Source organism: Balaenoptera borealis, assembly GCF_965194805.1.
Source record: "Balaenoptera borealis genome assembly, chromosome: 11".
Taxonomy (NCBI): Eukaryota; Metazoa; Chordata; class Mammalia; order Artiodactyla; family Balaenopteridae; genus Balaenoptera; species Balaenoptera borealis.
Genome location: NC_138868.1, coordinates 46,786,715 through 46,908,610, shown reverse-complemented (window position 1 = coordinate 46,908,610; position 121,896 = coordinate 46,786,715). Strand labels below are relative to the sequence as shown.

The window sequence follows — 121,896 nt, the reverse complement described above, 5'->3', positions numbered from 1 at the left end:
CTACTCTTCGTTGCGGTGCACGGGTTTCTCATTGTGGTGGCTTCTCTTGTTGTGGAGCACGGACTGTAGGTGCAGAGGCTTCAGTAGTTGTGGCTCACGGGTTCTAGAGCACAGGCTCAGTAGTTGTGGCGCACGGGCTTAGTCGCTTCACGGCATGTGGGATCTTCCTGGACCAGGGCTCGAACCCGTGTCCCCTGCATTGGTAGGCGGATTCTTAACCACTGCACCACCAGGGAAGCCCTGACTTGATGTTTTGATATATGTATACATTGTGAAATAATTCCTCCAGTCAAGCTAATTAACATATCCATCACCTCACATAGTTACCAGTTACCGTTTTTGTTTTTTTGGTGGTGGTAAGAACACTTAAGATCTACCCTCTTAGCAAATTTCAAGTATACACTACAGTATTGTTAACTATATTCACATTGCTGTACATCAGATCTCCAGAACTTATTCATCTTGTAAAACTGAAACTTTGTGCCCTTGATCAACATTTCCCTACTTCTCCCTCCCCCCAGCCCCTGGCAACTATCATTCTACTCTTACAGTCTGTGAGTTTGAGTATATTAGATTCATATACAAGTGAGATCATGCAGTATTTGGCTTTCTGTGTCTGGCTTATTTCACTTATCATAATGTCCTCCAGGTTCACCCATGTTGTTGCAAATGCCAAGATTTCCTTCTTTGTAATGGCTGAATAATATTCCATTGTATATGTATATATATATGTATATGCCACATTCTTTACCCACTCCCCATCAATGGACATTTAGGTTGTTTTCGTATCTTGGCTGCTGTGAATAATGCTGCAATGAACATGAGAGTGTAGCTATCTCTTCAAGATGCTGATTTCAATTCTGATGTGTGAGTGTTTTCCCTACACCAAGCAATCCTCCAACACCAGCTGGTGTCAATTCCAACACTATCTACCTGGAGATAGCATCACATCTCATAGGTTAAAGGCTCAGACCCACAAGACTCACATGACTTCAGATGCCAATTCCAAGTCCAAGTTGTTACCTGTGCTTCTGACCCACTGGCTCTATATCAGAGGTTCCCACGACCCCCTCCTTGGGGATTTGATTGATTTGCTAGAATGGCTCACAGAAGTCAGGAAACCAGTTTACTTATTAGATTACTGGTTTATCACAGAAGTTATTAAAGGATACGAATGAACAGATGAAGAGATACACAGGGTGAGTTTCCGAAAACAGGAACTTCTGTTTCTGTGGAGTTTGGGGCCTGCATGTGGATGTGTTCTGGTTCACCAACCAGGAAGCTCTCCAAATCCTGTGTCTGTTGGTTTTTGTGTTTTTATTTATTTGGCTGCATCAGGTCTTAGTTGTGGCATGTGGGATCTTAGTTGCGGCACGTGGGATCTTAGTTGCAGCATGTGGGATCTTTTGTTGCACCGTGTGGGCTCTTCGTTGTGGTGCGCAGGCTTCTCTCTAGTTGTGGTAAGTGGGCTCAGTAGTTGCAGCACGTGGGCTCCAGAGCACGCGGGCTCAGTAGTTGCAGCACATGGGCTCTCTAGTTGTGGCGCATAGGCTCCAGAGCACACGGGCTCAGTAGTTGTGGCACGCGGGCTCTAGAGTGCGCGGGCTTAGTTGCCCTGCGGCATGTGGGATCTTAGTTCCCCGACCAGGGATCCAACCCACGTCCCCTGCATTGGAAGGAGGATTCTTAACCACTGGACCACGAGGGAAGTCCCTCCTTTTGGGTTTTTATGGAAGCTCCATTACATAGGAACAATTGATTAAGTCATTGACCACTGGTGATTGAACTCAATCTCTAACCCCTCTCCTGTCCCCAGAGGTCAAAAGGGATGGGAGTGAAGGTTCCAACCCTCTAATCAAATGGTTGGTTCCTCTGGCAGTCAGCCCTTATCCTTAGGTTCTTTCCAAAATTCACCTCATTAACATAACAAACGACACTATTATGGCTCTCAACACTTAGGAAATTCTAAGGGTTTTAGGAGCTCTGTGCCAGAAATGGGACAAAGAGCAAATGTATTTATTATAAATCACGATATCACATAGCCAAAGCACCATTTTTTTTTTGCTTTCGTACTTCTGTGCATGCAGCTAGCTACCTCTTTCTTTCTGGAATGTCCTTCCTTCTCTTGTACAGCTATCTGTGAACTTTCACTAATTCTCAAGACTCAATCTCCATGTCTAACAAGGCCTTAATCTCTGAAATATACAAATAGCTCATACAACTCAACAACAAAAAAACAAACAACCCAATGGAAAAATGGGCAGAAGACCTTAATAGACATTTCTCCAAAGGAGACATACAGACGGCCAGTAGGCACATGAAAAGATGCTCAACATCATTAATTATTAGAGAAATGCAAATCAAAACTACCATGAGGTATCACCTCACACCGGTCAGAATGGCCATCATTAAAAAGTCTACAAATAACAAATGCTGGAGAGGGTGTGGAGAAAAGGGAACCCTCCTACACTGTTGGTGGGAATGTAAGTTGGTACTATGGAAAACAGTATGGAGGTTCCTCAGAAAACTAAAAATAAAATTACCATATGATCCAGCAATCCCACTCCTGGGAATATACCCAGACAAAACTGTAATTCAAAAGATACATACACCACTATGTTCACAGCAGCACTATTCACAATAGCCAAAACAAGGAAACAAGCTAAATGTCCATCAACAGATGAATGGGTAAAGAAGATGTGGTACATATATACAATGGAATACTCAGCCATAAAAAAGAATGAAATAATGCCATTTGCAGCAACATAGATGCAACTAGAGATTATCATACTAAGTGAAGTAAGTCAGAAAGAGAAAGACAAATACCATATGATATCACTTACATGTGGAATCTAAAATATGGCACAAATGAACCTATCTACAAAACAGAAACAGACTCACAGACATGGAGAACAAACTTGTGGTTGCCAAGGGGGAGGAGGTAGGGGGGAGGGAGAGGGAGGGACTGGGAGTTTGGGGCTGGTAGATGCAAACTGTTACATTTAGAATGGATAAACAAGGTCCTATCGCATAGCACAGGGAACTATATTCAATATCCTGTAATAGACCATAATGGAAAACAATATAAAAAAAAAATGTATATATGTGTATAACTGAGTCACTTTGCTGTACAGCAGAGATTGGCACAGCATTGTAAATCAACTATACTTCAATAAATTGGGAAAAAAAAGACTCAATCTCCACATCTGAGAAGCTTCTCCTAACTCTACCCTCATCCCTATTCTTAATGGGTCAGGCTGACATGGAGTTTTCATGCATTCCATGGGGCAATAGATATGGCCTTGGTCTCAGTGACAGATGATTAAATCAGGATTTTCATTGGAACATGGGGTTCAGCCTAAACTCCAGCTAGTGATGTTGGAGGAGGCTTTCAGAGTTAACCCTGTCACACAATTCTCACAGTTACAAGATTAGATTTTGCTGCTTTTGCACCTTGAGCAAACCACCCAACCCTAAGGCCTCAGAGGGTTTTGTCCTTGTTGGCATCAGAGTTCCATTATTCTCCTCCTTCCTGTTTTTCATGATTGCCCCTCCCATTTGGATGGGCTTTAGTGACTATGCCATGCTTTCACAGCTGTTATTTTATTTGATCCTCACAATAACCCCTGAGGCGGAGAGAGCTGTTTTCACCAGTTGAGGAGACTGCAATTTGTCCTGGTTCTGAGAACTTAAATCCTGGCATTGGTTTATGAAACTTCCCATGGAACCAGAAGCTTCCTCTCAGGAAAGCTTTGGGGTAATGGCAGTCACAAAGATGCTATCAGCCGCTGAGTGGCCAGGGGCCGGACACCACTCCCACATCTGCCGGCTTCAGGCACAGTTGCTCAGCATTTCTGCTTCTTGTTGCCAGATTGTGCCCACTGATTACAGGGCATTTCAGTGATGGGATAAAATTCATATTTTATTTAAAAATTTTCTCCGCCTGTTTGGGCCTCTTCCTTCCCCTTTAGTGTGTGTTGTGCATCTGCATTACCCAGACCTCCTTAGGAGAATTTTTTTTTTTAATTTATTTTATTTATTTATTTTTGGCTGCGTTGGGTCTTCGTTGCTGTGCGCAGGCTTTCTCTAGTTGTGGTGAGCGGGGGCTACTCTTCGTTGCGGTGTGCGGGCTTCTCATTGCGGTGGCTTCTCATTGTGGAGTACGGGCTCTAGGTGCACAGGCTTCAGTAGTTGTGGCACATGGGCTCAGCAGTTGTGGTTCGCGGGCTCTAGAGTGCAGGCTCAGTAGTTGTGGCGCACGGGCTTAGTTGCTCCGTGGCATGTGAGATCTTCTCGGACCAGAGCTGGAACCCATGTCCTCTGCATTGGCAGGCGGATTCTTAACCACTGCACCACCAGGGAAGCCCTAGGAGAATGTTTTCCTTCTTAATCTTATAAGGGGTCATGATGACCCACTTCGTATGTGCAGATCTGATTGTGTCCACTGTCAGTATGTCTTTTGATGTAGAACCCTTTGTCTCAAAAACTTATATACCTGTGCTTTGACCTCTAACAAGCAGAACAGTCCTCAGAGCTTTCTGAGAGACTGCTTCCTGCATTATAATTCTCAGGTTGGCTTGAATAAAATCTTCCATTTCTTTCTTAGATTGACTATGAGTTGATTTTTTTCTTCGACACAGGCCTTTGGCCAAGATAAGATGAGAGCTCGATAGAGCTCACTGGCAGGCCTAGTGCTCCTTGTCGGTTACCAGGAGAGACTGGGGATTAGGAAGAATTTTATTTTTGAAACCAGCATATCTTGGCTCCTTTACAGTCCCTCTAGATTCTACTTGAAAATTGAACAATTCAAACTTAGTTCAACTCCCTTTTTGTATTTTGTCTTAGAGAAATAGTAGAAGCCAGTTGGCAATTTCAATGTTATGATTGGAAATCTCCTTAGCCAGATCCACAAGATCATTAAGTATCTTTACTAGTTTTCATTAGATACTCTTCCTAGTTTTTACATTATCTCAGGCAACAGTGTTGCCAAACTTTTCACCAGCTATAACATTTTGTCCAACTCTATTAGTTTGCTAGGGGTGCCATGATAACATGCCGCAAACTGGTGGCTTGAACAACAGAAATTTATTGTCTCACAGTTCTGGAAGCTAGAAATACAAGATCAAGCTACCAGCAGGGTTTGTCCCTTCAAAAAGCTATGAGGAAGAATCTTTTCCATGCTTGTCTCCTAGCTTCTGGTGATTTGCTGGCTATCTCTGGTGTTCCTTGGCTTGTAGACCCATCACCCTGATTTCTGTCTTCATGTTCACATGTCATTCTTCCCGTGTGTGTCCAAATTTCCTCTTTTTATAAGGATACCAGTCGTATTGGATTAGGGCCCACCCTAATGACTTCATTTTAACTGGATTACCTCTGTAAAACTTCATCTGAGACACTGGAGATTAAGACTTAAACATATGAATTTTGGGGAGAGACAATTCAACTCACAGCAGCAACTTTCAACAACAATTCCCTCACTGTCTTTCAAACCTTCACTTGAGATCCTTTTAGCTTCTGCCACCCCCCTGCCCAAAGCCAGTAACACATGCTTTTTGTTAACAGTATCTAACTTCACAAATTTCAATATCAGTTAGGGGCTGGTCAGGGAAGCAGCACCACTAAGGAATACAGGATTTATAACAGGGATTAAATACAGCACAATTGTAGGAAAAGCTGGGGGAGAAAAAGTCTGGAAGGAGATGGCTGGAGGATCAAAGGAAACTAACCAGGGATCACAAAGGAAAGCTGGTGAAGAATTCTATGGAAGGTTGTAGCCTCTGCATCCGGAAATGGCCTGAAACTGATAGGTCATCAGGGCTTAGCAGTCAGGAAGACAGCTTGGATTGAACTTGGGGAGAGTGAGGGCAAACTAGAATCCACAAGGACAAACTGGAACCTATGAGGACAAAACGGAACCCATAGCTATCTCTCATGCTGCTGATGCAGGTGGTCTGCAGGAGAAGTTGATGCATTTACCACAGAACTACATGTGTGCCTTGCCCCAGAGGCTTGGAGAAGCTGAAATAGGAGATATGGTGGGAGCTGGAGGAGTTGGGGACCAGTTGCTGCTCTGCACCAACAATGTGCCAGCAGGTCAGTAACAAGTTTACAATCTGCAGCTGGTACCTGGCATCTTCAGAGCACAAGGGCTGCTGCTTCACTTGCTCCTTTCAAATCTTACACAAATTTCTCTTGTGACCAATCCTATCTTGGAACCAGACTGGGAAGGGAAATTTGGGGGACTAAATTTCAGTTTAGTTAAATTGACACAGCACAAAACCACCACATGAGCCAAATATCAACAGTTGCCTGGTACCAGGATGCTGTGTCTCATATGTACTAGTATCTCATTTAAGCCTCATCATCACAGTTTTGCAAGATAAATAGTAGCCTTCCCACTTTACCTATGAAGAAATGAAGACTCATATTTGCTCATAGGTAAGCAAATGGTGGAGTCTGGATTCTGCCCTACATCTGTGTGGTAGCCAGCTTCCAAGATGGGTCCCAGTGGTTCTTGCCTTCTGATACTCATGCTCTTTTGTATTTCCCCTCCCACCTTAAATAGGTCTGACCTGAGTAATCAGTAGAGTATTGCAGAAATGATGATAAGTGACTTTTGAGGCAGGATCATAAAAGACATTGCAGCTTCCACCTTTCTCTTTCTTGGACCACCTGCTCTGGGAAAAGCCAGCTGACATGTTGTAAGGACACTCAAGTAGCCTGTAGGTGGACCCATACAGGGAGGAACTGAGGCCTTTTGTGAACAAGTCCATGTGGGTGAGCCATGGTACAAGTAATTTCTACAGCACCAGCCTCCCCTTCAGATGACTACAGTCCCATATCCTGACTGAAACCTCTCAGGAGACCTCAAGCCAGAACTATATGGCTAAATGGCCTTTAAATTCTGGACCCATAGAAAATATGAGATAATGTTTATTATTGTTTTAAGCTGCTAAATTTTGGGTTAGTTGATTACACAGCAGTAGAGAATTAATATAATCTGTTAGGTTCCAAAGCACAGCTCCTTCCATGACATCATTTTGCTTTAAAATTTGTTCAGATTATGAGAGTGGGGATTGTGGAAGAAGTAGGAATTTTTTTTTAAAATATACATTTATTTATTTATTTATTTTTGGCTGCGTTGGGTCTTTGTTGCTGTGCACGGGCGTTTCTCTAGTTGCGGCGAGCAAGGGCTACTCTTCAATGCGGTGCGCGGGTTTCTTATTGCGGTGGCTTCTCTTGTTGCAGAGCACAGGCTCTAGGCATGCGGGCTTCAGTAGTTGTGGCATGTGGGCTCAGTAGCTGTGGCTTGCGGGCTCTAGAGTGCAGGCTCAGTAGTTGTGGCACACGGGCTTAGTTGCTCCGCGGCATGTGGGATCTTCCCAGACCAGGGCTCGAACCCGTGTCCCCTGCATTGGCAGGCAGATTCTTAACCACTGCACCACCAGGGAAGTCCAAGAAGTAGGAATTTGAAAGTTCAGAATGTACTGGTCATGTGATCCCCCCCCCCCCCCAAAAGCTTTGAAATATCTTTTTGGTGCTTCCAGATACAGAGAGAGAAGGAGTGTCATCTAGTGGTTAATCTGAACCTTGAGAATTAGGAGGGTTTCTTTTTTGTCACTACCTAGGGAAAGCTGAGTTGGCATGAAGAAATTAGAGGTTAAATCATGTGTTTTTGTTGACTGGCAGACTTGAGCTGGAGTTGGGGAAGATCATTGATAGAGACTGGATTCTGGCAGAGCAAGAAAAGTCCTGACAAATGGAGAAGTGGGGCCTCTAGGGCCCTCACACTGAGAGACTGATAGTCCCTCTGCTTTTGCCCCTTCCCTTCAACTGGGCCATCCTTTCCTCTGCCCCACCAAGTTCCCTGTGGCCTGAAGCTCACTGAAGCTGCTCCTTCCTTTTCTGCTCTTTCCAAATCCCCCTTCCTTATGATGCCCTTTTCCTTTTAATAAAGTTCATATATGTGCATTTAGGAACATAAAAGAGGAAAACAAAACCAAACTTCATCTGAGAACCGTTTCCCTTTGAAAACTCTTGGTATTTGTTTTTCTCTCCATTTTATCCAGATTTGGTCTTGGATTGGAGATGCAAGGCACTGTGCCTGGTGACTTAATCAGACTGGAGTCAGCCAGCAATATTTATTATCTTAGGATGTGAGCACTAGGAGAACCCTTCCAGATCATCTGGAGCAACCATGCTCATTTCATACGTGGAACATTTGAAGCCCAAAGAGGTCAAGTGATCATTGTTAACAGATATCAAATGAACATCTACAATGCGGAGGACGCTCTTCCGGGCATAGATAGGTTCTTTTTAAATGGTCCACCCAGTCTGATTAGTAAGATGGGTGGAGTGATTTGCTGGGGTCCTTCCAGATCTCCTATTATGCAAGCACAGAAACATCAGGAAACAGCACCATTACCCACATCAAACCCTTCCTAAATTGTGAACTGTCCCTCAACAGCTGAGAGTTAGAAAAGGTTGCCTGACCCTCTGATTTCTAAACCCACCTTAAACCTCAACTCTTTGCCCCCGGAGACCACTACACAGTAGGCATCAAGAAATGTTTGGGAAATGCATGAACCAATTTCCCTCGAGGCCCTTCCCTGCTTCCCCTCCCCCTCCTCTCCCACTAGGTACTGTGCCAGCATTTGAGCCCCTGACCGGGGACTTTTGGGGATCTTGTCTGGCCTCCTCAGACAGTAACCCCGTCCCCGGGTCAGGAGCAGGGCTCCATTTCTCACTGTGGGACGCCGGCCTCTCATATTTTTTCTCGGGATAGGGGGCTCTTGTTTGGGGGGCATGCGAGCACCGAAAATGGCCCGAGCTGGTCTTGGGAGCACTAGGCGGATGCGTGGTGGCGCTTGCCGTTCTAACCGGGAAAGACGGCCGGGCGTCCCCACAGGCAGGGAGAGGCGGACCACCCGACCCAGCGCTCCCGCTGCACAGCGCGGTCCGCCGCGGGCGCCGAGTGGGCGGGGCCTGTCGGGGGCGGGGCCTGCCGCTGTCAGGTGACAGCGCGGCGGGCGGTGGCGGCAGAGGCCCAGGCGCGTCAGACGCGCCGAGTGGCTGGCAGGACAGTCGCGGCAGCCGGGGTATCAGGGCCGCGACCATGGGGGGCTTGAAGGACGAGCTGCTCAAGGCCATCTGGCATGCTTTCACCGCGCTCGACCTGGACCACAGCGGCAAGGTCTCCAAGTCCCAGCTCAAGGTGGGCGCACCCGCCTCCCCCGGGCCCGCACTCGCCCCTCCCCGGCGCGTGCTCTACTACCACCGGGTGGAAGCGGGCAGGCGGGCGGTGACCCTAGGGAATGGCGGACCGGAATGCGGCCGAGCGGCCTGCTCGGGGTGGAGGGAGCCGAGACCGGGATTTGGCATTTTTCGCCTCCCTCTTACTTTCGGGCCTCGCGCTCGGACCGGTGCGTTAGTTCCCTTAGGGCTCCTGGTGAGCAAGGGACGGCGCGGGTGGGGGCTCTGAAGGGCGAGCCGGTCTCCCTGTTGGCGCGGGAGGCCCAGAAAGTTTGACTCGGAGAGTGCGGTGGGAAGCTCCCTTAGGAAACCTATCCAAAGTTTCCTCCCCGTTCTGGGAGAGGAAGGGACTTGCCCAAGGTGACTGGTCAGAGCCCTCTAAGGGGCACGCTCCGCACCGGGGCAGTTCTCAAAACGACCAGCTGCCCTCCAGGCAACCAGGCAGTTCCGAGAAGGGAGAAGTGCCCCAGAGCCCGGCCCGCAGCGGCCTCCAATTTTGGGGCGCTTTGGCGGTGGGGTACCCTTTCCGACTAGGGAGGAAGACCTAGCGTCCTCAGGTCTGGAACGAATCGAGGGTGTGCCGTGTCCCGCAGGGACCTTTGTTTCCGGGTGAGGAGCTCTGATCTGGCACTTTGCAAAAGCAAGTGCTTTTGCAGAGTCTTTATTGTGACTGCCAAAGACCCCATCATTAAATGAGCGTATAAGGTATAAATAAAGGAATGCTTGTAAATTGAGTAACCCCAAGCAGGGTAAGTGGCATTTAGCCAGGAGAAATTGGCAGCTTCTTGAAAGTGTAAAATATGGAAACAGACAAGAAGAGCCATTCATAGGCATTTAAAAATATACACATTTTGGATCTGAATGTCTGGTTTTCTTAGCCTCTTCTGGGAGTGAATTTCAGAAGATTGAGTTTGCTTTGTATACTTTGTTCAGTAATCAGGAGGTTCTTATGACTAGTGGCTTTTATGCCAGTAGGACTTAGCATTCTGCCTGTTTTCCTTTTACCCTCCTCTTTTTTTCTCATTCATAAAATCATAGTCTGGAAGGATTCATAGAGATCATCCATTTAATCTTTATTTGACTTTATTTTTAAAATTAACATAGAGTAAAATTGACTATTTTGGTGGATGGTTCTGACTTTTAACATATATAGATTTGTATAACTACTACCAAAATCAGGGTTCCATCAGTTCCGTCATCCCCAAAAGTTCCCTCATGCTGCCCCCCTCTTCCTCAACTGCTGGCAATCAATGATCTGTTCTTAATTGCTATAGTTTTGTCTCTTCTACAGTGTCATAAAAATGGAGTCATACAGTATGTAACCTTTTGACAGTGACATCTTTTGCTCAGCATAATGCCTGAGAGATTCACCTATGTTGTTGTGTATCAATAATTCTTTTTATTGCTAAGCAATATTCCATTGTATGGATGTACCGTAGTTAATCCATTCACCCTTGAAGAACATTTGTGTTATTTCCATCTTTGGTGATTATGAATAGAGTTGCATTTTACTCTTCACTCTTTTTACTTTTAATTTACCTATACCACTATGTTTAAAGTGAGTTTCTTGTAGATGGCATGTAGTTGGGTCTTGTTTTTTTTTAATCCATTCTGACAATCTTTTAATTGATGTGTTTAGACCAATTACATTTAATTACTGATGTTCGATTTAGGGTTACCATTTTACTATTTGGTTTCTGTTTGTTTTCACTATTTTTTCTCTTCCAATTGATGGCATTAACGAAATATTTTCTATTACTTTTGTTGTACACCATTCAAAATTGTCTTTGTGGCTGCTTATGGAAAAAGTGTCCAGAGGATTCTTGACTGCAGGCTTGGCAGGAAGTATTAAATCCTAGTTCATAGCTTTTACCCACAGGATGTTGATAATGCAAATGTGCAGTTGTATTTTGTCTCTTTGTCTGCTTAACTGAGAGATTTTGGGATTGATTCAGTTCTGTTCATCTTGCCAGTGTTTCTGGAATTGGAAATATTAAAAAGTTTCTATTTAGTTCTCTCCTTTTTGGAGTTTTGACTCTAAAGTTCGAGGTTCATTGATCCATTGGCTAGGAATAGAGATTTTGCCTTAATTTGCTCATTCATTCATTTGTTCATAAATAACCTTTTACATATACTTTGTGTAAGGTACCATGCTAATTTCATAAAAAGATCAGTATTTTTAGGCTCTTAAGAGTTAATATCTCCTTGGAGGAAATATCATACAATTGATTTATTAAATAGCAGAGTAAAAATTACATACCCAAATTGAGGTTAAAATTTATTGCTTTGGAAAACTGTATGGGCATTCTAAAATAGTTTTGACACTTGTCTTTTTGAATTACCTTCACAGTTTTTGACGTGAGTGGTGACACTTCATGTGTTAGATACTGTGCCTAATTCTAAGGGTGATATGATAGTGAAGGTGGCGGAAAAAGAAACATACGAATTTTTGCCTTCAAAGAGTTTAAATGTTGGTAGGCAAACTAAAAGAATAGGCAACCGTTGGAGAAGTCTCTCTGTCTTTCTGTGTATATATATAGATTATATTACTTAGACAATTACCCTATCCTTAAAAAATGTAAGATCTGGTGGTAGAGATAAGAAGTACAGGAATACTATGGAGAGGAAGATGTTGAATGTGATAGAAGATAAGAGCCCATGAGATTTTAGAGGAAGAGACCAGTACTTTTTACTGGTGGAATTACTTCATGAAAAAGCTTTGAAATTGCCTCTGAAGAAAACTAGAATGTGATTATGTGGAAATGGGGGGAGGATTAAGCCCATCCTATTCATTCATTCATTCATTCATTCATTCTTTCAATGGGTATCTATTGACTGCTTTTAGCTCTAAGGGATCCTTGTGAACTACTGCAGGCCACAGGAATTAATCAGGCATTTATAGGGACTTCTGTGTAACTTATTTTGATTGGAGTGTAGGATATGAGTGTGTTTGTATGTATAAGAAAGAGTTTTTGATGAATGGACGTTTAGCTGGAGATGATGTCCCTGGGTAAGTGTGGGGCTGTTGGTACAGGATCTTGGTAGTTGAAGCTTGGAAAAAGGAGAGAAGAGGTTCAACAGTGGCCTTGGGGAATGGCTAGAGTAGGTGGTGAGAGGAAGAATGGAAGCCAGGGGACCAGAAATGGGATATAAGAACCACTTTGGGGCAACACTGGCGCTGAGGAAGAAGAGATTTTCAAGGAAAACATCGTCTGTTATCTTTGAGAGTTAATTTATTATTATTATGTACATATATTTTGGAGATTGTAAAGTTATGATATTGATTCTTCCCTGCCGTAGCTCATAAACTACATTATTTCTTCTTTTGTGAAGAGAAGTTGTGAAAAGTTTGGAGTATTGGCATCATTTTGGGAATAAATTTATTTTTGACTTTTAAGGAGATTTCTTTGCAGTACAGTACTCATTTAGATAAATGTGTTTGGGTCACTGCTATAATTAGTAAATATTTTCCTTGAGGGCCCCCAGTTTAGTACAAAAATCTTACTATTTTTCTTTTGGCTGCGTTGGGTTTTCCTTGCAGTGCGCGGGCGTCTCACTGCGGTGGCTTCTCTCGTTGCGGAGCACGGGCTCTAGGCGCACGGGCTTCAGCAGTTGTGGCTCGCGGGCTCTAGAGCGCAGGCTCAGTAGTTTTGGCGCATGGGCTTAGTTGTTCCAGGGCATGTGGGATCTTCCCGGACCAGGGCTCGAACCCGTGTCCCCTGCATTGGCAGGCGGATTCTTAACCATTGTGCCGCCAGGGAAGTCCCCAAAAAGCTTATTTAAAATAATTTTTTTTTAATTTTAAAAATTTACTTTATTGAAGTATAGTTGATTTAGAGTGTTGTGTTAATTTCTGCTGTATAGCAAAGTGATTCAGTTATACATATATTCATTCTTTTTCATATTCTTTTCTATTATGGTTTATCACCAGATATTGAATATAGTTCCCCGTGCTGTATAGTAGGACCTCGTTGTTTATCCATTCTATATATAATAGTTTGCATCTGCTAATCCCAAACTCCCAGTCCATCCCTCTCTCACCTCCCCTTCCACTTGGCAACCACAAGCCAAAAAGCTTATTTTTTATACCTAAACTTTATTATTAACTAATAGCATTTTAAAAAACACCTTTATTGGAGTATAATTGCTTTACAATGGTATGTTAGTTTCTGTTGTATAACAAAGTGAATCAGCTATACGTATACATATATCCCCATATCCCCTCCCTCTTGCATCTCCCTCCCACCATCCCTATCCCACCCCTCTAGGTGGTCACAAAGCACCGAGCTGATACCCCTGTGCTATGTGGCTGCTTCCTACTAGCTATCTCTTTTACATTTGGTAGTGTATATATGTCCATGCCACTCTCTCACTTTGTCCCAGCTTACCCTTCCCCCTCCCCATGTCCTCAAGTCCATTCTCTACGTCTGCGTCTTTATTCCTGTCCTGCCCCTAGGTTCTTCAGAACCATTTCTTTTTTTTAGATTCCATATATATGTGTTAGCCTACGGTATTTGTTTTTCTCTTTCTGACTTACTTCTGTATGACTTCTGTATTACTCTGTATGACAGTCTCTAAGTCCATCCACCTCACTACAAATAACTCAATTTTGTTCCTTTTTATGGCTGAGTAATATTCCATTGTATATATGTGCCACATCTTCTTTATCCATTCATCTGTCGATGGACACTTAGGTTGCTTCCATGTCCTGGCTATTGTAAATAGAGCTGCAATGAACATTGTGGTACATGACTCTTTTTGAATTATGGTTTTCTCAGGGTATATCCCCAGTAGTGGGATTGCTGGGTTGAATGGTAGTTCTATTTTTAGTTTTTTAAGGAACCTCCATACTGTTCTCCATAGTGGCTGTATCAATTTACATTCCCACCAACAGTGCAAGAGGGTTTCCTTTTCTCCACACCTTCTCCAGCATTTATTGTTTGTAGGTTTTTTGATGATGGCCATTCTGACTGGTATGAGGTGATACCTCATTGTAGTTTTGATTTGCATTTCTCTAATGATTAGAGATGTTGAGCATCCTTTCATGTGTTTGTTGGCAATCTGTATATCTTCTTTGGAGAAATGTCTGTTTAGGTCTTCCACCCATTTTTGGATTGGGTTGTTTTTTTGTTTCGATATTGAGCAGCTCATATTAAAGGAGATTAAGCCTTCGTCAGTTGCTTCATTTGCAAATATTTTCTCCCATTCTGAGGGTTGTCTTTTCGTCTTGTTTATGGTTTCCTTTGCTTTGCAAAAGCTTTTAAGTTTCATTAGGTCCCATTTGTTTATTTTTGTTTTTATTTCCATTTCTCTAGGAGGTGGGTCAAAAAGGACCTTGCTGTAATTTATGTCATAGAGTGTTCTGCCTGTTTTCCTCTAAGAGTTTTATAGTATCTGGCCTTACATTTAGGTCTTTGATCCATTTTGAGTTTATTTTTGTGTATGGTGTTAGGGAGTGTTCTAATTTCATTCTTTTACATGTAGCTGTCCAGTTTTCCCAGCACCACTTATTGAAGAGTGATAACATATTTTTGAGTAAAACAAAAATTACCATCTGTATAAATTTTGAAACTTAAAATACAAAGAAAAAATTAACATAAGAAAGATATTTGTTGGGACTTCCCTGGTGGTGCAGTAGTTAATAATCCGCCTGCCAATGCAGGGGACACGGGTTCAATCCCTGAGAAGATCCCGCATGCCACGGAGCAACTAAGCCCGAGCGCCGCAACTTCTGAGCCTGTGCTCTAGAGCCCGTGAGCCACAAGTACTGAGCCCGCGTGCCACAAATACTGAAGCCCATGCGCCTAGAGCCCATGCTCCGCAACAAGAGAAGCCACTGCAATGAGAAGACTGCACACTGCAACAAAGAGTAACCCCCGCTCGCCACAACTAGAGAAAGCCCGTGCGCAGCAACGAAGGCCCAACGCAGCCAAAAAGAAAAAATTTATTAAAAATAAAAGATATTTGTTGAGGCAAACATAGATTTTCATTAAACTTATGATTAAGATAAAAATACAGAATACAGAATTTAAAAACTACTTGTGACTTACATAAGCTACTATAGAAGCAGATGTTGGGTTGTCCTCTAGTCCAGCAGTCCCCAACCTTTTTGGCAGTGGGGACTGGTTTTGTGGAAGACAGTATTTCCACAGGGCGGCGGTGGGGGGGGGATGGTTCAGGTGGTAATGCGAGCGATGGTTCAGGTGGTAATGCGAACAGTGGGGAGCGATGGGAATGGCAGATGAAGCTTCTCTCGCCTGCTGCTCACTTCCTGCTGTGCGGCCAGTTCCTAACAGGCCATGGACTGGTACTGGTCTGCAGCCTGGGGGTTGCGGACCCCTCCTCTAGCCACAGTGACGTTTCTTGTTAAAACAGCTGGGCATGAGGTCATTGCAGGTCAATATCTTGATCTTCATTAAAGAACACCCCTTATCACCTCCATGCCCTCCAACAAATAGGGAACCAACTCTGCCTCACTTTCCTTACCTTGATTCTTTCTCCCTCTTCCTCCCACATTCCCTGTGATTTCCTTGAGCTTCCTCCTGGCAATTTGTGCAGCCTCTCCAGGGTACCTCTGTCTCTTTGGCTCCAGTTGTGGCATTTCTGGCTCCCTACCTGAGTTGTAGCTGATTAGGTGTCCACCGGCACAGTCAGCCCGTGCACCCCCATAGCAGTCATCAGCTGTATTAGCTTAATCTGTAATTGGATTTTTAGAAGGCAACTCATTTTTTTTTAATGAATTTATTTATTTTACTTATTCTTATTTTTGGCTGTGTTGGGTCTTCATTGCTGTGCGCGGGCTTTCTCTGGTTGCAGCGAGCGGGGGCTACTCTTTGTTGAGGTGCGCGGGCTTCTCATTGCGGTGGCCTCTCTTATGGCGGAGCACGGGCTCTAGGCGCACGGGCTTCAGTAGTTGTGGCACGCGGGCTCAGTAGTTGTGGCATGTGGGTTCTAGAGCGCAGGTTCAGCAGTTGTGGCGCACGGGCTTAGTTGCTCCGTGGCATGTGGGATCTTCCCGGGCCAGGGCTCGAACCTGTGTCCCCTGCATTGGCAGGCGGATTCTTAACCACTGTGCCACCAGGGAAGCCCGCAACTCATTTTTGTAATTGTCATTGATTTGCTGTCACTATTTTTCAGGCTGGAATACAGAGGGATACTAAACTAAGTTATTGTTTTAAGTTAAGCTTGTTCTAATTGTGTAGAGATCTACTTTTCAGCTGCTGAAGTAGATAGCAATAGGCTTATGGTGGAAGAGAAATCTTCAGAAACACATTCTTTACTTGCTTTTATACTTGTATTCATTAATAGCCCTTCCTTAGAAAAAACTGTGTAGTTTAAGGCTATGTTCATCTTGAATGCAGTTAAAAACTACTGGGAGAGATTTTGATGGAAACTTTTCTTTATATCTATAGGAGGGTGCTCCATACATGCAGGTGGCTGAGTAAACATTATTGAACTTTTTTTTCACCAATTTTTCCCTTGGTTTTGATGTTTGTGCCCTTCTTTTGTCTTTTTTTTTTTTTTAATGAGGGACATTTGTGTGTGGATTCCATATTTTACTATGTTTTATTTATTTATTTATTTATTTATTTATTTATTTATTTATTTATTTATTTATTTATGGCTGTGTTGGGTCTTCGTTTCTGTGTGAGGGCTTTCTCCAGTTGCGGCAAGTGGGGGCCACTTCTCATCGCGGTGCGCGGGCCTCTCACTATCGCGGCCTCTCTTGTTGCGGAGCACAGGCTCCAGACGCGCAGGCTCAGTAATTGTGGCTCACGGGCCCAGTCGCTCCGCGGCATGTGGGATCTTCCCAGACCAGGGCTCGAACCCGTGTGCCCTGCATTGGCAGGCAGACTCTCAACCACTGCGCCACCAGGGAAGCCCATGGATTCCATATTTTAGTAAACTTTATTAATATGCCATCTGAAACAGACATTGTTACCTTTAGGTTACGTAAATTTGCAAAAGTCATAAGGGAAATAGGTATTGGACATATTATTTGAAGGAGAAGCATTCTTCTCCATTGGTGTTTAAAAATTATCTTCAAATTATTTAGAATTTTGATGGTCTTGCAGAAAGATACTAAATCTCCAGTGTTACTTAGAAATACATGCAATTCCAAGAAGTTGAAAAGACAAAGCCTATCATTTAAACAAATGTACATCAAAAAGAAACTTTTTGAATAGTTCATATATACATATGGTATAAAATGCATAATGTACTAAAGGGCATTTACAAAAGTGAAAAGTAAGTTTCCTCCAACCCCTGGCCCACACTAGTTACCTGCCCCTGAGGTAACCATTGTTACTAGTTTTTTTTGTACTCCTTCCAGAAATCAAAATGTACCTTAAAATTGAACTCTCCTACACTGTTGATGAGAATGTAAGGTGGTGCAGCCACTTGGAGAACAGTATGGAGGTTCCTTAAAAAACTAAAAATAAAATTGCCATATGATCCAGCAATCTCACTCCTGGGCATATATCTGGAGAAAACTATAATTCAAAGAGGTACATGCATCCCAGTGTTTGTTGCAGCACTGTTTACAATGCCCATTGACTGATGAATGAATAAAGAAGATGTAGTGTGTATATATATATATATATATATATATATATATATATATATATATAAATAACACACACACAAACACACACACACAATGGAATATTACTCAGCCATAAAAAAGAATGAAATAGTGCCATTTGCAGCAACATGGATAGACCTAGAGATTATCATACTAAATGAAGTAAGCCAGACAGAGAAAGACAAATATCGTATGATATCACTTATATGTGGAATCGTAAAAAAAAAAAAAACAAATGAACTTATTTACAAAACAGAAACAGACCCACAGACATAGAAAACAAACTTGTGGTTACCAAAAGGGAAAGGAGGAGGGAAGGATAAATTAGGAGGTTGGGATTAACATATGCACACTACTATACATAATATATATAGTATATTCAACATTTTGTAATAACTTATAAGGGAAAAGAACCTGAAAAAGAATATATATCTGTATATATATAACTGAATTACTTTGTTGTATACCTGAAACTAACAGAACATTGTAAATCAACTATACTTCAATAAAAAAGTATCTTAAAATTAGTACTCTTATTGTTATAGTTAGTGTTGTTTTCTTAAATATAGCAAAATCTAGTGATAGTTTTCAAACATCTGTTATAATTTTACTTTACAGTTATGGTTGCAGTGTGAATTACATGTCAGTGCTGGAAATGTCTTGAGTAAGCTTATTGGCTCTGCACTCTTATCCTGTTGTTTTTAGAAATGCAGGGTTTTGTTTTGTTTTAAATTGTGCCCTTTTGAAGTAAAAGAGCTCACAACTAGTGAGGATGTGAATGAAAAAAAATTGAGGAACAACATGGGTAGTTTGAATCTTTATTCATTTCTCAATGATAGATTTTCAACTAAATGTTCTTTAATTTTTGCCCTGCAGTTGATTTGCGTATCTTGTGAATAATGTCATGTGCTCTGTTCCCATGTAGGCATTTAGCTTCAAAAATTTTTAATCTGGCTAGTTACAAAAGTAATTGAGGCTTCCCTGGTGGCGCAGTGGTTGAGAATCTGCCTGCCAATGCAGGGGACACGGGTTCGAGCCCTGGTCTGGGAGGATCCCACATGCCGCAGAGCAACTAGGCCCATGAGCCAGTTACTGAGCCTGCGTGTCTGGAGCCTGTGCTCCGCAACAAGAGAGGCCGCGATGATGAGAGGCCCGCGCACCACGATGAAGAGTGGCCCCCACTTGCCTCAACTAGAGAAAGCCCTCGCACAGAAACGAAGACCCAACACAGCCATAAATAAATAAATAAAAATAAACCCAAAGTTTAAAAAAAAAAAAAAATTTGAGCTTTAAAAAAAAAAAAAAAAGTAATTGAGCCAGGCCAGTGGTCTGTTGAAAATATAAAGGAAGCAAGTTGCAGTAAAGGGCTTTTATTGTGTGAAACACAATGTAAAAGATTTGGTTAATTCTTGTGAACTTGGCATGTATAGTATTCCCTCCCTAATCTTTAGTGTTATGTTTCTGTTAACCCCTGTGGTTAAAGTTGTTTCTGTTCTAAAAATCTAATTTAAAAAAAAACCCATTTACAGAACCAGAGCATGACTCACGAGCGAGCCTGTGAAAGTCTTTGTAAATATTTTTTGTATCTCACCAAAATGAAACAGTAAAGACAGCTCTCCAAATAAAGAGCATATAAGAGACATTTAAAAATCTTAAAATGGTAATAATGGATTCTGGATTATTTCCTTTTTCCGTTTCTTACTTGCTAGAAACTTTTCAGTAAGATAGACTGGAAGTTTTTGTTTTTTAGAAATATATGTAAACTTTTGCTTTATTGAGGATTATATTCAATCCACGAGGCACTTTTGTGTGTGTGGCCTTCCATCTTAATAGCCAGTGCATTTCTAATCTTATGACTCAGAGGCTCTTAACCTTCCTGGTCCCCATTTTGTACTTCCTTTGGGGTCTTACTGCAGTCCCAGAGGTGCATAGTAACTGGAAGCTAGAGACGGAAGAGGCTTTGAATGACCTTTTCTCACTTATTCAGTTTGCCCTCTCATTCCCTGTCCCACCCCGCCCCCCAGGAGGGTTATTGTAATCCCCTCAGTGATTATTAACACATTGGAATCCAAATCCTGCAACGTAAGTCTAAGTTAGTCTTTGCCTCAGCTTCCTTTATGTTTCCCAAGGCTTCATTTCATAAATCTATTTTTCTGCTCTGCTTTCTGCTTTATTTCCTTCTTCTCATTCTATCTTCAGATTCCTTTTTTTTTTTAACCCAAAATCTGTGTCTACTTGAAACTGCAGTTTTCAGAAATTAATTTTTAATTGTGGAAAGGTATTTGGGAGTAAATCTGCATATAGTCAAATTTCATATAAGGAGATCTTACAGTTAGGAAGAGATTTCTACAATATCAGAAAAACTAGTTTTTTAGTCTCAAGGTTCTATGCCTTCTTTACCCTTTGCTTCCTTAGGAATATTTAGCTTTACAGCCACAATGGCTTACCAACCAGAAGTGACAGCAGTTAGGATAAAAGTTGTTCTGTCAGATGGACAATGTCGAAGGTATTATATTTCACTGGGTAGGCACCTCTGGGAGGATGGAGCGCTACCTGCATTACCAGGCAGCACATCTCCATCAGTTCTTTTTTTTTTTTTTAATTGAAGTATAGTTGATTTACAGTGTTTTGCCAATCTCTGCTCTACAGCAGAGTGACTCAGTTATACACATATATATATTCTTTTTTTATATTCTTTTCCATTATGGTTTATCACAGGATATTGCTATACATGTGGTATACATTAGGACCTTGTTTATTTATTCTAAATGTAATAGTTTGCATCTACCAACCCCAAACTCCCAGTCCATTCCTCATCAGTGCTTTTCGTTCATAGGGTGTTGTATGTCTCAGGCAGATGCTGTTACATTGGAGTTGAGAGCAGGAGCTGGTAGGCAGCTGACTTAACTCTCAGTGACTTCCTTCAGTGATGATTTGAGAAAATGCTGTTAGATAATGGGACACCAGGCTGTTAGATCGAACTAGGTTGGAATTCTGAAGTTCTTCACTGGGGTGATTTTGGGGAATTTGCTTTGCTTGTTGTATTTAGGACTTGCTGTTAAATGGGAATAATAAGACATTTTAACAGTATACTTGCTTGTATAGATGGAGCTCACAACCTCTATGTATTACAACAGAAGATTTACTAGCCAACTGTTTCTTACCAAACACTGATGTTGAAGAAAATTGATCTACAAAACAGTATATAAATTTGAAGGTTTTAATCTATACCTTTTGCTAGGGACTCTGGGGAAGTGAAAAATATACAGCATTGTCCCTTACCTTGAGGAGTGTGCAGTTTAGTAAAGAAGATAATACATGAAATGACTACAACAAGATAACGTATAAGCAAGTTCTAGAAAGTGTGGAAAATGAGGTCTGTAGGCCATGCTGTCCAGTACATTAGCCATTAACCACATCTGGCTATTGAGCACTGAAAAGTAGCTAGTCCATGGGACTTCCCTGGTGGCACAGTGGATAAGACTTTGTGCTCCCAATGCAGGGGGCTTGGGTTCCATCCCTGGTCAGGAAACTAGATCCCACATGCATGCTGCAATTAAGAGTTCGCATGCCGCAACGCCCACCTGCTGCAACTAAGACCTGGAGCTGCCAAATAAATAAATAAATAAATATTTTTTTAAAAAAAAGAAAAAAAGAAAAAGTAGCTAGTCTGAATTGAGATATGCTGTAAATATAAAATATACACAGGATTTCAGAGACTTAGTACAAGAAAATAACGTAAGATATCTCTTTTAAAAATATTGATTACATGTTGTAGTTATAATATTTTGGATACATTAGTAAAATTAATTTTACCTCTTTCTTTTTGTGTTTTAAAAATGTGGCTATTAAACATTTTTAATTCCATATGTAGTTTGCATGATATTTCCGTCAGATGGAGCTGCTGTAGAAGTTTAAAGGAAATAGAGAAACAAATGCAGACAGTTTTAGGGGCTTCCCTGGTGGCACAGTGGTTAAGAATCTGCCTGCCAACGCAAGGGACATGGGTTCGAGCCCTGGTCCGGGAAGATCCCACATGCCGTGGAGCAACTAAGCCCGTGTGCCACAACTACTGAGCCTGCGTGCTGCAACTACTGAAGCCCGCGCGCCTAGAGCCCGTGCTCTGCAACAAAAGAAGCCACCACAATGAGAAGCCCGCACACCGCAATGAAGAGTAGCCCCCGCTCGTGCACCTAGAGAAAGCCCACGCACAGCAACGAAGACCCAACTCAGCCAAAAAATAAATAAATAAATAAATTAAATAAATCTGTAAAAAAAAAAAGATGCAGACAGTTGTAGACAAGAAACGTTTCATGGAGGAGATGGAATGTCAGCTGCTTCTGGAGGGAATGGGGCAAATCTTGTCCAGTATAGTCACAGAAAGATGACAGGTATGATGGTGGCATTGTGGATAAGAGCAGGAGCTAAAACTTGGAGTATTTGTGAGCAGTAAGGATATACTCTGGGTGGAGTAGTGTTTAATTTGAGGCATGGTGGAAAATTAGGATTTAAAGGAAGATGGGGTTACATTTTAGACGGTTTCGTTCTTGTACAGAATAGGTGATTAATATGTATTTGTTGACTATGTTAGAATGAGTAGAACTGATCCTCTAAAAGAGGGGAAGTTATTAATACTTTTTGGGTAGATATATGACAAAGGTAGAGTTTTGAGATTATTCTAACAATGTGGGTGTGTTGACATGAGGGGAGAGGCTGGAGATGGGGAGACCAAGTGGGGGACTGCTGTGAAAGTTGATGCGTGCTAGACTGGGAAGGTGGCAGGGGAATCAAAACCGATATGCTTCCTACCCTCATAGAGCTTGAAGTCTTGTGAGTGATATAGATCAGCAAACCAACAATTCAAATATGATATAAAGTACATAGCGCTGGGAAACACAGAGGAAGGGAACCTGCCTAGCCTGTGGTGAGGATTGGAGGAATTAGGTCAGAGAATGCTTCTAGAGGAACAGTTGTCACTGACCTTAAGAAATGTGTGAAGCTCCTCTATAAGAACAACTGTGATGAAAGATTTGGAAAGTAAATCCCTCGGAGGCACAGGAAAAAGTGTCAGGAGAGAGAACACTGGTTAAGGAGTCAGGAGACTTGTCACTGCTCTGTTATTTGTGTGACCCTGGAAGGTTTCTTCTCCTTGCTGGGCTTCATTTTCCTCATTTGCGAAATGTGGAATAGCAGACAAGGTCTTCAAGGCTTAGCCTTCTAATTGAACTTTGTCAGCTCGATATGTTTACCACGGTCTTATCCTGGTGAGTGGTCTTTGTTAGGGCCTCAGAATGGAGAATGGGAGCTGCTGCTGGGGGCAGGGAGCCCTTGTTTCCCCAGTCCCACATTCTCTGGTTAGCCAACAGAGAAGCTCACTCAGTGGAGAGAGGAATGGCATTGGGCGAGGGGGCTGAATTGGATCCAGAAATAGGACAAACTATAAATTTAAAAAGTACAAGAATAGGAGAGTCCATAGTTTTGTTGTTAAGGGAATGGTGGTACCAAAGTTAGAATCAGGGTGGGAAACCTGTTCTGGGGAGAAAGGTAATGAACTCTCCTTTGGATTTTTTGGATGTGAGGCAAATTTAGCATAGAAATCTTTCATCTTAATGATATAAACCAGAGCTCAGTTGATAGGTCAAGACCAGAAAGGGATCTGAGAGTCATTAAGGTGACTTAATGTTTTCAGAATTGAAGCACTTTTTTAAGAACTTGGGGCTCAAAATTGGGCTTTGGGAAATGTCCAGATTGGGAGAATGAAGGGTAAGGGAGGTGACCCCATAAAGGTAGACCAAGATAGAGTAAGTTCTTTGAGAAATTTAGAAAATAGTATATCATGGGACCAAAAAAAGTCTTGAGAGGATGATCCAGACTGCCCAGTGCCAGAGACTTGGGAGAGTGAATTGTTTAGAAGGTATCTATCCCAGGTTGGGTTCTCCAGGAAACAGATGCTGAGACAGAGCTGGGAGTGCAAAAGGGTTATTGGGAAGAAATGCTTATGGGAAAAAAGAGAGGAAACAGGATTGGGAAAAGGAGCTGTCCAGTCATGATACAGACTTAACAAAAGCAGGAGCTCTGGAGCAAAGAGGGCCTGTTAGAGGACGTCCACCCTGGGCAGAAATGGTGTCACCAGCTTGCTTAGTCATTGGCTGAGGTGGACCCCGGAAGTACTAATAACTAGAGGCTCTCAGCTAACCACAGTCCTTGTAGCTGGGCAGCAGTTCCTTTCTTGAGTGGTGCAGCTCTGTGTCTACCACAGAATCTTTTTGAAAAAGCTATTTCATAACATTGATAGGGATAGAAAGAAGCCATATTATAGTGACTAGAAGGGGACAAGGGGACAGAGTGGTCAGAGGATGGGGCAGCAGAGGTAAACCTCAGATTTGTGATCTTTATCATCACCTTGGGTGTACACTGTGGCTTCAGATCTCCTCTTGGAGAAGAGTGTACTAAATTGAACTACCTAATTTCTCTGTCTTCTGCTATAGACTTCTCTCTCATACACTGTTAATTCCTCTTGAGTCCTTTCCTAAAAAATCTTTAGTGGAATTTTTAGAAACTGGGCTGCTTTACTAGATCTCAGGTCAGATGAGTACTGCCTGCTAGTTCTGGTAGTGTTAATAACTAATGGAGGTATTGTTTTTTTACTTCAAAAATGACCTGAATTAGAGATTCCAATTAAACAAAAATTCTTCCTGGAAAGAATATACTGGTAGTATAGTGAAATACATTGAAAGACTCACATCTAAATAAAGGTGATAGAGAAGCAAACTAAATGAAACTAAACAACAGCAACAAAAAAAAACAAAAAAAGAAAGAAAGAAAATTCTTAAATGGGACTCATTTAGCAAACATTTGTTGACATCAGGCACTCTCCCCTTGGCACTTTATTAGGTTTTGATATTGCAGGATAGATACAATAAAGATCTTCTCTTTAAGGAGCTTACAGAGTAGTGGGAGAAATAGAAACAGAAACTTACTGGAGTTAAATCTTCTTATACATGATTTATCTTCCTTTTTAAATAAAATATTTATTTATTTAGGCTGCTCTAGGTCTTTGTTGTGGCACGCAGGATCCTTTTTTTTTTTTTAATATTTATTTATTTCTTTGGTTGCTCTGGGTCTTAGTTGCGGCATGTGGGCTCCTTAGTTGTGGCATGCAAATCTTAGTTGTGGCATGCATGTGGGATCTAGTTCCCTGGCCAGGGATCGAACCCGGGTCCCCTGCATTGGGAGTGCGGAATCTTACCCACTGGACCACCAGGGAAGTCCCTGATTTATCTTCTTAAAGACATATGTTTATGCTGTGATCCAGTGGGAGGCTGGAATCTAAGGAGGCTGCCCAGATCAGGAGACTTTGTTGCCCATAGTGTGACTTCTTCAAGAGGCATGGCAAAGCATAGTTCTTTGTGAATGACTCAAGTGAGTTAATTTCATCAACTTTATAGTCCTACAATGATCTCTTCATATTTTATAATTTTATTGGTGCTCTCTAGCTGAAACCCCAGATAGAGAGCACTAATAAAATTAATTTAAAAAATTAATTTAAAAATTTTACATAAATATAAAAGCTTTACTTTTTCTGATTATAAAGGTAGAACATAGAATATTCAAACAACACTTTAAGGCAGAGGTCCCCAACCTTTTTGGCACCAGGGACTGGTTTCATGGAAGCCAATTTTTCCACGGAATGGGGGCGTTGGGGAGGGTATGGTTCAGGCAGTAACGTGAGCGATAGGGAGCTACGGGGAGCAACAGATGAAGCTTTGCTTGCTCCCCTGCTGCTTACCTCCTGCTGTGCAGCCTGGTTTCTAACAGGCCGCGGACTGGTACTGGTCCATGGCCTGGGGGTTGGGGACCCCTGTTTTAAAGTATAGAGACAGGGACTTCCCTGGTGGTCCAGTGGTAAAGAATCCGCCTTACAATGCAGGGGACGTGGGTTTGATCCCTGGTCAGGGAACTATGATCCCACATGCCGCGGGCAACTAAGCCTGTGTGCTACAACTGCTGAGCTCGTGTGCCTCAAGTAGAGAACCTACGTGCCGCAAACTACAGAGCCCAGGTGCCCTGGAGCCTGCGTGCCACAACTAGAGAAGAGAAAACCCACCACCACAACTAGAGAGAAGCCTGGGCACCACAACAAAAGATCCCGCATGCCTCAATGAAGATCCCACGTGCCGCAGCTAAGACCCGATGCAGCCAAAAATAAATAAAATAAATAAATATTAAACAAATCTTTAAAAAAAAAATAAAGTATAGAGACAAAGGTAAAAGCACCTGAAATTCTACCACCAAAGGCAGATGCAGTTAACTTTGCAATGATTTTCTAACATCTTTCGCTCACCATCCTTCCTCCCTCTTTCTCCCTCTGTCTCCCTTACTTCCTACATGTATACACATGCATGCACATATGTGCATATACTCATACATATATATCCTTTTATATAAATAGGATCCTATTTCATATGCTTTTGTAGCCTATTTTCTTAAACAGTGTGTTAGGGTCATGTTTCCATGTCAGTGCACATAGATACAGACACCATCATCCTTTATGGCTATGAGCTATTTCACTGTGTTGATGAGTTATGCTTTAACTACTTTACTATTCACAGATATTCGAGATGCTTTGATGTTTTCAGCCAGGGATGCTGCTAAACTTCCTACAATGCATAGGACACCTCCCCCTGCTCCCCAGCAAAGAATTATCTGGCCTAAAATGTCAGCAGCGACAGAGAAAACCTGCTCTATACCTTCTCCAGTGTTGGGTGTTGGCAATTTTTACTCCCCTGTGTCTGCTTAAACACCAGGTGTTGTTTTTCAGGCAAAAAGTAGTAGCTCTTTTAGTTTGCATTATGTTGATCACTAGCGAAGTTAAGCATCATTTCCTATACTTATTAGTCATTAGCTTCTTTTGTGAATTTTCTATTCGTGTCCATGGTCCATTTTTTTTTTTTTTAAATTTTATTTATTTATTTATTTATTTATGGCTGTGTTGGGTCTTCGTTTCTGTGCGAGGGCTTTCTCTAGTTGCAGCAAGTGGGGGCCACTCTTCATCGCGGTGCGCGGGCCTCTCACTATTGCAGCCTCTCTTGTTGCGGAGCACAGGCACCAGACGCGCAGGCTCAGCAATTGTGGCTCACGGGCCTAGTTGCTCCGTGGCATGTGGGATCTTCCCAGACCAGGGCTCGAACCTGTATCCCCTGCATTGGCAGGCAGATTCTCAACCACTGCGCCACCAGGGAAGCCCCCGTGGTCCATTTTTAAAATTAGGTGTTCACCTTTTATTTAATAATTTCTAGGAGTAATTTGAATATTGGAGCTATTAGCCTTTTTTGTTTGTTTGTTTATAGTGTCTCTTTTTAAAGGGAAATTTAAGAATTTTTATGTGGTCAAATTTACCAGTATTTTCTTTCTGTTTTCTGAAGAGGGCTAACTTAGTGAATTATCCAAAATAACTTATTAAAGGTAGTCTATTTAGAATGTAATCCAGTGGCATATACTGTAGTTCAATGGTATACGTTCTGTGGACACATCACAACAGACGGTTTTGAGTTAGATATCCTTCCTTAATGTGTCCATAAGTGTTATGCTCCCACTGAGTCCTCCCTTAACCCTCTGCTGGTCACCGAAAAGGATATGGAAGAACAACATTAGGCAGGGTTTCCTCCCTTACTGAGCTGCAGTTAGGTATTTGAGATATTACTGGTATGTGAAACAGAATTCACGTAAGTGCTGAATAGGAGTTCAGTGGACAGAGGGGGCGGTGAAGGTTTCCTAGAGCTTATGAAGAATAACCCAGTCTTGAAGGATGTGACTAGGCAAAAGAGAATGTTTCCAGGACAGGGCATGATTGTGGGACAGGCAGTTAGGAGACCTGGGTTCTTGTTGTTGATTTGTTACTAATCGGTTTGTGACTTAGGCAAGTCTCAGGCCTCAGTCTTTTTTATCAGTGAAATAAGGAGATAGCGGTAGGATATTTCCTAAGAGCATTGTCATTGTTAAAGTATTATGGTTTTACTGTGAAAAGAGGATTTTTAGAAAGAATTTGTTCAGCATTTATTGAAAGCTGTCTGCAAGATTCTGAGTAGCACGTTAAGTGCTGTGGGGATGCAAGCATAGGTGAGACATGGGCCTTTCAGAAATTTACAGTCTTATGGGAGAGAGAAAATCATGTGTGGTAGTGTAAGATAAGAAATACATAGTGCTTGGGAAATGCAGAGTGGGGAAGACCATCTTGATTTTGGGTGGTGGAGGCTTCAGAAAGGGATGGCAGTTACATTAGGTAGAAATGGAGGTGTAGGGGTGATTAGAGCAGAGGCCTGGAGGGGGCATGGGAGTGATACAGGGTTTGTTTGGGGTGCTGTGAGTAAGCTTGTTTGACTAGATTTGTGCAGTTGGTGCAGAGGGGTGGGAAAAAATAAGGCTAGAAATGTAAAGTGGGGCTGGCTTGCCAAGTGACTTAAATGCAGAGCTCAGATACCTCTTTGGTTTTTACTTCCGTAGGCTTTTGATGACTTTCAGACAAGGTGATAATGTGAGGTCAGCAGCCTTTGAAGATTAATTTGGTAAAAGTGTCTAGGATGGTGATTGATTGCATTCAGGGACTGAGTCAGAAGATGACTGAGATTTCTGAGGCTGAGTATGATAAAGATAATTTAACAGAAAGCAAGCAGGCCTTAAGCAGTGACAAGCAGGATGAAAAGATATTGTCGGGAAAGGGAAAATGAGTCCTTGTGGTAAGGGGCGGGACTTCTATTAAGACAATGCTCTTAAGGCAGGGCATAGCACTGGTAGGAAGTTGGTCATTCTGTTAGGAAGAGTTTTCTGGTAATTCGCCATGAGCTTGAAATTTTATAAATCAGACAGGAATTTTCACATTTTAAAAAAAAGGTTGCCCATTATGAATTATAGTTCTGTAATTGTGTCGGTTCAGATAAGCTTGTCGGAATAGCGATCCCTACCCCCCTTTTTTTCAGTGTTGAATTTTGCCCATTGCGCACATCCTGTAAAGGGAAACAGTCTGTGACTGGGGGGCTTGTTTCAGAGAACCTTTGTAATCTCTACATCTTTGGGAGGGAGGAGGGTAAGCATTAGGCACTCATGTGTGTTAAAATACTGTTTAGTCATTCATCATCCTTGATATCGTTTCAGGATAGTTGGAGCAAAATGCTTAAAAAGGGTAAATGGCAAACCGCTGAAAAGGAACAGACCACACGAGCAGTTAATTAGTCATCTCTTGTCAGCGGAGGCCCTGCAGAGGCACTAGCAGACAGCTATGAAGGAACTGGAGAGATGAGGGTCTGGCATGGATATGGATCTTTTATTGTAGTAACAATAGTTTATTCTTCAAATTGGGGCCTGAGAGCAAAGTTGCTTAGCAATTATGTGGGCGTTGAAAGAATGGCCTTTGGAGGAGCAGGCATTTGAAGTAGGGTAAATTCAACTTTCTCAAGAAACTTGCAAACACTGATTAGAGTGATTCAGGGGCAGTCCTTTTACAAATCAAGAACTTGTAGTCCTATTTCCTCCTGATTGCTTTTGTCCTCATCTGTTTTCCAGCTTCCTCATCTGGAGAGGATGCTAGTACCTCTTGGAACAGTTTCCCCCAAAGGCGGGTGCTGAGAGATGAGGGCTTCCAGAGAGAGAGTGGTCCCAGGTTTCTAGACGGATGTGTTCTTCACCACTGGATTTAAGTTGGCTCCGCTGAATAGCTCCAGCCATGTTGCTGGGTGCTGGAGAACTGACCGGGTGGGCACCAGTCCATCACTGCACCTTAGCCATAACATACATGCACGGCCACAGCATGCGTGTCACTTTTGTATAGGCAGGGCTCTCTGTTTTTCCAGGAGGAGAGGGAATGTGGCAGGGCAGGGAAAGGGCACCAAAGTATAAGGTTTGGGTTCTAGACCTAGTTTCACGGCACATAAAACTCTGTCATCTGGGGGACATCTCCTTATCTCTTAACTCAGCCTCTTCATCTGTAAAGTAGCAATACCATATACTTTCCAGGGGTGAGACTAAAAGCAACTAATGGATGATGTGAGTCTACTCTAAAAAAGCATAAACTGCTGTTTAAGCTTATGGAGATTTTACTTCTTGTTATTAGTTTATATTCTGGCCTTCAAGAATTTGTTTTTTTAAAATACATTTTACTTTAAAAAAAAAAAACTTGAGATACTGTCTAGGCTTTAAGAAAAATTACTGATAAATTTTTTTTAAAGTTTAAAAGATGGCACATTTTTTTTTCTTTTAGTTACAAAACTTTTCCAGTTATCTATTATTCAGTTTGTTATTTTGTTTGAAGAAGACTTCCCAGTTCTAGGCCTTACTAACAATGAAAAAAGCTGAATTTCTGATCTAAATTATAGTTCTTTCTGTTGAGTTCATGAAATGAGTTTGGGTTGATAGTTAAGGATTGAGCTTTTAAAAACATTATTTTTAGAGACAAGTCACCAACTCTTCCTTTTGCAGTGAGGATACTGAGACTAAGCGAGTAAGTAGCAAAATATTCTAATATTTAAAAAGGGTAAATGGCAAACCACTGTACAGGAACAGACCACACGAATAGGGCTGGTACTCAGGTCTCCTCCTCCAGAGTCCTTTAATATAATCTGCTGCCTCCCTCACAGTTTGCTTAACTAAATGAATGTGGTTGAGAAAGTTATCACTGAATTCAGTTATCCCTGTATTTAATTGTCCAAGGCTGAAGTCTAGAGTTTAAATCTAAATCTTCAGTGGGATCACTGGTTGAAGTAAAGCAGCTATGCAAAGATGTTGTTGACTTTAGAAAACTGGAAACATAATGTTCCTTGTTACTAGAGAGTGTTGGACCAGCAATTACAAAACCTGACTTCTAGTCTCAGTTCTCCTAAGTAACCTTAGTCAAGAAAAACAAATTTAATCTCTTTGAGCCAGTACTCACCATCTATAAGATGAGAAGGATGACAATATGGCATCTAATGCCCCTGCCAGGGCTTTAGTTGGAGGATCTGTGAAACCCAAAGGCAAAGAAAGGGATGGGTGTGAGAGAGCTTGGTGTCTGCTTTTTGTACCCTGAGGATTTTGCATTAATCATTTACTTTTCTCATGTTATTTCTCTATTGGAAAGCTTTCCAATTGCCCTTTGCCTATCCAAAAGCTCTTTTTATTTTAAGGCCTAGGTTACATTTCACTTAATCTGTGAAGTCATTGTAGCACACACTATTCTCTCTGAGCTCATTTATTGCCCTTACATCTTATTCATCCATTAGTCATGGTACATTGCTGTGGAATATGTCTTCCTTTTATACCTAAACTCTACGGAGTAAGTTAACGTAGAAGAAAAAGTGTAGAGTTCAAATATAAGTAGATTTAGCTGTATGGGCTTAAGCTGGCCATTAAGAAAAGTGTGTGTGTGTGTGTGTGTATGTGTGTGTGTGTGTATGTGCGTGTGTATGTATACGTGTGTGTATATATGTCTGTGTGTGTGTATGTGTGTGTATATGTCTGTGTATATATGTGTGTGTGTATGTGTGTATATATATGTGTGTGTATGTGTGTGTGTGTGTTTACTTTTTAAAATAGTTATTATGTTTTTGAATACGTAAAATTTTTTCCTAAACTTAATGAAAAGGGAGATACAGTAAGAAATCTTTTGCTCCTGGTCTGCAGTCATACTAGTTTTCTCCCCATGGTTACTCGTTTCTTATATATCCTTCTAGAGTATCTTATTTCTTCTTCCTTTTTCTTTTACACAAAAGATAACACACTATATGTAGTCTTAGGTATGTTGCTTTTTTCACTTAAGTTATCTTGTAGATCTTTACGTATCACTACCCAGTGAGTTCCTCACTGTTCTTAACGTTTTATGGACGTACCATAGGTTAACCTGTGGTTGGGAATTTTTACTTGAATAAAGTCCCAAGTAATTTTAAAATGTGAATGACTGTTGAGCCTTATGTGAGGAGTATGCTCTATATTTCCATGGTATGTTGCAGTTTTTAAGCTCCTTACATTCCTGAAGTTGATTCTCACAAAACCTTTTTGAAGGTAGATAATTACTCTGTAGGTTTTACTAGGTAAATAGAGAAAGGAAATGTCTAAGATTTTGCTGACTGTGGTGCAAGATTCAGTAAAAGCTCCACCGTGCCCTTTTCATGTGCTCTACTACTGGCAAATAGAAGTTTTACTTGAGAAAAACAGCCTGCTTTGTAGGGGCTGATAGAAGTCTTCATTACTTCATTTATGACCATTTGTGAGTTTACTTCCTTTACTTTACTTACTTCCTTAAAACCAGTAGAGCATGTAGAAAAGGATCTCCACATAAATGAAGCTTTGAGAAACAAAACAAATGTAGAAAGAAGATATGCAAATGTTTTTTTATAGGTTAATTTTTTTAATCTTAAAAAATTCTAACGAAATATGTGTATGCAGAAAAAAGTAACTTGCTTTATGGAATTGAAAGTGTTCATTGAGATGAATTTGGCTCCTTAAGCGATTAAATGGGTAGGGCTGAGACAAATAGGGAAGATTTCAACCTGGGATTTAACATCTAATAAGATTCTGTGTTAGAGGCAGCATGGCCTTAGCTATGTAATTTGACCTGTTTAGAATGCACAAATGGGATAGAAGGGATTTAAGTTTTATATTTAGATGTTCATTTATAAATTTATTTATTTATTTTAGCTGTGTTGGGTCTTCGTTTCTGTGCGAGGGCTTTCTCTAGTTGCGGCGAGCGGGGGCCACTCTTCATCACGGTGCGCGGGCCTCTCACTATCGCGGCCTCTCTTGTTGCGGAGCACAGGCTCCAGACGCGCAGGCTCAGTAGTTGTGGCTCACAGGCCTGGTTGCTCCGCGGCATGTGGGATCTTCCCAGATCAGGGCTCAAACCCGTGTCCCCTGCATTGGCAGGCAGATTCTCAACCACTGCGCCACCAGGGAAGCCCTAGATTTTCATTTAATAAGAAACAAGATGAGTACTGAAAGAGCCCAGACTGCTCACTCAACTATCTGAATGTTAAAGTGTGCACTTCGATTATTGCAAGACCAGGATGCAGATTTTCGACAGAATATTTTCAACCATTTTGGTGACTTCTGAGATTTTTTTGCTATTGATTTTTCATGTATTTCTAAATTGGGCCCTTGATTTCTTTCTCTTTTCATACTTATACTCTTTTATACTCATCCTGAAAACTTAGCCTAGCATCATAGAATTTTAGAGATGTTTGGATGCTTAGAGATTACTAATTAATATCTGGTATATTTGTATATTAACTTGGCCCTTTATGTTGAACAAAGGAGAGAATTGAAGCCCATAGAGGTTGTGGCTGGGCCCAGGTCAGCCACCTTGTCCAGAACCCCCAGCTGCAGCTGTTCAGAACCAGGTTCTTCCTCTTACAGCTCTACTTGACGGACTGCTTTACTTGGGGAGAAGTTTAATTTTAAACACATTCTCTTGTTCTTTCCCCCCTTTTTCTTTCTAATGTGGGCCAATTAATAAAAGACTACAAACAGTCTGGTAGTCACAGATCTTGCCTGGAGCCTGGCTCATTGTAAGGCATGTAAGAGAGACTTGTTTGAAGTGGACCAAAACTGGGGAGGGAATGAGACACTATGGGTAACAGGTGGGGAGCTGGCAGCTGGCAATTTATTCTTCATCTTTCTCTCCCCAGGACAGGGAGCAGCCAGTTGTGTTCGGACAGTGAAGGTGCCACGTGCTGGTTAGTGGATGCCTCTAAACTACCCTCTTTCTCCCTTAGGTTCTTTCCCATAACCTGTGCACAGTGCTGAAGGTTCCACATGACCCTGTTGCCCTTGAAGAGCACTTCCGGGATGATGATGAGGGGCCTGTCTCCAATCAGGGCTACATGCCGTATTTAAACAAGTTCATTTTGGAAAAGGTATGACTCTAATCTTTTCTTGCTTACAGCATTGTTCAGATTGCACATTTCAAGTGGGCCCCATAGCCCCTTGTTGGTGAGTTCACTAAGGAGTTTAGGTGTGAAGCATCACGAGATAAATCAGAAAGGAAAGAAAGAATGAGACTGACAGTACTTCCTATTTCTCTCTCTTCTCCAGTGCCTTCTAAAACTTCGTTCGGTATTTTTACGACTTGGCTCTTTTTTGGAAATTAAGTATTTTGTATTAATCTGTACCCGTCTTCTCTTAGGGAGCTGTTTTTTCTTTTTAAATTCTGGTTCCACATGTACTGGCAATGATTGTTAAAGCATGGATATGATGGGGTAAAATGTGATGTTAATTATCTTTATAGATATCATACAGCAAAGCTTTCATCCTAGACTTTTTCGGGTGCCACTTGGATGTTTCCTCTGGGATATGTTATGAGTAAAGATGCTGTAAAAAATGATTATGTGTTTGGAAGCCATATTGGTATTTTCTGCTGGGTTTGGTTTCTCCCTTGGTTTGGATAATTAAAAATTGGCACATTAAAGTTTTGACTTTAATGTTCTTTTATTTTTTTAAAGAAAATCTAAATTGATGGCACGTTTAATTAAAAACATTGGTGATTAAAAAATTACAAAAGGTAGCTTTGTTATTAAATAGGCAATTAATACAAATATATGAAATAAAAAGTAAAATCTCTTTACCCTTTTTAGTCTGACTCTACAGGAGTAACCACTTTTAACTGTTTGATGAATATCTTTGCTGACCTTTTTATAGACATGCAAATACACACCTATACAATACATAGTGTTTTGTTTCTGTACCAATAGGGTCATGCTACATATAGTTCAACTTACTTTTTTAACTGAACAATATATTAGTGTCATCTTTCCATATCATGTACATTTAGTTTAGGTATGAAAGTAATCATATATGCACATGAAGGGTTGGGAATTACTGCTTTTGCTTATTTATAACACCAAGCTTGAAATTTTTGGATATATGTCAAAAATGTCTTTCAAAAAGTGACAGTGATAATACTTTTAAATTAAAAATAAAACACATTAAAAAGCCTGTTTTCCAATCACCTAAATGCCGTAACTATTGACATATTTTTTTCTGTTGACTTTTTTGGGATTTTTATAGCTATTTATATGTATAAATTCTTTTTATAGTTGTGTCTTTTTTATAATAGCAAAGTACAGTAATTAAAATTTATAATAATAATTCAAGTTACTGGTATGGAAAATACCAAAATGTTGGTCAGCATTCTTTTTAAAAATCACATTATATCTTTCAGAAATTTTGCAGCAAAGATTGTCAAAATTACAGTGTATTCATCTAAGTAGTATTCTTTGTACCTATATCTATTATTCCATATCAGCCTCACAATACAATTTTTTGCTCTTTATTTGTGTGTGTATGTTTTATACATATACTTGGTCATGCTTTAATTAGAAACAACTGCAGAGGGAGAAACCACACCATAATGAAATGAAAGACTTGATCAAACTCACAAAAGCCACATATTGTGTGATCCAATTTATGTGAAATGTCCAAAATAGGCAAACACATAGAGATATAGAATAGATTAGTGGTTTCCAGAGGCTGAGGGGAAGTGGGAATGGTGAGTGACTACTGATGGGTTTGGGATTTCTTTTTGGGGTGATGAGAATGTTCTAGAGTTACATAGTGATGATGGTTGCAAAACCTTGTGAATATATTAAAAACTACTAAAATGTACACTTTAAGGGTGAATTTTATGGAATGTGAATTATATCACGATAAAAAAGATTCAAACAAATTATACAGAAACTGATGTGTGAGGTTTCAAAACTTCACAGTATGATGCTGTACTATTTTCTAAAGCTTTTTTGGGCTGCCTTTCTGTTTACTAATCAGGTAGCTCATTTGTGTTTGTAGTTGTATTATAAGTAAATATGTCTTTTTTTGTGAAGAAATTCTTTTTATTTATAAAAAATTCCCCCAGCTTTATTGAGATATTATTGACGCCTAATGTATGTAAATTGAAGGTGTACAACGTGACTTTTTTTAATATAAATTTTTTAAAAATTTTATTTATTTTTGTCTGCGTTGGGTCTTCATTGTGGTGCATGGGCTTCTCTTGGCGGTGGCTTCTCTTGTTGTGGAGCACGGGTTCTAAGTGTGTGGGCTTCAGTAGTTGTGGCTCTCGGGCTCTAGAGCGCAGGCTCGGTAGTTTTGGTGCATGGGCTTAGTTGCTCCGTGGCATGTGGGATCTTCCTGGACCAGGGCTCGAACCCGTGTCCCCTGCATTGGCAGGCGGAGTCTTAACGAGTGCACCACTAGGGAAGTCCCCCAACGTGATGATTTGATATATGTATATATTGCGAAATGATTACCACGGTAAAGTTAGTTGTGTTATTATTACCTCCCATAGTTACCTTTTTTTCCCCCTGTGGTTATAGCTTTTAAGATCTACTCTCTTAACAACATTCAAGTATATAGTCCTGTATTGTTAATTATTGTCACAATGCTGTGCACTAGATCCCAGATCTCATTCATCTTAAAGCTGGAAGTTTGTACCCTTTGACCAACATCTCGCCATTTCCTCTACCCCCCAGCTCCTGACAACCACCATTCTACTCTCTTATTTCTTTGAGTTCATTGTTTTAAATATTCTACATATAACTGAGAACATATAGTATTTGTTTTTCTGTATCTTAAAGAAATTCTCTTAACCATGATTAGTTACAACAGCTTCAGAATCCTTGAGTTTACCGTTTGATATTTCTGCACTAATTTAAATAAAAGACAAGAGGTTTTGAATACAACCATAGTGGTGAGAACATTTACACTCCATGAACAACCCCTAAGACAAGTGGTTAGGATATGGTGCATGCCCAGATCTCACAGAAGGGGTTAAAATTAGGTATATCCCTCTTTTTTTCTCCCAATAGCTATTTTAATCAAGTTTAGGCCCTATGAACTAGAAACAAGACAGTCAGTCTGCAATGGACCATCAAACCCAAAGGACTCCCTTTTCTCTGTGCGTCTAGGACAAACAACGGCTAGTTCCCTAATTTTTTCCCCTAAAGTATGTGTTAGCACTCTGGCATCATGGACTTTAAATAAATAAAAATAAAAACTTATTGTCTTCCCTACTTTTAAAATACAAAAATGTATTTGGAACAGATACTATAACCTCATCATATTTTTACTTTTTAAAAAATTTCCATTTATTTAAACTAAAATCAAAACCAAAGACAGTTCACATAGTAAATATGTCTTATATTCAGCAAATGTTTGATGACCTACTGTGTGCACGTGTTTAATCTTAAAAACTAAAGACAATAAGCAGAATTATGTCTGTTATTAAAATATATAGAACAGGGACTTCCCTGCTGGCACAGTGGTTAAGAATCTGCCTGCCAATGCAGGCGACATGGGTTCGAGCCCTGGTCCGGGAAGATCCCACATGCTGCGGAGCAACTAAGCCTGTGCGCCACAACTACTGAGCCTGTGCTCTAGAGCCCAGGAGCCACGACTGCTGAAGCCCGCGCACCTAGATCCCGTGCTCCGCAGCAAGAGAAGCCACCACAATGAGAAGCCTGCGCACCGCAATGAAGAGTGGCCCCCGCTCACCACAACTAGAGAAAGCCCGTACGCAGCAACAAAGACCCAACGCAGCCAAAACTAAATAAAATAAAATAAATAAATTTATATATATTAAAAAATATATATATATACATATATATATAAATAAAACATACCGGGGGATTCTCAGAAGTCTGGAAATTGCTTTGTTTTTCAGTGCTAGAATTTGTGTGGGCTGGACTAGTAGATAGAGAAACATGGTTGAATATCTTGAAATGCTGTACCCTGATACCACATTTTGTTCTCCTTGATGTAACTCTCTTTAAACATCTTGAATTTTAAAGTTTTAAAATGTTCTTTGTTTTAGTATTTAGGTATTTAAAAGTTTTGTAACTGGGGGAGAAAATACAGCAGTATTTAAAAAGTCCAAAATTAGCCACAAAATTTGGAGAAAAACTTTATTCACAGAGCAAGTGAGGATGTGATGAAACAGTGAGCCCTTGTTTATTATTGCTTAGCCACCTGGAGTGGAATTTTGCCTGGCCTTCAATCCAAATAAAGCAGGCAAGGTTTTCGTGGTGTGGGTTTAAATTGAGCAAAGATTTGTGCCTTGTTTTGAAACTTGGTTGAAAAAAATGCCAATAGTGACTGAAGAACGTTAACATAAAAACTTAGAGATTGTCATCAGTTATGCAATGAAAATATGAAATGATTAAACATTTGCAAGATGTGCTTTCCTATATATATGTGTGTGTGTGTATAAAGTCTCATTTGATCCTCATGGTAATCCTGTGATGCTGCATAACTGGAATTCTTATCCCCATTTAACTCGGGAGGAAATAGAATGCATAAGGTTGCCTAGCTAAAAAGGGGTAGATAGATTTTGAAACTAAGCCATTTCACTTCTAGACCAGTGTTCTTTTAACTATATGTACTATTGAGGGATTAATTACTCCCTTCCAGAATTAATGTGTTCCAGTTACTGGATATGTAGGGGCAGGGGCAGAATGGTTTAAAAGCCATTCTGATCATCTCAAACTATCTCAGCCTCCTTCTAGTTCTCTTAGGTTCTTTCTCAAGTGTTTTAAGGTGATTTTTTTCTTCTTAATTAGTATCTGGTGTCCCTCAGTGTTCATTTTGCTCATTTTTCCCCCAGGTTATTTGAGAGATTTTCTGCCTTTGCCTAAGAGAATTACTCAGAAGGGGTTGAGACCAAGAGATAAATTATAATGAAACTTGCCTTGCAAAAAGTAATTTTTCTATTTGGTTTCTATATTTGCTTCTTCAGAGAGAATAATTCCTGTTTTTCTTTACATTGATAGAATTTATTTTCAGCTTTCCTGAGGCTTCAGATGATTAACATGTGTGTTCTTGTAGCAAATATTTTGCCTCCGCTGATTGTTAACTTTTTTTTTTATTTGTTAAATTTCTTCTTTAGTAAAGAATAGGATTCTGGGGACTTCCCAGGTGGCGCAGTGGTTAAGAATCCACCTGCCAATGCAGGGGACACGGGTTTGAGCCCTGGTCCGGGAAGATCCCACATGCCGCGGAGCAGCTAAGTCCGTGTGCCACAACTACTGAGCCCGCGCGCTTAGAGCCCATGCTCTGCAGCAGGAGAAGCCACCGCAATGAGAAACCTGCACACCACAACAAACAGTAGCCCCCGCTCGCCACAACTAGAGAAAGCTTGCGCACAGCAATGAAGACCTGACGCAGCCATACATACATACATACATAAATAAATAAAAGAATAGGATTCTGTGAACATCTAGGAAGAATTTTTTGTGAGCTTCCCCCCACCCCCCTTTTTTTTTGGGTAAAAAAACCACTGCGCCTGGCTTATCTGATAGTAATTGAAGAAAGTGTTATACTGTTAACTTTTTACTATTGAGCCCTAGTAGACTACATAAAAAACTAGTTCTGCCTCAGCATGTTTATGAGGCAAACTAAGCCTTTCATGAGATTTAATAGCCTAATAGGCTTTTTGGTCCAAATCATGGTCAGTTATTTTCCCTGATTCTACACATTAAAGGTTGGTCTGGGCTATTTGATGATTAAAAACCAGTAATCCATTGGCAATAAGCCAAGTCCTAATTGGGGAATTTGCTGCTTTCTAACATAATCCTTTTTTTGTTTGTTTGTTTTTTTGGGAAACATACACACACACACAAAAAAGAAAAACACACAAAGGGAAAAATTTTTGTTCAATATAATGTCCCTTTTCTAGAGTCTAGCAGTCTCTGCTTTCTGTTTTCCTAGGCTGGACATTTTTACTTTTTTACCGGATGCTTGCTCTTCCTGTGTTAGTTATAGTTCTCCCATAAAATGAGTTTTCAAATTCCTTTTAGTGGAATGAATATGCCTTCGCACTCAAAATGTTGTCAAATGTATGCCTAACAAGTGTCATTTAATAGGAAGGGGTACTGCTCTTAGTTAAGTTCCCCAAACCATGCTTTTGTACAGTTCTTTCTTATTGTCCTATAGCCTATGTTACTTTTTTCTTTCATTGTTGCTTGAAAGTTATATAGTATTAATTTGGTACAGTGGTCAAGGTGGACTCTACATTTTGATCAGATTTGTAAAGTTATACAGGACTAAAAACTTCGGAGTGATTAAAGAGGTTCCATGCTGAGAATATGGATGACTTTATGTCATTGAATACTTTGGCCAGCAATATAAATCTAAGGGTGATATAGTTTAAAGAAATATTGTTTTCAAAAATAGCAGCTTTACTGAGATGTAATTCATATACCATACAGTTTAACTACTTAAAGTGTACAATTTGGTGGTTTTTAGTGTAGTCACATTTTTGTGCAACCATCACTAAAATCAGTTTTAGAAGATTTCATTACCCTCCCTCAAAAAAACTGTACCCATTAGCCCTTACTCTCGTCTCCCACAGCCCTAGGCAACCACTAATCTACTTTCTACCTCTATGGATTTACCTATTCTGAACTCATACAATATGACTGGAATCATAATATGTGGCCTTTTGTGTATGTCTTCTTTCACTTAGCATCATGTTTTCAAAATTCATCCATGTTGTAGTACATAACAGTACTTCATTTCTTTTTATGGCTGAATAATATTTCATTATGGATATACCATATTTTGTTTGCACATTGGGTGATGGACATTTGAGTTTTTCCCACTTTTTGGTTATTATGAATTTACTGCTGTGAGCATGCATGTTCAAGTTTTTGTGTGGATGTATATTTTCAGTTCTCTGGTATATACCTAGGAATGGAATTGCTGGGTCATGTGGCAACTCTGTGTTTAACCTTTTGAGAAACTGCCAAGCTGTTTTCCAAAGCAGCTAGGCATTTTACTTTTCTACCAGCAATGGCTGAGTGGTCCAATTTCTTCATATCCTCACCAACATTTTTTTTTTATTATAGGCATTCCAGTGGGTATGAATCTTACTGTGTTTTGATTTGCATCTCCATGATAATTAATGTAAAATACTGTTTTTAAAGTTTTTTTTTATTGTGAAGGCAATAACAGGATATTGTTGAAATTAAGAAAAAAAAGGAACTTATTAAGAAAATATGTATCACCCATAACTTTAACATATAGAGGTGGTTACTGTTAACATTTTGATATGTTTGCTTTGAGTTTTTATTTTTTATTTTATTTATTTTTTTGGCTGCGCTGCACGGCTTGCGGGATCTTGGTTCCCCAACCAGGGATCGAACCCAGGCCCTTGGCAGTGACAGCACAGAGTCCTAACCACTGGACTGCCAGGGAATTCCCAAGTTTTTATTTTTTAAAATATGTTTTTATATATTATTTTTCAAGTTGGGATCATATTGAACACTTAACATTAATATTGTCTGTTCCATATCATTAAATTTTTTTAAAAAGACGTTGAGTATACAGATGCTAACATTTATTTAGAGTCTATTGTGTATCAGGTACTAAATGTTTTAAACAGGTTTCTAATTAAGTCTTTATGTCAACTCTGTAGGTTAAGTACCATCATTACCACCATTTTAAAGATGAGACGGACCTTGGGTTAAACTGCTTGCCCAAGGTCACCCAAGTACTAAGTGGTATTCAGTGACTGTATAATAGTTTTGTACTGTGACTTTATAACCATTCCCTTTTTGGTGGACTTTTAATTTTTTTTCCCACTCTTATAAATAATAGTGACTATCCTAGATAAATCTTTATCTGACTCGGATTCACTTGTTAGGATAGATTATTTGAAGTAGAATCACTAATCAAAGAGTTTGAATGCTTTCTGAGAAAAAAAATTTCTGCCATCGATTTCTAAAGCGTCAAATTGGCCAGTTTCCCTGTCTTCTGAGAACTGTCTCTGTTCCGCAGCCACTTTAGTCTTGAGCTGGTTTGTATGAAATTTCTAGTTCAGAGAACATGTGAGTTTAGTTTTGTAAATACTTTTAGTGCTTTGAGTCAGAATTGAGGTGATACCTTATTCTTCATATGTATGAATTTTGGTGTAAAGTAATTATATGTTAAAAATAAGAACGACTCTACACTTTCTTTCTGGGAAATTATCCTCCATTTGGGCACCTTGAAACCACTAGCAGCCATTATTATTAAATGTGAGACTATTGATTTAATATGTGTGATACAAACTGGAATTTTGGAGCACAGTTTGTAATTGTAGATGAGATGGAGTATGGAATCATAGATTTCTAGACCTTTTGTAGTTAGAACAGACCTAGAGACCATTTCAATTTATGGATTTATTTTCATTGAGGTAATATTGAATATTGAATCCATACCCTTCAATGCCTTGCTGTTGTTTTAAGGTAAGTCCAACATCTTTATCATGGCACACAGGGCCATGTTCAATATGGCCTCTGCAACCTCTCTAGCCTCCTCTTCTTCCTCTCTCTTCCCTTCTTGTTCACTTCAGTCCAGCCACCTTGACCTTCCTCAGATTACTAAGACCCTTCCTGCCACAGAGTCTTCAGACATGCTGCTTCCTCTGCTGTAAAGTTTCCTCCACCCGTAATGTGGAGGTCTTGGCTTGATTGTCACTTCCTCAACGAGGTTTCTCCAGGTAGCACCCCACCCATTCTAGACCTAACCAGCTTTCCTGTAATGTATGCTTGCAACGTTTTGTGCTTTTCCTTTTTGCCACAGTTTTCACCACATAGGTGGTTGTGTTATTGCTGTATAGTTTGATATCTTATTACCCGCCTGGAGTGTAAGTTCTGGGATGGCAAGGACTGTTTCACCCATGTCCCACACTGTTGATTGTTTCCTTTGTGTGCAGGAGTTTTTAAGTTTGATGTAGTTTTGTCTGTTTTTGCTTTTGTTGCCTGTGCTTTTAGAATCATACCCAATAAATCATTGCCCATTCCAATGTCATGAAGCTTTTCCCCTATATTTTCTTCTTGGAGTTTTATACTTTCAGGTCTTACATTTAGATCTTTACTCCGTTTTGGACTTAATTTCTGAACATGGTGTAAGATAAGGGTCCATCTTCATTCTATTGCATGTGGATATTCAGTTTTACCAATACCACTTGTTGAAGAGATGGTCCTTTCCTCATTGTGTGGTCTTGGCACCCTTCTTAAAGCTCACTTGACAGTATACATTAGGGTTTATTTCTGGGCTCTCTATTCTGTTCTATTGGTCTGTATGTCTGTTTTTATGCCAGTACCATACTGTTTTTTGTTTTGTTTTGTTTTGGTTTTTTTTGGCTGTGCCACATGGCTTGTGGGATCTTAGTTCCCCGACCAGGGATCAAACCCATGCCTCCTGCAGTGGAAGCGTGGAGTCCTAACCACTGGACTGCCCGGGAATTCCCCAGTACCATACTGTTTTGATTTCCTATTAGCTTTGTAATAGGTTTTGAAATCAAGAAGAATAAGGCCTCCAACTTTGTTCTTCTCAAGATTGTTTTTTGTTTTTTGTTTTTTTAATTTTTTGGCTGTGCCGCAGGGCATATGGAATCATAGTTCCCCAACCAGGGATCGAACCCACACCCCCTGCATTGGAAGCGCGGAGTCTTAACTGCTGGACTGCAGTTAAGGGAAGTCCCATCTCAAGATTGTTTTGACTATCATGGACCTTTGAGATTCCATATGAATTTTAGGATGATGTTTTTTGTTTCTGCAAAAAAAAAAAAAAAAATGCCTTTGAGATTTTGACAGGGATTGTGTTGAATCTGTAAATTGCCTTGGATAGTATAGACGTTTTAATAATATTAAGTCTTCTAGTCCATGAGCATAGAGTGTTTTTCTATTTATTTGTGTCATCTTTAATTTCTTTGAGTAATGTTTTGTAGTTTTCAATGTACAAGTCTTTTGCCTCCTTGGTTAAGTTTATTCCTGAGTATTTTATTCATTTTGATGCTATTGCAAATGGGATTGTTTTCTTAATTTTCTTTTCTGATTGTCATTGTTAGTGTATAGAAACACAACTGATTTTTGAGGGTTGATTTTGTATCCTGGAAGTTTGCTGAATTGGTTTATTAGTTTTAATAAACCAATTATTGGGTGGAATCTCGAGAGTTTTCTACATAAGAAAAAGCATTTTATCTGCAAACAGAGATAATTTTGCTTCTTTCTTTCCAATTTGGATGCCTTTTATTTCTTTTTCTTGCCTAATCTCTCTGGCTGAGTCTTTCTGAACTGTGTTGAATAGAAGTGGTCAGAGTGGGCATCCTTGTCTTGTTCCTCATCTCTTCTCTAAGAGAAGAGAAAAGCTTTCAGTTTCTCATCATTGAGTATGATGTTAGTTGTGGACTTTTCATATATGATCTGATATTTTCTTTTTTTAAAGGTGTAAATGCCATCATTTGATATACTTCTACCTTTGATCATGATTAAACTAAAGAATAGTAGATTAGAATATAGAGGAGTAATGAGCCAAACAGACAATTTATTAAAATTAAATAAGACACAGAACTTGCACCAAAAAGCCACTATTTATTTCCTGGGAAAACTAACTGATGGAGAATTTGCTTGGTTTCTGATCCCATTGCAGTCTGACTTATATCCAGACTTCTCAGCTGTCATGAAGGTAACTAACTAGTGACCACTGAATTGCAAAACCGGTAGTCTTTTCTTAAACTACTCCTCCTTAATTTCTCTGTAGCATTTGGCACTGCAGTAGCCCCTTCTTATCCATTGTTCCTCTTTCCATGGTTTCAGTTACCTGTGGTCAACCGTGGTCTGAAAATATTAAATAGAAAATTCCAGAAATAAAGAATTTATAAATTTTAAATTGTGCACTGTCCTGAGTAGCGTGATGAAACTTTGTGCCTTTCTGCCCTGTCCTGCCTAGGACACCAGGACATGAATTGTCCCTTTGTCCAGTGTATCCCACCCATTAGTCACTTAATAGCTATCTGAGTTATAAGATCAACTGTTGGGGTATTGCAGTCCTTGTGTTCAAGTAACTCTTTTTTTTTTTTTTTGGTTGTGCTGCGAGCCTTGCAGGATTTTAGTTCCCCAACCAGGGGTTGAATCGGGGCCACAGCAGTGAAAGCGCCAAGTCCTAACCACTGGACTGCCAGGGAATTCCCAAGTAACTCTTATTTTACTTAAAAATGGCCCCAAAGCACAAGAGTGGTGATGCTGGCAATTCAGATAGCCAAAGAGAAGCTTTAAAGTGCTTCCTTTAAGAGAAAAGGTGAAACTTCTGTACTTAATAAGGAAAAAAAAAAAACCTGTATGCTGAGTTTGCTAATATCTATGGTAAGAATGAATCTTCTATCCGTGAAATTGTGAAGAAGGAAAAAGAAATTCTGCTGGTTTTCTTGTTGCACCTCAAACTGCAAAAGTTATGGCCAAGTACATGATAAGTGCTTAAAGATGGAAAAGGCATTAAATTTGTACAGTAAGAGACTTCCCTGTTAGTACAGTGGTTAAGAATCCGCCTGCCAGTGCAGGGGACATGGGTTCGATCCCTGGTCCGGGAAGATCCCACATGCCGCGGAGCAACTAAGCCCTAGTGCCACAACTACTGAAGCCCACGCACCTAGAGTCCATGCTCCACAACAAGAGAAGCCACCATAATGAGAAGCCCGAGCACCGCAACGAAGAGTAGCCCCCGCTTGCTGCAACTAGAGAAAGCCTGCACGCAGCAATGAAGAACCAACACAGCCAAAAATAAATAAATAAATTTATTAAAAAAAAATTTTGTACAGTAAGGTATTTTGAGAGGGAGAGAGACATTCACATAACTTTTATTACAATATATTGTTTGTAATTGTTCTATTTTATTATTAATTATTGTTGTCAATCTCTTATTGTACCTAATTTATAAATTAAACTTTATCATAGATTTATATGTATAGGAAAAAACGTGTATATAGGGTTCAGTACTACCTGTGGTTTCAGGCATCTACTGGGGTCTTGGAATTTATCCCTTGTAGATAAGCGGAGACTCCTGGGTTGATCAAACCATCCTCTTACTGTTTCCTCACTCAGTTTTCATGTCTTTGTGGTTCTCCTACCACTTTGACCGTTCTTCCAGTCATAATTCCTCTTCCTCCTCTCGCTTTGTAAATGTGCGCGAGTCCCTTGAGGTTCTGTTTTTGATTCCATCTGTTTTCTCACTTTACGTTTTCTCTCAGTGATCTCACTGAGCATTGTGGCTTCAGTCATTGTCGACATGCAGTTGATTCACAAATCTGCCTCTTCTGTTAGGTTACAGTTCCTTCCTTGAGTGTCTTTGGACACCTCCATCTAAATGTCTTCCCAGAACTGCAGGTTGAAGATTCGCATAATTGAACACCTGACTTTCTCCCTTGTTTTTGTCCTCTTCACGCTGTGGCCATCCCCAAACATGGTTGGTGTGCTGCTCCTGCCATGCCTTTGCTCATGGCATTTCCTTTCCTATCCTTTGGAGTACTTTTCCTTGTACTCTTCAATATACTTCAAGGTCTGCCTCAAATACCATCTTTTCTGCAAAGTACTAATGTAGGCTGCAGATGACCTGCTCGTTCTTTGCTCTAAACTTGGGAGTTTCCTACAGGCTATTTCTTAAAACTATAAAGCTCTTTGTGATTTTTGTCTGTGTTTGCTTTTCTAGCCATAAATCTAGCCACTCCCCCTCAGGAACTCAGTAATTCACCTCATGATCCACAGAGAATCACTTCTTGTTCCTCGGGGCAAGACTGTATGCTTTCATGCACATGTCATTTCCCCTGGTGGCATATCTTCCACTTAGTGCTTTTTAGGGGTGTGGGTGGATAGAGTTGATAGTAGTGGCCTTTCAAACTAGTCCTGTAGAGATGTCTTCCATCACATAGATAGACGTCCTCCATCTACTGAATTCTACAAGCAGTTTGGCATAGAGAAAAGAGACAGAATTTGAGCTTTGATTTTAAACCCTGGTTTTGATATTTACTAGCCATGTAAACTTGGTACTCAACTTTTCTGAACCTCTATTTCCTGATCTGTAAAATTGGGAGAGTATTTAACCTTATGGGGCCAATATAAAGTTTAAATAAGATACTGCATATAAAATGCCAAGCAACTTGGTTTTTTTTCTTCTGTTTTCTTACGATGGCTCGAACTAAACAAACTGCGCGTAAGTCCACCGGCGGTAAGGCGCCGCGCAAGCAGCTGGCCACCAAGGCGGCCCACAATTAAAAAAAAAAAAAAAAAAGGGCTTCCCTGGTGGCGCAGTGGTTGAGAATCTGCCTGCCAATGCGGTGGACATGGGTTCGAGCCCTGGTCTGGGAAGATCCCACATGCCGCGGAGCAACTAGGCCTGTGAGCCACAACTACTGAGCCTGCGTGTCTGGAGCCTGTGCTCCGCAACAGGAGAGGCCACGATAGTGAGAGGCCCGTGCACCATGATGAAGAGTGGCCCCCGCTTGCCACAACTAGAGAAAGCTCTCGCACAGAAACGAAGACCCAACATAGCCAAAAATAAATAAATTAATTAATTAATTAAAAAAAAAAAAAGCCAAGCATATGCTAAGTCCTCAGTAAATGGTGTTAAAAAAAAATGAAAAGAGAAGAGAAGAAAAAAGAGAAGCAGCAGCTATTACTTTCCCTTCATGGGGTCATTTGTGTACGATGGGGGCGTGGGAAATGGTGTCAGACTGAGACAGGGTGCTCAAGGCAGAGCACAAAGGATATATCTTCTTACTTGTGGGGAACTGGTTTACTAATGACAAATTCTAGCTAGAGAATGAGAGAAACTTCTTCCTGCAGCCAACTAGTGACTTCTTCCTTACATTACACACAACACTTCATTCATCTTTCTCTAAAAAGAAATGCTTTGCTCATGTTGTCCTGTCACCTGCTCTGCCTCCTCCCATACATTTTCCATATTGTCCCCAATATGGCTTTTAAAATGCAGGTTGTATATGTTGTCCCCTCCCTCTCTTTCAGTACAGATAAATCCTGACTCCTTACTGTGAATTATAAGGCTCTTCGTGATCTGGTCTTGACCTACCTCTCTAGCCTAGTCTTTCACTGTGCCCCATGCAGTGGACATTTGTCATTTTTTCATCTGACCAGTATCAACTCTTTTCTTATGTCTGGGAAATTCCACAGTGTCTTGGTGGAGGACAGGACCTATCTCACATCTCAGATATTGAAAAGTTTAGATCCTCATTTTCCCTGCTCCCTGGCAGCTAGGGCATAGGAATGTGACCTGGTGGGACTTTGAATCTGCACTGAGGGACACGGAGGATCAAGGACTGGGTCAGTGGCAACAGTGATGGCCTCATGTTATATTGGCAGTCGTGTCTCCACCCGCTGGTACCATGAGTAGTTTCAATTGCAGTTCTGACTGCCTAGCCTAGATTGGTAACAGCTTAGTTTCATAGTCTAGATTTTTCAGCCCTTGTGTTGGATCTTTGAGGTTACCCATTGCTTTTCCAATAAATTCCTTATCTGTTTAAAGGAACTCAAGATCATTTCTCTTATTTGCACTTATAAAGAGCCTTGACTCATACCGCCCTCTAGTACCAAGTGCCCCATTCACATTAACCTTTCTGCGGTTCTTCCAAACTAACCATGGTTGTTTCTACCTCTGGGCTTTCTCACATTCTGTTCTACCTGAAACACTCTTTACCTCATTCTCAAATTGTTTTGACTCTTGGTGGTCCTTTAGGACTCAGCTCTGTTATGTCACTTTTTCTGCAAAACTTCCCCCAATTCTTAAGATTGGGTTAGCTTCTCAGTGTTCCCACAGAATCCTCTGCTTACCTCTATATAATACTTATCACACTATATTGTAATTGCCTTGACATCCCTTGGAGACATGGGCTAGTAGTATATTCAGTATCTTTGCATTGTCCCTGGCAGATAATAATTACTATCTAAATTTTATCTGTTGAATGAGTGAAAAACTATTGAATTATGCACTGTTATGTTAAAATTTGTCTATTTGCATGTCTGTTTTTCCTAATAAACTGTGACTATTCTAAGAGCAGCGGCCAAGTTCTTCTTCACCTTTATATCCTTAATTTGTAGCATAGTATTTGGCTCATAGTAGACACTGAGAGAATGTTGAATGCATAACTGAATGACTGAGTGGCAGGGCTGTCTTTTTAGAATTTCAGTTCAACAGTTTTTCCCAAGAGAAAGTATCTTCTTTGACCATATAGGTAAAGATGAGATATCTGCATGTGGCTCATATTGAGTAATTGACATTCTCAACTTCTCTGTATCAGGATTGGTAATCTGTTTAGAAGATAATGTTTATACATGAAAAAAAACCTATTTGACAAGCCAGTATTTTATGTGCCGACTGAGTGATATGGGCAGATGTTGCTTCAGTGTCAGGCTCAATATAACATTCTTTTTTTTTCTTAATATTTATTTATTTTGGCTGTGCCGGGTCTTAGTTGTGGCTCATGGGATCTTCGTTGTGGCATGTTTAGTTGCGGCCTGCGTGTGGAATCTAGTTCCCTGACCAGGGATCGAACCCGGGCCCCCTGCATTGGGAGCACAGAGTGTTACCCACTGGACCACCAGGGAAGTCCCTCAATATAACATTCTTTTTTTTTTTTAAATAAATTTATTTATTTATTTTTTTGGCTGTGTTGGGTCTTCGTTTCTGTACGAGGACTTTCTCTAGTTGCGGCGAGCGGGGGCCACTCTTCATCACGGTGCGTGGGCCTCTCACTATCGCGACCTCTCTTGTTGCGGAGCACAGGCTTCAGACGCGCAGGCTCAGTAGTTGTGGCTCACAGGCCCAGCTGCTCTGCAGCATGTGGGATCTTCCCAGACCAGGGCTTGAACCCGTGTTCCCTGCATTGGCAGGCGGACTCTCAACCACTGCACCACCAGGGAAGCCCCCCTCAATATAACATTCTTAATCGAGCCTTTGAAAGTGTGGTACCTAAGCAACTACTTAGGAAATGGTTATTGGTTAATTGGATTGATTAAAATAGAAGCCTGTAGTAGGTTTTGTCTTTCTGTTTTACTTGGTTTACATGCTGCTTATTTTGGACTGGTTCATTGGAATTTTTCCTCGTTCCTTTTTAGGTCCAAGACAACTTTGACAAGATTGAATTCAATAGGATGTGTTGGACCCTCTGTGTCAAAAAAAACCTTGCAAAGAGTCTCCTGCTCATTACAGAAGACGATGCATTTAAAGTATGGGTTATTTTCAACTTTTTATCTGAGGACAAGTACCCGCTAATTATTGTGCCAGAAGAGGTAAGTGTGGCTCTGGGAAGTTTTACAGGGCCATCTTAGTATTTAATAGATCTAACTTGGAAGTATTTGTGTTATTTCAGTGTAGACATGGAAGGAGATCCTGTACTAGTGTTTTTGGATCAGAGGCAAAAAAGCCTGGATCCAAAAAAGTCCAAAACTTAGTGATTTAGGGTCATGCAATAACCATGGAGATTTGCACACAGGGTGGGACTCTTCCTCTCTAAACTGCTATAATTATAGACAAATCCATCCTCATGTTCAAAGAGTCTTTATTCAGTACAAGTCACAACATAATTTTCTGTCTACTTACATATTGGCAAAACCATAAGAAATGGCTGAGTGATGCTATATGGGAAACACGTAGGATCCAGAATGTTGTTCCCAAGGCTGATTTATGTGAGGAAATAACTATTCTTGTTTCAAAGTCAAGGATGGAGACTTTTTTTTTATTTTTAAATTTATTTTATTTATTTATTTTTGGCTATGTTGGTTCTTCGTTGCGGTGCACGGGCTTCTCACTGAGGTGGCTTCTTTTGTTGCGGAGCACAGGCTCTAGGCACGCGGGCTTCAGTAGTTGTGGTGCACAGGCTTAGTTCCTCCGTGGCATGTGGGATCTTCCTGGACCAGGGCTTGAACCCGTGTCCCCTGCATTGGCAGGTGGATTCTTAACCACTGAGCCACCAGGGAAGCCCAAGGATGGAGACTTTTGTAAAACCATACTTTCTAAAGTAAATGAAAAAGGACATTTGCTTGTTTTGTTCTGGGTTATTTTCCCTGAGCTTCCAAGGGGCGGGGGGATGGGGGGGGGACAGGGGGAATACAGGAGTAAGGATTCTGTGCTCTCTTACTGCCCTAAAAAATGATCCATGTAATACATGCTTATTACAGTAGTAAATTTAGAAAAGACTAATAATATGCAGATTAATCAACTATAGTCCTCCCCTTAAAAAAAGTCATTTGCAATCCCCTAACCTTTGGACAAATGATTTAACCTCTTGAGTTTTAATTTCCTCATCTATAAAATGGGGCTCATAAAAATGTTTATTCTAAGGGTTGTGAAGCTCTGTATTTAAAGGACTTAGTTCAGTAAGTGAAATTAGTCAGAGAATGAGGAATACTGTATGATTTTATGCATATATGGAATATAAACAAACAAAATAATCGAACAAACCAAACCAAACAAAAACATGTAGATACAGGGAACAGAATAGTGGCAACCAGAGGGGAAGTGGGGTTGGGAAGGTTGAAAGGGATACAGAGGGTCAACTTTTTGGAAACTAAGTTTTTGGTGGTGAGCACACTATAGTGCATGTAGCAGTAGACATACAGTGTTGTATACATGAAACTTATATAATGTTATGAACCAATGTTACCTCAATAAAAAATCTAAAATTAAAAAAAAAAATTAAATTGCGACTAGGGGGAAAAAATAAATGACTTACCTCAGTGCCTGGCACGTGATATGTACTCAGTAAATGTTAGCTCCTATGACTAATATTATTGCATACATTTTTGCACACTAGGATAAATTTCCAGCAGTGGAATTCTAAGTCCTAAAAAATGCCCACTTTCAGGGTATGAGATGAACGAAGCAGAATTGCCCTTCAGAAAGGCTGTACCATTTATATACCTACAGTAGTGATTGAGGGTGCCCATTATTATCCATCCTGCCAGCATGAGTCTAGTCTGTGATTTATTTGTATGATTCATGTTCATATTAGGAAAATCTGTTTAAAAGTTCACACTGCAATATTTTATTTCAAGTCAGCAAGGATTTATCGACTGGCAACAGTAAATGAGGCAATAAGAGGAATACAAAGTGAAAAAGAAGACTTCCTGCCTTCAAGGAATATGCAGTCTGCTCAAGGAAAAGAAAAAAATCAAGAGTAATTCAAAGCAAAATAAACTACCTGTTATAAGAGAGATGCAAATGCCATGCAAATACAGAGAAGGGAACGATTTATTCCAGCTTGAGGGAGGTCAGGGATCAGGGAAGGCTTTTTAAGAGAGGCAGTATAATGTAGTGGTTAAAAGCAGGGTCTTAAACTTTTTCAGTAAAGGGCCAGACAGAAAATATCTGAGGTTTTGTGGGCTTCCTGGGCCATATTGTCTCTGTTGTAGCTACTCAACTCTGCTGTTAATAGCGTGAAAGCAGCCACAAGACAATATGTTCCTGTGCTTTAATAAAACTTTTACTTATGGATGTTGAAATTTGAGTTTCATATAATTTTAATGGACCATGAAGTATTATTATTCTTTTGATTTTACCCCCTCCAACTGCTGAAAAATGTAAAAACGGTTCTTGGAGCAAGGGTGTATAAAAACAGGCTGAGAGCCAGATTTGGCAGCTGGGGTAGATTTGACTCATGGGCTGTAATTTGGTGTTCCTTGGTTAAGAGCAGGAGTCTGGAGTCAGATTTCTTGGATTTGAATTCTGGCTTCATCACTGCTCACTAGCTGTGTGGCCTTGGGCAATTTACTTCATCAGTTTTTGCTGCAGTTTCCTCAACTGTAAAATAAGGCTGATGCTAGTATCTGCCTCCTAACTGCTCTTGTGAATATCACATGAGAAGACTGCCTGGCCCTTAGAAAGTACTCATTAAATGTTACTTATTATATTTAGTGGGAAAGTAGCATTTATGCTGAGCCTTAAAAGACGGAAGAATTTTGACTAATGGAGAAGGGAGAGGAGAAGACTTACGGTTGGAGGGAACAGTGGGCAAGGTTATACGAGGCAGGAAAGGAAAGGAAGGGCATGTCGGAGATGAGTGAGGTATCCAGCTTGACTGAATTGCCAGTCTTTGAAACAGCTGGATTGACTGATTTACGCCAAAAAGGGAATTTTAAAAAGGATGTTGGGTAGCTTACAGAATGGCTATGATGGCTGAAAAACCAGGTGTGGAGGCTATGCAGTGAGGAACCACAGGGAAAATGCGTGTTGCACCACGGAACACCTCTGGCCCTGCACGCTGGGTGCTGTCCAGGAGCTCAAATCTTCCTGCAAGTAACTGTTCTTGCTACCATGGAGAGTTTTCTGTGCCTATTTCTCAATCACAGTCAGGGCATGATGCATCTAACTGTTATGACCTAGGTCACATGCCATGAGCTAGCTGCAAAGGAGGCCTGGAGAGTGTCCAATTGTGTTTTTAGCTTCCATATTGGGAATTCCCCAGACATAAGAAGGGGGTTAGGTGCTGGGCAGTCAAAAAGAATGACATGCCCTTTCTAACTAGAACATGATGGCTGTACAGAGATAGAGACAAGTTTCAGGTCTGGGCGACTGGGAGGTAATATAGTACAGTTGTTTAAAGCATGGTCTTTCAAATCAGACTGCCTGGTTTAAATCCCTACTTGACCACTTTTTAGTTCTGTGGCTGTGAACAGATTACTTAATCTCCCTGTTTGGGTTTCCCTATCTGGAAAATGGGGATCACTACTTCCTTCACTGGACTCTTGTGAGGACTGATAGTTGATGTATGTGAAGCATTTAACTTAATGTCTGGCTCCATGATAAATGCTCACTAAATTGTGTGTGTGTGTGTGTGTGTGTGTGTGTGTATGAATGAAAGGGTGATGAACAAATTGGGGATATGATGTATGATGATGGGTTTGGTACATTTGGCATTTTGAGTGGATCATCCTTGTGGAGCTGTCCTGTTTGAACTGAAAGAGTACGTTTAGAGCTGTGAGAGGCCAGGGCTGGAGACAGAGACAGGGAAGCCATGGGAGTAGGTTAGATCAGGGAGGAAGAGACAGTAGTGGGAGAAGCGAGGGCTGAAGACAGAACCTTGGGCCCATTTCTGTAGCAGGGGGAGGAAGTAGATTTGGTAAAGGAAGCAGAATTGGATAATCTGTGAGGTTGGTGGAGAACTGGGAGAGTGTTGAGTCATGGGTGCCAAAGAAAGAAAAAGTTCTAAGAAGCAGAAAAGTAGTTCCTAGCATTAGATTCTATAGAAAAATTAGAGGGTAATGAGTGAGAAGTTGCCCTTGGATTTAACAATTAGGTGGTCATTGGTAAGCAAGGAAAAGGCAGTTTCACTGTAGCGGTGGGGACAGTTTCTTAGTGCTTAGTAATAATAATAATAATGTAATTGTGCACGTATGTGAAAGGGGAAATAAAAAATAAAACATGCTATGGAATTTTTGTCCACAAAAATTTTCTTAATACAGAAACATATAGAAGGGAATAGAATGTTGATAGATGTAGAAAAAGATATGCTAATGGTATTTTTAAAACCTAGCTGCTGCTTAGGGAGAGTGGGAGGGAGACGCAAGAGGGAGGGAATTTGGGATTATATGTATACATATAGCTGATTCCCTTTGTTATATAGCAGAAACTAACACAACATTGTAAAGCAATTATACTCCAATAAAGATGTTAAAAAAAACAACTATATTACAACAGTGACTATAAGGAAATCTTTCAAAAAAAGAAAAAAGAAAAACCTAGCTGCTGCTTGGATGAATTGTGCTAATAAATCCCCAGTATTGTCTTCTAAGACATTTTGTAGTTAGACTTAGTGTTCTAAATTTATTTGCGTTTTCTTTAGAACTGGAGATGTGGTGGGTCTCTTACCTGTGATCTTTCGGTTCTTTCCATCCCTAAAATATTCACGGTGGACTTGAAAGTGGCTTTGTCCTGATTTCAGAATTAGAAATTAGTTTGTAAGGAGACTTACCATATTCCTCAAAGCAGCTCTTACTTGATGTGGAGGACTTGTCATTAGCTTTAGATTATCACTGAGTCACAGGCTATGGAGGGAGCCAGTCAGTATCAGCTTCCTGACTGCTCTGCCTATGACACTCAAAAGATTTATGCTCGGGACTTCCCTGGTGGCGCAGTGGTTAAGAATCCGCCGACCAAGGCGGGGGCACGGGTTCGAGCCCTGGTGCGGGAAGATCCCACATGCCGCGGAGCAACTAAGCCCGTGCGCCACGACTACTGAGCCTGTGCTCTAGAGCCCACATGCCACAACTACTGAAGCCCGCACACCTAGAGCCCGTGCGCCACAACAAGAGAAGCCACCGCAACGAGAAGTCCACGCACCACAACGAAGAGTAGCCCCCGCTCGCCACAACTAAAGAAAGCCCGCACGCAGCAACGAAAACCCAACGCAGCCAAAAATAAATAAATAAATAAATTTATTAAAAAAAAAAAAAAAGGGCTTCCCTGGTGGCGCAGTGGTTGAGAGTCTGCCTGCCAATGCAGGGAACACGGGTTCGAGCCCTGGTCTGGGAGGATCCCACATGCTGCGGAGCGACTAGGCCCGTGAGCCACAATTGCTGAGCCTGTGCGTCTGGAGCCTGTGCTCCGCGGCAAGAGAGGCCGCGATAGTGAGAGGCCCACGCACCGCGATGAAGAGTGGCCCCCACTTGCCGCAACTGGAGAAAGCCCTCGCACAGAAACGAAGACCCAACACAGCCACAACTAAATAAATAAATAATTTAAAAAAAAAGAAGCTTAAAAAAAAAAGATTTCTGCTCTAGGTGGCCGAAAAACTGGGACCTACATAAGACTTGATGTGGGCCATGACTTTATTTTTATGCACCCAGAGCGCAGCCAAGACTTCACTGCTTGCTTGCCTTCCTCTCTGCAGGCTGACAGGAATGTCTTCCTCCTCTCCTAAACAAGTTAATCTTATTTGAGACGGGAATGGCCTCTTTTTGACTTGTCAGGATAGTCAAGTAGCATACCTTGTCATGTCATTGTTTGGACTTAACTCTGTTGTTTTGATGTCCTTAGCTCCCTCAGCATTCTTCTGATTAGAAGTAGAAATAGAGTTAGTTTTACAGATTATTCCTCTGTGGCCAGGAGTACTTGTGGGGGGAAAGAAGGGATCATTAAAACAGATTTATGTAGAACTGCTTTGTCTGGCTGCTGAACCGGCCTCCTAAGGTTTAAAATATGGCCTTGTATTTATTGAGCTCCTAGCACATCTCCTGGCCTTTGCCAAGCACTGCAAATTCAAAGTTGCACAGTTTATGAAAAACAGTAGAGTCATTTCTTAAGGTGCCCATTCTCTGTTAGATTTTGTTTCCTTCCTAAGTACTTTAATAGCGTTAAAAAAACCTATATTTTGAATGAGTTTTAGACTTACAGATTTTAATAAAATTAGGTATGAAAATGTACATTTAAGAATAAATTTTGAAGTATAATGTCTTAATTTGTCATGAATGAGTTTGATTTGTATTATTACAAAACAGTTTTTAGGCTTTATAAATTTAAAGTAATTTTTATGTTTCCAGTAAGTCATTTACCATAATGATGGTTTGCATTTTAAGTCCAAAATATTTTTAAGTCTTAAGATTTCATTCTCCAGCTTCGATTAATACTATATGAGATATAAGTAACAGTGGTAGTTACATGAATAACCTAAGTGGGGTTAGTTTGCTTTTGACTCAGTTTCCCATCACCCAGAATATCAATCAATATCAAGAATATTGAATAAATTAAGTGAAAGTGACTTAGTACCAAAAGTCAAGAAATTGCATGTCTCCATTTGAGATGGTTCTGTAATTTTTGTCAAATTATGTTCATGGAAATGTGTGTCTGTAAAGTATAGTTTTTACATTAGTATTCATTTCCCACAGAGCCAAGAACAAAACAGGATGTTTGTTGCTTATTTGGAAGAATTGCCTTCTTGCAATTAAATATTAAACCTGAAATAGTTTTAAGAGATCCTTTATTAAGAAATAAAATCTGAATTGTTATTAAGTTAATAAAGGCCCTCTTCAATGATTACAGGGAAACAACTTCTAACAAATAAACTTTGGAGCCAGAGGCCTCAGAAATCACATGCAGCTTGAAAGTTTATTCTTTGTTATTTTTGGTGCAACTTGCCTTGGGAGGAGGAAGTAAGCTGCTTCCTGAAACTGAATGAGCTCTTAGAATTGATGCAGTCCATTCAGACTAACACAGCAGTACGTGATTTATTATTTAGTATCGTGGAATAGTTACTGAGAATGGGAATGTTTGTCTCTCCTTGGCCCAATATAATGAACTAAGAGGTCCTTAAGTTATTTGGTTATGTTAAGTATATGACTGTGTTGAAAGCCAACAGGAAATGAATCTAGATTAGTTGCCTGGAACAGTCACTGGGAATGCAGAGCAGATGCTGGGTGCTGATGACAAACTCTGGAGGGTTGGGGGAGGGCACCTTCAGAAAGGTTCAGGATGAACCTGGGAAGCTGCCTCTAGAGCTGAGTTTGCTGCTAACAGGAAACAATGTTAAAGACATTCCAATATACATGAGGAATTGAAGCTCAGAGTGTGAGGGGCACGGGTTCATTCACAGTGGTAGGTGAGGAAAAGCTAAGCCTGTTTCTTGACTTGTCATGCCCACTTTTTGTTATCCTGTCCATGCATGTGGCCACACCCATGGCCTCACTACCAACAACTTCCAGTAGTGCCTGTACAACCTTTATCCCAAGTTGTGATCAGGCAGCATGGGCCCTCTTTTTGCTGCCTTAGGGAGATTGAATTTCTGTGCATGGTAACACCTCTAAGTTATTTTACTTTGGTCAATTATTTATATAATTGACTTTTTCTCTCTTGTGTCTTATTGCCTTTAAGCTTTTTTCCTTCTTCTCTTTTCTGTCCTGTTCTCTCCTTCCCTTTTCCCTTTCTTTTCTTCTTAGTAATTTTCTTTTTCTCCTTTCCACTGCCTATCCCTATTACTTCTGTTTAAAAGCCAAGAAAATAATATCTGATAAGCTAAAGAGCAGATGATACATCTTCAGCAAGAGAAAGGAAAGACCTAAGTGTGTTTTTCTCCAGCAAGTAAACATTTGTTGAATACCTACTGTATGCTAGGTTTAGGGTATTAGATAATCTGCATACAAGAGGAGCTTATAATATCTCATCAAATTACAGTAGAACTCTTGATATTTTTTGACCTTGTGATATTTTGCGAATGTATATTTCTTTGCAAACATGTTTTTCCTATTGTTGGCATTCTTTTTCTGTTAAAGTATGTTATTTCACAAATGACATTATAATCATTATTGGAAGTGCAAAGAAGAGAAAGAAAAAATTAATTCACAATCCTATCTGTAACAAATTAGGCTCTAATATTTTGCTCTAGTATTTTTCAAAATATTTATATAACCTTTGTGCAGTGGAAATCATGGGTAAATTTAATTTTGCATTCTTCCTCACTTAATGTTATTTCATAAATGCTTTCTTAAATGTAATTTTATTTTTTCTGTTTTTTAAAAATTTAATTTTATTTATTTATTTTTTATACAACAGGTTCTTATTAGTTATCTGTTTTATACATATTAGTGTATACATGTCAATCCCAATCTCCCAGTTGATCCCCCCCATCCCCCCCACTTTCCCCCCTTGGTGTCCATACATTTGTTCTCTACATCTGTGTCTCTATTTCTGCCTTGCAAATTGGTTCATCTGTACCATTTTTCTAGATTCCACATATATGCATTAATATACGATATTTGTTTTTCTCTTTCTGACTTACTTCTCTCTGTAGGACAGTCTCTAGGTCCATCCACGTCTCTACAAATGACCCAGTTTCGTTCCTTTTTTATGGCTGAGTAATATTCCATTGTATATATGTACCATATCTTCTTTACCCATTTGTCTGTCAGTGGGCATTTAGGATGCTTCCATGACCTGGCTATTGTAAATAGTGTGCTGCAATGAACATTGGGATGCATGTGTCTTTTTTTTGTTTGTTTGTTTATTGAAACAGAAAGTCACAAAAATTATAATCATCCTCATCAGTTCACTCAGTCCCATGTAATTAATTTTTTTTTCATCTTGATCTTTTGTTAGCGCTTTTATGAATTCATCAGTTTTCCATTAGAGTTCTGAAAATGCTTATTCATTCAGTTCAGCAGCATAGTCAGTTACCAGAAACCTGTACTTGTCAGAGTCTTTTCCATGAATTCCTTGAAGATGAAACCCTTGTATAGGAACATATTTGCAAAAGCATCAGAGTACACCGAGAACTGTCTGTAAATGACAAAAGACTTAAAAATGACCATGGTTAAAGATTTGATGAAAGTTCATAATAATGCAATTGACTAGGAAATTTAGTTATTTCTGAGATATACATTTTAAAGTAATAACTGGAATTATGACTTATAACATTATACCAGAACATATAAGATTTTTAGAAATTTCATGTAATGAAATTTTTAGAAATTTCATGTCTGAAACATTTATATTAACATATTTCCATACAAATAACCCAAAGAAAGTTTAGTATTAGTTGTTTTGTTTGTTTGTTTGTTTATACTGCAGGTTCTTATTAGTCATCAATTTTATACACATCAGTGTATACATGTCAATCCCAATCGCCCCATTCAGCACACCACCATCCCTACCCCACCACGGTTTTCTCCCCTTGGTGTCCATATGTCCGTTCTCTACATCTGTGTCTCAACTTCTGCCCTGCAAACCGGCTCATCTGTACCATTTTTCTAGGTTCCACATACATGCATTAATATACGATATTTGCTTTTCTCTTTCTGACTTACTTCACTTTGTATGACAGTCTCTAGATCCGTCCACGTCTCAACAAATGACTCAATTTCGTTCCTTTTTATGGCTGAGTAATATTCCATTGTATATATGTACCACATCTTCTTTATCCATTCGTCTGTTGATGGGCATTTAGGTTGCTTCCATGACCTGCCTATTGTAAATAGTGCTTCAGTGAACATTGGGGTGCATGTGTCTTTTTGAATTATAGTTTTCTCTGGGTATATACGCAGTAGTGGGATTGCTGGATCATATGGTAATTCTATTTTTAGTTTCTTAAGGGACCTCCATACTGTTCTCCTTAGTGGCTGTATCAATTTACATTCCCACCAACAGTGCAAGAGGGTTCCCTTTTCTCCGCACCCTCTCCAGCATTTGTTGTTTGTAGATTTTCTGATGATGCCCATTCTAACTGGTGTGAGGTGATACCTCATTGTAGTTTTGATTTGCATTTCTCTAATAATTAGTGATGTTGAGCAGCTTTTCTGCCCATTTTTGGATTGGGTTGTTTGTTTCTTTAATATTGAGCTGCATGAGCTGTTTATATATTTTGGAGATTAATCCTTTGTTGATTCATTTGCAAATATTTTCTCCCATTCTGAGGGTTTTCTTTTCATCTTGTTTATGGTTTCCTTTGCTGTGCAAAAGCTTTTAAGTTTCATTAGGTCCCATTTGTTTATTTTTGTTTTTATTTCCATTACTCTAGGAATGGATCAAAAAAGATCTTGCTGTGATTTATGTCAAAGAGTGTTCTTCCTATGTTTTCCTCTAAGAGTTTTAAAGTGTCCGGTCTTACATTTAGGTCTCTAATCCATTTTGAGTTTATTTTTGTGTATGGTGTTAGGGAGTATTCTAATTTCATTCTTTTACAGGTAGCTGTCCAGTTTTCCCAGCACCACTTATTGAAGAGACTGTCTTTTCTCCATTGTATATCCTTGCCTCCTTTGTCATAGATTAGTTGACCATAGGTGCGTGGGTTTATCTCTGGGCTTTCCATCTTGTTCCATTGATCTATGTTTCTGTTTTTGTGCCAGTACCATATTGTTTTGATTACTGTAGCTTTGTAGTATAGTCTGAAGTCAGGGAGTCTGATTCCTCCAGCTCCATTTTTTTCCCTCAAGACTGCTTTGGCTATTCGGGGTCTTTTGTGTCTCCATACAAATTTTAAAATGAATTGTTCTAGAAAAATGCCATTGGTAATTTGATAGGGATTGCATTGAATCTGTAGATTGCTTTGGGTAGTATAGTCATTTTCACAATATTGATTCTTCCAATCCAAGAACATGGTATATCTCTCCATCTGTTTGTATCATCTTTAATCTCTTTCATCAATGTCTTATAGTTTTCTGCATACAGGTCTTTTGTCTCCCTAGGTAGGTTTATTCCTAGGTATTTTATTCTTTTTGTTACAATGGTAAATGGGAGTGTTTCCATAATTTCTCTTTCAGATTTTTCATCATTAGTGTGTAGGAATGCAAGAGATTTCTGTGCATTAATTTTGTATCCTGCAACTTTACCAAATTCATTGATTAGCTCTAGTAGTTTTCTGGTGGCATTTTTAGGATCCTCTATGTATAGTATCATGTCATCTGCAAAACAGTGACAGTTTTACTTCTTCTTTTCCAATTTGTATTCCTTTTATTTCTTTTTCTTCTCTGATTGCTGTAGCTAGGACTTCCAAAACTATGTTGAATAATAGTGGTGAGAGTGGACATCCTTGTCTCGTTCCTGATCTTAGAGGAAATGCTTTCAGTTTTTCACCATTGAGAATGATGTTTGCTGTGGGTTTGTCGTATATGGCCTTTATTATGTTGAGGTAGTTTCCCTCTATGCCCACTTTCTGCAGAGTTTTTATCATAAATGGGTGTTGAATTTTGTCAAAAACTTTTTCTGCATCTATTGAGATGATCATATGGTTTTTATTCTGCAATTTGTTAATATGGTGTATCACATTGATTGATTTGCGTATATTGAAGAATCCTTGCATCCCTGGGATAAAGCCCACTTGATCATGGTGTATGATCCTTTTAACGTTGGATTCTGTTTGCTAGTATTTTGTTGAGGATTTTTGCATCGATATTCATCAGTGATATTGGTCTGTAATTTTCTTTTTTTGTAGTATCTCTGTCTGGTTTTGGTATCAGGGTGATGGTGGCCTCATAGAATGAGTTTGGGAGTGTTCCTTCCTCTGCAGTTTTTTGGAAGACTTTGAGAAGGATGGGTGTTATCTCTTCTCTAAATGTTTGATAGAATTCACCTATGAAGCCATCTGGTCCTGGACTTCTGTTTGTTGGAAGATTTTTAATCACAGTTTTGATTTCATTACTTGTGATTGGTCTGTTCATATTTTCTGTTTCTTCCTGGTTCAGTCTTGGAAGGTTATACCTTTCTAAGAATTTGTCCATTTCTTCCAGGTTGTCCGTTTTATTGGCATAGAGTTGCTTGTAGTAGTCTCTTAGGAGGCTTTGTATTTCTGCGGTGTCCGTTGTAACTTCTCCTTTTTCATTTCTAATTTTATTGATTTGAGTCCTCCCCCTCTTTTTCTTGATGAGTCTGACTAATGGTCTATCAAATTTGTTTATCTTCTCAAAGAACCACCTTTTAGTTTTATTGATCTTTGCTATTGTTTCTTTGTTTCTGTTTCATTTATTTCTGCTCTGATCCTTATGATTTCTTTCCTTCTGCTAACTTTGGGTTTTGTTTGTTCTTCTTTCTCTAGTTCCTTTAGGTGTAAGGTTAGGTTGTTTATTTGAGATTTTTCTTGTTTCTTGAGGTAGAATTGTATTGCTCTAAACTTCCCTCTTAGAACTGCTTTTGCTGCATCCCATAGGTTTTGGATCGTCGTGTTTTCATTGTCATTTGTCTCTAGGTATTTTTTGATTTCCTCTTTGATTTCTTCAGTGATCTCTTGGCTATTTAGTAACTTATTTTTAGCCTCCATGTGTTTGTGTTTTTTACCTTTTTTTCCCCTGTAATTGATTTCTCATCTCATAGCGTTGTCGTCAGAAAAGATGCTTGATATGATTTCAATTTTCTTAAATTTACTGAGGCTTGATTTGTGACCCAAGATGTGATCTATCCTGGAGAATGTTCCATGTGCACTTGAGAAGCAAGTGTAATCTGCTGTTTTTGGATGGAATGTCCTATAAATGTCAATTAAATCTATCTGGTCTCTTGTGTCATTTAAAGCTTGTGTTTCCTTATTAATTTTCTGTCTGGATGATCTGCCCATTAGTGTAAGTGTGGTGTTAAAGTCCCCTACTATTATTGTGTTACTGTTGATTTCCTCTTTTATAGCTGTTAGCATTTGCCTTATGTATTGAGGTCCTCCTATGTTGGGTGCATTTATATTTATAATTGTTATATTTTCTTCTTGGATTGATCCCTTGATCATTATGTGGTGTCCTTCCTTGTCTCTTGTAACATTCTTTTTTAAAGTCTATTTTATCTGATATGAGTATTGCTACTCCAGCTTTCTCTTGATTTCCATTTGCATGGAATATCTTTTTCCATCCCCTCACTTTCAGTCTGTATGTGTCCCTAGGTCTGAAGTGGGTCCTTTGCAGACAGCATATATATGGGTCTTGTTTCTGTATCCATTCAGCGAGCCTGTGTCTTTTGGTTGGAGCATTTAATCCATTCACATTTAAGGTAATTATCGATATGTATGTTCCTGTTACCATTTTCTTAATTGTTTTGGAGGTTTTTTTTGTAGGTCCTTTTCTTGTCTTTTGTTTCCCACTTAGAGAAGTTCCTTTAGCATTTGCTGTAGAGCTGGTTTGGTGGTGCTGAATTCTCTTAGCTTTTGCTTGTCTGTAAAGCTTTTGATTTCTCCATCAAATCTGAATGAGATCCTTGTCAGGTAGAGTAATCTTGGTTGTAGCATCTTCCCTTTCATCACTTTAAATATATCATGCCACCCCCTTCTGACTTGTAGAGTTTCTGCTGAGAAATCAGCTGTTACCCTTATGGGAGTTCTCTTGTATTTTATTTGTTGTTTTTCCCTTGTTGCTTTTAATAATTTTTCTTTGTCTTTTAATTTTTCTCAGTTTGACTACTATGTGTCTTGGCGTGTTTCTCCTTGGGTTTATCCTGCCTGGGACTCTCTGTGCTTCCTGGACTTGGGTGGCTATTTCCTTTCCCATGGTAGGGAAGTTTTTGACTATAATCTCTTCAAATATTTTCTTGGGTCCTTTCTCTCTCTCTTCTCCTTCTGGGGCCCCTATAATGCGAATGTTGGTGCATTTAATGTTGTCCCAGAGGTCTCTTAGATTGTCTTAATTTCTTTTCTTCTTTTTTCTTTTTTCTGTTCCATGGCAGTGAATTCCAGCATTCTGTCTTCCAAGTCACTTTTCCGTTATTCTGCCTCAGTTATTCTGCTATTGATTCCTTCTAGTGTATTTTTCTTTTCAGTTATTGTATTGTTCATCTCTGTTTGTTCTTTAATTCTTCTAGGTCTTCGTTAAACATTTCTTGCAACTTCGTGATCTTTGCCTCCATTCTTTTTCCGATGTCCTGGATCATCTTCACTATCATTATTCTGAATTCTTTTTCTGGAAGGTTGCCTATCTCCACTTCGTTTAGTTGTTTTTCTGGGATTTTATCTTGTTCCTTCATCTGGTGCATAGTCCTCTGCCTTTTCATTTTGTCTTTCTGTGAATGTGGTTTTTGCTGCACAGGCTGCAGGATTGTAGTTCTTCTTGCTTCTGCTGTCTGCCCTCTGGTGGATGAGGCTATCTAAGAGGCTTGTGCAAGCTTCCTGATGGGAGGGACTTGTGGTGGGTAGAGCTGGGTGTTGCTCTGGTGGGCAGAGCTCTGTAAAACTTTAATCTGCTTGTCTGCTGATGGGTAGGGCTGGGTTCCCTCCCTGTTGGTTGTTTGGCCTGAGGCGACTCAGCACTGGAGGCTACAGGCTCTTTGGAGGGGCTAATGGCGGACTCTGGGAGGGCTCATGCCAAGGAGTACTTCCCAGAATTTCTGCTGCCAGTGTCCTTGTCCTCATAGTGAGACACAGCCACCTCCCATGACGGAGGTCTTAAAGTTTCCTGATGTTCAACGTCATCAAAAATGACCACATTTTATGATCAGCTATTTAGGAGAACTCCAGTATCCCTCTATTTTTTTTAAACTTTAATTTATTTATATTATTTATTTTTGGCTGCGTTGGGTCTTCGTTGCTACACACGGGCTTTCTCTAGTTGCGGTGAGCGGGGGCTACTCTTTGTTGCGGTGTGCGGGCTTCTCATTGTTGCAGAGCACGGGCTCTAGGCACGCGGGCTTCAGTAGTTGTAGTTGCGGCACGTGGGCTCAGTAGTTGTGGCTCCCGGGCTTAGTTGCTCTGTGGCATGTGGGATCTTCCCTGACCAGGGCTTGATCCCGTGTCCCCTGCATTGGCAGGCAGATTCTTAACTGCTGCGCCACCAGGGAAGCCCAGTATCCCTCTATTTTAATGTGTATTTCTTTGATGAGCAGTGATTCTATTCTCCCGCCTTTGCAGGAGACCCTCCAACACTAGCAGGTAGGTCTGGCTCAGTCTCCTGTGGGGTCACTGCTCCTTCCCCTGGGTCCTGATGTGCACAGTACTTTGTGTGTGCCCTCCAAGAGTGGAGTCTCTGTTTTCCCCAGTCCTGTCAAAGTCCTGCAGTCAAATCCCGCTAGCCTTCAAAGTCTGATTCTCTGCGAATTCCTCCTCCTGTTGCCGAACCCCCAGGTTGGGAAGCCTGACATGGGGCTCAGAACCTTCACTCCAGTGTGTGGACTTCTCTGGTATAATTGTTCTCCAGTTTGTGAGTCACCCACCCAGCGGTTATGGGGTTTGATTTTATTGTGATTGTGTCCCTCCTACTGTCTCATTGCAGCTTCTCCTTTGTCTTTGGATGTGGGGTATCTTTTTTGGTGAGTTCCAGTGTCTTCCTGTCGATGGTTGTTCAGCAGTTAGTTATGATTCCAGTGCGCTCACGAGAAGGAGTGAGTGCACGTCCTTTTACTCCTCCATCTTGAACCAGTCTGCCTTAAATGTAATGTCAAATGGTTGAATAATATTCTACTCAGTGCAGAAGGAAGTAACATTGATGGAGTACATACTGTGCCAGACATTGTGCACAGTGTTCTATTTTCGTCCCATTTTATCCCCATAGTAGTTCTGTATGATAGGTGTTATTATACCCATTTCATAGATGAGAAAATTGAGACATAGCTTAGTTTATTTCCATTTCATTAATTGACCTCTACTACATTCTATGTATGATTCTGAGTTCTAGAGATCCAAAGATGAGTGGGACATTGTCCCTCCTACAAGGATTTCAGAAAATCTACAGGGGGCAGCGTATGAGTATAGAGATAATTTCAATACAGTATGCTGAGTGCAGTGGCACAGAAGAGGAACACCTGACCTGGGTCAGAGCAGTTTTACCAGAGCAGTGCTTCTGAAACTTTAATGTGCATATGGAAGTACTGGGGGTTCTTGTTAAAATGTAGGTTCTGATTTTGGGGTCTTCGGTGCAGTATGAGATTCTTCATTTCCAACAGGCTTCCAGGTGATGCTGATGCTGCTGGTCCACATTTTGGACTATTTTGAGTTGGGAATATTATAGACAATGTAGGATTTGAACAGATACCAGTTAGCTGGGTAGAGAAATGGGGAAAGGTAATCTAGATAGGACAGCATGGGGCAAGGCATAGAAGCATAAAAAAATGTGTTAAATGGGTAGACTACTTATAATCTATAGCAGGTGTTGGCAAACTACAGCTTGCTGGGTGAATTCAGCCCACATAGCCTGTTTTTGTATAGCCCATGTGCTAAGATAGTTTTTACATTTTTAAAGGTTGTTAAAAAAAAAAAAAAACCTGAACAAAGAAGAACATATACCAGAGATGTAGAAAGTCTTAAATGTTTACAAGCTAGCCCTTTACAGAACATGCTTGGGATCTGTGTTGACGGTGGTTATTGGTGGAGTGTAAAATCTGCAGTAGGGCATGGCAGGAAATATGTTAGAGACAGTAGGCAGGGGTGATCACAGGGGACACAGAGGAGCTTGGCCTTTATCTTTGAGGTGATAGGGAGCTAGGCAGGGTTTAAAGAAGGGAGGTGAAAACAGTAGGATTTTGTCACTGATTTGATGTAAGGGAGTGGGGAAAAGGGTCCTGGCATGGGTGAATGGTGTTGTTCCCAACTGAAATCCATAATTGGAGGAGAAGCCATTTGAAAGGTAGAGATGATTCATTCATTTTTGGACATGTTGAGTTTGAGAGAGCACTGTAGGATACCCAGGCTTTCCAGAAGATAAGAGAGATCAATTCTCATTCAGTATTATTGCATCACTGTTTTGTTCAACTGTTACTATTTCATTTACACTTTTAAAGTACTTTCATGTCACGTGTACATCCATACTCATTCATCTGAAAAAAACAGGCTGTTGGACAGCAGGTGTCTTGTAATCCCTTTCATGCAAAGTGATGTGTGTGTGTGTGTAGAGCTGTCTGGAAGGATGCGTGCAGTATTTTCTACTGTTTTTCTATACAAAGCTATGTGTTTTGGCATTTAATAGACTTTTCTGGCCCAGGCTAGGAATTCACCATTGTTTACAACATTGTCAGCATGCTAATGAGAAGCAGCAGCATTAATTTCAAATAATTGGCTTATGTGGAAAATTAATAAATTGGTGACTAACTTTTACATACTTTGAGATGCTTATTGTTCAGTAAAATTAATATTCTGATATATTGAAATCCAACAGAGTAATCAGATCACATCAATTAGTTTGTGTATGATAGTATGTGTGCAGTTTGCTTTAGTTCTGTATGCAAATATACTATACTCTTAAAGGTTCCAGTTTTTGATTACTTATTCTAGTTTAATATAGAATCAATGGCATTTTATCCATACCCTTCTCCCTGGTAGTATCATGATTCTTGAAAGATACACTTTTGGAACTATAAAAGAATATTTCCTAAATTGACCTTTCAGTGTAAGTAACACAGGTACATACCTAAGTTTAAAAGTTATTTTTTTGCTATGAAATAATGTTTTAAAAATTCTTTATATAGATTGAATACCTGCTTAAGAAACTTACAGAAGCTATGGGAGGAGGTTGGCAACAAGAAGAATTTGAAAATTATAAAATCAACTTTGATGACAGTAAAGATGGCCTTTCCGTGTGGGAACTGATTGAGCTTATTGGAAATGGACAGTTTAGCAAAGGCATGGATCGGCAGACAGTGTCCATGGCAATTAACGAGGTCTTTAATGAGCTTATATTAGATGTGCTGAAACAGGTAAGAGTCCTATAACACTATTTCTCCTCACCTTTAGAATTTGACATGTTTGAAATAAAACAAATTTGCATCACAAAGATGAGTCTAAGTCACTTATACTTTTACACTGATTTAGAACAGGAATAAAGTTTCTTATTTTCCCCGTCTTGTGTTAGGCTTTCATTGTAAAGAATTACAGTTAAGCATTGGGAAGTTACTATTTTGGAAGAACTGTTTAAATGATCACATTTCTAAACATTTTTAAAGTACTTTTATGTCACGTGTACATCCATACTTATTCATCTGAAAGAGCCCATGGCGTATTGTTCAGTGAAAAAAACAGGTTGTTGAACAGTAGGTGTCTTGTCATCCCTTTCATGCAGTGTGACTTGTGTTTGTAGAGCTGTCTGGAAGGATGAGTGCCAAAATGTTAAAAGTGATTGCCGCTGGATTGTGGGATGTCTGTGAATTTTATTTTATTCTTTGTTCTGTTCTTATTATTGGACTTACTATTATATATGTTTATACATGTTGATCTCTCTTTATATATATGATATGTATTATTTTTGTAAAATCATAAAAATATTCTCACTTTTGGGAAAAAATACCTTTATATAGTAAAGTTTTGTTTACCATATTAGATTATAAGGTTTGTTTTCTCAGCACCTGCATAGCATCTGATATACATATGGGAGGCTTAATGCTTATTAAGTAGAATTTATATATTTTTAGTGGATTAGATTAGATTTCTTACATTATTACATTGAATAATAGCTCTGATTTGTGATTTCCTTACGTTGGTCCTTTCTTTGCTCTGTTAGGTGATATTGTTTTTGCTCTTTTCTTCAAATGGAGCCCATCAAAACAATTAATTGAGGCTTAATTTGTGTAAGTTTTTGGTGCTGCAAAGAGTTATGAGACGTGGTCTCTGTCTGAAGAGAATTTCCAGACAGATTAGAATGGCAGAATATAGAACTATAGATGAATTGCAGTATGAGATAGCTTTGGCTTAAATGTTCAAGGATTAGCAAACTGAACAAGTAATATGATTAGAACTTAGTGTAATAATCAAATGATACAGCCAAGATATTATCATATATTTAACAATGTGTATAGTCTACCACAAGCTATCAGCACCTATAGATTTACTATTTAAAATGTGAGTTATTCTTGAATAGTCCTGAAGCATTTTGGCCTATAATAAGTGTACAGTTTTGCTGAAGTAAAATTTTTAATCACACATCTTTGATGCTGATATATGGGAAGGAAGCACAGGGCTAGTAAGTGTGAGCATAGAAGCTACACTTAGAAGCCAGTAGCCTAACTACTGGTCCAGTTCTTTTGCTGCTCTTTTGGAGCAGAGTTCATTCTCCAGAATCGTGAGAGGTCAGGTAGAGAGGTACTTTGGTGCCAGAGGGTGACTGGCTGAGAAGATATGCTTGGCCAAGTTGACTGATAGCTTTTAGTTTCATTGATGGAAGTCTAGATTTACTGAGAATCACTGTGAGGTCTAGGTCTAGATTTACTGAGAATCTCAGAATCGCTGTGTGTGTGTGTGTGTGTGTGTGCATGTGTTTGTGTTTTCTGTTTTAAAGGGAACAGATAGAATAGTATAATGAACTCTCTCGTATACCCATCACCCAGCCCCAGGAATCACTGATACCTGGTTAATCCTCCTCGCCTACTTTGACCTCTCCTGTCTTATCTTGACATAAATCCAGACATTTCGTTTTATCTATAAATATTTCAGTAGGCATCCCTAAAAGATAAGGTATTAAAAAAAGAAACCCCACAATGCTGTTAACATCAGGGGTCCTGCAGTCTCTTATCTGCATATAGCTTTTGGCGAGGTTGGGGGGTTTGGGTGGGGGGAGGAGGTATCTCTGAGTGTCTAAAATTCTACGTAAACTTTTATCTGCACATGCTTGCATGAATTTGACTGGGTATAGTGCTCTGCCTTTGTAGCTCTTCAAAGGGTTCATGATCCACAAAGGGCAAGAACCTTCTATATTCATGTATTCAAGGCCACACATCAGATAATGGAGTAGGCAAGAATATCAAGGAAGAGGTATCAGCTCTTATAAATAAAAGGACAGGAGTTTATATCAGATTTAATCTTTCATAGGGTTACATGATGAAAAAAGGCCATAGACGGAAAAACTGGACTGAACGCTGGTTTGTACTAAAACCCAACATAATTTCTTACTATGTGAGTGAGGATCTGAAAGATAAGAAAGGAGACATTCTCTTGGATGAGAACTGCTGTGTGGAGGTAAGAGTCAACGCTTACCTCTTTCCAGTGCTGCCCCCTGCTGTTCAAGTAGTTTACCTTCCTTCTTCTAGACACCAGAGCCTTAAAAATAATCTTAAAATTTACATTTCCAAAATAATATAGGCATACAGTAGCCATAGTTTCTGAACCAAAAAATTAGATACCTGACAAAATTTTTTTCTAATGTGAATTTATTTTCTTATACTCGAGAATAAAATATAGGGATTAAATCTCGTTTGTACATTTAAGGGATCATTTCTTGAATAAAATGGAGTCATAAATAAGAAAATAAAGCAAAAAAAAAATTCAGTAAGAAAGTGTTTGAAATCATGAATATATCAGAAAACCTGGGCCATTTTGAGTGCAACAAATAAACCAAAAGAAGATGCGAGCATTGCCTTGGAATACTTAGGGTGACTTTCAGAATACTTTAGTCACAGCTGCTAATTCGGTAAAGAAGTGAAGTCCTCAAGAACATAAAGTTTTGAGTTTTTAATTTATAGCTGAACTGTTGCCACATCTGTATTTGTTGAAGAACATTTAAAATACCTAAGATCTCATTCATAAACGATAATGTGTTTTGATGGATGAAATGGTATGTATTAATGTCTTAGGGTGTGCAGTGCCCAGTAAGGGGTCTTCTTAGATTCAAGTAAACATGGAGACTCACAAGATTACCACAGGCCATACCAGTCTACTTATAAGGATATAGGACAAGAACCACAGCCTGCCAGCAACAATACCCCTGGTGCAAGGAAGGGAGAGATGCATCTGGAGGGTGTGGGAATCACCCTGGGTTAGAAGCCTCATATCCCATAGGAGTCAAGACCTATTGGAACAGTCCATGGGTATATCTTCCAGGGTTCCTGTAAGAGATGTGCTAAGGTACAAGGGTTGCTGTGCTCAGGAAAGCCCAAAGCATGGCCCATCAGGTGGTGTTGGTTCTCCCCGTCTAGGTGTAGTACACTAATCCAGGGTCATTTTTACCATAAGTACTGTTGCCTAGGGGGCAGCATTAGTAAATCAGTAATATTCATTTATAGGTACTTCTTATATAAATAATTAAGATTGAATTTAATCTAAATACTTGAAAATAAGATTTTAGACTAATTTTGCTTTCTGTCTTAGTCCTTGCCTGACAAAGATGGAAAGAAATGCCTTTTTCTCATAAAATGTTTTGATAAGACCTTTGAAATCAGTGCTTCAGATAAGAAGAAGAAACAAGAGTGGATTCAGGGTAAGGTAATTTTTATTACTTGTCATAACTTGAGAGCTCTTTCAGCTTTGGATCTCATTAAAGATACTCGGCATTGTTTCCTCATTGTCTATAGTTATTTCTATGTGAAGCAGTAGCTAGAAGAAAAACAAATTGAGAGGAGTTCCCAAAATTTTCATCAATTTCATTTGCCTGATGAATCTGTGGGAAAGTTATAAACTAGACATTTTAGGTTTTTTTACTCTTACTATTTAAAGAACATGGAATTTCTCCTTTTAAGGACTGTAAAGAATTTTAAAGTAGCCATTTTGAGTATTTAGTAATGTGTAAAACAAAAAAGGAATTGTGCAATAGCTTTTGAATACTTCAGGTAATTTTCAAGATCTGTTACTTTCACAAGAAATCACTAGTTTCAAATAATTATCTCAAGAACGCAAACTTCTGATTTAATAACTTTCAAACTAAAGTATTACTCCAAAATTAGTAAAGAATGAAGCACTATTTATGAGATTTTATTTTTAATCATGAAAGAGGATTCTGAATGTTATATTCTTGAACATAGGTAAAATTGTTTTATTGAAAGTTATGGTCATTTTGATGTAGTTTAAGAGTTTGAGGCAAGTGTACCTGGGTTTGAATCCTCTCTCCTGGGCTTCTGGGGTTGAGTTAGGAATTCTGTAGCAGCTTTCTTCTTCTGTGGAATGGGGCAAATAATAGTATCGACCTCTTAGGTTGTTGTGAGGGTTCATAATTAGATAATGAAGATATAGTTGCACATTTAAAAAATGACACATCATTGCAGAAATGTTTGTGACAGATTGCAAACAACTTAAATGTCCATTAATTGGGGAGTGGTTGAACAGATTATGGTACAGCTACACAGCGGAGAATTGTGCAGTACTGTGCAGTATGTACTGATATGGAAAGCTCTCCAAGGCTCTGAAGAGTGTGTTATGCCAACATTTGTGTCAACAGAAGATGGAGAACGTATATACATGTTTATTTGTATATAAAGTATCTCAGGAAAGATGCACAGAAACTGTTAGCATTAGTTGCTAGTGGAGTGGAGAACTCAGTACTGTGGGATAGGAGTAGGAGGGAGACTTCATCTATGTCCTTTCATGCTTTTGGGTTTGAACAATGTGAAAGTATTAGCTCTTTAAATAATTGAAACAATCAGGAAAGAAATCAGATTTCACGTAAAAATTATATAATGCATGTAAAGGGTGTATATATAGCAAATATTCAATAAATGGTAGCTGCTATTATCACCTCGGGAAGGGAGTATATAGGGAGATGGTTTCATAAGGTGTAGATGAGGGGCAGACTAAATATAGCAGGTAGCAAATCAGACACCAGGAACTTTATATCTCAGCCCTTGCTATGTCTTGTTCTTACTTGGCCTTTTGGGAAGTATAGGAAAGGGAGTTGGAAGTATTGGGATTTCCTCAAATGTGTGTGATATTCCCAAATCAAGATCTGTTTAAGCACAGATAGGCAGTTACGGAACTTTGGAGCTGGAAGGGACTTCAGAGATCATCTCTCTCATGTTAGAGATGAGAAACACATGCTGTAAAAGGTTCTGTGACTTGCTCACAGTCACACCACTGCTCAGTGGCAGGATCAGAATTATCCTGGGTCTCTGGTTTTATTCCCACTATGCCATTTACATGTTAGGCTTACAAAGAATAAAGGGTATTCCCTGTTTTTTCTCCCATGCCTTTCACAGCCATCCATTCTACCATCCATCTGCTGAAGCTGGGCAGCCCCCCACCACACAAAGAAGCCCGCCAGCGTCGGAAAGAACTCCGGAAGAAGCTGCTGGCTGAGCAGGAGGAGCTGGAGCGACAGATGAAGGAGCTCCAGGTGGCAAATGAAAACAAGCAGCAGGAGCTGGAGACCGTGAGGAAGGTGGGAGTGGACGCTGGGCTGGGGGCGGGCTTTCATTTCACTGCAGAAGCCACAGCGACCTTACTTACTTGGTAGAGCTTTGGTTCTACCAAGACTAGGTTAATGCAACCGTAGAGAGATTTTTTTTTGTGAACTGTGCTCGCAGGAAGTATATCTAGACCACCGAGTGAGACGCCCTGGTTTACCCAGCCCTTGAAAGTATGAGGGTCTCAGGGTAGCAGGGACATTTCATTGACCAGAAAAGAACATTTATAAGAACAATGAGCACAGTTGAATTTTGTCAGAGAAAGATGAGAAATTGTATTCCCCTAAGGATGTCAAGGTCACTTTTGGTGAACTGGACAGGATCTATTGCTTTTTTAGGTTTTCCCCCTTAGCTCCCGTCTTCACTCATGAGGATCTTGGAAGACCCTTAGTGTTAGAATTGTGCGGTTTTACTTATTGTTTGGAGTCAAAGATACAGTCTGGGTCAGCTTCTCTTTCCATCTCAGGGCTAGGAGGTCAAGTACCACAGGCTGTATGAGATAGTTGATATTCATTGGGAAACTTTCTCCCTCGGTTGTGTATATCACAATTTTGCGTATGGTGCTGAGTCCCCAGTGTGTGGTCATGGTCTTTATTTGGGGCACCTTTGGGTTGATCCTGTCTGCCTTGAATCACTGAGCACCTGCTAACCACAAGCTCAAGCATCCTTTTGTGTCCTCCTTTGCAGCACCTATGCCCTGGGATGTGGCATAGTTTAAGGCCCCAAATTCCTGGCGGGGTTCTCCCTTTGCAACCCCTAGAAATGCCACACTCTGTGCTGACTTCCTCTGTTTCTGAAGTTGGTTGTCTGTCTTACTGGTGTTTTCTGGTGTGTGATGAATCGTTTTTCTCTTGTTGCTTTCAAGATTTTCTTTTTGTATTTGGTTTTCCACCGTTTTACTATGATGTGTATGTCTGTATGATATGAGGTATGTGTTAAACTCTTCGTATTTATCTTAGAGTTCGTTGAACTTATTGGATGTGTAGGTTAATATTTACCATCAAATTGGGAAAGTTTTCAGTCACTATTTCTTCCAATATTTTTCCTTCTCCTTTCTCTCTTTCCTATCCTTCAGATACTCCTGTTATGTGAATGTTGGTGTACTTAATGGGTGTCTCACATTTCTCTGATGCTGTTTTCTTCTCTGTTCTTCAAATTGCATAATTTCTATCAATCTATCTTTGATAGATTCTTCCTACAGCCCAAATGTATGTGTGAGAACCTCTAGTGAATTTTTCATTTCAGTTATTGTACTTTTCAACTCCAGAATTTCCATTTGGTCCTTTTTTATAATTTCTGTCTCTTTATTGATGTTGTCTGTTTGATGGGATATCATATCATCTATGACTTCCTTAAGCGTGGTTTCCTTAGTTCTTTGAACATATAATAACTTCTTTGAAGTCTTTGCTAAATCCAGTATCTGGGCCCCTTCAAAGTCAGTTTCTGTTGCCTGCTTTTTTCCCCTGCGTATGAGTCACACTTTTCTCTTTCTTTCCACATCTCATAATTTTTTGTTGAAAACTGGATGTTTTAGATAATACATTATAGCAACTCTAGATATGGCTTTCGCCTCTCCCCCAAAGGCTTGTTATTGTTGTTTGCTCATTTATTTGTTTCATGATTTGGCTGGATTATTTCAGTGAAGTCTGTTTGCCTCATGGTGTGCAGCCTCTGACTGTCCTCCTCCAAAGCACAACCTTGGGCGTGTACACAGTGTCCTGGGGTGACCGAGGTGTCAGCAGGGCTTTTTTTGGCATTCTTTTGTTTTATACAATTTTTAAAGGTTACACTCCATTTACAGTTATTACAAAATACTGGCTATATTCCCCATGTTGTAGAATACATCCTTAAGCCTATCTTACACTCAACAGTTTGTACCTCCCACTTTCCCTACCCCTATCTTGCCCTCCCCCTGTAACCACTAGTTTATTCTCTATATCTGTGAGCCTGCTTCTTTCTTGTTATATTCACTAGTTTGTTGTATGTTTTAGATTCCACATATAAGTGATATCATACCGTATTTGTCTTTCTCTGTCTGACTTATTTCACTTAGCATAATGCCTTCCAAGTCCATCCATGTTGCTGCAAATGGCAGAATTTAATTATTTTTTATGGCTAAGTAGTATTCCATTGTAGATATGTATTCACCACATCTATTTTTTATTCATTCATCTGTTGATAGACACTTAGATTGCTTACGTATCTTGACAGTTGTAAATAATGCTGCTGTGAACATTGGGATGCATGTATCTTTTCAGATCAGTGCTTTTGTTTTTCTCGGATATAAACCCAGGAGTGGGGACTTCCCTGGTGGTCCAGTGGTTAAGAATCCACCTTCCAATGAAGGGGACACGGGTTCGATCCTTGGTCAGGGAACTAAGCTCCCACATGCTGCAGGGCAACTAAGCCCATGTGCCACAACTAGAGAGCCCATGCACTGCAGCTACTGAGCCTGCGTGCTCTGCAGCCCACATGCCACAACTAGAGAGAAGCCCACGTGCCGCAACGAAAAGACCCTGCATGCTGCAACAAGGATCCTGTGTGCCACAACTAAGACCTGACACAGCCAAATAAATAAATAAATATTAAAACCCAAAAAACCTAGGAGTAGAATTGCTGGGTCATATGGTAGTTCTGCTTTTTAGTTTTTTGAGGAACCTCCATACAGTTTTCCACAGTGGCTGTACCAGTTTACATTCCCACCAACAGTGTACAAGGTTTTGGGTTTCTTTTATTTATTTATTTATTTATATTTATTTTTGGCTGTGTTGGGTCTTTGTTTCTGTGCGAGGGCTTTCTCCAGTTGCGGCGAGCGGGGGCCACTCTTCATCGCAGTGCGCGGGCCTCTCACTATCGCGGCCTCTCTTGTTGCGGAGCACAGGCTCCAGACACGCAGGCTCAGTAATTGTGGCTCACGGGCCCAGCTGCTCCGCGGCATGTGGGATCTTCCCAGACCAGGGCTCGAACCCGTGTCCCCTGCATTGGCAGGCAGATTCTCAACCACTGCGCCACCAGGGAAGCCCTGGGTTGTTTGTTTTTTTGATCTTGAGTTGTATGAGCTGTTTATATATGTTAGATATTAATCCCTTATTGGTCATATCATTTGCAAATATTTTCTCCCATTTGGTAAGTTGTCTTTTCGCTTTGTCAATGGCTTCCTTTGTTGTGCAAAAGCTTTAAAGTTTAATTAGGTCCCATTTGTTTCTTTTTGCTTTTATTTCTTTTACTTTAGGAGATAGATTAAAAAAAAATTGCTGTGATTTATGTCAAAGAGTATTCTGCCTGTGTTTTCCTCTAGGAGTTTTATAGTATCTGGTCTTACATTTAGGTCTTTAATCTATTTTGAGCTTATTTTTGTATGTGGCAGCAGAGCTCTTTGTCTCCATTTCTGATCTCTGTTAGTCTCTCAGCTCTCTGTTAAGCCGGCTGCCTCTGTTGGTATCACCTCCAGTTGTTCATCTCACAGTGATTGCTCTGTTGTTTTCAACAATGCCCTGGGACCTACCTTGCCCCACAGTCTGATATTTAAATTCTGGCCCACATGTAGTTTTTGAGGCCTGTCTTTGAGACTTGTTCCTACTACACGGGGGCTCTTTGCTGTCTTCCCCTGGCTTCCCCTGTCAGACTTCTAGCTGGCCTGTGGTTTAGTTTGTTGGTCTCGTCGACTGAAAAAAAACACACAGCCTAAAATCTGAGAGTTACGTTTTATTCGGGAACTTTGCTGAGGACTCTAGCCAGCCCGGGAGAAAGCTTCTCAGCTCTGAGGAACTGTTCCAAAGAGGTAAGCGGGGAGCCAGGATACATAAGAGTTTTTGTTGAAAAAAACAAAACAAAACATGTAGTTACTGCTAATCACAAAAAACAGATATTTCAAGTTAATGACTTTAGTGCTTTTCAATATATGGGAAGATGCAAATCTGAGCTCATTAAAACTATTCCTTAGATATGCATCTTAACTATCTAGGGCCAGTTTCCTGTTTTCCTCCATCCTGAATTCCTCTCAGGGTGCACTGCTGGGACAGCTGCAGTGGCTGATGGCTTGATGGTGGGCAATATTCTTTGTTTACTGGAATGGCAAGCAACATTGTTTTGTCTGCACCCTCCTGTGAGATACCTTAGCCCTAGATTGGAAACTGAGGAGAGAGGGAGCCTTGTGTTCTTGGTTCCATGGCCATGGGGTAGAGCCTCCTTCCGCTGCCATGGCCGGGGGAGCAGTAGGCAGAGAGGGGGCCGCACCGTGGCTCACATGCCGTAGACTTTCACTATTCTTGCTGAGATTTAGTTGATTTTCTTGGATAAGTGTTCTCCGTTTGCTGTATGCCTTTAGGATAATTCCCAGAGACTTTAAATGGTTGTTTTTGCTTTTCTTCTAAATGTTGTTTTGCCAGGGAAAGGGTCTGTGGAGTTCCTCATGCACCCTTTGGGAAGTTGAGCTCTGGTAAAGTTTTAAGGAATAATGTTAAGATGACAAAACTGTATAGGACAAGCTCAAGAAATAGATTCGAACCTCATGAATGCATTTGCAAGTGAATTTAACTTAATGACTGTACTAAAATTTTCTTGGCAAAATGTTGTTCAGAGTTATTAGGAATCATTCATTTACCTAATTTGTTTTGTATGTTGACTGGGAAAATTGTTGGAATGGAATTCCAGTGGATCTACAAGTTTTATTCTGTCTTTATTGAACACTGAGACTGTTTGACTTCCTCCATAATGTTTAAGTGTGATCATTTCTCTCCAAATGCACTTCCATTGTAATATTCCCTGCTTTTCTGTGGATGGGTTTTTGGGTAGAAACTGGAAGAAGCAGCATCTCGGGCAGCAGAAGAAGAAAAGAAGTGCCTTCAGACTCAAGTGGAACTACAGGCCAGGTTCAGCACGGAGCTGGAGCGGGAGAAGCTTGTGAGTACCACATGCCCAGAGGTGCCGCGGCCTTAACTCACAGAGCCAGCCCCGGTCGGCAGAGGGGCAAAGGCCAGCCTGGGTTGGTGGAGGGTGAAGAGCTGGGAGGCTAGAGTGAGATCATCTTGCCAGCTTGGCTCTGCTGCTGACTTGCAGTGGGCTCCTGGGGAAGCTACATGTTTGTTATTCATTCATTATCGGTTTATTGAGCACCTTCTATATGCCAGGCACCATGCCAAGGATATAAAGGTAAAGCTTGCACTCAAGACCCCCTGGTAGAAATTTATGGAATGGGATGATAAGTACTGTGGGTAGGAGGACTAAAGTTCCTGGTTTGCCTGCGACAGTCCCTGCCATCCTGGTACAGTTATTAATAGCATCCCTTTCATCCTTCAGAGTCTTGGCTTGGAAAATAAATAGCTACGGAAAAAGTAAGCATAAGTTCCATGACGTTGCACCTCTGTCATGAGCAAAGTGGGGGTTCTGAAGTCAGGAGAACACATGAATGCTGGTCTGCCGCTCTTGGCAGCTCTGACTCATCATCTGGTTAGAGGTTCTCATCCCCAAGAGACCCAAGGTCCAGGTCGCTTCAGGCAGCGAGCTGGTTAATTGGAACACAGGTCTCCTCACATGAGTTGCAGTGTGTGGGAGAGGGCTGGGCCCAGGGCCTATTAAATAGGCGCTGTGGCATTTCCTTTAGCACCTTTTTGTTGCTCAGACTTGAAGTGGACATGTTTGTGTCGCGAGAAGAAGGCACGTGTGACGTGGGGGGCGCTGCCCTCGCGGCCAGAAGATCTGGGTTCGTGCCCTCTGCTCCTGCTGATGAATAACTCGTTTCTCTTTTTCAAATTAGGGGGATAGTCATATGATCCTTCATGACCCTTATGAGGGTGAACTAAGCTAATGCAAGTAAAAGTTATAAACTGCAGAGACGTATGCTAATGTGTATGTTATTGCATTTAGGATGTCCTTGTCTTTTAACTTATAAGGCAGAGATTCAAAGCTCTTTAAGCTAGAATGGAGAAACCATAAACGTGTTAGAACACTAATTAAGTGCTTGAGGTCCCCCGGGGCAGGAGGTGCCCTAGGGCGGGAGAAAGGACGGGGGGCTGGACAGCCAGGTAAGTGCAGAAGGGCTCACTGCAGGCCAGTCTTTCCTTTGCGCCTTATTTTAACCCTTCGGCTGTTCTGACTGGGGAAAGGTTCATTCCCTTTAGAGGAGACTCTTGGTAGAAAGGTGGTGATTTTAAGACAGAAAGGAGTTTAAAGAGAAATTATACAGGGAAATATTTTTTTCTTGAGTCTGAAATGTGGAGTGAAAGGGATGAGAAACATACCAGGGCAGGAGAACAGCGTTTAGGGTGTAGTTTGTGTACCCAGACTCTTCGGTTGTGTTCTTGGGTCTTGGCGTTGGGTGTGGTGCTCTTGCTTCCTCGGTCTTCGGGGAGTGAAGGACGGGGCCCTGCCCACCCTGATGGGCTGCGGCTGTGGGCCGTGCTGCGGCTTCACTCAGGGTGGTGGTGGAGCGGGAGGCTATCCCTGAGGGCGAAGTCAACCTGAGTTTAAACACGACTCTTTTATACCGTCAGATCAGGCAGCAGATGGAAGAACAGGTTGCCCAGAAGTCCTCTGAACTGGAACAGTATTTGCAGCGGGTCCGGGAGCTGGAAGACATGTACCTAAAGCTGCAGGAGGCTCTCGAGGATGAGAGGCAGGCCCGGCAAGATGAAGAGACTGTGCGGAAGCTTCAGGCCAGGTGCCGATCGCCTCATCCTCTGTGCTTTATGTGCTTTGCCTGGACTCCTCATACACTTTCTAGGAATGACTAACTCTGCTGGAGAGGGAGGGGTCTCTGACAGATTGGAGAGACCCTGGAGGCTTGGCTGGCTGGGCTGTTTATTCCCAGTCTGGGCTGCCGGGAGACCCTTGCTTCCAGGGCTAAAGACAGGCCTCAGCTACCCTCTCCCAGTTTCTAACTTGCTTCCCCATTTGCTTTCTTTAAGATGCCATGTCAGGGGATGCAGCGCTAAAAACTTCAGCTGGCCAGTGCAGGCATAGCTTGTGCTTTAAGCTACGGCCCTGTTTTAGCAGCACTTGTGGGATGAGCTGGGGCACATTTTCCATGGCTGCCATGCCACGCGTGGAGCAGCAACAGGTGTTCTTTTAATCTTCAGGAGGAGAGAAAGAAGGAGGTTTCTTCGTTATGTGCGTTGCCAAAAATGACTTCAAAAATAAGTGAATTAGGTTTTGAAAAGTTTGATTCTATTAAGGAAAAAATTATCTTCTAAATAGAAAATTAAATGCCTAGCACATTGCCCGGCATGTATGGGTCCCACAAGTGTGTGTTCACCATGGTGTTAACCAGGGGATGGGAACCACCACCCAGTTGTCATTGGGCAGTGATGTTAGCACACCATCCACTGCATGGGAAGGTTTGGGCCCATGTGACTTGCAAAGAGAGACGACGTTCTAAGGGACATTAGACGTTTCTGAACCTCCTCCTCATTTGTGATGTGTCAGGAGTTTATAGATCGCCTCGTGCAGAGAATTCACAGGTGGGATACGTTATATATATTTACTTCTCTGAAGCTTTGAGGGAGGTTAATTATGACACGGCAGAGATTAGATCATAAAGGGAACCAGATAACTCTAGAAATTTATTAAAGTATTAGTTATTTCATGTTTATAGAATGAGTGATGTTTTGAATAAGACTATTTTGGATAATGGATGCCAGTAGTTTTAAACCAGTGGTAAATATCATCATCGCCTATAAAGCTTTTAAAAAATGCTCATGTAGGGCCTGTCACAAATTTACTAAATCAGAATATCTGTGGATAGGAGCCCAGGCATGAGTATTGTTATTGAAAAAGCTCTGGCTAGGGACTTCCCTGGCGATCTAGTGGTTAGAACTCCGCGCTCCCACTGCAGGGGGCACGGGTTCGATCCCTGGTCGGGGAACTAAGATCCCCGCATGCTGTGCAATGCGGCCAAAAAAAAAAAAAGCTCTGGCTGATTATTTTGTACGCTCTGATTTAAGTAAATGGCAAAATGGTTTCAACCTTTTAAATGCAAACATAACTACTACATACAGCTCTGCTCCAATAAGCTGAAATTACTGCACAAAAACTAACTACTTTTTCTTGGGGTATGTAAGGCCATTTTATGAATTTTACTACTCTAAATTGTTTTTCTTTTACCTTAGTTTTTGGAACTTGAAGTGGACAGATTCGCGCCCTCTAGTGGTCATTTTTAAGTGAGGCGAGTCCATCTCTTTCCCAAAGTCACAGGAGGCTGGGCCTGATTCAGAGGGACATTTTGTCAGATTGGCAAAGGGGGCTTTCTCCTTGCTCCCACTCCTCAGGGTAGGCCTTTCTGGGTAGGAAATCAAGGGAAGTCATCGTGGAGTTGAGATAGAAACATTTAAGTCTGGTACTAATGAACTGTAACATGATCTTAGGCTGAGGGTGTATATACAGGGCCTTTTTTTTTTAAAGTTATTTTTATTTTTGGCTGCGTGTGGGCTTTCTCTAGTTGTGGTGAGTGGGGGCTACTCTTCGTTGCGGTACGTGGGCTTCTCCTTGCAATGGCTTCTCTTGTTGCGGAGCACGGGTTCTAGGCGCGTGGCCTTCAGTAGTTGTGGCACGCGGGCTCAGTAGTTGTGGCTTGTGGTCTCTAGAGCGCAGTCTCAGTAGTTGTGGCGCATGGACTTAGTTGCTCCGCGGCATGTGGGATCTTCCTGGACTAGGGCTCGAACCTGTGTCCCTGCATTGGCAGGTGGATTCTTAACCACTGTGCCACCAGGGAAGCCCTAGAGGGCTTTTTAGTTAGCCTCTGTCCTTTCTTGAAGCAATAGCAAGTCATTCTTGGAACGTTTGGCATCTCATTGTTCTTCCAATGGATGGTGCCTTCTCTGTCAGTGTCTTAAATCTTCCCAGAGATGTTTTTTATAGTGAATTGTTTAAATACAAGAACTTTGACTTGAGCCATCTGGATCTTGTTTTTTTTTTTTCCCCCCACTAAAATTGATGGTTTTTTTTTTTTTTAATGTGTAATCCTGAAGGTTATCTATCCTCTCCTGAATGGGAACTCGGAAGGAAACTGTTCATTTAACATTTGGACAACTCAATTATTGGAAAGTTCGTGAGACGGAGCCATAGTCTGTCCGATTATAACTTCCGCCCACTAAATTTTTGTGTCTGTGAGGCCTAGGAGCGTACCTTAGGTCTGTATTCCCAGCAGCCTAGTACGGTGTATGGCACACAGTAAGGGACCAGGGAGTCTTTTTTGAACGAATGGAGCCAGGTTCTACTCATGGGGCCATGTGGAACAACAGTCTCTTCCATGCGATAATACTCTTCATGTATTTGAAGGCAGGTTGGCGCTGAGCCCTGGAGTGAGGTCTGGGTTTGATTCCCAGCCCTGGTACTTTCTAGCTGTGTAATTTTAGAAAAGTTAGTTCATTTCTTGCAGCCTTCAGTTCCTTATCTATACAATAAGCTCGTAGGGTTGTTGTGAAGGGTAAAGGAGGGGATGCTTGCAAAGAGTTTCGTGTAACGTCTGGATTTGGTAGTCACCCGGAGTATGTTGGTTTCTGTTCCTTCAGCTCATCTGCAGATGGGGAAGATATGCAATGTATAGAATGTCAAATAAGCATTCAAAAAAGGTGCTGACAGGCTGGAATGATGGTTTTAGAGCAAGAAGATAATTTAAAATATCAACAGAACAAGTATAGGATCCAGGATACTTGGCTTAATAGCAGCTCATTTGAAAAGATTCAGGGTTTTACTTCCCTGATATGATTGATTGCCGAAAACCTCATATACTCTCAGGCAGCCTTCATGAAGTATTCGGAGCAAATGAGGTAATAGTCCCACCATAAAAATAGGAGCTGATATTTATTCAGCACTTATGACATGGTAGGCACTGTTCTAAGTACCTTGCCTGCATTATCACATTTAATGGATCAGCAAACCTTTGATGGTAGGTATAGTTCCTATTCCTTTTTTATAAATGAAGAAACTGAGGCACAGAAAGCTTCAAGTCTTTAGTCAGGAGTCTTGTTTGTAAACCACAGAAACCAACTTGGGTTAGCTAAAGCAATAAAAGCATTTGTTGGAAGGTTCTTGAGAAACTCACCAATTCCACAGGAAGGCAGGTGGCCAGGCCTTGAACACAGGCAGGAACCAAGGGAGGCTGAGCAGCCCCGACCAGGCCACGGCAAGAGCCCAGCGAGAGTGCCACTGATGTCGACACTGGCACCGTGGGTCGGTCAGTCAGTTGTCCCCATTGCTCCTGCCATCACTTGACACTAGATGTTGCTGCCACCAAAAGATAAATTCTTCACTGTCTCTGCTCCTTTGTGTCAGTGGCTTCCATCAAGACATCCCTAGACACGTGAAGGGGATTCAGGCTGGGCAGCCTAACCTCCTGCAAATGTCCCTTCCCCTCCAGACTTTCACCACTAGGATGAAGAATCCTTCCGGTCTCATTCACTGTTGTATCCCCTGTGCCTAGAAAAGCACATGGACGGTGTGGAATATATACACACTGAGTGAGTCCACTCTGCACTGGTCAGCCCACGTTGGCAGTGTTGTGTTCACTGCGGATGTCACACTCTGAGGGACGTCTCAGAGGGTGCAGATTGGCCCTTGTGGAACCCAGGGTAGGGGATGGGAGAGCTCATCTTACCTGAGGAAGAACTTTATAAGAATCAAGGCTGCCAGAAATAAACTGACCTGGTTTGTGAAGCGTGGCCCATCACACAGAACTGGAGAACCACCCTGTAGGATGTTGTAGAGGGAATCCTTACAATGGTGTGGGACTGGGGATGGGGATTGGGGTAGTCAGATAGGGGCTGTGTAGAGTCTGTTACGTTACTTCTGCTGTTGTCGGTTTTAGAAGCGCAAACGCTCTTAGGTAGTAGTTACTGGCCTGCCGTGTGGCTTGTTACCATAATTCTGATGGTCAAGCTGGTAGAGATGCGTCCTGTCCTGGGCTGGCATCTAACCACATTGTCTACACTTTGGGTACAGGTAGGGCTGCATGTTAATTTATTTATTAAATACCGGCATAGCTGGATATTCTCAGATAGGTAGCCTGTTATTAAAAGATAACATTTTGAAGTCACACAGGCCTGGGTTGAAATCCATTACTTACCTGTGCGTCATACTTTTAAACCCTTTGACTTCAGCTGCAGGGATAATAACACCTTGCAGAATTGTGGAGGGTTAGCAGCAATGAAGGTGAAGAGCCTGACAGGCAGTGCTTCGGTAGTGAATGGTGTCTGCTTACTCTACCTGTTGTCAGCTCCTTCTTCTCTTGCTTTTATTAGTCAGCTTTTTCCTTGGTGATAGGTTTTCGCTAGATAAAAAATGTTTTAATGTTATAGCAACCCGGCAAATTTCAAAACATGGCCCTGCCACCTGCCTGCCAGGTGAATGACCTAGTGCAGGTCACTTAACCTTTGGGCCTCACTTTTTTCATCTCTGAACTGAATAATAATAGTACTTAAGTTTATTGTGAGGATTAATTGAGAAAACACACTTCCTTCTTGGCCCATTAAGGCTTCAACTCATGTTATTTTTATTGTCATTTTTTTTTCATAAAAGGGTGAAACAGAGCTTGGAGCAGGACTCATGAGTCACCTTAGCCACTTTGTGAATCTAGTTTCCTTCTTGTGAAATGAGGGGTGGGTTAGATGACCCCCAGGCTTCTCTGCGGCTCTGGCGTGCTCCGTCATCTGCTGGGTCAGGGGCGGTGACCGGGCGGGTCTGACGCCGAGCTCGCATCGCAGGTTGCTGGAGGAAGAGTCGTCCAAGAGGGCCGAGCTGGAGAAATGGCACTCGGAGCAGCAGCAGGCCATTCGGACCACGGAGGCGGAGAAGCAGGAGCTGGAGAACCAGCGCGCCGTCAAGGAGCAGGCGCTCCAGGAAGCCGTGGAGCAGCTGCGGCAGCTCGAGCTTGAGCGGAAACAAGCACTTGAGCAGTACGAGGTCATTAAACCCAGCCCTGCAAACACGTGCATTTAAATATTCTTAAACATTTAAAACAACAGGATATTTGCTTTACTGTAAGAAGCGGTGTAAGAGTTGTGTTTAGCTGTAGGTAGGAATTTTTTTACAGCCGATGGGGCGTAACAGTTGGGAGTCCCATCAAGAGACTGAAACTACACGGCAATATGAACAGGGAAGGTTTAAGATAAACAACTATTAACTCTAACAGGGGATTACCTCCTGAGCAGCAAAGAAAACTCTGAGCTGCAGGAAGGGCAGACATAGGAAGCAGCCCCTGCCTCTAGGGCTGAGGCAGAGCACCCAGGGGAGGAGCCCCGTTAGCCCAGTGCTGTGATCCAGTCCTTCTTGGAGAGGGCATGGCCTTCGCCCACTGGGTGGCAGAAAAGCTCAGCGAGGCGCTGAGACTGGGAAGCCACCCTCTGGGGCGCTGGTGGAAGCTGCCCACAGCGGAGGTGCCGCTAAAACCCACCGGCGTGAGCACTATGGGCGTCCCACTTGCCGCAGGAGCTGCTGAGCAGAGCCCAGTGGAGCCTCCTCCAGTGTCCCGCCAGCCCCTCCACTAACGGAGCTTAAGTGGTGCCAGCTGGCGAGGGAGCGTTAGCCTAACAGCACAGGCAAGACAGCGAAGAGTGCATTTGGAGCCCAGAGGCAGTAAGCCGTAACTGGCACACAAGGATCTTATATATTCATCTATAATTAGTGCGAATTAGGTCCGCTGTGTGACCTCGGGCAGGTTACTTAACTGCTCTGAATCCTAGTTTCCACATCTGTAAAATGGGATAATAATATTTCGTGCTTCTTATGGCTGTGACGATTTAATGAGATAATCCACTAGTGTATAGTAAGTGCCTAATCATCGTTATTTGACTCTTAAACTACCTGTGTGTTTGCCTAGTCTAAAATCTGCTTTTGTTCCAGGGAGTTAAAAAGAAGCTGGAGATGGCAACTAACAAGACCAAGAGCTGGAAGGACAAAGTGGCCCAGCATGAAGGATTAATTCGATTGATAGAGCCAGGTAACACACTCTTTGAAGTAATCAGATATTTAGTCAATTTATTTTTCTGTTTTATTTGTGTACTTGAATTGTGCTAAAAAAAAATACCCCAAAAAACAAACTTCCTCAGCCCAAATATACAGAAACCCAGCTGTTTACAGTAAATTTCTCTTGAATAATCACTTGCCCTCTGATAGATAAGAAGGCCTGGTTAATCCCTTTTGTATACGTCTTCTAGTTGTTTTGGCTGGTATAACCTTTATGGATGTTCCTCAGAGAAGAAATAAAGTAGAAAAGTTACTCTTTTGTCTGTGGAAAAATGATAATGTTAATTGAAGATTATAAGACTTCCTGTGTTTAATGCATGTTTGTCTCTTAGGTTCAAAAAACCCTCACCTGATCACTAACTGGGGCCCTGCAGCTTTCACCCAGGCAGAACTTGAAGAGAGAGAGAAGAGCTGGAAAGGAAAGAAGGCCACGGAGTGAGCAGAAGTCATGTCAGTTATGTAGGTTCTGAGTATAACTGGAAAGCTTTACGCTAAAGACAAAAGGACCTGGCTTTGCTGCTTCTAGCTCCTCTTCTTTCAACGCCTCCTGTGGGGTCAGTATACTAAGGAAGCCTTCTTACCTATCTGCCTGTAAAGAAGGGCTTACCTGAAAAGAAAAAAAAAAAGTCAGCATCGTCAAGCTCTTTATTTACCCTTTCTCTGAAAACTGCAGCTTCTGAAAGTCCCCGTTAGCTCCCTCAGGTTGTCGGCGGAGCCCGTGCACGGACCGCGCAGTGGCGCCCTCGTCGACCCGCGGCGTGTGGCTGGCGGCGGGTGGCGCTCAGCTCACCGGCTATCAGAACCTCTGCGGGCCGGGCCATTGTTCTTCCTCCTCCGAGTGCTTGTTCCTAAACTAGATGGGCCAGTCTGCTCGCCGTGGCCCGCGGTTGTTGTGGACTGCCTGTGACCACGGCTGCTCTACTGGAGAAGGCGTTTCTCCCGCATGTGGTCCTCGCTCTGACCAAGCGGTTGCCGTCCATGTCTCTGGTTGTGCAGGTTCATGCAGTATGACCGGTTGGCATCCTGGCCCCAGCGGCACTATCTCAAGGAGGCAGAAGTCTTTCAAACAATGCTTTGGCTGAGATAGATACTTACGAGTCAAGGGCAGCACAGAGATGAACTAAGTAAATCCCATTTGGAATGATGTTTTGATACTAACTGAATTCCTCCTAATATTTAAAATGGTTTCAACTGTCCAAGTGCCGGCAGACCCCTTGGTTTTACTTTTGTAGTTATTGTACAGAACATTTCAGGTGTCTGTGAATGCTTGTCCTAATCAGACCTTTTCCTTGATAAATAGGGATATGATCATTTCTAGGAATCATTCATGAAAAAAGTTTTAAAATGTATTTTTGTGATGTGCTATGTTGAGAGGGAACAAAATATTTATAATTTTCAAACATTCTTACCTAAATATTGTACAATGTAATATGCTGAACTTTCTTAATTTTTTTGCTAATTTTCTAAGATATATTAAAAGTGTTTTGTATGGTTTTTGTTTGTTTTAGTAAAATGGAATCAGTAAGAAAATAAAAACTACCAGAAGAGCATACATTTTCAGCTGTCTGATTTGATAGGACAGGAGGGTAAGGTTGTGTATATGTGTGCATGTTTTCACATAATGAGATGAACTTGGATTTAGGGACACTTCCTGAAAACACTGGGTTTGCAGTTTGGAGCCCCCAAACCAGTGCTATCACGAAGTTAGCTATGGCCTCAAGTTTGGCATTTGAGTCACTGATGTGGGAAACCGTGGTGGATGTGTCAGCTCACAAACGGGAACTTACAAAGATGATTTCTCCCTCATTGTTGCTGTGCCCTCCAAATCCTCTTACCTCTGCTTTCCCGAATTTTCTTTTTATGCCTCTCAGTTTTTCTTTCAGTTTTACCAGAGTAAACAGTGTGGTTTTTTTTTATTTTGGTTTTACACAGTTGCCAAGATTAAAACGCCTCTTGTGGATTAAGCAGGCCCACTCAGTCCAGCTTGATTGTGTCTTGGAAAACTGATCGTTTCCTTCTAGAGGAGAGAACACACGGGTTGGTGTTTTTATAACTTTTTTTTTGTCTGCGTCAGGTCTTAGTTGCAGCACGCGGGATCTTCGTTGTGCTCCGGCTCCTTGCTAGATGCGGCTCGCGGGCTTCTGTCTAGTTGTAGCGTGTGGGTTTTTTCTCTTCTCTAGTTGTGGTGCACAGGCTCCAGGGTGCGTGAGCTCTGTAGTTGTGGCACGCGGGCTCCAGAGCGCGTGGGCCCTGTAGTTTGCGGCACACAGGCTCTCTAGTTGAGGCGCGCGAGCTCAGTAGTTGTGGCGCGCGGGCTTAGTTGCCCCGCGGTATGTGGGATCATAGTTCCCTGACCAGGGGTCGAACCCGCGTCCCCTGCATTGGAAGGCAGATTCTTTACCACTGGACCACCAGGGAAGTCCCTAACTTCTTTCTCTACTGCAGTGGTTCTCAACCAGAGATGATACCCCCCCAACCCCCCAAGCGGAAGTCTGGAGGAACAGTGTCTGGAGACATTTTAGTTGTCACTACTGGGTTTGTTACTGGCATCTACAGGGTAGAGGCCAGAGATGCTGCTAAACATCCTACAATTCACGGGACGGTCCCTGTAACAAAGACTTACCTGGCCTAAGATGTGACTCATGCTGAGGTTGAGAAAACCTTCTCTGCAGAAAGGCAAGATCTAGGTTCGGAGCACAACAGTCTCCTGGAGTCAGGGTTTCCCCAGGAGGAGCACCAGGAGTTGACCTCTTTGGTATAAATTGGGCACATGTGGGAGGAGAGTGGCCGTGTGCTCTAGGGCGGGAGCCTTGGCTCACCGCGTGCGGGGCGTTGTGCTTCAGGAACTCTGTAAATGCCTTTTCGGCATAGGTGCAAAGGGAATGCTTTGGATATGCTTTAAAGTCTCCCTGGGATGCAGGTTGCTGAGGCGTGAAATGTAAAGCTGCCATGACCTTGATTTCTTCATGTGAGTGGCTAAGCACGGGGAGGGGCTGTCGGAACCATTCAGCAGCTGGTGAGGGATGAGTGTTCGGATTTATGGCCTGGCTGGTGATGTACCTCACAGAGCACTGGTGCCTGTTCCACTTGGCAAAGCCTCTGTCGTGCCTTCAGGGTTGTGCCAGCAAGGCATAGCTGCCCTAGTGGAGCAGGGATCAGGTGACGCCAGGCCACGGGAAGTGGGGAAGAGGCGCGGCCCAGCTGTTACCAGTTCATGGTAGGGGCTCAACATTTACTGAAAGAATCAGTCTTGGGAATACTTTAAGGTCTATCTGTTTCTTTCCTCTTGCTCTCCCTCTACTTCCTTCCTTATTTTTATATTCATTTTGAGACCTGTAAAAGTCATCCCTCAACTTTAGGAAGCCATATGGTGATATCTACTCAAGCTAAAGACAACACCTACACTATGGGCCAGCGGTTCCCCCAAGGGAAAGGAGGCACGTGTCCACAAGAAGACCCTGCACGGAGGTTCACCGCAGCTTCATTCAGGATGGCCCAAACCAGCAACAACCAAAGTGCTCATCAGCAGAGAACAGATCAATGAATGTGGTATATTCAGACCAAGGATACGATGCTTTATTTCAAAATAGTGTCGCTGAGAGATGCAGCAACATGCATGAATCTCACAGACATTATGTTGAGCAAAGAAGCCAAACAGAGAAAATACTGTTTGATTCCATTTATATTGATTTCCAGAACCGGCAGAGCTAATCTGTGGATTTTGAAGTCAGAATTGTGGTTAGCTGGGGGTGGGAAGGGTGGTTATTGACTGGAAACAAGTGCACCTTCTGGGATGCTGGAAATGGGTAGCGGTTACATAAGTAAACTATATCAACTTTACACTCAAGATTTGTAGTCTGCTCTTTGTAACTAGTGCCTCTAGAATGCTGGACTGACTAGTCCCTAGGGGTCAGCTGGTCCAAAGCCCTCAACTTTGCAGAGAAGGACCTGGAAGGGGATGGGCCAAATCTACCCAGGAACAGCTGCCCCTCTTCCAGGATGTGGTTCATGACAGCACCTGCCCCCTACTGGGTCCTTTACATACAGTTGATGTCACACGTTTTTAATCTCAGTTTTTTCTATCTCCCATCACGCAGCCGGTTGCATGTCCCTGCTTCACCCCTCTGTGGAGGAGTGGCCCTGACCCCTCCTAGTCCTGTGCTCAGCTTCCATTGACCTTTCTGAGGTTGCTGAGTCTTTGGCCTTGGGTAGTGGGTGAATCTGTGGTGGACGCTAAATTCCATCCAGGGCTACCCTCAGATTCCTTTTCCACCTCTACCACGTAGATGCAGCACACTGCCTCTCAGGGCTGTGCACCCACAGGAATGAAGGCCTTCCTCACTGTTTATGCCCACCTCCTCACAGCAGTCCTCAGGGCCCGGCTGAGGGCCAGCGGGACGTGATGAGTGGGAGAGGGAAGCTTTGTCTAGCAACCCCCATTCTGTTCAGCCCTGAGCCCCGCAGCCTGCCCTTCTTCCCCAACTGAATCTCTCATTTCCTGTCCCGTATCACCCAGCCTCTTCCCCTTAACCAACACTCTCTGCTTTGACCAGCAGCCCACAATGGGTCTCTTAATTACAATGTGTCTTGGTGTGTTCCTCTTTGGGTTCATCCTGTATGGGACTGTCTGCGCCTCCTGGACTTGGGTGAATGTTTCCTTTCCCAGGTTAGGGAAGTTTTCAGCTATTATCTCTTCAAATATTTTCTCAGGCCCTTTCTCTCCTCTTCTCCTTCTGGGACCTCTATAATGTGAATATTAGTGCATTTGATGTTGTCCCAGAGATCTCCTAGACTGTCCTCATTTCTTTTCATTCTTTTTTTGTTCTGTAGCAGTGATTTCCACTACTCTTGTCTTCCAGCTCACTGATCCGTTCCTCTGTATCACTGAGTCTACTATTGATTCCTTCTAGTGTATTTTTCATTTCAGTTATTGTATTCTTCATCTCTGGTTGTTCTTTATATTTTCTAACTCTATTAAAAGCTTCTAATTTCTCGCTCTGTGCATCCATTCTCCTCCTGAGTTCTTTGATCATCTTTACGATCATTACTCTGAACTCTTTTTTTTTCGGGTAAATTGCCTACCTCCACTTAGTTCTTCTGGGGTTTTGTCTTGTTCCTTCATCCCTAGGAGGCCCCAGGGCTAGTGCTGGCTCACTGGTGGGCAGAGTCAGGGTCCCGAAGACTCTGGGTCTGTTGCCCACCCACTGGCAGGTGAAGCCAGGGCCTGGGGTTAGTGCCGGACTGTGGGCAGGCAGAGCTGGTTCCTGGAGTCTGGCTGCAGGGCCCAGGGATCCTGGAGCTTGCTTTAGATCATTTGCTGGGCAGGGGGTGGTTCCTGACACACCTGGGTATAAGGTTCAGGGTGTCCCGAAGGTTGCGTTCGTCTGCAACAGGACGAACAGACGAGTGGACAAGTGGACAGGGCCAGCCAGGCCCCAGTTGGGGAACTGTAGTTTTCTGCCCCCTGGTGGGTAGAGCTGGGTATTGGCCCTCTGGTGGGCAGGGCCTTGTCTAGGGCTGCGTCTAAAGGCAGCTGTGGGCTCTTTAGTCTTTAGGCAGCCTGTCTGCAGAAGGCTGGGGCTGTGTCCTCGCCCAGTTAGTTGCTTGGCCTGAGGCGTCCCAGCGCCGGCACCTGCAGGCTGTTGGGCTAATGAGCTGGAGGAAGATTTTTAAAATGGCGCCCGTCAGCTCCGGCGTCCGCCAGCTCCGGCGTCCACGCAGCAGAAGCAGCTCCTAAGAAAAGCTGCTGCCAGTGACTTTGTCCCCAGGGTGAGACACAGCCATGCCCCCTGCCTCTCCGGGAGACTCTCCAAGACCAGCAGGTAGGTCTGGCCCAGGCTTCTATCAAATTCCTGCTTTTGCCCAGGTGTGCGTGGGATTTTGTGGGCGCCCTCTAAGAGTGGAGTCTCTATTTACCCCCGTCTTGAGGGGCTCCTGCAGTTAAGCCCCACTGGCCTTCAAAGCCAAATGCTCCGGAGGTCGTCTTCCTGGTACTGGACCCCCGCCTGGGCTGGGGGCCTGACGTGGGGCTCAGAACTCACTCCTGTGGAAGGACCTCTGCAGTATAATTATTCTCCAGTCTGAGGGTCGCCCACCCCGGGATTATAGGGTTTGATTATATTGCGAGTCTGTCCCTCCTACCTGTCTTGTTTTGGTTCCTTCTGTTACCGAATTAAGTCGTATGGACCCTACTTGGGCCCTTTAGCCCAGCTGAGGCTCTCTGCCTTGGTGGGGTAGAGTTCTTTTTCCTTTCGGGTTCAAGCGGCCGATAATGAAACCAAAGCTGAAATTGACATAGCATAAGCTTACCCAGTGGCCAGAGAATGGAGAAGCAGGAACTAAGATCAACTTCTCCCACCTGGCGGGAGGGACTTAATTTTAAAGAGTAAAGACAAAGGGAGGAGGAGCGAGGCTTACTATGTGGAAGCATATGCATTAGTCTGCGGGGGAAGGGGAGGGCTTTTTCTGAGGGAGTGGGGTCCCATCCCCTTTTTATCCTTTTTTGGTCCTTAATATCTGGTCTTGGCTGCTGGTAGGTGTGTTATTTAATATGCTAATGTAGTAAAATCAATGTATAATGAGACTTGGGGTCTGTTGGGGGTCAGATTCATCGCCATCTTGGCCCCGGCCGATTCTATCTGGGTTTTTCTTTTTTCTTTTTTTTTTTAAACCATTAAAAATCTGCTTTTCTTATTCAATAATGTAGAGTTTTACCAGAGGCTGATTAAAAACTAATCTTTTGAAATGTCACCAAAATAAAATCCTTGACAGATACAACACAACTAGGTATATCATTAAAATATATTCTTAACAGAATAAAAGCCTAGAATCAGAACATTGGTTGAAACACAGAAGCTCTACAGAGGCAGTAAATTAGGAGCTAGTCACATTTTAAATTTGCCATCAGTGTTTCTTTGCTGAAGCCCAGAAGATAGAGCAAATTGAACGGATGGTATAAGTTAACACCGTGGTTTATTTTTTTTTTACCAGATTCTGGAAGAGTAGGATTAAATGAGGAGAGCTTTTAGATTATAGACTTAAATATCCACTTTTGCTGGTTTTTCTTTTTTGTGTGTGAGTAATTTCATTTCTCATCTCTGGACCCTTTAACTTAAAGATTTATGTTCACTCCTGCTAAAGGGTATGGGGGGCGTTGGTAGGCTGTGAGCAGAGACACCCCTGCTAAAGGTGGGTGTTGATGGGTTTTGAGCAAAGACTTGGAGCAGCTCTGGCAACATTTCTTTTTATTTATTTATTTATTTAAAATAGATTTATTTATTTATTTATTTTTGGCAGCGTTGGGTCTTCGTTGCTGCCCGCGGGCTTTCTCTAGTTGCAGTGAGAGGGGGCTGCTCTTCGTTGTGGTGCGCAGGCTTCTCATTGAGGTGGCCCCTCGTTGCGGAGCACGGGCTCTAGGCACGCGGGCTTCAATAGTTGTGGCGCGTGGGCTCTAGAGTGCAGGCTAAGTAGTTGTGGCACACGGGCTTAGTTGCTCCGCGGCATGTGGGATCTTCCTGGACCAGGGCTCGAACCCGTGTCCCCTGCATTGGCAGGCAGATTCTTAACCACTGCGCCACCAGGGAAGCCCCTGGCAACACTTCTTTATGTCTTTAGTTGTAGAAGATCTTTTATGGTAGGTTCCGGTCTTTTTCACCGATGGTTGTCCTGCAGATAGTTGTAATTTTGGTGTGCTCGTGAGAGGAGGCGAGCTCTGGGTTTTTCTCCTGCAATGTCTTGGCCACTCTCTCACACGATGGGTCTCTGAGAGCAGCCTCCCTTGGGGTCCTATTTTCCATGTCTTCTCTCCTCTGCTCTCAAAGTCTCTACCCCTCCTATGGGTCAGCCAGGACCATCCTGGGCTGGTTCCCCTGGGAAGATGCACTGTAAGCCCACAGGCTGGTTTCAGGGGTGCCAAGACTGCGGTCACCTCCGTGCTCACCTGTCCCGCAGCCCCCTCTGGAGCCCAGGCCCTACCCCCCCACGCACTGCCCAATGCTGCTGAACTGGGCTCTGTTCCCACGTGGAGGGCATTTGTGCCTGAAATATTTGTTCACAAGGGACATACAGGGAATCCAAAAAAGGTAGAAGATTTCATCCCCAAGTCCCAAGGCCCTGTTCTCCTCACAGCACAATTAGCTGTAAGATAAAGGGACAGCGTGAATGGCTTCTTTCTACAGTGGCTGCCCTCACAGCCTGAGATTCTAACTGGTCAGTGCTTGGCTTTCAAAAGTACTGAGTTGGAAAGAACCTGGATTTCAGAGTGACGCAGACCTGGGTCCTACTCATGGTTCTACCTTGCGGTGTCACCTTGGGTGAGCTGGGTTCAGAGTCTGCATTCTCAGAGGGAATGTGTCCTTCTAAGGGTGTCACACGTGGAGGCACATCTGTCCCTCATCGGTGAGGGAGTGCATAACTGGCTCAGGTTTCTCCACTTCGCAGAGACACACTCCCTGCTGATGTGTTGTCTCAGTGCATTTCGTTAGAGTCTTGTGGTGAGGGGTTTCCATCTTGGCCAGGGCAGGTCCCCTAATGGGGATTTTGTCGGCAGACTGGCAAGCTCTGAGGAAATCCCACAGGTGACTGAGGTAGGTCAGTCATGGGGGCTACACTTCCATGGGCAAGTGTCACTTCTGAGTGAATAAGCGAGGGCCTAGAGTGAAGGCTCCTCCCAGCCAGGCTCCCACCTTCCCATTCACACCAGCCGCTTGGAGGGCCCCAGCAGGCTGCAAAGTGGATCTCAAGGGCCTGGGATGGCCGCCTCCCCGGAGACCCCCAAGGACCCCAGGCTCTGCTTTCCCCTCAGAGATCTTGTATCTTCCTTGTGGCCACTTAAGCTTTTCTCTGTGGTGGCCAGAGCTGTTCTCCACCGTACCTTCTGGGGCCTCACCCAGCGTTCTTGCTGATTCCCCCTCAACAACAGTGGGGTATGGCTCCCACCGGCGCTTCAGCTCTGATGAACTCTCCCAAAGGCAAGCCCAGTGCTTGGGAAGGGCAGGCAGCCTCCTCGTAAATGTTGGCTTGTTAATAGCCCCTTTCTGAAATAAATCCTTGGTCTCAAATATGTTCCCAATACAGTCCCCCTGGGCACCATCAGAGCTTGATTGACCCGCCCTACAACTCTCCTCTCATTGGTGGCTTTTACTCCACCCTATCCTGAGGTTGGGGACAGTTTCCCTTTCTTCTTAAAGAAAGTTAATCCCAGCATACGTGGACGGTGGACCATCAACTCCAATGATGCAAGTCCTAGTTTCCTTTCTTCCAGCCAACCCTGGGAGACTTCATGCCAATGGAGACGCTGGAAAACCCAGAACTTCCAGAATTCCCTTGGCTGGACAGGCTCCATGTGATTTAAAAAAAGCAGTAATGTTTGTAAGATTTTTTCTTATCACAAGGTAATACCCACACAATGTGGAAAATGGACAGGGATGCAGAGAACGAAATCCTGCGCTCTAACCCGCCCCGCAAAGACAATCCCACACCCAGAGCCACCGGACCAGGTCCTTGAGCGGACCAGGTCCTCGAGCGGCCCCGGCCCGGAGGCAGGGAAAGGTCCCCGCTTTGTGGGGAAAAGCCCACGTGCGGGGCGCAGGGACCCGCGGAGCCGCCAGGGGGCAGGCGTGTGCCGCGGACCCGGGTCCCGCCTGGACCAGGCACTCCGCTCCGCGGCTCCCGGGGGCTTGGGCCAGGCGTCCGGCGGGGGCGGGGCGGGGCGGGGGCCCAGGGTGGAGGAAGCCCCCAGGCGCAGGCCCCACCGGGAGCGAGCCCTGCCTTCAGCTCATTTTATCCTCAACAACCCGGAAGCTTGGCGCTGCTTTCCTATTTTACCGATGAGGAAGGTGAGACTCAGAGAGTTAGGCAGTTGCCCAAGGGGACACAGGTCACGAGGGATCTGGGGCAAAACCCAGGTGTCCCGACTCCAGGGCCGCTCCCAGCCATTCCCAGCACGTGCGTGTGCGGGCAGGTTCAGGCCGGCCTGGGGGCCACGTGGGGCAAGGGTGGGAGCCCCCGTTCCTGCTCAGCCCCTGGGGATTTCCTCTTGGGGGCCTAAGGAGGGCCCTGATGGCGCCCGGAGGCATGTGGATCACGCCTCGCCCCTCCCCCGCCCCCCGGGGCACACAGCCCGGGGCCCCGTTTCTGTAGGCGCCTCGGAAAGGGGGCAGCCCTCTGCCCTGTGTGGACGCGCTTGGCTGGAGGCTGCCGGCAGGGGTGAGAGTGGGTGAGGAGGGAGGCGGAGCAGCCAACAAGCAGGGGCCTGTTTCCTGCCTGGCCTGACCCCGGCTGTCCCCAGGGAGGCCCCAGCAAACTGAGCAAGGTCATCCAGGGCGAAATTCCAGCCTGCGCCCTGAGCAGCAACTTCGCTTTTCCCAATAAGGCTCAAGAAAGGACACGGAGTGTCCTCCCCACACCCCCTCCCTGTCAGCACCTCTGCTTTTGTGAAGCCTCCGCTGCAGACAGCCTGCCTGGAGAAGAGACAAAGATAGACCCTGGGACAGATAAGGAGAGACAGCGGGCACAGATAGGGCGAGGGACACAGATGAGGAGATGGGGGTGTAGGCAGGGGCAGGGCAGCAGCCCAGGCAGTGGGTCTGGAGCCCCAGCGGTCAGAAGAGCTTCCCGATCGCGCTTGCTAAGCCACGACTGGGCTCGGGTGTTGGAGAAAGATGCAATCATGGTGGAAACAGAAGGGTTTTTGTGTGGTGGGAAAATGGATTGGGCTGGCAGCCTCGCCCCTCTGGGCCACTGGTACGCGACGTGCGCCAAACTGGGACTGGTGGGTGAGGGTGCTGGAGAGTCAGTGGGGGGCATGGCCGCCGAGCCTCCAGATGGGGGGGCCCTGTACCTGCGGCGGAGGGGCAGGTGGGGCGCCCCGGGGCAAATGGGGTTGCATCGAGGCTGCTCAGTCTCTCCTGGTCAGGACCTTCTCTTCCTCTGTATAGGATATTTGCACCCAGCACTGGCTGTTTGGCTTGGCAAGTGAACAAGGCCATAAAGTCAGAGCTGGCCTGCGGGCGCTCAGTCACCGTATGCAGCTGAGTCAATCCCCACCACTTCCCTCACCCCCTGGGGGCCGGAGCCTCCGCTCCGCCCCGCCCGCACACACAGACACATCCACACAGGTATGCGCAGACGCCGTGTGGCTGAGTCGTAGCTCCTCCTCCGATAGCACGTGCCTGCACGCACATGCACACAGGTGCCCGCAGACGCCGCATGCACCTGATTCTGAGTCACCAGAGCTGTTGAACCCTGAGGGAGGGCACCGAGAGTGTGTTCTGCCTTCCCTATTTAGACGCAGGTACCCGTATGTATGCGCGTACGCGTACGTGCCGCCATGCATCCTGCTGCATCGTGCCAGGGGATCAATAAATATTTGTGGAATGGATAAATGAGTGAACAACTGAGTAAATGAACAAACACGTGAAGATGTGAGTGACACCCACACTGCTTGGAAACTCCTGTAAACTCGGTAAAATCGGTTGGGGCAGTGCTGCAGGGTGGGTCCCGAGTCTGTGTCTGCAGGGAGTTGTCTTGCTCCAAATATAGCCTCCGTGGGCGGGCAGGGAGCCAGGGCTGCCTCCCAGACCGTGACTTCACTGGGCCTGAGGCCCAGCCTCTGAGGAGTTGGAGAAAATTAACAGAGAAGAGGCCCCAGCTTTCCACAGCCAGGGCTGAAGTGTGAGACTAGAGCTGGTGGGTGACTGTGTACTCAAATGTCAGCGGCTTGAGCTGTAGGGCACACGGTTCTGCAGATGGGCCCAGAAAGGACCACTTCTGGGTTGGGCCCCTGGGAACTACCTCTCCTGGATGTCTTGGGCCAAATGTGCAGGAGGCACAGCCCCTCTTGAGGGCGGGGCAAGCACGGTGCCTGGGTCCCTCTGGTGGGTGCCCAACCAAGGCCTCTTAGATGGTCCCCCATCTGGGCAGGCCTGCTTGCAGGGCCGTTCCCCGTCTGCAGCTTGACTCTTCCTTTCTCTAGCGGCTATGCCTCTGCCCTATTTCATCATCCAGAATATTACAGTATTACCCCAACTGATCTTCCTGCCTTAAGACTACCCCCTCTCGTCCATCTTGTTCACTGCTGGCAGCATTATTTTTCTAAAATACAGACCTGATTATATAACTTTTCCGCTCAAAAGCTCCATAGCTTTCTGCTCCCCCCTATTTAGCAGTAAAGTTGGATTGCCTTAGCCTCGCGCCCAAGACCCTTTCATAACCTGGCCCTGCTCTACCATGTGTGTTTTGAAAGGCTGATGTATGAAGAGATCGTTGGTTATGTGCTGACGGGTGGATTCGTGGACGTTAGGCTGATGGATGCTTATAGGGATGGAGGGGCCCATGGACTGTTTGATTTGTAGACAAATTATGAGATGTCTGGATGATTGGGAGGCTAGGAGTAGGGGGTGGATGGGTGGGTGGTTGGAAGTCAAGGCTATTTTGGTTCCAAGGGACAACCCGCCCCCCTGCCGCGTGTCATCAGGAAAGGGGCAGGGGATGATTGTGACCTGGGTGCCTTGCAGACCTCACTGACGTCCGGGCCTCACGAAGGTTGGGACTGCGGCTTCTCCCCGTGTCTTGAGCAGCGGTTGGTCAGGTCGCTTCTGCTCTTTGGTGCCTTCACTCACTCCTCTCCCGCCTGGCTTGGTTTTCCTCCTCGTGGCCCAGCAGTCGTCCTCTCAGCTACTCTTGCTCCTTCCTTCCTCAAGTTTTTATCAAGTGACTGGTTATGTGCCTGTTTGCACCTCAGCATTGCTTCTGTGTGCCGAAAAATAGACTGTGAACAATAAGTTACTGCCCTTGCTGAGTGTGCTTTCTAAAGGGAGAGACAGACGCTAAGCAGTTACATGCGAGGTGGTTACATGCTGTGGAGCCAGCAGCGCAGGGCGAGGAGGTGGGAGGCGAGTGGAGAGGGGCGGAGGATGATCAGGGAATGTCTCCGATCAGGGAGTGTTTGAGCGGAGATCTGAACAAAGTGAGGGGTGAGCCCTGACGATATCTGGGGGAAGAGTGTTCTAGGAAGGAGGAATGGCAAGTGTGGTGGCCCGGAGGTGGGACGTCTCTGCATGTTTGAGGAGCATCAGTGAGGCCCGTGTCGCTGATGCAGAGTGAACAAGGGGAACAGAGGTAGGAGGTGAGGTCAGATTAGCAGAGGGACTGATCACCAAGGGTTTTACAAGCCATCGTTAGGACTTAAACTTTTACCCCAAGAAAGAGGGGAAGGCGTTGGAGGATGTTCAACACAGAAACGACAGGCTCTTATATTTTCAAAGGGCCGCCTGGCTGCTGTGTTGAGAACAGACTGAAGGTGATAGAGGTGGAGGCACGGAGGCAGTTAGGAGGCTCCTGCAGAAATCCAGGAGGTGGACCAGGGCGGCAGTGGCAAAGGTGGTGACAGGTGGTCCAGTTCAGGATGTGTTTTGAAGGCACAGTTACCAGGATTTGCTGATGGATGGGCTGTGGCTGTGAGACAGAGGAAAATTCTGTCAAGGGTGACCCTAAAATTTTTGGCCAGGGCGACTATGAAGATGGAGCTCCTGTTTCTGAAGAAGTAAGTTGTCTTTTTTGGCAGGAGGCGGTGCAGGAAGAGGTGTTATATCACAGTTCAGATTGCGTTGCAGACTGATGCTCAAGGGGGGATATTAAGATGCAGTTGGATGTAAGAGTCTGGGGTTTAGGAAGGAGCTCTAAATTGGGGTCCCGATGGGGGGCTTGTGCCATGTAGATGGCATTTAAAGCCAGGGGACGATGAGCTCATCTAAGGAGAGTGCAGACAGGCAAAGGGTTCGAGGCATGACCTCTGGGCCATGCCAGTGTTTGAGGTTTAGGGGAGGACCAACCTCCACAGAGACCTGGATGGAGCGGCCAATGGGGCTGGAGGGAGAGCAGGAGATGAGGGGGCAAAGAAAATGTCTGAAGCTGGAGGGAGTGAACGTCACCTAGAGCTGCTGACGGCTCAGGAAGGACGAGGCTGGAGTGAAGGTTTGGTGGACACAGCAGTTCCTGGTTCTCAGTCCCGCCCGGTGTTTGCAGGCTCTGCTTCCGGGGAGGTGGTGGTGCAGATCAGCCTGGATGAGGAGGAACTGCACTGTGGCCCCCGCCGCCCTTGTCTCGGGTAAGGACACGGGGACGTGGCGGGTGCCCGGGGTCCCCGCAGCTCTTGAGCTGTACTGTCGCTCTGGGTCCCACTCTTCCAAAGCAGAGGCGAGCAGCAGGCTTGATGGAAAACTTCAGTTAATGGGAAACTTAATAGAACGAAAGCTTATTGTCGCTCAGGATGGAGTCTGGAGTGTGAAGGGACCTGACTTCTCAGTAATACCTAACATTCGTCCTCTCCAGGGAAGGCACCATGTGATTGGCTAAGTCTGTCACCTCGAACACAGACAACCTCTTTGGGCAGAGTTTTTTTGCCAGGCTACTCACGTTGTGTATTTGTACACACAGAAACACAGTTGCCTTAGTTGAGGAATCCCAAGGACCAGGCTGTGGTCTAATCAGGGTTAAGGAAGTAGAACTGATTTCACGTAATACATATGATATAACCCTCAAGATTTATGCAGAAAGAAATGTTTGTGTCCATTTTCCTCAGCAAGGGGAAGTACTAGAGCTGTAAATACTCTTTTCTAGTATGAATGGGCTATGAGAATAGTGACTTGATAACTAGGTGTGTATGTCATATGAATAAAGGAATCTTTATTTAGGCCAATGAGCCATCAGGTCAGACTGGACCAGACAGATGGGCAGAGGCGGCTGGACAGAATGTTAAAAGGGATGATTGGTAGCTGGTCGGATGATTAAATTGGATAGAGAAATGACAGGTAGATGATGACTCTAGATTGACGGGTGTGTGAGTTTTAGGTTAATGGATGGACAGTGAATGGAGGGAGGGATGGCTCGATCCCTGTGGCAGTGGTGCTTCAGAATCATCTGGCAGGTTTGTGAAACACAGGCTGCTGGATCCAGCCCCCAGAGGTTTTGATTCAGTAGATCCGTGGTAGGGCCTGAGAGTTTGCATTTCTAACTAGTTTCCGGGGGGTGCTGGTGCTCCTGATCCAGGGACCGTGCTCTGAGAACCACTGCCCTCTGGGGTGCCCGGGATTGTCCTACAAAACAACAGCCAAGGTGGCATTGCCAGGCCAGGTGGAGGGATGGGGATGGCATCCAGCAGGTGTCCAGGCGTCCTGTCACTGGCAACAGGCCTTTGTCCCCGGCAGGCCTAGGGGCCCATGGCTCTTCCCCTGGAGATGTAGCACCCTTGCCACTGCCCAGCACTGTCTGTCTGTCTGCCTCCAATCCCTGCCCTCCACAGCTAGGGTTAAATGGGGTCCATAAGGTGCGTGCATTTGGCCAGCGAAGGCTGGGGGCGCGGACACATGGAGCAATCAGGGGCAGTGCCCTGGCCAGCCCAGTGCGCGGGGCAGAGACGTCCCTTCCCTGAACCCCTGCGTGCCCCCTGTACCTCAGGAACTGCCCTCGGAAGTGCTGGAAGCCACTCCAGTGTTCCTTAACCTCAGCATCCCAGAGAAGGTGTTCTCATCAGGCCAGAACGGGCCAGGATGGCTCTTGGGGCTGCTCCCGGCGGCTCTGGGGCGCAGTGTGGCTGGGCGGGCAGTGAGGACGCCCCGAGCTGGAGTCTGTGGGTCGCGCCCCCTCTAGCCCAGCTGCAGCCAAGCAGAGCCGCCCAGGCAGGCCCCCTGCTGGCCCAAACCATCCTTCTGTTTGTCACCCCTGCTTTCTCAGGTTTGCCAACCTCGCGTCTCAATAGGATCCTCCTGAGCAACATGGAAACATGCTCAAGTCTCCCTTGCCTTAAAAAGCGAACAGACAGCCCCTTTGACCCCATATCCCCTCCAGCTGCTGCCTCCCATTCCCAGTAAATGTCCTCCAGAGAGCTGCTTGCTCGCCTGTCTCAGTTTCCTCCCCTCTCATGTACCTGCATGCCCACCAGAGTCTGGCTTCTGCCCTCCGCCCTCCATTCAGACGCGCCCGTCAAGTCACTGGCTTCTTCCAGGACGCCAAGCGCTGAGCCCACTTCTCAGCCCCTCCCCGGCCACGCAGCGCCCCAGCCCTCCGAGCACTCCTGGCTTCTCCCACCGCTCTTCTCCGTTCCGTGCGTGGCACCGCCTTCCCCTGCTTCTCTCCGCACCCCTGGCGCCCCTCCTGCCAGGTCCGCCCTCCGCCCAGTGCCCTGCAGCCACAGGCTGCCTCTCTTCCCTCTTCCTCTGAGCTCTCGCCCTCGGCTTGGATGGCCGTCCCTACTTTTCTGTCCCCCAGATGTGCGCCTCCAGCCCCTTCCTTGCTGCGAGGCCATCCCAAAGGCACGGCAGCCTCCACGGGCCCGGGGCCAAACTTACCATCCTGTCCCGTCCGGCGGCAGCCCTGGCCAGCGCCCGGTGAGAGGCACCAGCCAGCTGCGCCCCTCGGAAACTTGGAGGCCTTTGACACCTCTCCCCCTGGGCCTCCGTGGCCAGATGACCACATCTCGCCCCATCTTATTGCCTCAGTCGCTTTGGACTGTGTGCAGCGCTTTGCATCGTCACTGCCCCATCCGAATCCAAACCACCGTCCTTCTTCCCTGGACCACAACGGCCTCCTGAGTGGTCTCCCCACATCCTCTCTTACGTGCCTCTGGCCCATTTTCCATGTTGCAGCTGCTTCGCGCACGGATTCTGCTTTTTTTTTTTTTTTTGATGGCTTAGGTGCATTTTATTGGTTTTCTTTCAGAATCCTTCTACAAAAGAGCAAAGTTAAAAAGCAAGTCCCTGGCAAGAGGGTGAGGACCATTCCTCCTTCCACAGAGCCCTCCCCCTCCCCACGTTCCCCCCCTGTGTCACCGTTGTGGTTCACGGGGGCAGAGGGCCTGCTACTCAGGAGGACAGTCAGAGAGGCTCTCACACACACAGATGGGAGACGACTCGCCTGGAGAGGGCAGGGCTGGCTTAGGGTCACAGCAGGGGCTGGAGTCTCCAGGGCAGGAAGGCAGACCGCGTGTAGGCTGGAGGCCCGTTAGACACGGAGCTCTGCCAGGCCTCCTCAGGAACCTAGAAGAGGCTGTGAAATTTGCAGTATCAGGTTTCGGAAAACACAGGGTCAGGGTCAGCGGAGCAGCTGGTAGTGGGGAAGGCCAGGCCCAGCTAATTTCCTGTCAGAGTGGCCCAGAGGCCCCAGCCCCTCTCCGGGCTGGCCACAGGGGAGGAGATGCCGGGAATGGCTCACATTCCTCTGGCTGGGGCCACGCCGGACCTCAGGGGACTTGTGGGGAGTGAGGAGGTGGACGTGCTGAGGCCAGAGTCAGGGGCCCTCTGCAAGGACCAGGCCTCTCCGTCCAACCCTTTGGCTGGAGGGGGGCCAGGGGCTGTAGAGCAGAGCAAAAATCCATCACAGCTGCTGGAGCTTTAGGATAAAGGAGCCCAACCTCACATTTCAGATGAGGAAACAGAGGCTCAGACAGGACCAGGTCTCACAGGATCACACAAGCATCCTGGTTCTAAGCCCTGAACTCTGTTTCTTCTGGCCAGGGCTGCGTTTCCTGGAAGGCCCAGCTTTGCTGAGCTGTGTGACAGTGGGGGACAAGCGGGCTAGGTCTGTGCCACTCTTGGAGGGAGGCAGGAACCCTCACTTCCAGCCCGGGATGCGTGCTTCCCAGGTGGTCTAGCTGTGGGGTGGGCAGCCCGCGTGGGGAGGGCGTGCGTGCGAGCTGTGAGTCAGCTGAGGGCCCATGTGTCCTCCCGCTGGAGGACCCCAGCTCATTCCACGCACAGATGGAACTCTACGTCCTGGTCCAGCCCTAGGAGGGTGAGGCCATGGAGTCCTGGCCTTGAGTGGCCTCTAAGTGGCCTGGCCAGGCCCAGGGGGAGGCAGAGGTCATGGGTCCCTGGCCCGGTTGAAGTACGATGCCGGGGAGGACGAGCCGAGGATGCAGTCACACAAGCCTGGGTGCAGACCTGGCTCCGTCAGATGCTGCCGTGGGACCTTGGGCCAGTCAGTTAACCTGTCTAAACTATTGGCCCCTCAGCTGCAAAGCAGGGAGGGGCTACTCCGTTTCTCTCTTTCCATCTAGTGGTACGGTGGCTCTGTGACTTGGGCAGAAGGTCTCCTGCCTGACACTGTGGGACAGAACCCCTCCCAGAGCCCGGAAGGGCTGCCCATGCCCTCGCTCTGCGGGTGCCCCCTGCTCCTCCCAAGCAGCAAGTGGCCTCCTGGGGAGGTGGGGCCAGGGCACCCGCGCTCCACCTGGCCGTCCTTCCCTGTCTCCCGGCAGTTGCCTCTGAGGCTGGGGACGTTTTCAGGTGCCCCAGGCATCCACCTGCCTGTCCTGAGCGCCCCTCCCCCTCCCTCCCCTCCGCCCACCAGTCGGGCCCCAGGTCCTACAGATGCCACCTCAGGCCTGTCTCCGAGGCTTCCACATCTAGCCAGCCGCACTGCCTTCTCAAATTTGAACCACCACAGTGGCCGCGAGCTGCCCTCCCTTCTCACTCTCCCCCGCGTGTTCTTCACTCGGGAGAATCTTTTTAAACCGCGTCACAACCTGGCTTAACTGCCTTCCCTGCCCTCCTCCGTGCACCTTTGCATCCGTGAACTCAGCCTAAATGTCAGTCGCTCAGGGAAGTCTTCTCTGGTCCTCAGGACTGGACTAGGATCTCCTCCCATCTTTCCACAGGCCCCTCGCTGTCCCAACCCTGTCACAGCTTTGATTACACTAGATATCAAACCTTGCATGTCTGGATAATGGCTTATTTTACTTGGGGTCCAGCGTAGCCAGAACAGGCATCAGCACACAGCAAGCAAGAATGATGGACAAATGCCTGAAAAGATGGACACACCATAGTTTGGGGTGATGGGCCCATTCATAGTAGGTTCCGTCCTACAGTCGGAGGTTTGGGGGAACGTGCCCCTTATTAGGGCTGACCATGGCACCTCACATACCAAGGCCCTGGGCAGAGACATAACTTCTGGTCACCTCCCTTTGGTGAGGCTCAAGTGATGGGGTCATGGCAGGGACCCCCAGCCCCACCTGCTAAACTCAGCTGCCCCCAGGAAATTTGGATGTTGACAGAGGCAATGGGTGGGCCCGTGTCGGAAAGCGTCTGCACGTATAAGTGCCTATGTCACTGGGGTGTGTACACGTGCAAGTGTACGTGTGTGAACACGCAGCCCTTGTCTGTTGCCTGTGTGTCAGGACTGTGTTTGCGTGTGTGTGAGTGCCCCCCCCTCAGGGCCTTGCAGCAACTCCTTCCCAACCCAGCCCAGCCCCCCGAGGCCATACCCTCCATAACACCTCCGCCCTCTGCCTCCCTCCTGCCTCTCCCTGGGCCATCCCCCATGCAGCATCCCTGCCCAGGGCTCCGGTGCCCTACACACACATCTGTAATTTCGTGTATCACGGCAGTTCATCTGTATGATGCTGTATTAGTTTTCTGTTGCTGCTGTAACAAATTACTACAGACTTAGTGGCTTAAAACAGCAGATTTATTATCTTACAGTTCTGGAGGTCAGAAGTCCAAAATTAGTCTCACTGGGCTAAAATGAAAGTGTCAGCAGGGCTGTGTTCCTTCGTGGAGGCTTTCCCAGCTTCCAGAGGCTGCCCACATTCCTTTGCTCATGGCCCCTTCAGTCTTCAAAGTCAGCGATGGCTGACTGAATCTCTCTCTTATCACATCACTCTGACGGTCGCGTCTGCCTCCCTCTTCTGCTTATAAGGACCCTTGTGATGACATTGGGCCCATCCGGGGTAGTCTCTCGAGGTCAGCTGATTAATAGTCTTAATTCCATCTGCAACCTTAATTCTTTGCCACATCAGGTAGCATCTTCACAAGCTCTGGGGATGCGGACGCAGACATCTTTGGGGGCGGTGCAGGGACGACATTATTCTGCACATCAGAGATGGTCTGTCCCTTCTTTCACTTGTGAGCTCTTTGGGCCTGTGCTGTGTCTTACACATCTGCAGATGCCTCAAGAGCAGAACAGTGCCCAGCCCGCACTAGGTGTTTATTATATATTTGTTGGATAAATCTGATTCAGCCAACAATTTGTGGAGAATCCATTTTGTGTTGGGTAAGTTTACATATATCATCACAGTTTTTGTTCCCACTTTATAGGTGAGGAAATTGAGGCTCAGAGAAGTTAGGAACCACCCAAGGCCAAAGAGTAAGTGACAGAGCAGAAGCTCAGTGGACGTTGACCTCAGGTAGACAAGGCTGACACCTTTGTTCGTTTGAGTCTGGAGCTCCAAGAGAGACAAGCCCCTAGACCTTTGGTGGTGGCCATGAAAAGGCACCTCTCAGGTTTCACACTGGCCCCCGCTGCAGTGTTCTGACCCCCGTCACCATTTGCTCTCAGGTTCCCGGGCTGCCCTGACAGGCAGTCTTGGCACGAGGTCTCCCCCACTGGCCTTGTTGCTTTCTTAGATCTGAACCGCAGCCTAAAACTCTTCTGCTCACCTTCTGTCCTCCCGTCTCTCCTCTGTAGGGGTCAAACCTACATGAGTCTGATGTCCCTCCCAGCTGCCCCCCACTCCCTGCTCCCTGCCCACCTTCCCTCACAGGTGTTAGCCCTGGAAATCTCTTGCACGTAGAATCCCGTCTTCCTGTCTACTCCTTTAAGGACCAGAACTGACATAAATGGTCTGAGGAAGCAGTGTAAGAAGAGGACCTGAGATTGTCTCACTCTGAGGGCAGGGGAGGAGGATGCCGTCCTGGTTGGTGGGCGCCCCAGATGGTCCCTAGAGCAGGTAGTAGCTCAAATGCTAAATATTTCACTGGTGAGGACTTGGGAAAATTTCCTAGAGGAGAAGAATTCTGTGGCAGGGGTGATAATTCAGGCATTTGAAAAATAAGGGGGGAAGAATGCCTTCTAAAGATCGGCTGGTTACTGCTCGCTCGTCCTGATGCCCCACAGAGGGAGGAAGAAGGACAGTGGGCCGCTAACAAGCAGCCAGTGGGTGAGTGTGACAGCAGGGATCCCGGGGGCGGGGGGTGTGCCTGAAAAGGGGCCCTTACCCCTGGAGTGGGGGACAGGTACAGCTGAGTGGCAGGTGAAGACCAATAGAGTTGCAGAGCTCCAGATGAGTCTGAGCCCTCAGCCAAGGTAGTTGTGTGAGGACCGGGCCCAGCTGGGGAAATCTGGAGCCCTGAGACCTGAGCTGAAGGCATCTGCATGGCACCCCTGAGGTCACTGGTGCTACCTCTTCCCTGACCCTCTGGGCTGGCAGGGGTGACCCACCCTTCCTCATGAGAACTGCCATCTCTGCTGCACTGAAAGATGCCACAGAGGCCTCGCCCCCGCGAGTGCCCTCCCAGGAGTTGCCCCTGCTTCCTCTCCTGTCTGCCAAGGACAATGATTAGGGTTGAATTCCAGAATGATCTGGCTGGGGACGTGCTGGACCTGATAAGGGGGAAAGAGACTATCTCGTGAAAGAATAGGAACTATCGTGGATACTGGCAGGAGGAGGGGATGCTCCTGGGATTGGATTTTGAGAGTGCTTGATTAAGGCAGCTGGAGCATAAGACCGGATAAGCAAGATTCCATTGACGTGAGGACACTTTGTTGAGACACAAGATTTAATACCCTAGCTAGGATGCCAGGGGATGGAGCAGACTCTCTTAGAGGTCTGGAAAAAGCAGAGGCCGGCACTCAACGAAATGAAAATACCCAAGTTCCCCTGGCAGATGGTAGAGAAGAAATTTACGACAGCTGAGGGAAATGGGCACCTGGAATGATGTATTATGTAAGGCCAGTAGTGACGGGCAAGACAGAGGGCAGACAAGGGGGCTTGCCCTACAGAAAGCTGTAGAGATGGTGAACAGAGCATGGTGTCCCTAGGGGCAAGACGGACAGGCAGCCAGTAGGCTCTGCTTAATATCAACAGCCAGGAAAGCAGACAGGAATGGAGGAGCAGGAGGCAGGGGCAATAGCAAGTCGTGGTCCCTTGCTGAGTTCCCAGACCTGAGCCAGTTTTCAGATATGGAGCCCATCGACTGAAGAGGTGGCCAGGTCTCTAGGAGGAAGGACCCTGCAAAACTGCAACCAGTATGTATCATGAGGAGTCCTTCAGTTTTTCCCCAAAGGTCTATGGCCATTTGTTTGGGTGACTGTTCACTAGAGAAAGGGGAGCAGTAGACAGAGTTTGAGTTGACATTAACACCTGGAGACTCGAAGCATCATCACAGGCCCTTTTTCAGAGCGGGGCCTATGGAGGTCAGGTAGCAAGTGGAATCCCGGCTACGGTTTGGCTTGCAGTGGGCTCACTGGGTCCACAACCCACCCGGCAGTCCCTTGTACTCCAGTGTTTAACTAGAATTCAGGTGCTCTGATAGTAGGGGTAACCCCGCCTTGGGTGCCTGGCCCAGTGGGTAGGAGCTCTCATAGTAGAGAAGGCCAAGTGGAAACTTCTGAAACTGCCTTCTCACTCCCTCACCCTGCTCAAGGTAGTAAATAAAAAATAACATCTCATCCCAGGGGTTATGGCAGAAACGAATGCCCCCATTAACCACTTAAAGGACGAATGGGTGGTGGTCCTACCATTTCTCATTTAATTCACCAGTCCGACCTCTGCAGAAATCTACAGATCCAGGAGGAAGACTGCAGACTGTCTCAGGCTTAACCAAGTGATAGCCCTGTTTGCAGCTGCTGTGTCAGATGTGGAATCATTGCTAGAGCAGATTAATAAGGCCTTAGGTATGTGGTTTGCGGTCATTTGGCAAATGTGTTCTTTTCCACTCCAGTTTGAAAAGAGGATCAGAAACAGCTCACATTCACACGGGATGAACAACAATATTCATTTACAGTTTTGCCTCAGGGCTACGCTTGTCATAATATAATCCCTTTGTGATAATATGCCCTTCGTCATAATATAATCCCCAGAGATCAGGGCCACGTGAGTACCACAGTGATCCGTTACATCAATGACACCGTGGTGATGAGACAGGATGAGCAAGAGGTGCCTCTGTGCTGGAGGCCATGGCGAGACCACATGCAGTTCAGAGTGTGGCATATAAACCTACGAAGACTCAAGGACCTGCCACTTCAGTGAAGTTTGTAAGGGGTTCAGTGGCCAGGGGTATGCCAGGATATCCCCTCCCTAGTAAAAGAAATTGCTACATCTTGTCTCTTTCACAATGGTGAAGACAGCACGGTGCCTGTTACCCCCGTTTGGGGTTTGAGACAGCATATTACTCTTGGTGACATGGAAGGCTGCTGGCTGTAGGTGGATCCCACAAAAGGAACAGGCACTGCAGAAGGTCCAGGCTGCACCGCCAGCAGTCCTGCCATTTGGGTCATATAATTTGGCAGACTCTCTGGTGTTGGAAGTGTCAGCAGTGGGAAAGGGAAAAGATGTAGTATGAAGCTTGTGGGAAGTCCCAGTGGGAGAATCACAGGGCAGGCCCCTGGGGTTCTACAGCAAGGCTATGCGATCGGCAACAGAGGATCACACACCTTTTGAGAAACAGTTTCTGGCACGTTACTAGGCTCTGGTTCCTAAGCTCTGGAACATTTGACCGGGGCATACCATATGGGGCGTCTGAAACTGCCCATTCTGAGTTGGGGTCTGTTGGATGCATCAATTCAGAGTCACATGGGCCTGGCAGTAGACTATTCATAAGATGGAAATGCTCCCTCTGGGGTTGAGCCTGAGCGGGGCCGGAGAGCACCAGTAAACCGCGTGAGGACATAGCCAATGCCTGTCCCCTGGCTGGTACCTATGGCCACATGGAGGGTCCTGTACAACCCACTGAAAGAGGAGGAAAACGCCTGAGCTTGGTTTATGGATGGGTTGATGTGGTACATGGGTACAAGCTGAAGATGGACAGCGGCTGCATGACAGAGGTGTAAAGGGAAATGGAAAATATTCCCACTGGGAAGAGCTGTGAGCAGAGGACTTGGTCATGTACTTCGTGTACAATAAGTGGCCCAAGGCAGTGAGAAGACACACACACTCTTGGGCAATGGCCAAATGGCCTGTTTGGTCAGGGGCCTGGAAGGAAAAGGATGGGAAAACTGGGGACAAGGAGATGTGAGGTAGAGACGAGTGGATGGACATATGGCAGAAAACATGAAGATTTTAGTGCCACGTGCTAATGCCCATTAGAAAGCACCCAACACATTAAGGCAGTGAGTTTAAGCAAGTAAACAAAATGACCTGGACGGTTGATGCTAGCTGGTCCTTATCATTGGCTGCATAGAACCAGCGCAATGAGCATGAGTGGAGTGGCCACAATGGCAGAGGCAAAAGCTAACACGGGCCCCAAAGCACAGACTCCCACAGACCAAGGCCGCTCTAGGTCCTGCCGCCCCTCAATGTCCAGCTCACCAGCAGCAGAGACCTATGCTGAGCCCTCATGTGGCACTGTTCCCACCTGGGGCAAGTCAGCTACATCAGGCCCTTTCCATCCTGGAAGGGCCAGTGATTCATCTTCACAGGGATAGAGAACTATTCTGGGTTTCCCTTTCCTGACCACAGAACCTCAGTTAGCACCACTGCCCAGGGACTTACAGAAGGCTGGAGCCAAAGGTGTGGAATTCCACTCAGCTTAGCATTTGGCCAGGGACACAGCAAAGGTCCTCTTGCACTCTAGTTCATGGCTGCCACCAGGGCGCTTAGAACTCCTATGTCCAGGAACCAGCAGGGATCCTTGACCCTGATCAGCAGAAGGCAGGGCTGCTTCTACACGATGGGGGCAGGAAGGATGCTGTGTGCTGGGTGGTCCTCTAGCTGCCTCCAAGTAATCCCCCCTGTAACTGAGAAAGGACCCGTGCAGCAGCCCTGACCTGAGACAGGTCTAATTACCAAGTATTCAGGTCCCTCCTCCCCCATCAAAGGTTTTGGTCACGTCAACAGGCAAGCTGAGGCTGTTGAGAGTGAGGGGAATTCAAAATGGAGAGTGGGGGAGGGAGAGCGTGAGATTAACTCCATGACAGGGTAGTTAGCCTTCCGACTCCCCTCTTTCTCTCCTCTGAGTCTCCCTTAGGAAGAGAGGCCCAAGGGAAACAGGGAGGAGCTGCTCTCTGAGCCTGGCCACAAGGGGAGGACCGCAACCACCGTGAGAGGACGTCCCCCGGGTCTCTGACTGCAGGGACTGTGCCTGACTGTCTGCCCCAGCTGTGCTTTCTGGAATCTACTACTGTGTTTGCTTCCCTGACTGCTGCCTGCTGGTGACTAAGCGGGGCAGGGCTCCCAGGCAGGCCCGCCCTTGGGAGGTGTGGGGTTCCTCTGACGACGACTCCTGAGGACTTCTCACCTGTCTCGCCAGGCTTCCTTAGAACTGCTCCACAGTCTGTCTCCCACCCAACTTTTCCTCCTCCCTCCCTTCCCTTCCCTTTGTCTTTCACAAGGTCACACCTGCACCCAGGTCTCCTGGGCCTCACAGCCTCCCCCGCTTTCCTTCCCGTTCCGGGCCTGCTTCTCAGAGGACTGGGGCTAACACATCTGTCACCCCAAGCGGGGTTCTGGACCAGCAGCCTCAGCGTCACCTGGGAGCTTATTAGACATACGGAATGTCAAGCCCCCTCTCAAACCTACTGAATCAGAATCTTTATTTTAACAAGGTGATTCATACACGCACTATAATTTAAGAAGCGTTGATTTATAGATGATTTGGTCTTGTTCAGCAAATCCTTTAAATCTCAGTTTGGAATCTCAGTCATTGCAAAGGTGAACCGTTGGAATCACAAAATCACAGATCTGGGTCCCTCATTTTATAGGTCAAAGCCTGCAGAGCTAAGGCGAAGGTTCAATGTCATATCGTGAATTAGAACAGAGCCAGCACCCGGGTCTCTCACCTCCCAGCTCTTCCCACTTTGGCTCTGCTGTGAGTAGGCCACTTGCTCTAAATCTGCATTGCCTAGCATGGTAGCACTGGAATGTGGCTAGTTGTGGTATAATAAAAAAACAAATTTTTTTGGGGGGGGGGGTCTTTGTCCTGGGTTTGCGGTACAGAGTTGCTAAAACATTTAGAATTTCCTGAGTGAAAGGAGTGCCTTTGTTATTCATAATGAGTCCCTTTGACCACACCTGTGTTTATGTGAATGCAGTGACTCAGGCTGGGGCCCCTAGATAGCTTCAGGATGAGGACTGGTTACCAGAAGGAACAACGTGTGAATAGTGTGGGAAGCTACAGCCTCTAGGGGGGCTGGAGAGTGGGTTATGAAAACATCCTGAACAAGATCCAGAGAGCTTCCCAGTTGGCGACCACACGGAAGTGCTGGGAGGGCGGCACGCCCACACCCAGAGAGGGCATGGAGGCACCACACCATCACTGCTCCCAAGCCTTGCCCCACACATCTCTTCCATGCGGCTGTTGTTGTTTCCTTTATGCCAAACCAGTAACATAAGCAAAGTATTTTCCTGAGTTCTGTGTGTTCTTCATGGTCCCTGGGACTTGCAACTGGCCTCTGAAGGGAGGCAGTCTTATGGGACCGAGCCCTTAACTGTGGGGTCTGTGCTGACTCTGGGGAGGATGTGTCAGAACTGGATGCGCTGCCGGACACGCAGCTGGTGTGGGAGAACTGGAGAATGGAGTGGGAAAATGACACGCACTTCGTAAGAGAAGTGGTGTCGGAAAAAAGGTAACGCAGTGGTCCAAACTGAGATGTGCTGTAAGTGCAAAATACACACTGGATTTTGAGGACTCGATATGAACGAAGACTATAAAATATTTCATTAATAATTTTTTGTATCAATTACATGTTGAAATAGTGTTTTTGATAGATTACGGTAAATATTGAAAATAAGATAAAATGTTATAAAATTAACTTCATCTATTTCTTTTTTTTTTTAAACAGTTTTACTTATTTATTTATTTATTTGGTTGCACCGGGTCTTAGTTGTGGCAGGCAGGCTCCTCAGTTGCGGCACGTGGGCTCCTTAGTTGCGGCATGGGAACTCTTAGTCGTGGTGTGTGGGATCTAGTTCCCTGACCAGGGATGGAACCCGGGCCCCCTTCACTGGGAGCACGGAGTCTTATTCACTGCGCCACCAGGGAAGTCCCTCTGTTTCTTTTTACTTTTTAAAAAAGATACACAAGTGGCTTGCATTATGTATCTATTTGGCAGTCCTGCTCCAAGCCCTATCTCTTCATCAGCACTGCTTTATTTTTGGCTTATTTCATAGCTCTGGTTGCTGGTTGCCGTAGCTGAGGGCATTTCCTGGTAATCAGCCTAAAATCTTGAGATTATTCAGAAATTCTTTATGAGATAATGGGGTTACTTAACAACTCTTAAAAGAACTCCTAGTGAAATATCTATAAATGTCAATTTTCACTGAGAAGCAAACCAGCCGTACCATTAACAGTTAACGCTCTGGCTCTGGAGTGAGGCCACTGGGCGGAGGGTTTGGGAGGTAAGAATAAAGAAGCTGGGCTGAAGGTTTTGGGGAGTGGGACTTGCGCTCACGTGCTGCCTCGGGTCTGCATCTTTCCAGAGCCCGGAGTAGAAAGGCTCTGTCGCAGGAGCCGCGGGGGCAGGGGCACCAGGCCCCAGTCTTTCTTCCTTGGAACCTAGTGCCCTTCTCCCCGTCACAGCTAAGACGGGAGGAATGAAGGGCGTCCTGACACTTGTGCTCAACTCCCAGTCCCAGCTGTTTCCCCCCTTACTGAATGTCAGGGACACAGTAGGACAGAATGGCAGGTCCCAGGGCCAGCCATTAAGAAGAGAGGCCTGGGGCTAATGAAGGCCTGAGGGCCCTGGCCTGGGTCACACGAGCCCTCTAGACTGAGGAGATCTGAAGGCTCAAGAGGGGGATGCCACTGCCTCACCCTGGGGGTCCCCCTCACGGAGGGCTCCTGGGTGTCGAGACTTAGAGGTTCAGCCCTGAGGAGAACCTGCATTCTGCTGGCTCCATTCGAGATGTAGTCAGAGTCCCCAAGGGAAACTCCAAGGGCTTATCTAGAGCAAGTGTTGTCCAGAACGGACAGCACTGATCCTTCATCTGTGCTGTTTAACTACTTCCTGAAGCAGAAAAACCTCCTTCCAAACTAGAGTTAAATTTCTCCTGCCTAAAGTTCTCACAAATTGCCATATGCCACAGGTGGTGAAACTGCGACCGGGAAGAGGTAAAGGACTTAACCAATTTCACACAGCTCACTGGAGGCTCAGGGTGGGGGTGGCGGCCTCAGGTCTCTTACCTAAACTCTGCAGCAGTGCTTCCAGAACCCAGAAGCTCAGGCCAGCATGTCCAGTGTCTCTGGTTACTTTCTGAGCAAAGGGCAGTGATGACATTAAGAGAACCAAGGCAAGAAATGGGTTACGCTGCATTTTACCCTTGAACTTTTAGTCCCACGTATGACTCATAAACGTTGCCTTCTGAGTACTAAGCAATGCACAGTGAACTTTATTTCAGTAAATGAGGGATGCTTTTCCTTAAGAAATAAATTTAATTCAAGGTGGTTAGTGAATGCAAGGCATGTAGCGCCTTCATGAAAGTTACAAGAATCCAGTTACAAAAGAAGCACTGTGTAAAGTCTCAAATAGCTGAGGGTACAACAGGCTCCATACTTTACAGAGTACAAAAAATTATTTCATGTACAAAGAAAAATACAAATAATGTGCAAAAACCATTTTCACAGGTGGCAATTTATAAAATGAAAATGATAGAAAAACCCTTCATTCTTATCATCCCCCAATTTCTTATATATTAACACAATTCTATTTTCTAGTGTGTAGATAATTTTAAATTTGAAAATCTGATTTATTTTTAATCTACAAAGTGGCTTTTTAAAAAGGGAACCATTTCACTACTGAAATTTTATGAATGAATCAGTTAATTTTATATTAAATTATAAGCAGACTATCTGAAAAACAAGGATATAAGAACTCATATATACATATTTTTGAAATATTAGTTTGGTATTTAACATATTAACATTTCAAAACAAATGTAATGATCTAGCTACCTACGACTCCAGCCAACCGCAGCGGCCGTTGCAGAAAAGCTGTTTCTGTGCGCCGTGAGAAACAGCAATCCTGGTGTCTTAAGCTGAACAAACACAGGCTATCAAAAGTAAAGAAAACCTAAAGACCAAACAAGTCCCTACTGTTCATGTGCAGAGGTGCCGTTTGGGTATCCAGTCACGCCACAGTGCGACCTCGGTTTACACAGCCGTTGTCATAGGGGTCGTGTGGTCATAAACAGCTGGCTTCTGTCTCTCAAACATCTTCACTTTATTAGTTCAGTGCAAGTGTCTGTTTTGTGAGTTAGTGCATTCAGCGTTCTGCATGTTATTCTGTGTAAGAAGCTGTCGGGGAGCAGAAGAATACGTGGGAACACAAAGTCCTGCGTCCTCAGGGCACCTCTGGCCTAGAAAATTCAGTGTTTTGGAAACAGTATTTTCCTGCATTGGCCTGGTGATTACTGCATCATTCTCTGGACAGTCTTTTTCCATCAGGATAGTCTTATGTGCCCCTCTTTGCCTGCCACTGAGCACTGATGGTCTTGCTGTGAACCCCAATGGTCGAGCAGGTATCACGGAAGCACCTTTGACAGCACCAGAGAACTGAGCATCTCTAAGGTCAGGCAGTAAGAATAGGAGCCTTTGATGGAAAACCTGTTCTATGCAGAATGGAAGATAGTCTTTTAGGATTAAGATAGGATTTTGATTTTTGCTTGTCAGAAAGCTCTCCAAGGATATTAGGACCTTGGAGAACAAAAAGGATTTATCTTTCATGAAGAAGGACCCAGGTAGGTGGTAGCCACTTTGCCTAGGGGATGGGTGACAGTCGGCTCAGGAAGCATTCTTCTGATCCCTAACCATGAAGACCCTGTTAGAACAACCTAGTGCAAGATACAGGGAGGGCCTAGGGCTCTTGACCAGACCTGTGTAACACATCCATTCAGGCTAAGCAGACTTAGCAACTGCTAAAAGAGGGGAATGGGTAAGTCTGGGTAGGAGAACCTTAGGCCCTGGGATGACTCATCAGAACCAGCAGGAAGCTGTCAGCTCCTCAAGGACTCACACACTTTTTTCCTGTCTGGCAGCACAAGCCCCTCCTCCCTCTTCTGTTGGGTTGACCATGGGCATCAGGCGTCAGAGATACAGCTCTGGATCCTGTCCACCCACTGCTGGGCACTCTGTCCATCCTGGGCACAGAAGTTATACACACGTTTGCTGGTCTTGAGCTATAAAATCAAATGACGAGAACCAGAGATGAAGGGCAGGGCTAGTCTATGGCTTTGGGCAAGTGTGCAAATAAATCCCTGTGACCTTCCCTTTCCGTTCTGCCCCAGAACCTCTGTTATTTTCTCTGCCCCCCACTATCATACTGTCATTGCCTTTAGAGTCATTATACTTTCCTGGCCCCCAAAGTCAAGGGGGATGTCAACAGAAGGGCCTGGCAGAGAAGAGAGACACACTAGGAAAGCCTGACTTTGCATCTTTCCGGGGCCTTCCTTGACTGAGGAAGAGGGTCAGGAATGGCTGGAGTCTCTGGCCCCGCCCACGCACTGCACCAGTGCAGCACAGGCGCCAGGAAGGCCGAGCTTCATCCACACCACGATGGGGTTGGCTTTCATGTCCCCTTTCCATCCCCTTCTCTAAGTCTTCAGTTGGGGCCACACTGGCAGCCCAGAGTCAGGGAAATGGCTTCATAGACTGAGCAGGGCCCTAGAGTATGACCTGTGTTCCATACGAAGTCCTGCTTGGCTCTGGGGATTAGATAAGTCCCCTATCATGTGGCCCATAAAATGCCCCAAGGCCCACCTAAGGACTGCTGAAGATGTTAGGGCAGACAGACATCATGTGTGACTAAGGATGTTTTTTTGTGGATGATCAAGCATGAAGATCAATGGATACAAAGGGAAGTAATATCTGTTCTCGACAGTAGGTGGTGAGTGAATAACTAACAGTATTTAACAAGGAGTTCATCTGCTTCCACGTGTAGTTGGATACCTTTTAAAGGAGTCTTTTGTGCAAAGCGCTGTGCAGCCTTTCTGAGACATGTGGACAGCAGGGAGAGGTCAGGTTTGGGGATGAAGAGTGCTGGGTTCAAGTTCTGTAGCAATTCCCACAGCCGGGGTGGGTCTGTGACCCATGTGCAGTTAGCACCAATTGCTCTGAGGCCCCATGATTCTTGGAGGTGGATGGATTGTAAGGGATCATGTGCAAACAGAGCCAGGAAAAGACAAGATCGACTTACATCAAAGAAAGCCTTGTCACTCGTGTGCTTTGGGGCTCCCATGCTGGGGCCAGCAGGGATGACCATTTCTACCTCAGCCAGATCAATGTGGCCTTTACAGCTTGTGTCCTCACCCGAGTCATAGTATCGCAGCTGGAACCAAAAAGATACATGGGGTATAAGAGACACAGAAAGGGAAAACAGCATGGCTTTTCAAAATGTATTTGAATACTTTCCCACATCTTGCTAAACTATGCCTGGAAGAATAGACAAGAAATTAAAAACGCTGGTTGCTTCTAGGGAGAGGAATTAGACAGCTGGGAGAAAGGCGGAAAAAGACATATTTTTTGAAATTTGAACAAATAAATGTATTACACATAGAAAAAGTCAACTAACAACTGTAAAAAAAAAATATATATGTAACATATAAAAAAGGGTTACTGTTTAGAATATATACCGAATTCCTAGAATTGAGAAGAAAAAGATAAACAACCTAATAGAAAAATGGTCAAAGGATTTCAACAGGCAAGTCGCAGAAGAAATGTGAGTGACCTATAAACATCTGAGAAGATGAACAACCTAACTGATCAAAGAAAAGTAAATGAAATCAATGAGATTTCACTTTTCACTTAGATTAAGAAATATTAAAATGGCTGACAATATTCAGGTTGAAGGGAAGGCACTAGGTATTCTCAAACACTGTTAGTGGGGATATAATTAGTCAGAAGCCTTTTAGAGGACAATTTGACAATATGAACTAAAATTTAAAATGTTTATACCTATTGATACACCTTTCCCACCTCTAGAAATTTATCCTACAGAAAGACTCCCACAAGCATGCAAAGACACACCTATAAAGAGGTTTCCTTCAGCACTGCCTTTATTAGCTAACAATTGAAAAGATATCTGTCAATAGGGTATTGGTTAATTAAATGATGGTACATCAATAATATGGAATTCTATACAACATTTCAAAAATGATAAGATCTATTATGAACTGGTAGGAAAATATGTTCAAGCTATCTTATATTTAAAAAGCAAGTTTCCAAATAGCATGTAGATATAAAATGACTTTTGAAAAACAATAAATACCTCAACATTTGATTGAGTGGTTACTGTGTGTAAGGACTGGACATCGCTCTAACTAAATTAGTCTGGACTTCACTCTGTATAATCTACATGGCAGCAATGTGTTTGGCGCCTCCATCTCTGCGGTTCTGGCCTCAGACTTTTCTCTGCCTCTCCCTTCAGGCATAGTATGAGTAGGACTAAACAGAAAAACCATATACCTTTCGTGTTAAAGAAATCTAAAAGACTGGCAAGAATGCAGATGTAATTTGATGTAATTGTAAATTATAGAAAAATTATGACATTCTCCTGTTATATTTAGTGATTTAATGGAACTTTTCTACACAGTGTAGGCTCTATGGTTTCAGAGACAATGTTGTTTAAAGTCCAGCCCCCTAAAAAGGGCTTCCATTGCATATCTGTAAAAACTTCTCTATATTCTTCCACAAAGATTCTGTGTAACCTTTATGAAACTCCTTGAGCAGAGGGAAAGGGGGTCCCCGTGCAAAGTGTCCATCTGTCAGGAGCCATCTAGATGCAGGTCCAGCGAGAGCACTGTACTGGCCTAACAGTCCGTGTCTTTCTGAACAGACTCCATGTTGGACATGAATGCATTGAGAAGCTGCTCAAGGCTGACTGGTCAGGTCCAAGGTAGAGTGAGGTCTGTGGTCAGAACGTGGGAGGCCATGCGACTCTCACTAGTGAAGGGTGCAGAAGGGCTGGGTTCCACCGCAACCAAGGTCACTGGAGCAAAGATTCTGACACTCAGGATCGTGCTGGGTGCTACAGCCACAGCAAAGAACCTAGCAGTGGGGAAAAGGCTTCCCAGCGTGGTCTGGGAGGTCCAGTCTAGTACTTGCCCACTGTGGATTTCAGGCTTGGGTGGGCACATCCCCTTCTGCCTATTGCAGGGCTCCCTCCATCCTCTGTTGCTGTCACCTTTGAGGGATAATGATGCCTTCTTTAGGACCAAGTACAGTGATGGGCACAGAGAAAATGTTCAATAAATGTTTGTTGAATAAATGAACACCCTCGATTTTGAATGGATGCGTTATGCTGCAAAGATGAAGGTAATCTGTATTCTGGGGAGTATTCACAGGCATGGGTTCTGTATGTGCATGTGGTATGCAACAAGCTGAAAACCTCAGGTCCTCTCTTGGCCTGGGCTTTAAGAGCAGGCAGCAGGAGAGAACATGAGCATTAAAAGGCAGAGTTCTATTGCTCCTAATGCTCTGGGCTCAGCAGTCACTGCCTCTGCCTGCACACACCTGCACTCTCTCAGCAGGCTGCTGCGCTCAGTCTCAGGGCTACTGCTCCTCACTGGGTCCATGGAGGAGCCTCAGGCAGCATATGAGAGGCCTTAGGAAAGCATTCAGTACATGAAGGCTGTGCCTTTCTGCTGAGAGTCACACAACAGCCGGGGACCAAGCCTAGCCTAGGGAGAAGTGATTCCTATAGGCTGTGATGGTATTTATTACCTGATGTTTCGTTACATCCAAAACGAACCAGCGGGGCTTCCAACCTTTCAGCAAAGCCCCTCTTTTGTAGAGCGTTCCCTCAAAGGACCTAGAAGTAATGATGACATAGCAGTTAATTTGATTTTTCATTTAAAAAGTGCTGTAAAGGGGATATCTGTTGTTTTTGTTGGTCAAGCCCCTATTTCTCCCAGATGATCCAAAAAAGATCAATCAGAGCTCCCCCTAGAATTTTTCTATTAGACCTTTGGGGAAGGGCTGCCTCTTTCTGCTGGAATTACCAAACTTGTGAGGTTTGGAGCTCTCAGTAGCCATTTTTTATACCATGTTGGGGTAGATGCAGCCCATAGGAGAAAGCAGAGCTGGCAAACAACAGAAGCCTGAAGATGCTGTGCGAGAAACTGGCACATCCTTGGCCTTCCCAATTTATGTGAGTAAATTCCTTTCTGCTTGAGCTAGCGTGCGCTGGATTTCTGAAGTTTGCCCCTGAAAAAGTGCTCACTGACACATATTCCCTCAAGAGATCTGGCAGACATGAGACAACAGCAGTCAGGACCCGCCACAAATAACTACAACCTCTTGGAATTATTTTAGTTGTAATTTTGACTTTTCCTCTTCCAAGAACCATCTAATGCATTTAAAACAGAAACAAAGGATTAAAGCGGATCCATTTTGAGTTTACAGAAGGCGGCACGGCACAGGCCTAGCTTATTAAAGGGCCCGCGGTGTGGCCGAGGGCAGGGTGGGGGAGAGCCTTTTCACTACACCCGGCAGGGCTCAGCAACGTCAACCTGTTTTCATCATTCTTGGACGTGTACTGGCTGTACAGCGTGGCTGCTCTCCGATCCACTCCGTTGGATGGGGAGATGCTGGCGCTCTGCTCCTCCCCCATGCTGCTGTCCGGGAGATGCAGCAGAGACCTCTTCTGATAGGAAGGGAGGTTGGTAGACACAATTCCTGGGGAGCCCAAAGGGTGTCTCTGGGGCTGAAAAAGACAGAACAGGAGCTAGGAAAGCTTTCCAAAGACTTTAAGCAACTGATCCGATAATTTCACTTCTAAAAATTTACCTCGAGGAAAAAACTGGACCGTATATATGTATGTGTAAAATATATATAAAAAGATGTTTATCCTGGAGTTTTTTAGGAAACTAGCAGAAAACTAGAAACCACTTAAATGTCTATCATTATGCGACTGCTTAAAAAAAAAAAAGGTATTTCCATACAATGGACTTCTAGACAGCCATTAAAAATGATGCCGATTTACATACAGTGACAAACTGAAGGCCATGTATGCCACATATTAAGTAAAAAAAAAAAAAATGCAGGTTTTTAAAACTGCATGTATAGTAAATCCCTTTTTTTTTTTTAAAAAATAACTCAATGGATTCTTTTTTTTTTTTAATGCTATTCTTGTCTGCTTACATTCTTTTTATTTATGTATGTATGTATGGCTGTGTTGGGTCTTCGTTTCTGTGCGAGGGCTTTCTCTAGTTGTGGCAAGCAGGGGCCACTCTTCATCGCGGTGCGGGGGCCACTCTTCATCGCGGTGCGCGGGCCTCTCACTATCGCGGCCTCTCGTTGCCGAGCACAGGCTCCAGACGCGCAGGCTCAGTAATTGTGGCTCACGGGCCGAGTTGCTCCGCGGCATGTGGGATCTTCCCAGACCAGGGCTCGAACCCGTGTCCCCTGCATTGGCAGGCAGATTCTCAACCACTGCGCCACCAGGGAAGCCCGTAAATCCCTTTTATATGTGTCTTTAGAATTATAAAACAAGTTTGATGGCATAGTGGTTTATTTCTAGGTTATAAATTTTGGGTGATTTCTGTCTATTTCATAACTTTCTGTGTATTGTCTCATTTAAAGGAATACACATATCTCACTTTCATAATCAGAAAAAAAATTAAGAAACTATTTTATTCTTCTGAGAAAAAAAGCAGTAAGACATCACCTACCTGTGGCCTGTCTGATAACAACTCCTGAGTTGCCATCTGAAGGCAAGAGAAGGCACCCCAAGGACCCCTTCTTACCACATTGGAGGCTTTCTTCTACACTCCCTTCTCCTTGACTCCTCTGTGACATCTGACCCTGCCGACCTCTCCTTTCCTGAAGTGCTCTTCAGAACACTCATCTGTCCTAACTTCCCTTCTGTTGCACTTGGAGTCAGTCTGGTGTGGCTTTGACTGGTGGCCGCCCCACGTATCGGCTGTGTGA

General features: G+C 43.8%; 2 protein-coding genes and 1 long non-coding RNA gene across 12 annotated transcripts in view; 2 read left to right on the top strand and 1 right to left on the bottom strand.

The window, feature by feature from the left end:
• The first annotated feature begins 9,019 nt into the window (after positions 1-9,019).
• On the top strand, positions 9,020-87,594 carry SWAP70 (switching B cell complex subunit SWAP70). Of its 2 annotated transcripts, XM_082341546.1 has the most exons (12): positions 9,021-9,214; positions 33,574-33,714; positions 49,732-49,905; positions 67,457-67,684; positions 69,789-69,935; positions 71,064-71,172; positions 72,881-73,062; positions 77,882-77,989; positions 79,579-79,745; positions 84,784-84,982; positions 85,922-86,018; positions 86,377-87,594. In XM_082341546.1, the coding sequence occupies exons 1-12, from the start codon at positions 9,116-9,118 to the stop codon at positions 86,481-86,483; spliced, it is 1,758 nt and encodes a 585-aa protein (XP_082197672.1). In that variant the 5' UTR covers positions 9,021-9,115; the 3' UTR covers positions 86,484-87,594. The 2 variants fall into 2 exon arrangements, with proteins under 2 accessions (XP_082197673.1, XP_082197672.1); XM_082341547.1 differs by lacking the exons at positions 84,784-84,982; positions 85,922-86,018; positions 86,377-87,594 and adding an exon at positions 84,599-84,764 and having other exon boundaries at positions 9,020-9,214.
• Positions 9,230-21,471, top strand: LOC309605636. Its single transcript, XR_014231462.1, has 2 exons — positions 9,230-16,792; positions 17,134-21,471. It is a non-coding gene; the product is annotated as an uncharacterized lncRNA (long non-coding RNA).
• A 26,745-nt stretch (positions 87,595-114,339) lies between the features above and the next one.
• Positions 114,340-121,896, bottom strand: part of SBF2 (SET binding factor 2) — a 468,341-nt gene continuing 460,784 nt past the window's right edge. For all 9 annotated transcript variants that reach the window (XM_082341365.1, XM_082341363.1, XM_082341361.1 and 6 more), the window contains 4 exons: positions 120,477-120,670; positions 119,689-119,776; positions 117,164-117,295; positions 114,340-116,147 (listed from right to left, as the gene is read on the bottom strand). In XM_082341365.1, coding sequence (XP_082197491.1) covers positions 116,049-116,147; positions 117,164-117,295; positions 119,689-119,776; positions 120,477-120,670 — 513 coding nt within the window. In that variant the 3' untranslated portion in view covers positions 114,340-116,048. The remainder of the gene's footprint in view (positions 116,148-117,163; positions 117,296-119,688; positions 119,777-120,476; positions 120,671-121,896) is intronic.

Coding starts and splice junctions, on each gene's coding strand:
- SWAP70 (XM_082341546.1), top strand. CDS start 9,116: ATGGGGGGCTTGAAGGACGAGCTGCTCAAGGCCATCTGGCATGCTTTC. Junction 69,936..71,063: donor ATGAGAACTGCTGTGTGGAG/GTAAGAGTCAAC, acceptor TTTCTGTCTTAG/TCCTTGCCTGACAAAGATGG. Junction 77,990..79,578: donor AGCTGGAGCGGGAGAAGCTT/GTGAGTACCACA, acceptor TTATACCGTCAG/ATCAGGCAGCAGATGGAAGA.